The sequence below is a fragment of the Suncus etruscus genome, chromosome 7 (assembly GCF_024139225.1).
Source record: "Suncus etruscus isolate mSunEtr1 chromosome 7, mSunEtr1.pri.cur, whole genome shotgun sequence".
In the NCBI taxonomy this organism is placed as follows: domain Eukaryota; kingdom Metazoa; phylum Chordata; class Mammalia; order Eulipotyphla; family Soricidae; genus Suncus; species Suncus etruscus.
This window is the reverse complement of record NC_064854.1, coordinates 121,907,629-122,024,200: the sequence shown is the minus strand read 5'-3', so window position 1 is coordinate 122,024,200 and position 116,572 is coordinate 121,907,629. Positions and strand designations below refer to the sequence as shown.

At 45.1% G+C, this 116,572-nt stretch overlaps 2 protein-coding genes, 1 non-coding gene and 1 pseudogene across 4 annotated transcripts; 2 read left to right on the top strand and 2 right to left on the bottom strand.

Moving 5' to 3' along the window:
- Positions 1-4,648: 4,648 nt before the first annotated feature.
- On the bottom strand, positions 4,649-69,725 carry ARIH2 (ariadne RBR E3 ubiquitin protein ligase 2). Of its 2 annotated transcripts, none has more exons than XM_049777358.1 (16): positions 69,569-69,725; positions 63,175-63,279; positions 61,173-61,532; positions 36,063-36,130; positions 31,895-31,958; positions 31,302-31,452; positions 28,919-29,040; positions 27,807-27,916; positions 21,574-21,691; positions 20,578-20,628; positions 20,468-20,489; positions 15,962-16,113; positions 14,745-14,888; positions 11,156-11,224; positions 7,061-7,198; positions 4,649-6,891 (listed from the first exon to the last, which is right to left on the bottom strand). In XM_049777358.1, the coding sequence occupies exons 3-16, from the start codon at positions 61,434-61,436 to the stop codon at positions 6,820-6,822; spliced, it is 1,545 nt and encodes a 514-aa protein (XP_049633315.1). In that variant the 5' UTR covers positions 61,437-61,532; positions 63,175-63,279; positions 69,569-69,725; the 3' UTR covers positions 4,649-6,819. The 2 variants fall into 2 exon arrangements, with proteins under 2 accessions (XP_049633315.1, XP_049633316.1); XM_049777359.1 differs by having other exon boundaries at positions 7,061-7,144.
- Positions 69,726-72,673: 2,948 nt separating this feature from the next.
- On the bottom strand, positions 72,674-72,845 carry LOC126014930 (uncharacterized; annotated as a pseudogene).
- A 4,609-nt stretch (positions 72,846-77,454) lies between these two features.
- On the top strand, positions 77,455-77,562 carry LOC126015093 (U6 spliceosomal RNA). The gene has a single exon (XR_007497990.1). It is a non-coding gene; the product is annotated as a U6 spliceosomal RNA (small nuclear RNA).
- A 9,878-nt stretch (positions 77,563-87,440) lies between these two features.
- On the top strand, positions 87,441-114,964 carry SLC25A20 (solute carrier family 25 member 20). Its single transcript, XM_049777408.1, has 9 exons — positions 87,441-87,713; positions 90,199-90,291; positions 98,039-98,166; positions 102,950-103,040; positions 111,615-111,732; positions 112,853-112,925; positions 113,440-113,549; positions 114,041-114,165; positions 114,607-114,964. The coding sequence occupies exons 1-9, from the start codon at positions 87,609-87,611 to the stop codon at positions 114,667-114,669; spliced, it is 906 nt and encodes a 301-aa protein (XP_049633365.1). The 5' UTR covers positions 87,441-87,608; the 3' UTR covers positions 114,670-114,964.
- The last annotated feature ends 1,608 nt before the right edge of the window (positions 114,965-116,572 follow it).

The window sequence follows — 116,572 nt, the reverse complement described above, 5'->3', positions numbered from 1 at the left end:
ATTTGCCATCTCACAATTGTGGGAAAAGGACCGCATATAGTCCAAGTCCGCTGCAGTCTCAGTGCCTAAACTAAAACCTAGTAACACAGACAATACTTAAATCATGGCACAACTTCTGAAACTCTGAAAAACAACTTCGCTACAACGTATTCACATCTTTTTTTTGTTTGTTTTTGTTTTTGGGTCACACCCAGCAGCGCTCAGGTGTTACTCCTGGCTCTATGCTCAGAAATCACTCCTGGCAGACTCGGGGGACCATATGGGACACCGGGATTCAAACCACCGTCCTTCTGCATGCAAGGCAAACGCCTTACCTCCATGCTATCTCTCGGGTCCCAAGTTCACGTCTTTTTAAAAATATTTGTCGGGCCAAGAGTTGGGTGGTCCATGTGGTCCACACTTTGCATGTGAAGGCCTGGGTTCAATCCCTGGAACCACATGGTACCCTGAGAATCACTGGGGATAACCCCTGGGCACAAAGCCAAAAGCAGCCCCAAAGCATTGCTGGTAATGGCCCCTCAACCCAAAATACAAAAACACATGTTTGGGGTGGGGCTCAGCCAGCAGTTTTTAGTCGCAATATAGTTCCATGCTTTCAGAGCCATATTCACACACCAGAGCAAGACAGGCCTTGGAAGACCATGCTATGCCATCGTTCAGACTGAGAACCTTGGGTGGGATAACAGGGGCTCAGGCTTTGGCCTATGGCTGAGCCTGGTTCCATCCCTGGCAATTGCTTTTGTTCTGGGGCAAGGACTAAGTTGACTGGGGACTATCAAAGGCCAATTCTGTCATAACCAACCAAGCCATATGGCTGTGCTTGGCCTGGAGAGACAGTGCCACTTGAGCCCAGTGGTGGGGGTCTACTCGAGGGAGGCTGGGATCAAACCTCGATCAGCCACATGCAAGGCAAACATCTGCTTTGCTATCACTCCAGCCCCTCTGGTTCTCCTTTTGTCACCTGGTAGGCTCGGGGAACCCTATAGGATGCTCAGGGGTCAAACCCAGGTTGCCTATGCACAAGGCAAATGGCCTACCCACTGTACTATAGCACCAGCCCATTTCTCCTCTTTTAAGATGCCAGTCGTGGTACATGCTTGTTTTGAAATGTCCCTTAGCCCCTAGATTTTCTACCTCAGTGAAAAGATCACTAGTACCAAAATCACATGGTCTCATTGCTCTAGACTCAAAGAGTAGAGCTCACATACTTAATTTTATTTATTTATTTATTTTTTGGTTTTGGTTTTAGGGCCACACCCGGCGGTGCTCAGGGGTTACTTCTGGCTTTCTGCTCAGAAATAGCTCCTGGCAGGCACGGGGGACCATATGGGACACCGGGATTCGAACCAACCACCTTTGGTCCTGGATCAGCTGCTTGCAAGACAAACGCCGCTGTGCTATCTCTCCGGGCCCTCACATACTTAATTTTTAATGATGTGTGTGGTGAGGGCTGTAGAGATAGCACAGTGAGTAGGCAAGTATCCTACTTGCATGTGAGGACCTGGGTTTGATCCCCTGCCATCCCATATGGTCCTCCAAGCCCCACCAAGTGTTTTTCCTGAGTAGAGACAAAAGTAATCCCTGATCATTGACCACTGTGGCCCAAAACCAAAAAAAAAAAAAAAATTAGGGAGGGGCCTCACTCTGTGGTACTTAGGGCTTACTCCTGGCTCTGCTCAGGGACTACTCAGGAATCACTCCTGGAACAGGACTCGGAGAACCATATGGGGTGCTTGGGATTGCCTAATGTACTACTCTCTGGCCCTGAATTTTTTTAGATCTTAATTCCCCCTGTTTTGTTGAGATGACTGTTTCAGCCTACAAGCTCACTTGCTTACAATATGCTGGAGATACCAAACTGCAGTACTGCACAAAATGTGCTTAGTAGATTCAGAGTGCTGTCAGAGATCCAGCTCGTGCTGATCTGCCTATACTGATCGATTCCCTGCTTAGCCTGTTTTTTTTTTGTTTTTTGTTTTTTTTTTGGTTTTTGGGTCATACCAGGCAGCGATAAGGGGTTCCTCCTGGCTCTATGCTCAGAAACCTGGCAGGCTCGGGGGACCATATGGGATGCCAGGATTCGAACCACCGACCTTCTGCATGCAAGGCAAATAAATGCCTTATCTCCATGCTATCTCTCCGGCCCATTTCTTATTTTTGTGCCACATTTGACAGCTCAGAAATTACTCCTGGCAGTGCTTGAGGGCTCATATGGGATGCCAGGGAACAAACCCAGGTCAGTGAGGTACAAGGCAATAATGCCCTATCTGCTTGGCTCCAGCCCATGTGTATATTTTGCACATTATCATGTGTCCAGTGCCATAACTGAGGTTTAAAGGAGCAGCAACGCTTACATGGCTGGCAGTGTCTCAGCCCCTTTGATCTTTCTTACCTGATGGTGTTCAGAGGATCAATGCAATTCCAGGATTTCAGCCGAGCCTCCTGCATGCAATGTATATGCTACAGCCCAGCTGGAGATGGTTTCAGCTCTCTGCAACCTATCTCTTTTCTTCTTTTTTAAATTAATGTATTTTATTTAAACACCTTGATTACAAATACGATTGTAGTTAGGTTTCAGTCATGTAAAGAACACCCCCTTTCACCAATGCGACATTCCCATCACCACTGTCCCAAATCTCCCCCCCCCCCCACCTACACTAGAAACAGGCTTTCTACTTCCCTCATTCATTCACATTGGTATGATAGTTCTCATGTAGTTATTTCTCTAACTATACTCATCACTTTTTGGTGAGCTTCGTGTTGTGAGCTGGACTTTCCAGCCCTCCTCTCTCTTGTCTCTGGGAATTATCGTAAAATTTCTTTTATATTTTTTAAAACCCATAGATGAGGGCCCATCTCTTTTCTTTTCTTTTTTTTTTTTTGGGGGGGGGGTCATACCTGGCAGCACTTAGGGGCTACTCCTGGCTCTATGCTCAGAAATCGCTCCTGGCACGCTCGAGGGACCATATGGGATGCCGGGATTTGAACTACTGTCCTTCTGCGTCTAAGGCAAATGCCTTACGGCTGTGCTATCTCTCCGGCCCCCTCTCCCTTCTCTTTTGTTTTCTTTTTTTTTTTTTGTTTTTTGGGCCACACCCGTTTGACGCTCAGGGGTTACTCCTGGGTATGCGCTCAGAAATCTCCCCTGGCTTGGGGGGACCATATGGGACACTGGGGGATGGAACCGCGGTCCGTCATGTTACCTTACCTCTAGCGCCACCTTCCCGGCCCCTCCCCTTCTCTTTTCTTAAAAAAAACCTTTAAGGTTGAAACCTCCACCCCTGAGATCTCATTAAAGTTGCAATTTTTATTTTTTTCTTTCTGGTGTTTTCGGTCACACTGGTGGTGCTCAGGGTTACTCCTGGCTCTGTGCTCAGAAATTGCTTCTGGCAGGCTCAGGGGACCATATGGGATGCTGGGATTTGAACCACTGTCCATCTGGGTTGGATGCATGCAAGGCAAATGCCCAACTGCTGTGTTCTCTCCTGCCCTCTTAAGTTGCAATTCTTTTGTTTTTTGTTTTTTTTGGGCCACACCCGGCGGTGCTCAGGGGTTACTCCTGGCTGTCTGCTCAGAAATAGCTCCTGGCAGGCACGGGGGACCATATGGGACACCAGGATTTGAACCAACCACCAAACGCCGCTGTGCTCTCTCTCCGAGCCCCAAAGTTCCAATTCTTTTTTTTTTTTTTTTTTTTTGTGGTTTTTGGGTCACACCCGGCAGTGCTCAGGGGTTATTTCTGGCTCCAGGCTCAGAAATTGCTCCTGGCAGGCACAGGGGACCATATGGGGATTCGAACTGATGACCTCCTGCATGGAAGGCAAACGCCTTACCTCCATGCTATCTCTCTGGCCCCCAAAATTGCAATTTTTAAAACCAATGTGGTCTCCTATCAAAACCCAAATTCTACTTCCTATCTCTAAAAATTAAAATTAATTAAAATTAATGTCCAGGGAACTGGAGCAATAGTACAGCGGGTAGGGTGTTTACCTCGCACACAGCTGACCCAGGTTTGATTTCCAGCATCCCAAATGGTTCCGAACCTGACCAGGAGTGATTTCTAAATGCAGAGCCAGGAGAAACCAGAGTGCCGCCCAGGTGTGGCCCCAAAACAAAAGAAATTAATCTTTAAATCTCTAGTAAATTCTTTGAAATCCTCAGGGCCCATTGAGCCCTAACTCCTACTCATGCTCCTGCATCTGCTTTGTAGGGATCCAAGTGGGGGCAAGACTGCAAGAGCATTCATACCGACTGTAACATGCTCATGTGATAGTGTCAAATTCACTTTCCTCGCAGGTGTCCACTCGAGAAAGTGCTAAAGGGGGCCAGAGAGATAGCATAGAGGTAGGACATTTGCCTTGCATGCAGGAAACAGTGGTTCGAATCCCGGCATCCCATATGGTTCCCCAAACCTGCCAGAAGTGATTTCTGAGCGTAGAGCCAGAAGTAACCTGTGAGTGCTGCCGAGTGTGACCCACCCTCCCCCCCCAATAAGGTTCAAAAGGTCATCAAGCCAATAGGGCCTTCACCAGGAAGCCTCTGGTGCAGGGACTGCCAAATGGGAAAGCCCTCGTTTGGTGCTTACTAGCCACAACCACCAGGGGGCACTGTACTTGTAGCCTCTGAAGAAAGAGGCCAGAGACTTCCATAATCAGAATTTTTCAATTTATTTTGAATAAACCACTCAACTTTTGAGTAGATGACATTGCCTCAATTAACCTTTTCTTTGAAGAAAAACAAAGGTACATGGTAAATTCATGAAAACACTGTGCCTTTATCTTCTTCTATCCTTTGTAGGGCAGAAAAATTCCACCAGAACTTTTCCAACATTCTGATGATGTTGACAAAGGACAGCCACTCGGGGCACAAAAGGAAGTTCTCCACAGGTCAAGGCTGCAGGCTGCAGGCTGTGGGCTGAGCACAGTACCTTCTGCAGCTCCAGTGGTTGGGGCCACAGCTGATGCAAGTGCACTATGTGGTAGCTGTACAGTCCAAAAATCGCCCAGAGATGCCCAGAGTGATTTAAGGTGCAGGGCTGAACTCAGGTCCTCCAGATGCCAGGATGTTCCATGGGCCGACAAGCATTCGTAATCCAGCCGTAGATCTTGCAGCAAGCACTCATTCACAGTCCATGTCTGGATTAGTTTCTTCCACTCCTAACTTGTCCTCCCTCTTTTCCCCATAGTCCCTCCCTTGTTGGAGAGAACAGGAAGAGACAAAAACTTGATGGGGAGAAAGGAAGCAGACAGTTAGTCATGTGCTCCGTGACCCCAATAGCCAGAGCTGTTTTCTTTTCCAGAGTGATTCGATCTTTACAGCTTACAATGTATCTGGGGAACTGCTGATTGAAGGTGACAATATCTATCAAAGAATTTCCAATATAATATTCATAGGCCTCTCAGTAACTCTTTCAGAAGGTGGAGGAAGACCTGTTGAGTAGACAGCTCTGCAAGATTTACGTACTGAATAAAGTCACAGAAACCCTCAGGAGTCAGATATAGGTCTTCAAAAGCCTATGGGATCAGGTTTAGGACAGGTGGGAAAGCATACGAGTCACTTTCTCCTTTGCACTCAATTGTCCAAAAACTGGTCCTCTTCCCAGGCCTGTCCCTCTACCATAGGAGTCGGGACCACCACCCAGGCACCCACCTAGATTCATACGCCCAGGCCCTAGACGTGGCATCTTCCCACCAGCTGGAATGAGGAGAGAGCACTGACACCCAAGGCAGCTGCTGGAGAAACTCAAGGAAATATGAAAACAACTGGTACAAACCTGGCTCCTGAGGCAGACCATGCTGAATTCTGACCCTGAAGATCACTGGGGGAGAGTGTAGCAAGTGTTAGTTATGGCTACATGTAAACCTGGTCAGTTATACCACTAGAACACTGGCACAAAATAAAGGACCAAGGTAAAACAAATTTATTAGGGGGCAAGAATTTCCTTTAATCTCATTTAGTTTCTTATTTTCAGGAGACAGAAGGAAACTGTCCCGAACGCATAGTCCCTGGTCTGGAGTCCCACAAGCCTGCGTCTGTATATTCTGCTGTGGGTTTTGGTCTTAGCGGCCAGATCCAGGTAAACTTCACTTTAAAAATAAAGATGTGCCTACAGACAAGCAGCACCATCAGAGATGACAAGAGGTGGAAAGACCCTGTTCTGCCAAGGTACAGCAGACCATAAAAAGATCTAAAAGGACAGGCAGAAGGCATGATGGGATTCCCTGTGTTCCACAGGCCAGCTCCGCCCCCACTACTGCCACCCAAGTTCTTCCTTTGGACTCCAGCGGGGCCCCAACACATGTGAATGTGAAAACCACAGACCACCCCGAAGCCCTCTTGTGGGAGACATTCCGTGGCAGGGTGGGTGGGCAGCGTATGTTACATTCTAAGTAAAATAGCTAAAGGGTAAAACACTCCAATGCCAATTTATTTTTTAAAAGGGTTCTATGTCATTCTATGGTTCGATCGCCCCCTTTTCATATAATTGAACAACCTTTGAAAATTACATTAAGTTGTGATGATCTAATACTAGTAATAGTCATTCAGAAATAAAACTTTCCCTCCCTCCCAATAACCACCTAGGGGGAATAAAAAGTCCTGAAAAGAGACCGATTCAATGTCGCCTCTACCCTGGTAGAAACAAAAAGTGAAAGATGAGAAGAAAACAAATTGATTCAGAGGTGTGCGGCCAGTGTCTCTCAGGAGTGGGGCCCTGGCTGTTGCCCGGGGTCGTGAAAGGCAGCGCCTACAGCATGCAGTATGGCAGCCGGGAGACTTTGCAGCCACATCTTCCTCCTTCCAGCACTTTCACGTCCCAAGCTAGGTGTCATGGAAATCCTTCAGCAGGGTTCTTCTCCGCTGTTCTGCGATGTGCATCTGGTTCTCTAAGTCCTACACCAAGGAAGCAAATGGGTGCTTACAGGGCCCATTTTGACAGGGAGGTAGCTAAAGTCACACTTAGATCGAAAACCTGTCCCCCCACCCACTCAGCAGCACTGTCCCCACCCATTCTCACTATCCCTCACCTGCATTAGCATGTAGGAAGGCAGCAAACACTCACCCCTCTATCATAGCTGTCTGCACGCTCCACTTTCCACGACAGGTTTTCAATCTCAGCCTCCAGCTGAGCCTGCTGGTATTCGAACTGTATGGGTAGAGCAGGAGGGTCAAAAGGAGAGGGACTGTAGCCGGGCAGGGCCTGCAGATGGAGGGGCAGACGTAGCACCTCAGGCTCGCATGAGCTACAGACAGTGCTGGCTCCTGAACCCAGAGTCAAATCTAACCCGAGCCTGGACTTGATGAATACAGACACATTCACATTCAAGACCGTCACACAGACATCCACCTCCAGAGAAAGAGGAAGAATTTAAGACACTGGAGAGAATGCTTCCAACACAGAGAGAAATAATACTACCAAAAAAAAAAGTCATTTATATTGGGCAACTCCACATGTGGAGTTCTTTCTCCTTTCTCTTCTACTTTCCAATAAACTTTTTATTTATTTATTTATTTATTTATTTATTTATTTATTTATTTATTTATTTATTTATTTATTTATTTATTTTTGGTCACACCTGGTGGTGCTAAGGGGTTACTCCTGGCTCTATCCTCAGAAACCGCTCCTAACAGACTTGGGGGAACCATATGGGATGCCGGGATTCAAACCACTGTCTGTCTGCATGCGAGGCAAATGCCTTACCCCCATGCTATCTCTCTGGCCCCTCCAATAAACTTTTTTTTTTTTTTTTTTTTTTTTTGGTTTTTGGGCCACACCCGGCGGTGCTCAGGAGCTACTCCTGGCTATCTGCTCAGAAATAGCTCCTGGCAGGCACGGGGGACCATATGGGACACCGGGATTTGAACCAACCACCTTTGGTCCTGGATCAGCTGCTTGCAAGGCAAACGCCACTGTGCTATTTCTCCGGGCCCTCCAATAAACTTTTATACCCTTCTTTAAAAAATAGTAAAAAGGGGCCCAGAGAGATAGCACAGCGGCGTTTGCCTTGCAAGCAGCCGATCCAGGACCAAAGGTTGTTGGTTCGAATCCCGGTGTTCCATATGGTCCCCCGTGCCTGCCAGGAGCGATTTCTGAGCAGACAGCCAGGAGTAACCCTTGTGCACCGCTGGGTGTGGCCCAAAAACCAAAAAAAAAAAAAAACAAAAAAAAAAACAAAAGAAGTTACTCCTGGAAGGCTTAAGGGACCAAATGGGATGCTGGGGATCGAACCATGGTTGGCTGCATTCAAGGTAAATACCCTATGGTTCCAGCCCCAGAAGAACCATTCTCTTCTCTCCTCTCCTCTCCCCTCCTCTCCTCCCCTCTCCTCTCCTCCCCTCCCTTCACCTCCCTCCCCTCCTCCCTCCCCTCCTCCCCTCCCCTCCGCTCCTCCCCTCCCCTCCCTCCCCCTTCCCCCCCTCCCCTCCCCTCCCCTCTCCTCCCTCCTCCCCTCCCCTCCTCTCCTCTTCTCTTCTCTTTTCTCTCTCTCTCTCTTTCCTTCCTTCTTTCTTTTTCTTTTCTCTTCCCTCCCTCCCTCCCTCCCTCCCTCCCCCTCCCCCCCCCCCTCTCTCTCTCTCTCTCTCTCTCTCTCTCTCTCTCTCTCTCTCTCTCTCTCTCTCTCTCTCTTTCTTTCTTTCTTTCTTTCTTTCTTTCTTTCTTTCTTTCTTTCTTTCTTTCTTTCTTTCTTTCTTTCTTTCTTTTTGAGTCACACCCAGCAGCGCTCAGGTATTACTCCTGACTCTATGCTCAGAAATCGCCCCTGGAAGATACAGGGGACCGTATGGGATGCCGGAATTCAAACCACTGTTCTTCTGCATAAAAGGCAAGATCTTAGCTCCATGCTATCTCTCCAGCCCCAGAAGAGCCATTTTCAACCCAGGTCCATGCACCCCAAGATAAAGCAGCAGTTATTAAAACAGCATGGTAGTGAAAAACAGACAGACCCTCAAATCAGTGGAATACACTTGAAATACCCTCTGACAGATGTTAAGGTATATGATCAATTAATCTTTGATAAAGGGGCAAGAAATACGAAGTGGAACAAGGAAGGCCTCTTCAACAAGATATGGTGTTGGGAAAACTGGTCAGCTACAATTGAAAAACTGAACTCAGACCTCTTTTAATACCATGCAAAAATGGATAACAGATATTGATATCATACCTGTAACCAGAGAGTACACAGAGGTAAATATAGACAGAACTCTCCATAACATTGAACAGGATGAAAAGCCACTCATCAAGCAAGTGCAAACTAAGATAAACAAGCGGGGCTACATTAGACTAAGCAGTTTCTGCACAGAAAGAAAACAGTGACCAGGACACAAAGACTGACAGAATGGGAGAAACTGTTCACCCAATATTCATCTGATAAGGAGTTAATATCTAAGATATATAAGGCACTGACAGAGCTTAACCACATCCATAAATGGGCAAAAGAAACTTCTCACAGAAGAAATACATATAGCCAAAAGGTACAAGGAAAAAAGTTCCACATTTCAGGAAGTTGCAAATCAAAACAACAATGAGGTATCATCTCACACCACAGAGATTGACGCACATCACAAAGAACAATAACAACCAGTGGTGGCATGGATGTAGAGAAAGAGTGTCTCATTCACTGCTAGTGGGATTGTCAATAGGCCCAGCCTTTTTGGAAAACAATATGGACATTCTTCAAAAACCTAGAAATTGAGTTTTTTTTTTTTTTTTTTTGGTTTTTCGGGCCACATCCGTTTGATGCTCAGGGGTTACTCCTGGCTAAGCACTCAGAAATTGCCCCTGGCTTGGGGGGACCATATGGGATGCAGGGGGATCGAACCGGGGTCCTTCCTTGGCTAGCGCCACCTTGCCGGCCCCTAGAAATTGAGTTTTAAATGACCCAACAATACCACTCCTAGGAATCTACCCCAAGGACCAAAAAAAAAAAAAAAAAAAAAAAAAAAAAAGGCAGAAAAACCTTCTGCACTCCTATATTCATAATAGCCAGAGTCTTGCTTGAAACAACCCAAATATCTGAGAACAGATGAGTGGATAAAGAAACTGTGGTACATCTATACAACAGAATACTAGATAGTTGTTAGATAAAATGGAAGTCATGAAATTTGCTTACACACAATGGATATGAAGTATTATGCTCAGTAAAATGAGTCAGAGGGAGAGAAATAGACTGATTGCACTCATTTGTGGGATATATATAAAAAAAAGATAGTATGGTAATAATATCCAAAGACACAGAGATGAGGGTCAAGAGTAGATGGTAGAAAGCATGCCACAAACGGCAGGGGACTGCAGATACTGCAGAGAAAAAAACCTTCATTGTCACTGTGCCAATGAAGTTGGAAAAGATCAGCTGGACAAGAACTGAGTGCTTCAGGAGGTGAAGTGAGAGGCATGAGAGTGCTTCAGTAACAATATTGCGGACCATAGTGTCTAAAGGGAAAAAAAGGAAGACAGAGAGAGAAAATGTCTGCCAGAGAGAGGCAGGGGGTAGGGAAGGAGGGAAACTGGGTGCATTAGTAGAGGGAACTGGACACTGGTAAAAGATGGCGTACATTGTACGACTGAAACTCAATCATGAACAACTTTGTAATTATGCATCATATAGTGATTCAATTAAAGAATTAAAATAAAACCCACCAAACAAACCCTCCAAAAAGTTTTTTACTAGTAAAAAATATTAATTAGCCGATAAATAATAACAGCTGCAACAGTGAAGTGTTTTAAGTCAACTACACAGATTTTAAAAAATGTATGCTAGTGTCCTTTTTTTTTTGGGGGGGGGGGACACTTGGCAGCATTCAGGGGTTACTCCTGGCTCTATGCTCAGGATACTCCTAGCAGACTCAGATGACATATGGGATGCCAGGCAAATGCCCTCCCTGCTGTACTATAGCTCAAGCACTGGCCTTAGTGGTGGCAATTCTCAGTCAACTGCTTAATAACTGTGGCCACGTAAGACTTTACTATTACAACCTGCCTAGAGGCTCTTCCATTACGAAGATGCTTAGAGTACAAAGAATCCGTTACAAATCAACTGACAGTTCTATTTTTGCTTTTGACTTTCCAACAGCTAGGCTGTTCCTTGACCTCCTGCAGAGCGCTAGTACACAAGGGCACCCCTAAGCTAAGAGGGCAGAGGAGAAGATAGCTTTGCCTTACCAGCTTCTTCCTGGGTCCAGACTCCATGTAGTATGCATATGGGTAGGTATATTGCAGGGTGTAGCGACACTATAGGAAGAGAGAGAAAGTGATTGTACTGAAACCTCATATCTCTTTCTATTTTGGTCTTTGTTTCTTGGACTGCTGGGAGGAACCAAACTCGGCTCATACAGGCAAGGTAAGTACTCTACTGCTAAGCCACATATTCCCAGTCCTCAAACACTTGGGGGCTTGTGGGTGAGGTATTAGAGCACTCCCAGTAGTGCTTACTGGCCATTCTGGGCACTGGAAATGCTTGGGTGCCAGAGACTTGAACTAGGGTTACAGCTAGTAGAGCTTATGTAAGGCATAAGCTGATCTCTAGCCTATAAATTAATAAATACTTTGGATCAGGCATCACTCCAGGAAACCCAAACACAATCATGTATGTAATCAAGGTGTTTAATATATAAAAAAAAATACTCAGGGGACCACACGGGGTACCAGAGATCAGGATCATATGGGAGGTCATATAGGATACCAGGATCGGCTGCATACAAAGGTAAATGCCTTACCTACTGTACTATCTCTTAGAGAATCAGAGAGCTTTTTGTTTTGTTCTGGGGCTACACCCAGTGACGCTCAGGGCTATGCACTCAAAAATCACTCCTGGCTTGGGGGACCATATGGGACGCAGGGGATCGGAACCGCAGTCTGTCCTAGGTTAGCACGTGCAAAGTAAATGCTCTACCACTTGCACCGCCACTCTGGCCCCAATCTCCCAGGGAGCTTTTTTTTTTTTTTTTTTTTTTTGGGCCACACCCGGTGACGCTCAGGGGTTACTCCTGGCTATGCGCTCAGAAGTCGCTCCTGGCTTGGGGGACCATATGGGACGCCGGGGGATCGAACCGCGGTCCGTCTCCTAGGCTAGCGCAGGTAAGGCAGGCACCTTATCTCGAGCGCCACCGCCCGGCCCCACATTTTTAATGTTTGTTTTGTTTTTGTTTTAAATTTATTTATTTATTTATTTATTTATTTATTTATTTATTTATTTGGTTTTTGGGCCACACCCGGTAATGCTCAGGGGTTACTCCTGGCTATGTGCTCAGAAGTTGCTCCTGGCCTGGGGGACCATATGGGACACCGGGGGATCGAACCGCCTGGCCTGGGGGACCATATGGGACACCGGGGGATCGAACCGCGGTCCGTCCAAGGCTAGCGCAGGCAAGGCAGGCACCTTACCTTTAGCGCCACCGCCCGGCCCCTCCAGGGAGCTTTTATAAGTTTTTTTTTTTCCCAACATTCAGAAGTGTTCAGGAACTCTTCCTGGCTCAGTGCCAGCCATGCATTACCAGGAATGGAATCTAGGCCTCTCACATACAAGGCAAATATTCAGCCCAATAAACCTTTATTTCTAATCCCACCATGTCAATTAACATGCCTCAAGAGATGCGGTCCTAAAATAAATTAGATCAAATAAAGCAACAAATAAAAATGTGAAGGGGCCGGAGAGACAGCACAGCGGCGTTTGCCTTGCAAGCAGCCGATCCAGGACCTAAGGTGGTTAGTTCGAATCCGGGTGTCCCATATGGTCCCCCGTGCCTGCCAGGAGCTATTTCTGAGCAGCCAGCCAGGAGTAACCCCTGAGCACTGCTGGGTGTGGCCCAAAAACCAAAAATCAAAAAAAAAAAAAAAAAAGTAAAATAGAATACCAGGATTCCTTCCTTCCTTGCTGTTGTTACATTATCTGAAATTTTTTTTTCTTTTGGTTTTGAGAATATACCCCACAGTGACCAGGGGCATTCCAACTCAGTGCTTGCGGTACTCAGGGAATTGAACCTAGGCCCCTGCACACACAAAACATGTGCTTGGCCTGTTAGAACTACTTCCTAGGTCCAAGATATTTTTTAGGGGGAAGTGGGGCAAAACACAGTGGCTCTCAGGTATTACTCCTAGCTCTGAGCTCAGAAATTACTCCTGGCAGACTTGGGGAACCAGAGAATCCCCAGCATCCACATGGGACACCAGGGATCGAATCGGAGCCAGCGTGCAAGGCAAATGCCTTACCCCCAAGATTCTCATTCATATTCTCTTTCTCCTTCTCTCCCTCCCCACCCTCTTTTTCTTTCTTGGGGGAGTGTTATGTGGGAGGTGCTCAGGCACTATTCCTGGCTCCAGACTCAGAGGTGAGTGTTGGCAGTGCTTGAGAACCACATGTGTGCTCTGGATCAAACTACAGTTGGTATGTGGAACGCTAGGCAAGTGCCTTAATCACTCTATTTTTCCAGCCCTCCATGGCTTTTTTTTATATTTGAACCATACCCAGTAGTGCTCAGGGCTTGTTCCACTCTCTGTGCTTAGGAATGACTCCTGGTGGGCTTGGGGGATAACATGGGGTACTGGGGATTGAACCCGGGTCAGCTGCATGCAAGTTCCTTACCCATAACTCCTTTGCTCACTCAAGTTAAATTTTTTTTTTTTTTTTTTGTAGTTTTGCTTTTGGGCCACACTTACCGGGCTTGGAAACCAGGTAGGATGCTGGGAACCTAACCTGCTTGCAAGGCAAACACCTTTTTTCACTATACTAATCCTCTGACAACTGACTGATTTATTTTTGGCAACTCTCTTAATGACTTTGTTTTTTTTTTTTTTTTTTGTGGTTTTTTTTGGGTCACACCCGGCAGTGCTCAGGGGTTATTCCTGGCTCCAGGCTCAGAAATTGCTCCTGGCAGGCACGGGAGGACCATATATGGGACGCCGGGATTCGAACCGATGACCTCCTGCATGAGAGGCAAACGCCTTACCTCCATGCTATCTCTCCGGCCCCCGACTTTGTTTTTTGGGGGGCGAGGGATACTAGGGGCATCCCATTCATGGTCAGGAATCACTCTTGGCAGTGGGAGGTGGGAATGTGGTACCAGGGATTAAACAAGTGTTGCCCATATGCAAGAGAAACACCTTAACTCTTTTTGAGGTGAGCAGTGGGAGCTGGAGCACCTCTGTAAAGTGGTCAGGACCTACGCCATAAGTAAGTCTGGCAGGACTCGGGACCATGTGCAGTGACTGAACAGGAGTATGCCATGTACCATGTCAGCACTTTAACCCCTCGACAGTCCCTGCCTCAAAGGCTCTTTCTGCGTGGATCAGAAATCAGAATCCACACTTCTGTCGCCATACTCGGTCAAAGACAGCTTCTTATTTCTCTTGGAAGATACATGAATAGGGCTCTACTTTTCCCAATAGCTTCTTCTAGTAGTAAAAGTGATGAAATACTTTGTTTTTTGTTTTTATTTTTGGGCCACACCTGGTGATGCCTAAGGGGTTACTCCTGGCTTTGGACTCAGAAATCACTCCTGGCAAGTGTGGGAGACCCATAATGGGTCATGTGCAAGGCAAGAGCCCTAACTGCTATGCTACTGTTCTGGCCCTGAAAAATAACACTTTGGGTCTTCCAGCAGAGGGCGGTATGCATACACCAAAATGTGAGCTCCCAAGCAGAACTGGTCGGACACAGGGTACTGTATCCATTACAGTGCCCACCCCCCAATGCCACCCTTGTGAGACTGACAGGGCCAGGAACTGGTCTGGGAACTAGTTAGGTAATACCAACCTTGGCCAAGAGCTTGGCAGCATTCTGCAGATACTGCCAGTCGATCCAGGTTCCCAGATTATTCATGACCCTCTCCTGAATTTTCTCATGAATCCGCTGGTATGTCTGTGCCTCTAGCTGCAAGCTCTTGTTGTGGTTTTCCCACTGTAGAGCAAAGAAAAGAAGATACTTGGAGTCCTAAAATGGAGATTCAGCGATACAAAGATAAGAGGCCTATTCAGGGCTTCAGAATAGACAACCTAACTGGCAGAATATGGCAAAAACCTCATCTGATGGAGACAGTGTCCTAAAGAAGGCAAGAAAGGGACTTCAGTGCATTCTACTGCTCCTGTCCAAAGTAGCTGTGTACCAACAACATGTCTCTACTTCTCTACATAGGACCTCAACTCTAATAATCAACAAAGCTAGGAACCTATTAGCCTCTTGTTCTTAGGAAAGTTTTCCCTAGGAGGAGGAATATACCTTCTAAATCTGACATTTGTCATGTAACATGCAACAAGTTATGTCCTGAGTAATGAAATGATTAACTGGACACTTGGAAGATACCTAGCATGTGTTAAAGCTTGAATCTGGAACTCAATATTGCAGTCTCTGAGTATTAGAGCATTCCAGGGAATGGCCTGTGGGTGGCCGCTGAAACTATCCCAGGCATGACCCTATTTTTATAGGTGCAAAGGATTTTGTGTTTTGTATACGTCTTAGGCACACACCCAACCCAACACCACAGGGCTTGTTCAGGACTGCATCTTCAGGCCTATCCTTGGAAGAATATCCCTGGGAGTGGCCCCCTAAGATTCCCCTCTCTTCACCCCCCACAAAAGGTCATAGCAAACAAAGTATGTGAGGCTGCAGCTAGTGTATATTGCTATATTAACAGAAAATAGGAGAAGCTAGAGGGATAATAGTTTCAATCCCTAACCCCTATATGGTTCTCCAAGAGAGATCACTCTCAAGAGTGATCACAGAGCCAAGAGTCAGCCCTAAGCACTGCTGGGGGTGGCCTCACACCCATAAAAACCAGGCAATAGGCATCTGGGACCACTACTGTATATGCATTCTTCACTAAAACATGCTGCAGTGTGGGTCTGTATAAAGAGGGAACTGGAAGGAGAGATCATAAGATGGATCTTCGCTGTCCTTCATACCACCATGCAAACAAGGCAACTGGAAGAAGGCTGACTGCTCCTCGAGGTGCAGCTGCAGGAGAGGGTGCCTACCCTCTCAAAGTAGAACAAGTACTTCTTGAGGGCTTCTCGGGCTTGGGCCTGTTGACTCTGGTTGACAATGTCAGGATTCTCCTTGTACCGACTGCATTCATAGTACTCACTGCCATGGGTTTTCCAATCTCCTAGACACATCCAGCAGAAGTCTGCGCAAAAGAGAAAAGGAGTCATTTACATCCACAAAATATACCCATCACGGGGCTGGAAAGGAAGTACAGCAGGAAGGACGCTTGCCTTGCACGCAGCAGATTCAAGTTCTGTTCTCTGGCACCCCATATGGTCCCGAGGAGTGATTGATTCCTGAATGCAGAGCCACGAATAAGCCCTAAGCACTGCTGAGTGTGTCCACCCCCCCAAAAACAAAACAAAACAAAAACACCAAACAATCTTCTTTCAAAACTTAGGAAAAGAAGCTAACGGATCCAGTTCAGGAAGGGTAATTTTATTTTGGGTGTGTGTGTGTGTGGGGGGGTCATACCCGATGGTGCTCAGGGTTTACTCCTGGCTCTGTTTTCAGAAGTCACCCCGGCAGGCTCTATGAACCATATGGGATGCCGGGAATCCAACCGGAGTCCGTTCCAGGTTGGCTGTGTGCAAGGCAAATGTCCTACTTCTGTGCTCCCAGGAAGGGTAATCTTTCCCCCCATGGAATCTCTTCCCAAAGAGAAATTTGGAAAGAGATTCCCCAGGAAAAAGTGAGAGATTGTCCCTCCTAAAGAGAAGAGTCTCTCCCCTCAGTCACATTCCATGTTGCTACAGAATGTCCTTGCCAATCCACTTTCATTCTCAGACTACATATATTCTCAGTTCCAAGAACACATGTGCCTTGTTTCTATTTTTGGGTCACACTTAGTGGTGCTTAGGGGGCTATGATATGCTGGAAATTGAACTCAGGACTCCTATATTAAAAGGACTGGCTCTTTGACCTACTTCCCAGGTGCCCCTGCACTGTTTTAATATAACAGCAGAAATTGACTTCAGAGACTATTGCTGTGTCTATGATGCTGAGAGAATACAAGATGGCCCTGCTGGGGCTTTCAGAAGATATATTTTTGCCAAACTGTTCACCTACCACTATCCTAATGGCACCTGTTCTAAAAAGATATCTGTAAGCAGGCAGAGCATTTGGCCCATCATGCGGCCAACCCTGGGAAGATTCCCCCAACATCCCATATTGTTCCTTGAGCATTGTTGGGAATGATACCAGAGCGCAAAGCTAAGAGTAACCCCTAAGCATCACCAGCTGTGGCCCCCAAACAAACAAAACTCTAAAAAAAGGACATCTAACCATAAATCTGGAGAAAAAGGCCCTCCCCCACCCCCGTTTGGGACAGAGCACATTTCTATAAATCCAACAGCTCTATGCTTGTATCATACAGTTCATACTTTAGAATTATGTCTCTCATTTCTATACCAAAGAGGCAAAGAAAATGTTAAGTCTTTTTGAATATTTCACAAGCAAGTAAATATTGTGTCTTAATATAGAGGGACAAACCACTCTCCTAGTAGAAGGTCTGTACTTGATCTCTGTACCTGGCAGTAGTAAACAGTTTCCCAGAATTCTCACCCATATCACCTCATTGCTTCCCCAAAAGATTTTTGTTTTGTTTTGTTTTGTTTTAGGCCACACCAACAGTGCTCAGACCCTACTCCTGGCTCTGCACTCAAGGATCACTCATATCGGAACTTGAGGAACCATATGGGATGCCAGAGATAGAACCTGTCTGTATTGGCTGTGTGAAAGGCAAACATTCTCCCTGCTGCACTACAGTTTCAATCCCTCAAAAGGAATTTTTTTTTTTTTTTTGGTTTTTGGATCAAACCTGGCATCGCTCAGGGGTTACTCCTGGCTCTACACTCAGAAATCGCTCCTGTCAAGCTCGGGGGACCATATGGGATGCTGGGATTCGAACCATTGTCCTTCTGATTGCAAGGCAAATGCCCTACCTCCATGCTATCTTTCCGGCCCCTCAAAAGGAATTCTTATTAAATTTAAGGACATTAAAGCCAAATCAGAGACCCAGAGATTGTCATTTTTCTCTAGGAACCTTCAATTAATAGCAACACAATTGTTTGCAACTGTTTTTGATAAACGATACAGTGGTTAGGCTAGTCCTAAATTATATTATTTAGGCTAGGCTAAATTATATATACAGCAATGCCAGGAATAGGAAAACTAAGCTGGAGAGGGACGTATAGGCTATTTCCCTTTTGTTAATCTTCTTTAAATAATTTTATGCTGGGGCCGGAGAGATAGCATGGAGGTAAGGCGTTTGCCTTGCATGCAGAAGGTCATTGGTTTGAACCCCGACATCCCATATGGTCCCCCAAGCCTGGCGTAGAGCCAGGAGGAACTCCTGAGCGCTGCCGGGTGTGACCCAAAAACCAAAAAAAAAACTTATGCTTTCTTGTAAAGGGGATGATACATATTCTTTTTTGGGGGGGGGGTGGCCACACCCAGCGGTGCTCAGGGGTTACTCCTGGCTGTCTGCTCAGAAATAGCTCCTGGTAGGCACGGGGGACCATATGGGACACGGGATTCAAACCAATCACCTTTGGTCCTGGATCGGCTGCTTGCAAGGCAAACACTGCTGTGCTATCTCTCCGGGTCCAATACATATTCTTCTAACACACACACACACAAACACACACACACACACACACACACACGCACACACACATGCACACGCACGCACACTATACCCTCAGGAGACAAAACACTACTCTTGGCCTATCTTTACACCTTCCAAATCACTTCTCTTCTGAGACCATACATAAGCACCATGATTAGACTGAGTTCCTAAAAAAAGTCCGTGCAAATTTAGATGGGTCCTTACAAAGAGAAACTCTTAGGGTCACCTGGTCGATTATTCAAACATCTATCTGGGGAAACTATTTGAATACTTTTTTTTTCTTTTTTGGTTTTTGGGTCACACCCGGCAGCGCTCAGGAGTTACTCCTGGCTCCACGCTCAGAAATCGCTCCTGGCAGGCTCGAGGGACCATATGGGGTGCCAGGATTTGAACCAGTGACCTTCTGCATGAAGGCAAATGCCTTATCTCCATGCTATCTCTCTGGCCCCTATTTGAATACTTTTTACTGGAAGGAATCTTGTTTTTCACTTTAATCTGTCCAGCAGAAAAGAAAACCAATAAGATTTATGTAATTATTATTATTTTTGTTTGTTTTGTTTTGTTTTTTTTTGGGTCACAACTAGCAGCGCTCAGGGGTTACTCCTGGCTCTACGTTCAGAAATCGTTCCTGGCAGGCTCAAGGACCATATGGGATGCCGGGATTCGAACCACAGTCCTTCTGAATGCAAGGCAAATGCGCTACCTCCATGCTATCTCTCTGGCCCCAAGATTTATACAATTATTATTACTATATGAGATCAAACTTTCCCAATAGAAACTATAAATACCCCCCATAAAGAAAACTTCAGTAAAACTATATACAATCTAAGCTTTTAAAAAAAAGCTATCTGGGGCCGGAGCAGTGGCGCAAGCAGTAAGGCTTGCCTGTGCTAGCCTAGGATGGATTGCAGTTCGATCCCCCAGCGTCCCATATGGTCTCCCAAGCCACGAGTGATTTCTGAGCTCATAGCCAGGAATAACCCCTGAGCACCACCGGGTGTGACCCCAAAACCAAAATAAATAAGTAAATAAATAAACAAATAAATCTATCTGTATAACAATACAGCTAAGTCCCATGCTACTTATCTACGTTGGCAAAAATTAAGAGTCTAAAGAGTATAAGAATACCAGCTAGAGTGATAGCACAGTGGTGGGGCATTTGCCTTACATGCAGCACCCGGGACGGACCTGGGTTCGATCCCAGGCATCCTATATGGTACCCCAAGCCTGATGAGCGATTTCTGAGCTCAGAGCCTGGAGTAACCCACACCAGGTATGGCCAAAAAAACCCCAAACAGCCAGATTACAAGAATACTAAAAAACAAAGAACTGGGCTAGAGAGACAATATAGTAGACAGGGCATTTATTTTGCATGGCTGACCTGAGTTCAATCCATGGTACCAATATGGTCCCCCCAAGCCCTCTAGGAGTGATCCCTAAGTACAAAACCAGAAGCAAGTTCTGAGCTCCACTGGATATGCCCCAAAACAAAATAAATAAAACAACTTTTAAAAACTAATTAAGAGGGGCCAGAGAGATAGCATGGAGTTAAGGCATTTGCCTTGCATGCAGAAGGTCGGTGGTTCAAACCCCGGCATCCCATATGGTCCCCCGAGTCTGCCAGGAGCGATTTCTGAGTGTAAAGTCAGGAGTAACCCCTGAGCGCTGCCAGGGATGACCCCAAAACAAAAACAAACAAAAACAAAAACAAAAAACTAAGAGTCGCTTTATGCTGAGGTAAAAGTATAACTTAGACGCCCTTTATTCGGGCATGAAATTACAGACGTTCTGACTAAACGAGCAAGGAGACCCAAGCACAAGAAACACACTGTGCCACCGGATCTTGTGCACCACGCCTGGGACTCACCGTGTTTACACTTGGAGCATTGCTGTCAGAGGGAAACAGAAGAGAACATGTTAAGAGCACGCTGGCCAAAGGCTCCATGTCACACATGCAAAGGGGACAGCTCTGCTCACCATATGATTGCAGCCTCCATTCTTCTCAATGCAGATGTTGCACTTGGGACACTGAGGAGACAGAAGGGCGCCATTAGGCTCACACACCAGCAGGCCGGTTCTAAGACAAATTACACAAAGCTCCTGGCACCCGTGCCCAGAAACTCATTGTGTGAGCACTTCTGGGAAGGAGCCATCTCATTTAAATGTGGCAGGTCGCTGAGGCTGTAACAGCAATTCAAGGAAATGAGGTCAGCATGTTTGGCTCCGAAATATTCCAAGCACTAGCTGAGCCCACTAAGTCTTCTACCATCTGTCTCTGCCACGAGGTCACACAAATTTAGCACAAGCTGAGTCGGCAGAAAGCATGACTCTTGGAAGGAGCGCCAAAGCAACAAGAGCTACCACACGGGATTAGTCCTGGTTGGAGTGCCTAGATCTTTGCTTCTAGAAGAGGGCAAGGAAATAATTCGAAAGTTTACTGGCTCTCGTTTGAGAGACGCCAGCAGTGCAACCCGGAGCCTAATCACATGTCTGACTCTCCCGCTGCCACGATGACAGCAGGGTTTCAGAGTGCATCGCTCAGTGTGTAGCCTCGGATGCGGAGTCACTCAGGGTTCAGAGGTTGTTGGTCATGTGCTCCCATGGAAAGTTTCAGAAGGAGCACTGGGCAGGCCCGGACTTGCTTGGTGGCTTGGCATGTATGTGTGGCTGTCAACCACCTACTCCCAGGAATGCTGAAAGTCTGGGAGGCTTTCAGTAAGAACTAGTTTTTTTCCTACTTAGTTCCTCAGTGGGTCAAAGTTTTCAGGCATTTCAGCATTCTTATTACAGTAAACAAACTCATCGCATACTCTGATAAATCGCTGCGAATTCTGCAGTCAGGGAAAGGAACAGCAGTCTCCAGCAAGGGTTTGGGGGCCCTGCGTGTTCTTTCAGATGGCAAATCTCCAGGTGGCAAGGCCCTGAGCAGCACTAACAAGGACAGATCCATGACAGGTAAGATACAATCCTTACATCTTTAGTGTGAGCACTAATGTAGTTAGCTGTTTCAGAATCATCTGCACACTTCGTGAGCCATTTCCGGATGGTGGCGCAGTCTGTGGGAGCGTGATACATCTGACGACACTTGAAACTTAAAATCAGAAAAGAGAAACGGTAAAAATAAGTCCAGTCACATTTTCAAAGAAAGATCAAAGATTCCTGAAATTCACGTGGAACAATAAAGGATTCCCAAATAGCTAAAGTAATCCTTGAGGAATAAAAGATGGGAGGCATCACTTTCCCCAACCTCAAATTTTACTACGACATGGAGACTTGCACCTATCAAAAAGAACAAGAATGTCCAGTGTTGGCATGGATGTAGACAGAAAGGGACTCTCACTCACTGCTAGTAAAAATGTCAACTAATCAGGCCTTGCAGGGAAAATAATATGGATTTTCTGAAATATTAAATATTTAGCAGCACTAACCCATGTCCCACCATCAGAGCCACCACCATGTAGCACCATCAGTCCAATTTCACTATCCCACTATCCTAGAAAGAGAAGCAAACCAAGGTGCAAAAAATCCATGTAACACCAAGTCATGGCTGAAAATTTGGGGGCAGTCAAGGGAGCAGGGTAGACCAAGTCCCTGACTTTATGAAGCTCTGGCAGCCAGATCCACATCCCACAGTTGTCATCAGGCCAAAGGCCCAACTTCACTGCTTCACGACTATCTTTGTAGAGACACCAAAAAGACAAAAATTGCAGGTACGTTGACATTTGAGCTGAAAAGTCTGGGGTCCCTCAGGAAGTCACATTCATGTCTCACAGCTGCCACCAAGTAACTGTCCTGACCCAACTCCACAGGTTGGAGTTCCTGGAGCAAGAGGCTGATTCGGTAACAAAATGACACTTTCAAATTTCTCAATACTGACATCCCAGTAGGAGCACCCCAAAATAGATGGGAAATCTGACACTCCAATAGAGAACACCAAATTAGATGAAAAAAAAAAAAAGGACAGAAGCCACATAAGCTCAACAACAAAAACAATACACAACAGCAAACAGCTTAGAAAACCTTCAATGAATTAATGACCCAGGAGACAGAAATTTCACAAATTTTATTTTACTTAAGGTTCACCAATAACTCCACTCCATTCAGATGTAACAGCAATATAAAATAAATGATTATGTATATGCCAAGGAGGCAGACTGGGTGGGGAGAACTGAGGATAACAGTGGAAAGAATGTTAAGCTGGTGGTGTGACTGCTGTTGAAATGCTGAATGCCAGAAATAATTTGTTATTAACAACTTGTAAACAACGTTTAAATAAAGTAGTTAAAAAAAAACAAACAAACTAGAAATTGAACTTCCTCACTGCCTAGCAGTAACATTTCTGGGGATATATCCTAGGATCTCAAAAATACAATGCTGAAAAGGCATCTGTACTCCTATGCTCATTAAACACTATCCATAATAGCCAGGCTATTATGGAAAATAATAATATAAATAATAATAATAATAATAATATGGATAAACAATCCAAATACCCAAGAACAGAGATGAGTGGATAAAGAAACTGTGGTATGGGGCCGGAGAGATAGCATAAAGGTAAAGCGTTTGCCTTGCATGCAGAAGGTTGGTGGTTCGAATCCTGGCATCCCATATGGTCCCCCGAGCCAGCCAGGAGTGATTTCTGAGCGCAGAGCCAGGAGCAACCCCTGAGCCCAGCCGGGTGTGACCCCCCCCAAAAAAAAAAAAAAAAAAAAGACCAGGAGGAGAGAATTATAGAAAGACTGTTATAGGGGAATGAATGGGGGGCTTGAAAGAATGCAATTAGGACAGAAGAGAGACCACTATGACAATGATAGTTGGAAATGATCACTCTGAGCAAGAGCTGGGTGCTGAGAAGAGAGAAAGGGATATATGCCTGACTAGATGATAACTCTTCAGTAACAGTCCTACAGTGACTAAAGGGAAAAAAGGAGAGGGGGAAGAGAGAGAGGAGAGAGGAAGAGAGAAAGAGAGAGTTGTCTGCCATAGAGGAAAGCTGGGATAGTGAATGGGTTAGCAGGGCAAGCTGGCCATTGGTGTTGTGAAATGGGCACTGGTGAAGGAATGATTGCTGGAACACTCAATGACCGACACTCAATCATGAACAACTTTGTAACTGTGTATCTCATGGTTATTTGATGAAAAAAATAGATCTTGGGCCCAGAGAGATAGCACAGCGGCGTTTGCCTTGCAAGCAGCCGATCCAGGACCAAAGGTGGTTGGTTTGAATCCCGGTGTCCCATATGGTCCCCCGTGCCTGCCAGGAGCTATTTCTGAGCAGACAGCCAGGAGGAACCCCTGAGTACTGCCGGGTGTGGCCCAAAAACCAAAAACCAAAAAAAAAAAAAAAAAAAAAAAGATCTTTCTCTCAGATGAGGGTTTCTTGTTTTTTATTTCCTTATGTCTAAGCCAACAGATCATGAACTAAAGTTCTGATTACTTTGTTGTTCTTATTGTGGAGGGAGGAGAGGGAGCGCCACAGTCAGTGGAGCTCAGGATGTCTCTTGCTCTGTGCTCAGGGATAAATCCTGCCTGGCAGGCTTGGGGGACCATATGGAATGCCATGGAAGTATAGCCCTACAAGGTGTACTGTTGCTCTGGCCCTTAAACTACAGGTTTTTTTTTTTTTTTTTTTTTTTTTGGGGGGGAACACCTGGCAGCAATCACTCCTGGCTCTTCGCTCAGAAATCGCTCCTGGCTGGCTCGGGTATGGGATGCCGGGATTCAAACCATCGTCCGTCCTGGGTTGGCTGCGTGCAAGGCAAAAATGCCCAACCATTGTGCTCTCTCTCCGGCCCGTAAGGTAATAAGGTAAAAAAGTCATTTTCAAGGCCTTTGGGATTTTTTACTTCCCCAGAATTGTACTGAAATACTGTAAAAACTTCTTCAAAGTCCTTCTAAACACATCAATGAACCCAAAAGGAAATATATTTTTTTAAATATCTGAATAGTATAGTGGGGGTTGGAGGAATAGTAGAGAGGATTAGATGTTTGCTTGCATACACCCAACAGGAAGTTCCATCAGTAGGGAGTGATCTTTAAGTGCAAAGTCAGAACTAAACCCTTCCTAAGCACTGGTGAGTGTGGCCACAAAACCAATAAATAAATCTACATATCTATTAAATATATTGTATACCCAAAAAGCATCAATTCTTCCTGAAAATACTTGAAATTCAGAGTTCAGCCTCACTGAACATCTCAAGGGTTTGCTAAGATGTTTTAAAGCAACCTCTGCTCAGAATCACCACCGAACCAAGATCTCCTTCAGGAAGTTTATCTTCAGATAAGTTTATCTCCAGCCAGATGTGCAGAAAGGATGCTCAAATGCCAGAACATGTAAAATGTAGTGGCATGATCTATCTGATGATTCTTGATAATGAGAAAAAGAAAAATACTCCACATACTCACAGGGCTGGGCTTTCATGTTTTCATACCTTTTGGTTCAACACAATGCAACTTTGTGGACAGAAAAGGCTTTCAGGGGCTGAGGAGATCAAGCTCAAAGGCTTACAACTTTTCTGAGTGTAACATTTGTGTCATCTGATATTAGTATGGCCACTCCAGCCTTTTTAAAGGTGTTGTTTCTTGGATGATTTTCCTCCAGCCTTTGATTTTGAGTCTGTTCTGACTATTCAGGTATGTTTCTTGTAGGCAGCAGAAGGTTGGATTCAGTTTTTTGATCCATTTAGTCACTCTGTGTCTCTTAAAGGTGCATTTAGTCCATTGACATTGAGAGAGATAATTGTCATGGGATTTAGTGCCATCTTTGTGTAGACTTTTGGTGTGTCTATTGGTCAGTCTTGTCTTAAAGTAGATCTTTCAGTTTTTCTTTTAAGGTTGGTTTTGAGTCTGTAAAGTTTCTGAGCTGTTGTTTATCTGTAAAGCTATGTATACTTCCTTCAAACCTGGAAGTGAGTTTTGATGGGTGCAGTATTCTAGGCAAAGCATTTATTTCATTGAGTTTTGTAACTATGTCACTGCCTTCTTGCCTTGAGTGTTTCTTGTGACAGGTCTGCTGTAAATCTCACGGATGCTCTCTTGAATGTAATGTCCCTTTTTGATCTTGCTGCTTTCAGTATTCTGTCTCTATCTGTGGGATTCATCATTGTGACTAGGATGTGTCTTGGGGTGGGTTTCCTGGGGTCTCTTTTAGTTGGTACTCTTCGGGCATGAAGGATTTGGTCGCATGTGTTCTTTAGCTCTGGTAGTTTCTCTGTGACGATGTTCTTGACTGTTGCTCTTCCTGGAGATTTTCTTCCTGGGTCTCTGGGACTCCAATGATTCTTAAGTTGTTTCTGTTGAACTTATCAAAGACTTCTATTTTCATCTGTTCACATTCTTTGAGTAATTTTTCCATTGTCTGATCATTTGCTTTCAGGCTTTTTTCCAATCTCTTCTGTTGTATGGAGTTGTTATGCATCTCATTCACCAGCACACTAATTCTATCCTCAGCTATTGTTACCCTGTTGGAAGGGTTTCCATTGAGTTTTTCAATTCGTCTACTGAGTTTTTCAGACCTGTTATTTGTTTGTAGTTTTCTGATTTCTATCTTCATATTCTCAATTCTTATTAGTGTTCTATTCAACTCGATCTATGCTTTGAGTTCTGTGAACATCCACCATATTTTTTCTCTAAACTCCATATCTGAGAGACTACCTTTGTGTCTCAGATGACACAAACTTTACACTCAGAAAAGTTCTAAGGGACAAAAATGGACATTTTGTACTAATCAAGGGATATGTACAGTAGAAAGAAATCACTCTCCTAAACATATATGAACCCAATGAGGAACCAGCAAAATATTTAATACAATTGTTAACAAATCTGAAAAAGCTCAAAGGCTGCAGATGGAGGGCCTGGATATAATCCCTAGCACTGTGTTTCAGCAAATAACATCTAGGAATGACCCCCTAAACACTGATCTGAGATTAGAACCCAAATACTGTTGGGTATAGTCCCAAAACAAAAAGACAAAAAAGGCTTTCAGGGGCCAGGATAGTACAGCAGTCAATCCAGGTTGCTTTGCACTGCTTGCATGCAGCCAACCTAGGTTTGATTCCTGGCATTCTCTATGTCCTCAGAGCATCACCAAGAGTGATTACTAAGTGATTACTAAGTTCAGAGCCAGAACCCCCTCCAAAAAAAAAAAAAAAAATGCTCTCATTCAGATAACTTAGAAATTCCTCAGAGAACAGGTGGAGTGATAGTATGTTTGCCTTGCATATGCTCCACCCCAGGTTCTATCCTTGAATGTAGAGCCAAGAATAACTCCTGAACATTATTGGGTATGGTCCAAAAAAAAAAAAAATCCCAGAAAAAATTTAATCTAAAGATTGAAATGCTATGGCCTGAAGTGATAGCACAGCGATAAGGCGTTTATTTTGCGTTTGATACCCAGCATCCCATATGGTCCCCCAAGCCTGTCAGGAGCGACTTCTGAGCGCAGAGTCAGGAGTAACCCCTGAGCATTGCCAGGTGTGACCCAAAAACGAAAACAAAAAAAACAAACAAACAAAAAAAAGAAATGCTAAATGTTCCATCTTTCAAACATAGTAATATCAAAGCTATCTGTGCAAATAGTTACACAGACACAAAATCTCTAAGGCACAATTTTTTTTGGGGGGGGGGTTTTGGGCCACACTTGTTGACGCTCAGGGGTTACTTCTGGCTATGTGCTCAGAAATCGCTCCTGGCTTGGGGAAACCATATGGGATGCCAGGGGATCGAACTGCAGTCCCTCCTAGGCTAGCGCTTGCAAGGCAGATGCCTTACCTCTCGCCCCATTGCTCTGGCCCTTAAGGCACAAATCTTAGTAACATAAACCATAATATATTATTCAAATATATAGCCTCCAGATTATTACAAAACAACTAAAGAAATGTGTATCTAGGTACTGACTCTCGCTCCCTTAGAGCAGAGATATACTTCTAGCTCAAAAACCCTGTATTTCGAGCCGGAGAGATAGCATGGAGGTAGGGCATTTGCCTTGCATGCAGAAAGACTGTGGTTCAAATCCCAGCATTCTATAAGATCCCCTGAGCCTGTCAGGAGAGATTTCTGAGGGTAGAGCTAGGAGGAACTCCTGAGCGCTGCTGGGTGTGACCTAAATACCAAAACAAAAACTATTTCCCAAACCCACCCTCACACAAAGCAACAGAAATAGCAGTTTGGAGGAAATAAGGCTCTCCAGCACCTACACTCATTCTTACCAGAAGACCTCGTTACACCGATTGCACTGTACACGGCGAGCTTTGGGCTCCTGTACTCGGATAACCATGGGGCAGTCTGCACCAGGGCACAGTTGGAGCTGATAATGACTCTGTGAATATGCCAAGAAGAAACAATGAGGGTAGCTTAGTGGTTGCCTTTAAATTATATCCCCCTGAACTCTCAAAATGCCTTCTATTCTTCCAGCTCGTGCCTTATATCAAGAGTCCACAGAAATTTGGGATAAATGGGCCCGGAGAGATAGCACAGCGGCGTTTGCCTTGCAAGCAGCCGATCCAGGACCAAAGGTGGTTGGTTCAAATCCCGGTGTCCCATATGGTCCCCCGTGCCTGCCAGGAGCTATTTCTGAGCAGACAGCCAGGAGTAACCCCTGAGCACCGCTGGGTGTGACCCAAAAACTAAAAAAAAAAAAAAAAAAAAAAAAAAAGAAATTTGGGATAAATGTGCTAAAAACATTACCAAGATATTAAAGAGGATATCTGAATGTTTAGCTTAGCTAAATATACCAACTTACTAAAATGATGGAAGGTAAGAACATAAAATGGACTAAACATCTGTAAGAAGAAAGTGACACATAGGGACCAGGACTGGAGAGGAATACAGTCCGATAATCTATACATAACCCTGAGGAGCTCAATGATCCTCAGGAATTGTCAAAAAAAAGCAGTATAAAATAAGAACAAGTTATTTTTTTTCAGACAATACTGAATTTATCCAAGAGCAAGCTTTAATGTTAGGCATAAAGACCAAAATGAAAAATCACACTACATGAATGGAGACTAAATACATAACCTATTGTACTACTGCTCTGGCTTGCCTACCCATGGAGCTATGTCTTTAAATGACAGCACAGAGGGATCAAAGCAATCCTGGGTAGGGCAGAGGGCATCTGCCATGCATATGGTTGACCTGACTTTGATCCGTCACACCTCGCATGGGGCCCTGAGCCCACTAGAAGTGATGTGTGAGTGCAGAGCTAAGAGTCACCCTTGAGCACCACTGGGTGTGGGACAACCCCCACCCCTCCAAACAATAGACTGCCTAGTCTAGGAAGCAGATCCAGGAACACAGTTACGATCACAGCTGGTCATACCTCCACATAGTCCCTGAAGAGGTAGCGCCTGTATTTGTCTCTTAATTCTTCACTGAGCAGCAATGGAAAAACAAAGTCCTCTGGAGTTCGAAGTAGACAGTCTTGGGCCATGCAAGAGACTCCTGTTAAAGAACAACCACCTGTTGGACAACTATAATACATTTGCCTATTTGACAAAAAATAATTTCCATTTCACCAAGGAAACCTCTGGAGAAACAAGATTTGGGGCAGGGACGGGGGGTTTCCACACTGATGATACTCAGGTTACTCCTGGCTCTGCACTCAGAAATTACCCCTGGTAGATTCAGGGGACCATATGGGATGCTTGAGATCGAACTTGAGCCAGCAGTGTGCAAGAAAAATGCCCTTCCTACTGTGCCTACTGCTCAGGCCCAAGAAGGAACAGAATTTATTCAAAGGAAGAAACCAATACAGTTACATGACTAGAATATTATTCCAGATTACATACCTATCAAATATAGCAATATGGGTAAAACTAAATCAGAGACCAGAGATAACATCACAGGGGTTATGTTGCCTTGCACGGAGTTTCAATTCCTGACATTCCAGGTGATCCAAGAACAGTCAGGTGTGACTCCAATATCCCCTTCTCCTCCCAGATCAAGATTTAAAGGCAAAATCTGGAGACATGGCTCAAATGGTTCCAGCACAAGTTTGGCATATAGAGAAGGTGGTTTGGTTGCTCAAGCACCAGCAAACACAAGAGTTAGTTTTTGTGCTGGGAAGTAACCCTTGGTCTCATGTATGCAAGGCAATCACAATGTAGCAGAGCCATATCCCCGGTCTTAGGTGGTCTCTAGACCAACAATTTTGTTTTGTGATGTTGCATATCACGTAAGTGATCATAACAAATACAACTGCATTCTGTAGATACAATTAAAGTGATGCTAGTTTAGTTTCACTATTATCAAGTCACAGTAAAAATAAATATCCCTGATAGCTATTAGCACATTTGTGGGGATTCTATTCGGGGGGTCAGGGCCACATCCAGTAGCGCTCAGGGGTTACTCCTGGCTCTGTGATCAGAAATCGCTCCTGGCAGGCTTGGGGACCATATGGGGTGCCAGGGACTGAACCCGGTCCACCCCAGGTCAGCAGCATGCAAGGCAAATGCCTTACCCATTGTGCTACCGCTCTAGTCCGTTAGCAAATTTGACTCATACTTTATGACCTAAATAGGGTCAAGTTCTTTTGTTGTTTCTGAATTAGTTAGCACTGAAGAATATCAACATAGGATATGCTGTTTAAATAACAAGTCAAGGGACCAGACACATAGCATGGAGGTAGGGTGTTTGCCTTGCATGCAGAAGGATGGTGATTCGAATCCTGGCATCCCATATGGTCCCCTGAGCCTGCCAGGGGCGATTTCTGAGCGTGGAGCCAGGAGGAACCCTTGAGCACTGCCGGATATGATCCAAAAACCAAAATAAATAAATAAATAAAATTTCTTTTCTTTTTCTTTTTTTTTTTTTTTTTTTTGGTTTTTGGGCCACACCTGGCGGTGCTCAGGGGTCACTCCTGGCTGTCTGCTCAGAAATAGCTCCTGGCAGGCACTGGGGACCATATGGGACACCGGGATTCGAACCAACCACCTTTGGTCCTGGATCGGCTGCTTGCAAGGCAAACGTCGCTGTGCTATCTCTTCGGGCCCTCTTTTTCTTTTTTTCTTTTTTGGTTTTTGGGTCACACTGCAGTGCTCAGGGGTTATTCCTGGCTCCAGGCTCAGAAATTGCTCCTGGCAGGCTCAGGGGACCATATGGGATTCCGGAATTCGAACTAATGACCTTCTGCATGAAAGGCAAAAGCCTTACCTCCATGCTATCTCTCTGGCCCCTTGATTTTTTTTTTTTAATAAAATTTCAAAATAAGTAATTACTCTCTTGTAAGGGACAAGACATGGACACTATTATTTTACATACATGTGAAAACAATAAGTTTAAGTGTCTAATTTAGCTGAGAACTAGGGAAAACTTTGCCAATTATCAGACTTTTTTTTGGGGGGGGGGGGCTGGAGATAGTACAACAGGCAGGACATTTGCCTTGTATGATGTCAACCTAAGTTCGATCCTTGGTACCTCGTATGGTGCCCTGAGCACATCAAGAGTGATCCCTGAGTGAGGGAGCCAGGAGTGAAGTGAACCCTGAGCACCACTGAGTATAGTCCTCCCCTAACAACAACAACATAAAGATTGATTTTTCTGGGGGGAAACACACACACACACACAAAGCCAAATCAATTCTGAAAATAAAAATCTCTGTAAGGCTCAAAAGAAAACATTAAGTTCACTTCAATGTCTAAAAGGACAGTCAAAGGTAAATAAATAGTTCAGGCCGGTTTTTCCAAGGTCTGTGTCAGACTCACCCACACCCACACCGTCTTTCACAAGTACTGAACAGTGCTGCTCCCAGCAGCTGCGGCAAAACTGATGCTGACACGCCAGAGAGAGTAGATTTTCCTTACGCACAAACTGCATACACACTGCACAATGGTGAGAGGGATGGGGCGTGGTTACCTGCGGAGAGAGAGCCAAAGCCATGAACCACGGGAGTGATCTGGAGCTTACAAAGTGTCACTCAAGTGCTATGTGTGAACTATGAAAGTCCCAAGAGTGAACACTTAGTAGTCTAAATCCCACCCTAAATTTAAAAAACAGATGGGGGTAGTGGTTTGAAAACAGAACTGACTATACTGTACATGTAAACGTTTAAAAGTAGGAGCTAGGGGCCGGCGAGGTGGCGCTAGAGGTAAGGTGTCTGCCTTGCAAGCGCTAGCCAAGGATCAGGACCACGGTTCGATCCCCCGGCGTCCCATATGGTCCCCCCAAGCCAGGGGCAATTTCTGAGCGCTTAGCCAGGAGTAACCCCTGAGCATCAAATGGGTGTGGCCCGAAAAACCAAAAAAAAAAAAAAAAAAAAAAAAAAAAAAAAAGTAGGAGCTAGAGAGATGATACTCACATGTTTCAATGGATTGGGTTGAACTCGAGCCTCAACAAGCAACTGAGCAGAATTAGATTTGTATCTACAAAACAAAAAGCAGAAATAAAAGGAATCAGAAATTGTACAATTAAAAAACACACATTCCGGGGCCGGAGAGATAGCATGGAGGTAAGGCATTTGCCTTCCATGCAAGAGGTCATCGGTTCCAATCCTGGCGCCCCATATGGTCCCCTGTGCCTGCCAGGAGCAATTTCTGAGCCTGGAGCCAGAAATAACCCCTGAGCACTGCCGGGTGTGACCCAAAAACCAAAAAAAAAACCAAAAAAAAAAAAAAAACCAAAAAAAAAAACCACATTCCCTTCCCTTTTGGTTTTTGGGCCATAACTGGCAGTGCTCAAGGGAATCATGGGATAAGCCAGGAAGTGAATCCAGGTCAGCTACATGTAAGGCAAATGTCCTACCCACTGTTGTAACTCTCTGGCTCTGAACTTTGAAGCCTTTTTTTTTTATGGGGGTGTGGGAGCATATGTTAGACCAGGTGATACTGACTAGTTACTACTGGGAGGCCAGAGAGTAGGGTGCTTACCTGGCATGCGGCCAACCCAGGTTCGATCCCTGGCATCCCCTTTGGTCCCGAGCCTGCCAGAAGTGATTTCTTTTTTTTTTTTTTCTTTTTTTTTTTTTTTTTGGGTCACACCTGGCAGTGCTCAGGGGTTACTCCTGGCTCAACACTCAGAAATTGCTCCTGGCAGGCTCGGGGGACCATATGGGATGCCAGAATTCAAACCACCGTCCTACTGCATGCAAGGCAAACGCCCCACCTCCATGTTATCTCTCTGGCCCCCAGACATGATTTCTGAGCACAGAAGCAGGAGTAACCCCTGAGCACTGCTGGATGTGGGTGCCCTCCTCCACCACCCCAAAAAAAGAGTTACGATGGGCTTGGCACTTAGGAATTACTCCTGACAGTACTTGGGAAATCAAATGGGATGCCAGGAATCGAACCTGGGTAGGTTGTGCTCAAGGCAAGAGTCCTACCCACTGTACTACTGCTCTGGACCCTTAAAAAACACACATTACAAACACACACACACACACACATTACTACTCCCTTCAAAAAAAACAACAGTTGGGCCAGAGAGATAGCACAGCTGTAGGGCATTCAAACAATGGTTTGAATCCCGGCATCCCATATGGACCCCCAGCCTGCCAGGAGCAATTTCTGAGTGCAGAGCCAGGATTAACTCCTGAGTGCCATAGAGTGTGACCCAAAAAACCGAAAACCAAAAAAAAAAAACAAAAAAAAAATACCACCATTCTGATTGGCTGAGTAGTGTAAGTTTTTTTTTGTTGTTGTTTTGTTTTGTTTTTGGGTCACACCCGGCAGTACTCAGGGGTTACTCCTGGCTGTCTGCTCAGAAATTGCTCCTGGCAGGCACAGGGGACCATATGGGACACCGGGATTCGAACCAACCACCTTTGGTCCTGGATCGGCTGCTTGCAAGGCAAACGCTGAGTAGTATAAGTTTTTTAATGATACTTCCTGATCACTGCTTGAGATATAATTACACCCCCCCCCAACAAGGAGACAAAATAGGGATCACATTCAGAAGGCCTCAAGTTTAATGTCTGGTACAGCAACACTAAGGCACTGACGGGGACAGCTACAGTGGCCCAGCGTGCCCTGGTGGCCTTCAGCAGCACCTTGTCTAAGCAGTACTTCACTGCTGGTCAGAGGATTGAGTCACTGGCCCAAGAAAAAAAGAAGTTCAGAGAAGAAACACAAATGTCAATTAAATCATTAAAGATGTTTTGAGGGGGCCGGAGAGATAGCATGGAGGTAAGGCGTTTGCCTCTCATGCAGGAGGTCATCGGTTCGAATCCCGGCGTCCCATATATGGTCCTCCCGTGCCTGCCAGGAGCAATTTCTGAGCCTGGAGCCAGGAATAACCCCTGAGCACTGCCGGGTGTGACCCAAAAACCACAAAAAAAAAAAAAAAAAAAAAAAGATAAAAAAAAAAAGATGTTTTGAGGACTTGAGTTCAAATTTTCACACTAAAACATCAAAAATGCTCCTTAATAATCTGGAGCAGGTTTGGGGGAAAAAATCTGGATTGTAGAACAAAAAGCAATTAGATGCCATTTATACTTACCAAATTGCAGTAATTTAAATTTTTTTTTTTTTGGTTTTTTGGGCCACACCCATTTGATGCTCAGGGGTCACTCCTGGCTAAGTGCTCAGAAATTGCTCCTGGCTTGGGGCGACCATATGGGATCGAACCGCAGTCCTTCCTTGGCTAGCGCTTGTAAGGCAGACACCTTACCTCTAGCGTCACCTCGCCGGGAGTAATTTAAATTTAAGAACAAAAACATCCGCACATCATTGGTGGTGGGCATGCAATATACTATAATCATTTTGAACCAAATAATTTTGGCATTATTCAGTAAAATTAAAGAACTCTGAACCTTCAGTGCAGCAACTAATGAACCCTAAAAATATCAAATGACAAGTCATGCCCAAGGTTTCTTTTCCTTTCTTTCTTTCTTTTTTTTTTTTTGCTTTTTGGGCCATACTGGTGACCAGTAACCAGGGGTTACTCCTGGTTTTGCGCTCAGAAATCACTCCCAGTTTGGGGGCCATATGGGACACCGGAAATCAAACCAGCTCCGTCCTGGGTCAGCTGCATGCAAGGCAAACACCCTACCACTGCACAATTGCTCTGGCTCTGTGCCCAAGTTTTCTTCAGAAACTTAATCATATAAAAAAGTTTTTCAGGGTGCCAGAGAGATAGCATAGAGTTCTACTGCAGTTGGCTTCTAGTAAGAGAGCAAGAGAATCTAACAACTCTCCTATAAGTCATAGGCCAATTCTCCTACAACAGAGTAGTATTTAGTCTAAACTGTAAATAGTGCTGAGGATGAGAATTTTTTTGCCTGGAACTGGAGCGACAGCACAGTGGGTAGGTGTTTGCCCTGCACGAGGCTGACCCAGGACAGAGCTGGGTTTGATCCCCGGTTCCCATATGGTCCCCTGAGCCTGCCAGGAGTGATTTCTGAGTGCAGAACCTGGAGAAACTCCTGAGCACCATGGGGTGTGGCCCCAAAACAAAACCAAAAGGAAAAAGAATTTTTTAGCCAGACAGAGGATATGCCTCTGAGGGTGAGGGAGAGAGAATAAAATCTCTTTTAGGAATGTAGGAGGAGGAAGAACCCATTTCCATCTGGTAGGTTACAAGAAATCTCAAGATTTCAAAGGTCTGGACCATAAGACCATTCGGGTGGTCAGTAGCAAACTGGCCAACCTTTTCTGAAGTAAGTATGTGATATAGTCCTTGCTTAATGTAACAAAAAAAATAATTACGACATGCTGGCATTTTCTAGAAGAGCAATATCTAAAAAGTAACATTGGCAAATAAAAATCAACAAAGGCATAAAAACCTAAATTAGGGCTGGAGAACTAGTACAGAAGTTCAGGGGCTTGCCCTGCATGTACTGATCACAGTTGGATCTTTGAGCACAGAACCAAGAGCAGGGGCCGGAGAGATAGCATGGAGGTAAGGCGTTTGCCTTTCATGCAGAAGGTCATCGGTTCGAATCCCAGGGTCCCATATGGTCCCCTGTGCCTGCCAGGAGCAATTTCTGAGCATGGAGCCAGGAGTAACCCCTGAGCATTGCCGGGTGTGACCCAAAAACCACAAAAAAAAAAAAAAAAGAACCAAGAGCAAGCACTGATCACTAGCACCACCAGATGTGACTCAGGCCCCAAATCTTGAACTATAAAGGATGGAAAATTTTTTATAATGAAACTCTGTGTCAACATAATTAGAGTTAATATATTGAAGACAAAAGGGTGAACCGTATGATCCAAAGTTTTTAAAATGTAATATATGTGCCTCACCTCCACCCCACAAAGGTACTGTGTGGGGCAAGAACTAGAGCACAGTAAGGTAAAGCCCTGGCATTGCATGTGCTAACCCAGGTTGTTTCCCTAGCACCCTCTATAGACCCCTGAGTCTGTCAGGACTGATCCCTGTGCATAGGGCCAGGATTAAGTACTGACCACAACTGGGGATGGCCCAACAACCCCGCATTATAATATGCAAATTAATAAAGATAAGTTCCAAGATGTGAGCGGGCAGAGAGAGGAATAGTGGTAACGCCATCTCTCTTCCCTCAAATACCTTACCTGTCCAAAATCTCTGCAACTTGCCAGTGGAAATTAACTAATATAAGTTTAGCAACTGAATGAGATACCTAGAATGAAGAAAGAAAAAAAATTATTATAACTATAGTTATTTCAGCTCACACATTTTGAGAAACACAAAAATGCCTAGTAAGCCCAGGCTTGATTTCCAAATTCTTCCTCTCCATTCTCCGCTTTAAGTTTTAAGTATTTATTAGATGTTTGATTAACTAAAATCTTAAACATTTAAAAAATAATTTTAGTTAGGCTCTAGGATTTACAATACTGCTAATGATGGAGTTTAGTGCATACAATATTCTTTAAATTGAAACTTACAGTTTGTGATCATATGGATCTCTTGATTTTTCTATTTTTGTTTTCACTAATGACCCCCCAAATTAAGTTTTATTAACAAAAGAATCCATTTGCAGTAAATAATAACCGAGCATACAATTAGGCAAGTGTCATGGGTTTCCTAATAGTATCATGTTCCTTCAAACTGCTGTTGGAGGCCACACAGGAAAGCATATGCCTCTTGGTTGAAGTAAAATATCCAGGTTTTAAATTCCTGTATAAACCCCATAAAACAGCCCTATTTATAATCTCCAAATTCTTTTTTCTTCTTTTTTTCGTTTTGCTTTTTATAATCCCCAAATTCTTAACAACTAGGCAGCCTGTGAGGATCAAACTCAAGTAGGCCATGTGCAAGGCAAGCACCTTTTTCACTGTACTAGTAGCTACTCTGACTACTATAAATTCTTCTAAAAGGAAATTTTCCTAAAGGAAATGGCCAAGCACACATGCTCCCCTCCAAAAACAGGGTCAGAGAGATAGTATGGTAAGTAATATACTGCGCTCACTGATTCCAGTTCAATTCCTGGCCATATTTGATCCCCGAAGCCCCACCCAATGGATCCAAAATAAAGCAAATGAATATCCTGAGTAACGGGGCCAGAGAGAAAGTATGGAGGTAAGGTGTTTGCCTTTCATAGAGAAGGTCATTGGTTCAAATTCTTGACATCCCATATGGTCCCCTGAGCTTGCCAGGAGTGATTTCTGAACATGGAGCCAGGAGTGACCCTTGAGCACTGCCAGGTGTGACACAAAATGAAACAAAACAACAAACAAAAAACCTAAAAAAACAAGACTATCCTTAGTATCAAAACTGGGAGCAGAGGGATGCAACAGAAGACTGGTTACTTGAAAGCTTACATCACGATTTCTAGAACTGACTACCCTATGAAGTGTGAATGAACCAAGGAGAAATTAGAGTATTTAAGGCTGGGCACTAAGAGAACATACAGAACCTGGTATCTTCCCTGTTCACTAGACTGAATATTTATGATGATGCTTGAGGGGATATATGGTACCAAGGATTGACCCTGGTCAGCCACATGCAAGGCAAATACTCTACTCGTTATAGTAATTCTTTTTTTTTTTTTTTTTTGGTTTTTGGGCCACACCCGGTAACGCTCAGGGGTTACTCCTGGCTATGTGCTCAGAAGTTGCTCCTGGCTTGGGGGACCATATGGGACGCCAGGGGATCGAACCGCGGTCCGTCCAAGGCTAGCGCAGGCAAGGCAGGCACCTTACCTTTAGAGCCACCGCCCGGCCCCATCGTTATAGTAATTCTCCAGATCCGAGACTGAATCTTTTTTGTCTCTTTTTTTTTTCTTTTCTTTTTATCTTTTTTGGGGGTCACACCTGGCAGCACTCAGGGGTTACTCCTGGCTCTGCGCTCAAAAATTGACCCTGGCAGACATGGGGGACCCTATGGGATGCTGGGAAAGGAAACACCATCCTTCTGGATGTAATTAATGCCCTACCTCCATGCTATCTCTCAGGCCCTGAATCTTTTTGTTTTTGTTTTCTGGGTCAAACCCAACTGTGTTCAGGGGTTACTACTGGCTCTGCACTGTAAAGTCACTCCTGGCAGGCTCAAGGAGGACAGTATGGGATGCTGGGGATGAATCGGGTCCATCCAGGGTTGGCTGAATGCAAAGCAAATGTCCTACCACTATGCTATCGCTCCAGTCCCTAGACTGAATCTTTAAACAAAGCCAAGGACCAGGTAGTGGCACATGCCTGATCCAGGTAAAATTGCAAAAGGGAAGGCAAACAGCGTCTAACAGACAACTCCTGTTTAAAGTTCAAGTCATTCCTAAAGGAAACAATAGTACTGGGCCAGGACATATTCCAGTGTTCAAACGGTAACAAAAACCATCTAAGAAAGTATTTTCCTCTTTTACAGCCCAGGTAAATCTGGAGGAAATGAGAGGCTTCAAACATTTACTTTATCTAAGTGGAAGACAATGATAACAATATACTTTCCCTTTAGGTAAAAAGTACCTAGCTTCAGCATATTGCTGCAGTGTTTAGATTTTGGCACTGTCGATAGCCCCTGGGCATTGCCAGATAGGAAGCCAAAAAAAACAAAAAAACAAAAAAAAACTAGGGCCATAGAGATAGCATGGAGGTGTTTGCCTTTGCATGCAGAAGGACGATGGTTCAAATCCCGGCATCCCATAAGGTCCCCTAGCCCTGCCCAGGAGCGATTTCTGAGTGTAGAGCCAGGAGTGACCAGAGCGCTGCCAGGTGTGACCCCAAACCAACTAACTAAATAAATAAAAATAAATAAAAATAAACTAATGACTTTTTTTTTTTTTTTGGTTTTTGGGTCACACCCGGCAGTGCTCAGGGGTTATTCCTGGCTCCAGGCTCAGAAATTGCTCCTGGCAGGCACGGGGGACCATATGGGACGCCGGGATTCCAACCGATGACCTCCTGCATGAAAGGCAAACGCCTTACCTCCATGCTATCTCTCCGGCCCCTAAACTAATGAATTTTAAGACATGATAATGATACGCACACATTTTGGACTAAAGAGATAGGGCACTTGCCTTAACCGTGGCTGGCCTAGTTTGATCCCTAGCATGACATATGACCCATCACACACTACCAGCAGAGATCTCTGAGCACTGAGTCAGGTATGGTCCATTTCCCACCAAAGAAATATAGGAAATATTTTTAGGTAAACATGTAATATTAGAAGTTTTATTTGACTAATTTTTTTGTTTGTTTGTTTTTTTGGCCATACTCGTTTGATGCTCAGGGATTACTCCTGGCTAAGTGCTCAGTAATTGCCCCTGGCTTGGGGGGGACCATGTGTGATGCCAGGGGATCGAACCTCGGTCCTTCCTTGGCTAGCGCCACCTCACCGGCCCCTATTTGACTAATTTTTCTATTTCTGAAATACTAATTGATAAAAAAAATAAAAATAAAGGGGCAGGATAAGTAACAAAGGGGTAAGTACTTGTCTTGATCGCAGCGCAAGCAGGTTTAACCCTAAAACCACATATGGTTCCAACTAAGCATCAGTAGGAGTGGTCACTGAGCAGGGAGTAAGCCCCAAGCATTGCCAGAAATCCCAACAAGAATAAAGAAGAGGGGGCCCGGAGAGAGAGCACAGCAGTAGGGCGTTTTGCCTTGAATGCAGCCAAACCAGGACAGATGGTAGTTCGAATCCCAGCATCCCATATGGTCCCCGGAGCCTGCCAGGAGCGATTTCTGAGTGCAGAGCCAGGAGTAACCCCTGAAATCCACCAGGTGTGACCCAAAAAACAAAACAAAACAAAACAAAAGAATAAAGAAGACCAGAAATGAAGAATGATGAAGTTTCTTTTCCAAATCTTTGCAGTCCTAGGGACCAAGAGACAGTTCAGCTGTTAGGGTGCTTGCCTCATATGTACTGAACCCCAGCTTGATCCCCTACTCTTGGCATGGCTGTTGAGCAGTGCTAGAAACAACCCCTGAACATGAGGCCAACAGAAGATAGTGAATACTGACAAAAAACTAAATCAGCGTTTTTCAACCACTGTGCCACAGCACACTAGTGTGCCTTGAGATATTGTCTGGTGTGCCATGGGAAAAATTCCAGTTTCATCTGTAACATAGGGCTTCGGCTCACAAATAGGCCAATTATTAGATTATTTTATAATAAAGTAATTATAAAATAAGTTATTTGTGTTTATTTGATTCCTATTCAAGAGAATTACTTTATCTATAGTCAATATAGGCAAGAGTTAAATTTTTTTTAACATTTTCTAATGGTGGTTTCATGGGGAAAAAATGTGCCTTTGCACAAAGAGGTTGAAAAACACTGGCCTAAATCACAGTTTAATCTTGAGTGATAACCCAATTTTCAGTCCCGGGGCCGGCGCGGTGGCGCTAGAGGTAAGGGGTCTGCCTTGCCTGCACTAGCCTAGGATGGACCGCGGTTCAATCCCCCGGCATCCCATATGGTCCCCCAAGCCAGGAGCGACTTCTGAGTGCATAGCCAGGAGTAACCCGAGCGTCACCGGATGTAGCCCAAAAACCAAAAAAAAAGTTTTCAGTCCCATGAGGATCACTGACAGATAAAATTGGAGTCTATTTACAGAGTCCACGACTCTCTCCTCTTAGGGTTCAATGTGGGCCCCTCTAATGAAAGCGGATCACTATCTCGGGAATCTTACCCATGTCCAAAATGTAAACCCTCACCACGTAGAATCTATTCTTGACCATCTCTTTGGATATTCATAAGACTCTAAGTCAAGAATATAGGACTGGTGGGGCACTTGCCTTACACACAGTTCACCCCGGTTCAGTCTTCAAGTGCAAAATAAGTCCTGAACACTGCTGGGTGTGGCCCGAAACCAAACAGAAAAAAGAGCTACAACCAATTACAGAGATTCTCACTAGGAGAAATGAGATGTTTTCCTAGATCTTCTCTATCACCAAATCATAATGAATTGTGTCCTATTGGGCCAGAGCGATAGCACAACAGTAGGGTGTTTGCCTTGTATGCAGCTGACCTATAACTGACAGTGGTTCAATTCCTGGTATTCCATATGGTCTCCCGAGCCTGCCAGGAACGATTTCTGAGCGTGGAGCCAGGAGTAACCCCCGAGCACTGCCGGGTGTGACCCAAAAAAACCAGAAACAAACAAACAAACAAACAAAAAAAGACCTTTATATTCCCCTTGGTTCTCTCCTTAACACAGCTCAATGAATCTCTTGCCTTTTCTGACTGTTTAACCAGTCTTAGCCACACTTCCAAGACTAGCTAGCCCTAGGGGCTTTATACTGCCAATTTTCTCTCACTGCCTTTAACATTTTACCCTCTACTATCACCACCAGTCTCATCTCTATCCAAAGTCTCTATCCTGCTTCTCCTAGCATTATCATCAGAAAAATGTGTTACCAGCACAGTGACCAACCATTTTATGCTAATAAGTCATCTGGACTTCTTCAATGCCAAGCTTCCACAAGCCCCTGTATGGTAGCAACAATAAGATGATGATTATGGAGTTCCTAGAATTTGCCGGGATCAGTTCCTACCATATTTAAAACAATTCATTATGGGAGGGCCGGGAGAGATAGCATGGAGGTAGGACATATGCCTTGCATGCAGGATGGTAGTTTGAATCCCAGCATCCCATATGGTCCCCGAGCCTGCTAGGAGTGATCTCTGAGCGTAGAGCCAGGAGTGATCCCTGAGCACTGCCAGGTGTGACCCCAAAACAACAACAACAACAACAAAAACAACAAATTCATCATGGGAGGCCAGAGCAAGAGCACAGCAGTAGGGCATTTGCCTTGCATGCAGCCAACACAGGACAAATGGTGGTTTAATTTCTAGCATTCCATATGGTCCCCTGAACCTGCCAGGAGCGACAACTTCTAAACACAGCGCCAGGAGTAACCCGAGCGCTGCCAGGTATGGCCCCAAAATCAAAAATCAAAAACAAAACAAAACAAAAAATCCAACATAGTTCTCCACTATTATCATTGACAAGATAAACCTTAATTTGGGGGGGGTCTGGGTCACACCCACCAGCACTCAGGGGTCACTGAGAGCTCTGTGCTAAGAAATGACTACTGACAGGCTTGAGGGGAACATAGGGATGTCAGGGATCAAATCTGGGTTAGCCACATGCAAGGCAAACAAACACCCTACCTTCTGTGCTATTGCTTTGGTCCCCTTAAAATTTAATGGGATAGTTAGCACAATCCACATCTGAACCATGACCCCACCTTGCACATGACCAACCACGGACAAACTCCGGTTCTATTCCCAGAATCCCATATGGTCCCCCCCCTCAAGTCTGTCAGGAGCGATTTCTGAATGCAGAGCCAGGAGTAATCCCTGAGAGCCGCAGGTGTGACCCTCCTCCCCAAATAATATATTTCTATAATATATGTGAAGAAAAAGAAAGTCATGAGAACTTAGATGGTTTGAATTGGATAAGAATATCGCTTAATGAGGGGCCAGAGAGACAGCATGGAGGTAAGGCATTTGTCTTGCATGCAGAAGCTTGGTGGTTTGAATCTCGCATCTCATATGGTCGCCTGAGCCTGCCAGGAGTGATTTCTGAGCACAGAGCCAGGAGTGGCCCCTAAGCGCTGCCGGGGTGTGACCCAAAAATAAAAAAAAAAGAATATCACTTAATGAAATCTGAGTTAGAAGACAATACAAATGCCTTATAGGAATATTCACAACAGTAATGTTTATACCTGAAAATTCTCCCGATCCCTTGCAATCAATGAAGAAAGGGACCACCTTAAGAAGTTAGGAAAAGTCAACTCAAGTGAAAAAGAAAAGGTAAAATCAAAACCAAAACCCAAAACACACACAACAAAAAGCTATATGTCTACAGATACCAGCATTCAACCAACATGGTCAAGTATCAATTGAGAGTAATACACCGGACGTGGAGCAACCCCCAAATTCCTAACAGAATCTAAAGTACTACTGGAAGCTCTAACAGTGTGTGGCCGTCGTATATGTTGGTATTTGACAAAATTACCAGGTGATGGAGCTGGAGCAGTGGCGCAGGGCATAAGGCGTTTGCATTGTGTGTGCTAGCCTAGGATGGACCTTGGTTCGATTTCCCCCTGGCGTCTCATATGGTCCCCCCCTCAAGCCAGGATCGATTTCTGAGCGCATAGCCAGGAGTAACCCCTGAGAGTCACCGGATATGGTCCCCAAACAAATAAACAAAACAAAAAAAAAAAAAACAGAAACAAAAACAAACTACCAGGCACCTCTCAGACTGCCTCACTCCCAGGCAAGTCTGAGTAGTCACATGAATTCCCAAGTCTCGTCTTGGTCAGTGTAAATCTCTCCCAAAGAGAATTACTTTTCTCATTTTAGGGAAGGAAAGTAGTATAAAGGGATACAGATTGGTTGTTCCACAGTCCCCAAGGGGGAAATGGAAATCATATCCCCTATCGGGAGAGAATAGGAGATGCTGTTCTGGTTGTAGCAGATATAATCCACATAGATATGAAGGTTGTAAGAGGCAAGAAGCTCACACTACAGGCTGCTCACCCACAAGCCAGTTGCTCCACACGTGGAACCCCAAGCCTAGAGGAAAAGCTCTCTCCCTCAGCCTTCCAATCTCCCCTTTATTGAGATCCAAACAAAACCCCTTCCCCCAGGAGGAGGGGAAAAAGCAGGCAATGAGAACAGATACAAATGGAAACTATTACGAAGACCTCAGGAGTGTGAATGTCAAAGATGAGGAGAGGCAAGTAGAAGTACCCAGTTCATCGAAGTCTGGAAGATGTCCCCAAGTTTTTGGATAGTCCAAAGAAGGCCTTCAGAACCAGCAACAGGATTAGAGAAGCCCAACTGCAATCCAGTTTTGGGTCTTCCCTCTCCCCACACACTTATCCTCTACCCTCAAATCTGACCCCCAGCAGGTCAGAAGTCTCTCTCTCTTTTTTTTTTTTTTGGTTTTTGGGTCACACCGGCAGTGCTCAGGGGTTATTCCTGGCTCCAGGCTCAGAAATTGCTCCTGGCAGGCACGGGGGACCATATGGGGCGCCGGGATTCGAACCAATGACCTCCTGCATGAAAGGCAAACGCCTTACCTCCATGCTATCTCTCTGGCCCCCAGGTCAGAAGTCTCTAGGGAACTTTCCCTAACACTTCAGAAGTTTGAAGCCTCTGCTGTCATTTACCCAAGACATGGCCTGCATTACCAATTACAATAGCCTGTTTTGCTTTTACAGTCTCAACATTCTTGAATGATTTCCAAATTTTTATTTCAGGAGGCACTCAGCTATAAATAGTGTTACAAAGGACTTCATCGGGTCAAAGAGAAAGTACAGCGAGTAGGGTGCTTGCCTTGCACATGGCCAACCTGGGGTAGATCTCAATATGGTCCCGAGCCTACCAGGTGTAATTCCTGATTGCATAGCCAAAAATAACCCTTGATATCATCTCCAGGTATGGCCCAAACAGAAAACAAAAGGACTTTGCTGCTGGTAATCAATATTTTCCAAACGCTAATTTTCTCTCAAACAACTGTGTCATCAGCTATACTCTATATTTGGGACACTTGAAAATTACTTCCCAGGGCCCAGAGAGATAGCACAGCGGCGTTTGCCTTGCAAGCAGCCGATCCAGGACCAAAGTGGTTGGTTCGAATCCCGGTGTCCCATATGGTCCCCCGTGCCTGCCAGGAGCTATTTCTGAGCAGACAGCCAGGAGTAACCCCTGAGCACCGCCGGGTGTGGCCCAAAAAACCAAAAACCAAAAAAAAAAAAAAAAAAAAGAAAAGAAAATTACTTCCCAGAGTCAGGTGAAAACAAGTGAAACAGGGATCTGTGTTCAGTAATTACTACCTGTGCATAGACATCTAAAGAAGTAGAGTTGCAGGCTCGGAGAGAGAGCACAGTGGCATTTGCCTTGCAAGCAGCCAATCCAGGACCCAAGGTGGTTGGTTCGAATCCCGGTGTCCCATATGGTCCCCCGTGCCTGCCAGGAGCTATTTCTGAGCAGACAGCCAGGAATAACCCCTGAGCACAACCGGGTGTGACCCAAACAAAACAAAACAAAACAAAACAAAACAAAACAAAACAAAACAAAAAGAAGTAGAGTTGCTGTTATGTCAAGTTGTCCACCCCTCCAAAAATAAATAAATAAATGGTATACAGCAAGTATACCAAAAAGCAATTCTATCCCTCATCTCAAGTGGGACTTAGGGTAGAATGAGGTGGGAACCAAGGAGATAATACTTTTGGGCCAGGGGCTGGAGAGATAGCACAGCTGTAAGGCATTTGTTAGCCTTGAACTGACCAACATAGGAGGAACCCTAGTTAGAACCCTGACATCCCATATGGTTCCCTGGGCCTGCCAGGAGCAATTTCTGAGCACAGAGCCAGGAGTAACTCCTGAGTGCCTCTGGGTGTGACCCAAAAATCAAAAAAAAAAAAAAAAAAAAAAGACTAGGGGCCAATGATGTTAGATGTTTTTATGTGAATCTTCAGCTACTGTAAACAGCAAGCAGGTCCTAACATGATTACATAACACACAAATCACAATTTCAGCATCTCATTATATTTAGGAGGTATTTTCTTCCATCATCAGAGACTAGAGAAATGAAATAATGTAAACATCAAAGTGATGGCTGGGATGAAGAACACCTTAGACAAAAACACATCCAGGGATCTATGTTGGCCTCTGACCCAATTGTTATCAGTAGAAAAGTTGCATTATTTCAAAGAATTTAGATAAGGCTATGCCAGCAGCAAGTTATTTATCAGCTTTTACTTTACCAATATTATAAAGTGCTTCCCTACTTTGTTTCAACTTCATTGCATTTTCTCCGTTAGGTTACTAAATAAAAAGCAAACCATGGCTTTTATCAAACCACAAGTCTCTAAATTCACCTTAAGATTATTAGTCATAGGGAGCCGGGGAGATATGGGCCATATGGTCCCCCAAGCCTGCCAGGAGCGATTTCTGAGTGCATAGCCAGGAGTAACCCCTGAGTGCTGCCAGGTGTGACACAAAAAACCAAAAACAAACAAACAAAAAAGATTATTAGTAATAGCCATAAATTTCTTTTTTGATTCCTTTAATCCCTTAACACGTCCCAAATTCAAAAACGTCTCTCAAAAATTTTATACTAATCACTGGAACAAACATTTCTTGATTCCTTGACTACAAAGAACTTAATATGCCAGAGGGAGAGAAGGCCTGCTACCAAAAGAAGTAAGAACAATAATATTCTGAACCCATTCAAATGGACAGACATCTATTTTCAGGGGGAAATGTCTTAAGAAATGTCTTACAGAAATGTAAATGCTATTACTTGACAAACAGGGCATTTTGTATATGCTTATTAACCAAGGGAATGCAAAGAACATGCTAATTTCATGTTTGTGTCAAGGCACATATTGAATAGTGTCTACTCCTGACAATAGTTTAAAAAAAAAAAAAAAAAAACAACCTTGGCACAGTCCAGGGACAAAGTAACAGCAACTTGTAGACAGATTTTCTCCCCAGAAAGAGAAATCCAGCAGCCCACCAAGACTGTCACCAGCCCTTCCCACACTTACCAGTGCCATAGGGAGGTTGCAGCTGATGGCAGTGAGCATCAACGGCCTGAAAAAATACAGGTGGTAGTTTCAATTTTTATTTAGAATTCTTTACTTGCCAAATGCCTGAAATGTGTTTTTTTGTTTTTGTTTTTGGGTCACATCCGGTAGTGCTCAGGGATTACTCCTGGCTCTACCTATGCTCAGAAATCGCTCCTGGGAACCATATGGGATGCCGGGATTCGAACCACCGTCCTTCTGCATGCAAACACCCTACCTCCATGCTATTTCTCCGCCCCAACCTGAAATGTTTTAAGACTACACAAATGGGTCTTCTCCATGCCTCAACCTGTGTTAAGTCACTTCACAGTCCAACCAAATTTGCTAACAAATACTAGTGAACAGCCACTGAAAAGCAGAAGCGAAGAAATAATAAAACTGTGGGCGGGTTTCTGGTCTGGGCTAAAAAGGGCCAAAACAGAGAATAACTAGCCTAAAAAAATCAAGATGACTGAATTCAGATCTTAAGATAGTAGAGTGTAAGGTAAGAAGGCACTAAAGGGGTAAGAGAAATGATCGAGGTTAGAATACCGGGGCCAGCGAGGTGGCGCTAGAGGTAAGGTGTCTGCCTTGCAAGCACTAGCCAAGGAAGGACCACGGTTCGATCCCCCAGTGTCGCATATGGTCCCCCCCAAGCCAGGGGCAATTTCTGAGTGCTTAGCCAGCAGTAACCCCTGAGCATCAAATGGGTGTGGCTCAAAAAACCAAAAACAACAACAAAAAAAAGATAGAATACAAGAGTATGGTGAAAAAAAATCTTTAATGGAACAAAAAAAGTGATGGTAGTGAGGTACGAAATGGCATGTGACTTTAAGTATGACATATACACGCATAACTATTAGATATTCACTACTATACTTCAAACTTATACACTCTCAGCATCTAAAATGTCAGCCTGGATGGGGCTGGAGTGATAGCACAGCAGTAAGGTGTTTGCCTGGTATGCAGCTGATGCAGGATGAACCCGTTTGATCCCTGGTATTCTATGTGGTCCCGAGTCTGCCAGGAGTGATTTCTGAGTGCAGCAGAGCCAGGAGTAACCCCTGAGTGCTGCTGGGTATGGCCCAAAAAACTAAACAAACAAACAAATAAATGGCAGCCTGGGGCTGGAGAGTACAGTGGCTAAAGCGCTGGTCTTGCACCAGGAGTGATTCCTGAGTGCAAAGTCAGGACTAACCCCTAAACACTGCTAGGCATGGGGGGCCGGAGAGATAGCATGGAGGTAAGGTGTTTGCCTTTCATGCAGGAGGTCATCGATTCCCATATGGTCCCGGCACCCCATATGGTCCCCCGTGCCTGCCAGGAGCAATTTCTGAGTCTGGAGCCAGGAATAACCCCTGAGCACTGCCAGGTGTGACCCAAAAAACCACAAAAAAAAACAAAAACAAAAACAAAAAAAACACTGCCAGGCATGACCTCCAAAAACAAAAATTAATTAATTCATTCATTCATTCATTAAATGTCAGCTATCTGGCAACTGACACAATTTATGTGCTAAAAAAAAAACTCACTGGGGCCAGAGAGATAGCATGGAGGTAGGACATTTGCCTTGCATGCAGAAGGACGGTGGTTGGAATCCCGGCATCCCATATGGTTCCCCAAGCCTGCCAGGAGTGATTTCTGAGCGTAGAGCCAGGAGGAACCCCTGAGCGCTGCCGGGTGTAACCCAAAAACCAAAAATAAATAAAAAAGAAAACCTCACTTAAAAAAAACTCACTAAAAGAAATCAGAGAGAGAGAGAGAGAAAGAGAGCGAGAGAGAGAGAGAGAGAGAGAGAGAGAGAGAGAGCACGCATGGCAAGTAGGGTGCTTATCTTGCATTATGGTCTACCTGGGTTTGATCCAAGCACCCCACATGGTCCCCTGAACAGCAGTGCCAGGAATGGTCAAAAACAAAAAACAAACCCAAAAACCCTAACTAAAAGACACAAATTTGAAAATATCCAGCAAATTTAACCTAATATGATTTCCGGCCACTAAAATTAATACAAAACAAAAATGCAAAAGGTCAATCACAAAAGACCTTATAAATTACTTATGTAAAATGCCATTAAATGTTAATTATTTCTTTTTGAGGAAATTTTCACTTTTATTTTATTTTATTTTTTTTGGTTTTTGGGCCATACCCGGTACACTTCTGGCTATGCACTCAGAAATCACTCCTGGCTTGGGGGACCATATAGGATGTCAGGGCATTCGAACCACGGTCTGTCCTAGGTTAGCATGTGCAAGGCAATTGCCCTACTACTTGAGCCACGGCTCTGGTCCCTCTAAGGAAATTTTTTTTTTGTTTTTTTTTTTTGTTTTGGGGCCACACCCAGTGTCACTCAGAGGTTACTCCTGGCTATGCGCTCAGAAGTCGCTCCTGGCTTGGGGGCCCATATGGGATGCCGGGGGATAGAACCGTGGTCCGTCTAGGCTAGCGCAGGTAAGGCAGGCACCTTACCTCTAGCGCCACCGCGAGTATAATGAAACCTGCATACCTATTACCCAGCTCTAATTTCAACTGAGTCATTCCAATGTAATCTGTACACTCTTTCTTCCTCTACACCAGTGCTTCTCAAATAGTGGGGCGTGCCCCGCAGGGGGGGCACAAGGCTTCGTAAAGGGGGGTGTGTTTGACTCGGCAAACACTGTCATAACAAGCTAAGTCTCGTGTTTATGTCTCTGTATGTCTCTGGAGCTGAGAGTTGCTGTGTCCTGCTTCAAACGCTGCTTCGAAAAGCTATGCTTTGCAAAACGTGCTCATTGTAGCATTAATCCAGCCATCACCTCTAATTAAAAAATCGGCTCAAATTATTTAATATATTTTTGTTTTGCAGGTTAAAGTTTTGTTTCGGTTTGGTTTTTAGGGCCACACCCGTTTGATGCTCAGGGGTTACTCCCGGCTAAGCGCTCAGAAATCGCCCCTGGCTTGGGGGGACCATATGGGACGCCGGGAGATGGAACCTCGGTCCTTCCTTGGCTAGCGCTTGCAAGGCAGACTCCTTACCTCTAGCGCCAACTCTCCGGCTCCAGGTTAGTTTTTTTAAATAAAGATACTATTTATAGTCGCGAGGGGGCGCAAAAAATGTTTTTTTCTTCCTAGGGGGGGCATGACAGAAAATAATTGAGAAGCACTGCTCTACACTGATGTTTCTCAAGATAACCCAAAAATTTTTTCCATAGTTTCCATAAATAGGGACGGTGGTATTGGGAGGGCCTTAGAGCAAGACTAAGGGACTAAACAGTGGGACTGGTATTGCAAGAAGAAAAAGGGTCAGAAGAAAGCTATATATAACAGAAGGAAGGTAAATATAGCAGTAAAACACTGCTCTAGACCAATGCAAATTAATCCCAGACTAAAATTTTCCAGGGTGTAATTAAATGAAAATACTCTGGAAAGTACACAGTATTAATAAGCTACAATTCTTTCAAGAATTATAAGAAGGTGTGAGAGAAAGTCCTGCAGGTAGAGCCAAAGGGTGTTTGCCTTGCACGTGACTGTCCTGGGTTTGAAACCGAGCACCACATATAATCCCCCATGTCTAGCAGGAGTGATGCCCAAGTGCAGCTGCGGTTCACCCTCCCCCTGAAAATGTAGAGCAGGTAAAGTGTTTGCCTTGCACCCCAACACCCCATATGCTCCTGAGACCTGCCAAGAGTCACCCCTGAGTACCATAAGTCCTGAACATGAACAGGTAAGCCCACTCACAGTGCTCACCCCCAAAAAAGCACAGTCTTTTCCAACTACTGCTACTGTGAAGTAAGTAAATACCAAATAGGACTCCCCCCATCTACAATATACCTCAGAATCTAGTACATCTTATTGACAATGCCAAAGAATTCCAACAGCATGTTTCAAAGGCAAAGAGACATGCCTGCTAAGCTGTAAACAAGAGTTTTTGGTGGTTGTTGTTGTTTTTTTTTGGTTTCTGGGTCATACCCGGCAGTGCTCAGTGGTTACTCCTGGCTCTACGCTCAGAAATCGGTCCTGGCAGGCTCGGGGGATCACATGGGATGCGAGGACTCGAACCACTGTCCTTCTGCATGCAAGGCAAACACCCTATCTCCATGCTATTTCCCTGACCCTAAACAAAGGTTTTTAACCTTTAATTTCAAAACCTATCTCTAACCCTTCCTGTTTTATGTACACTCCTTCCTACTCACCAAAATGGAAAGTCCTTGAGACCTTTTAAAAACTTCTTGCACATGGTTAACTCGAATTCCATACCAGGCAATCCATACAGTCCCTCAAAGAATGATCTGTGAGCACAGAGCAAGGCTAGCCCTACAAACAGTCGGGTGTGATTCCAAATATCCCTCTCCCCCAAGATATCTGAAAATATTTTACATGACAAATAAAACTGAGGCCTGAAGTGCCAGTACAGCGGGTGGGGGTACTGGCCTTGCATATAGTTCTTTATGATTCAATCCTCAACATCTCATATGGTCCTTTAAGCACTACCAAGGAGTAATTCCTGAATGCAGAGACCTAAGCACTGCCTGGTATGGCCCCCAAACAAACAAACAAACAAACAAAAAAATAGAGATAAAATTATTTCCCTCCATCTTTCCTAGCATCTATCTAAAAGTTAAAGCAAAAGAAGAAACCTCAGAAACACTTGTTTTATTGGGAATTTAAAATTCTATTGGGGGGGTTTAAAATTTTTTTTGTTTGTTTTTGGGTCACACCTGGTGGTGCTCAGGGGTATTCCTGGCTATGCACTCAAAAATCACTCCTGGCAGGCTCAGGGACCATATGGGATGCCGGACTCAAACCACCGTCCGTCCTGGATTTGCCACATGCAAGACAAATGCCCTATCTCACCGACCCCTAAATTTCTTAACTCAGGCCAGAACAATAGCAGAGCATCTTGAACACAGCTGACCTGGGTTTGATCATGCCATCCCATAATGTCCCCCGTGACCACCAGGAGTGATTCTTGAGTGCAGAGTCAGAAGTAAGCCTTGAGTAAAGCCAGGTGTAGATGAAACACCAAAAATAAACAAATTTATTCTTTTTTCTGTTTTGTTTTTGTTTTCTTGGTCACACCCAGCGGCGCTCAAAAATCGCTCCTGGCTTGGGGACCATATGAGGTGCTGGGATTGAACCTCAGCAGCGTGCAAGGCAAATACCCTACCGCTGCGCTATTGCTCTGGCCCCTTAAAACTATTTTTCTAATGCCTCACATAAAAGTGCTCAATACGGCCGATCCAGGACAGACCTGGTTTGATCCCTGGCATCCATATGGTCCCCCTAGCCAGGAGTGATTTCTTTTTTTTTTTTTTTTTTTTTTTTTTTTTTTTGTAGTTTTTGGGTCACACCCGGCAGTGCTCAGGGGTTACTCCTGGCTTCATGCTCAGAAATTGCCCCTGGCAGGCACGGGGGACCATATGGGATGCTGGGATTCGAACTGATGACCTCGTGCATGAAAGGCAAATGCCTTACCTCCATGCTATCTCTCCAGCCCCCAGGAGTGATTTCTGAGCTCATAGCCAGGAGTAACTTCTGAGCATCACCAGATGTGGCCCAAAAACCAAAAATAAACAAAACAAAAAAAGTGCTCAATAAATACTGGTTGAATGAGTTAAAGAAATAAATTATAGTACAGTTATATGGTTCCCCGAGCCTGCCAGGAGCAATTTCTGAGCATAGAGCCAGGAGTGCTGGCGGGTGTGTGCCCCCCTCCAAAAAAAAAAAAAATAGAATAGGGGAAAATTTACACTAGGTGATACAGAATGTAGTAACATCACAAAAACCTTCAAATATAACTGAATTCAGGATCAGGACAGAGATGTGGAATTAGAATTGGCTCTTGATTATACATGGTTATGACAGCTACGAAAGTAGTAAAAAAGGACTACAACACACAATACATATAAACACACACAAAAAACCCTAAAAGCAAAACTAGCCTTGAATCTGATGAAGAGCAGATGTTCTAAAAGGTGCTCAGGATGCTACATGGGGTCAGGAACACAATGAGCACACCAAATCAACTACGTGGAGCCGGAGTGATGGTGCAGCGGCAGGGCATTTCCCTTGCACATGGCTGACCCAGAAAGGACCGAGGTTTGATCCCCGGCGTCCCGGACTAACCTTTATGAATTGGCAAGACAGAGTCACATCTAGCATTAGTGGTGCTTGGGCAATTCCCATTTTCACAGCTATATTTTTTTTTTATCTTTATTTAAACACCGTGATTACAAACATGATTATAGTTGTATGATTACAGTCATGTAAAGAGCACCCCCCTTCACCGGTGCAACATTCCCACCACCAATTTCCCAGATCTCCCTCCTCCCCACCCCCCTACACCTGTACTCGAGACAGGCTTTCTACTTCCCTCATTCATTCACATTTTATGATAGTTTTCAGTGTAGTCATCTCTGCAACTGCACTCATCACTCTATGTGATGAGCTGCATGTCCTGAGCTGCACCTACCAGCCCTCATCTCTCTTGTCTCTGAGATACTGTTAAAAATGTCCTTCATTTTTCTTAAAGCCCATAGATGAGTGAGACCATTCTGCGTCTTTCTCTCTCCCTCTGACTTACTTCACTCAGCATAATAGATTCCATGTACATCCATGTATTGGAAAATTTCATGACTTCATCTCTCCTGATGGCTGCATAGTATTCCATTGTGTATATGTACCACAGTTTCTTCAGCCACTCATCTGTTGAAGGGCATCTTGGTTGTTTCCAGAGTCTGGCTATTGTAAATAGCGCTGCAATGAATATAGGAGTAAGGAAGGGTTTTTTGTATTGTATTTTTGTGTTTCTTGGGTATATTCCTAGGAGTGGTATAGCTGGATCGTATGGAAGCTCAATTTCCAGTTTGTGAAGGAATCTCCATATCGCTTTCCATAAAGGTTGTACTAGACGGCATTCCCACCAGCAGTGAAAAAGAGTTCCTTTCTCTCCACATCCCCGCCAGCACTGCTTGTTTTCCTTTTTTGTGATGTGTGCCAATCTCAGTGGTGTGAGGTGGTACCTCATAGTAGTTTTGATTTGCATCTCCCTGATGATTAGTGATGTTGAACATCTTTTCATGTGCCTTTTGGCCATTTGCCTTTCTTCTTTTTCAAAGTGTCTGTTCATTTCTTCTCCCCATTTTTTGATGGGGTTAGTTGTTTTTTTCTTGTATAGTTCTGTCAGTACCTTGTAAATTTTGGATATTAGCCCTTTATCTGATGTGTATTGGGTGAATAATTTCTCCCACTCAGTGGGTGGCCTTTGTATTCTGGGCACTATTTCCTTTGAGATGCAGAAGCTTTTCAGCTTAATATAGTCCCATCTGTTTATCTCTGCTTCCACTTGCTTGGAAAGTGCTGTCTCCTCCTTAAAGATGCCTTTAGTCTCAATGTCCTGGAGTGTTTCACCTACATGTTGTTCTATATACCTTATAGTTTCAGTTCTGATATCAAGGTCTTTAATCCATTTGGATTTTACCTTTGTATATGGTGTTAGCTGGGGGTCTGGGTTCGCTTTTTTGCAAGTGGTTAACCAGTTGTGCCAACACCACTTGTTGAATAGGCTTTCCCTGCTCCATTTAGGATTTCTTGCTCCTTTATCAAAAACAAGGTGGTTATATGTCTGAGGAACCTTCTCTGAGTACTCAAGCCTATTCCACTGATCTGAGGGTCTGTTTTTATTCCAATACCATGCTGTTTTTATAACTGTTGCTTTGACAGCTATATTTTTAAAATAAATATACATATTGGTAAAATACACATCATTTCTCCAAAGTACAGCATCAGGAGATATGCCAACAAATCCACTAACAGCTTTAAAGACAGTGATTATTCTAGATTCTACTGAGATACAGGCATGCAGAGAAACCTGGCATCAGACAGATCATCAAAATCAGCTGTTCAGCACACAGTTTCTAGGCTCAGCTTGAACACTCTGCCACAAATAGTAACGAAACTACAATAAATCCTAGGTCAATTAACATATATATTTAAAACATAACGGTCTTAAAATTCATCTATATCAGAATACAATAAGCTTTTTTTTTTTTTTTGCTCCTTTAATAAATAAAATTCAATGGGGCCAGAGTGATAGCAGTGAGTAGGGAGTTTGCCTTGCACAAGGCTGACTCGGATTTAATCCCAGGCACCCCATGATTTCCCAAGCCTGCCAGGATTGATTCCTGAGCGCAGAGCCAGGAGTAACACTACAGTGCATCCAGGTATGGCCCGAAAACCAAAATAAATAAACAAGTAACAAATAAATCCAAGTATTTTATAAATAGTATACAAAAACTTCCATACTACTTAAGAGAAATATGTAAGATATTAAGAACATCAAGTGTCTATGTTACAAGTGACAAATGCATAGAAACCAGGTTAATTTGAACACAGGACTTTTGTACTTTAGAGAGTCTTAAAGCATTATTCTTCATCCATCCCAAAAGGTAGGGGGAGTCACACAAAAAAGAGATTTCCTAGAAACATTTTGCTAAGGAATAAGCATTAGATTTTTTTAAAAAGGGCCCGGAGAGATAGCACAGCGGCGCTTGCCTTGCAAGCAGCCGATCCAGGACCAAAGGTGGTTGGTTCGAATCCCGGTGTCCCATATGGTCCTCCGTGCCTGCTAGGAGCTATTTCTGAGCAGACAGCCAGGAGTAACCCCTGAGCACCGCTGGGTGTGGCCCAAAAATCAAAAAAAAAAAAAAAAGATTTTTTTAAAAATTCATAAAAGGATGGACTGAGAGATAGCATGAGAGCATGGAGGTAAGGCGTTTGCCTTGCATGCAGAAGGACGGTGGTTCAAATCCCGGCATCCTGTATGGTCTCCCAAGCCTGCCAGAAGCGATTTCTGAGCGTAGAGCCCTGAGCGTACCCCTGAGCGCTGCCGGGTGTGACCCCAAAACAAATAAACAAACAAAAAAATTCATAAAAGGTGGCAGAATATTTTCCCAACTCTGTAGCAACTTATAGAGAGCAATTTATAAAGAAAATTCGAATAGTAACACTCATAACCAGCTTTTCTGTCTAATCCCATTAAGAAACCCCAGGTTGAAAAGTGAGTGTCTGGGTAGAGCATTTCAGCCACCGAGTCCCCATAGCCCCACCAGGAGTGAGTGATCCCTGAGCATCACTAGTGTGACCTCAAACCAAAAACAAGTAGATGAAGACTGTCTGAAAAGTTGTGGGACAGGAGAGATAGTACAGTAGGTAAGGCACTTGCCTTGCATGTGGTCAATTAGGGTTCAATCCCCAGTACTCTGTATGGTCCCCTGAACCCTGCCAGGAATAAAGCCTGGGCACCACCAAGTGTGTGGCTCCAAAACAAAACTATGAAACCCCAAAACTTTTTTTTTTGGTTTTTGGGTCACACCCGGCAGTGTTCAGGGTTTTCTCCTGGCTCCACGCTCAGAAATCGCTCCTGGCAGGCTTGGGGGACCATATGGGATGCCAGGATTTGAACAGCCTTCCTGGCTCTGCACTCAGAAACTGCTCCTGGGGGGCCGGGCGGTGGCGCTAAAGGTAAGGTGCGCCTGCCTTGCTTGCGGTAGCCTTGGACGGACCGCGGTTCGATCCCCCGGTGTCCCATATGGTCCCCCAAGCCAGGAGCAACTTCTGAGCGCATAGCCAGGAGTAACCCCTGAGCGTTACCGGGTGTGGCCCAAAAACCAAAAAAAAAAAAAAAAAAGAAACTGCTCCTGGGAAGAGGTGCCGGAGCGACAGTACTTGCATGAAGCCAACCAAGGTTTAAACCTTGGTATCCCAGAAGGTCCCCAGAACCATCCAGGAGTAATTCCTGCCAGGAACAATCCCAAAGCATCACCAGGTGTAGCCTAAAAACAAAAATTCAAATCCCAAAAATCCTTAAGGGGCTGGAGAGATAGTACAGCAGTTAACATGATCTCAAACAAGTGCCTAACCTAATCTGGTCCCCAGCATTGCATTTTTTTTCTTTTTCCTTTTATGCTTTTGTTCTTGGGCCACACCCGGTGACGCTCAGGGTTTACTCCTGGCTCTGTGCTCAGAAATCGCTGCTGAGAGGCTCAGGGGACCATATGGGTCGAACCTAGGTCTGTCCTGGGTGGGCTGTGTGCAAGGGAAATGCCCTACCCTGTGCTATCTGTCAGGCCCCTCCTAGCTCTGTATCTAATACACCAGCCCCTCAGAAATGAACCCTGAGGGCAGAGCCAGAAATAAGCCCTAACATGGCTGGGTATGGGACAAAAATAAAACATTCTGAGGCTGGAGAGACAGCATAGAGGTAGGACATTTGCCCTGCATGCAGAAAAATGGTGGTTCGAATCCAGCATCCCATATAGTCCCCCAAGCCTGCCAGGAGTGATTTCTGAGCACAGAGCCAGGAGTAACCCCTGATTTCCAGGATACTTTGCTTTTCAATTAATCATGTGACTGATGGAGCAATCCCAGACACAAAATGGAAATCACCCTCTGATACCAATAATATTTTACTAAACCAAACAGAAAGGAAATAGGCAGAGGAAAAAGCCCAAAGGACCGGGTATAGTTTGCAAATCAGGAGCAACCTCCACCCCTCCTGTCCCAATATCATGCTAGGCATAGCCCATGAGCCCCATCAGTTGCATTAAAAACAAACAAAAAAGGGGTTGGAGCAATAGCACAGTGGTAGGAACAGTCCTGGGTTCTATTCCCAGCATCCCATATGGTCCCCCTGCCAGCTAGGAGTGATTTCTGAGCCCAGAGCCAGAAGTAACTAACTCCTGAGCACCACAGATGTGGTCCCAAAACAAGAAAACCAACAAAGAAACTTATTGGGAGTTTTCTATTATAGACTTTAAATCCTGGCTGAAGAGAACTCAATGGAATGTCTACTGTATACCTGACATGCAAAAGGCCCAGGTTCAATTCCCAACACGATAGCCCAAAAACCAAATAAATCTTGTGTCATGCATATTTTATCATATTTACTTTAATAAAGAAGACAGCCCAAAGAAAAAGTATATCATCAGATAAGTTCCTTGCCTTGCATGCAGCAAACCAAGCACTGCCAGAAGTTATCCTTAAGTAGTCAAGAATAGACCCTGATTACCACTAAATGAAGTCAAAAACAAAACAAAACAAGGTTCAGTTCTGAGTCAGAGAGTGTACAAGAGTTAAGGTAGTTATTTGCCTTGCACAGTGTGCAGACCCATTCAAATCCCAGCACTGCATATAGTACCGTCCTCCTCGAGTACCAGCAGGAGCAATTCCGGAGCAGAGCCAGGAATAAGCACTAAACACCACCAGTAAGGCCCAAACCTCCCCTCCCCAACACCAAAAATAAAGAAGTAGATTCTAGGTCCCTCAACTATTTCTAGCAGGTAAGTCAACACAGAACATTTGACAGAAGCAGAAAAGATAGTTCAATGGACTGGGATATAGGTCTTGCTTGAACCACACTCTGAGCTCTAGCCCTAGGACCACCAGGTGTGTTCCTAGTGGCCACCGAGCACTGATAGGATCAAGCACATCATCATGATGTGCTGTGATGACAGAATCATTAGGTCTGCACAACCCTAGGAACAGCATAAGGAAGGGTCTCGTAAACTTCTTCAGCATCACTTGGAAAAATTCTTGTACTCCCAGACATCTGACAAATTTGAGAATTCCTATGCAGAGGGAGGAATACACAGATAAATTTGATCAACAACACTTCTAACACAGTCACATATCTAGCAATTGCTTCCCCTCTGCCCTTTTTAGTTTTGGGGGCCACATCCAGTAGTGTTGAAGGCTTATTCCTGGTTCTCTGCTCAGGAGTCACTCCTGGAAGGGTACAGAAGACAATAGGGGATACTGGAGATTAAACCCAAATTGGTTACTTATAAGACAAGTACCTTACTCAACTGTACTCTCTCTCTAGCCTCCTGGTAATAATTGCTTTTCTACATTTTTTTTTTTCCTGCAGCGGGGATGGGACCTTTGGTCCACGTCTAGACGTGCTGAAGCTACTCCTCACCCTGTGCTTGGTCACTCATGGCATGCAAGGAGAATTACATGCAATTCTCAGGATCAAACTGAGGTTGGCTACATGCAAGGCAACCAACCACCTTAAACCCTGTACTATCTCCTCAACCACTTTTTTTTTTAACCATTTCTTTTCTAATTTTAAATAATGAGAACCTAAGCCAGAGTGATAGCACAACAGGTAGGATATTTGTTTTGCACATGGCTGACCTGGGTTGGATCCCATATTGTTCCCCACGTCTGTCAGGGTGACTTCTGAGCACAGAGCAGAACTACCTGAGTGCTGCCAGGTGTGGCCCAAAAAACAAAAACAAGCAAAAAAAAAAAAATCTGTATGACCGACAATAAAGTTAAATAATATTCCTCCCTTAGTTGACCCACCCATCTCTTGCTCTCTTCTGGAAATGCCTCTGTCGTTTCAACTTTTTCAGTTAATCTTTGCTTGAAAAAGAAAAGGAAAGGAAAAAGAAGAGAATCTATGGCAAAAGTTACAACAGATTTATTAAATCAATGGTGCAGAAATTTGAAGCACGAAAGCTCAATTCTTCAGCTCCTCACTGAGTGGGCAAAACTTCCACGCTTCACCTTTCTTTCCCTCCAGATATTCTGCACATCCATTCAACATGCAGTCCCCCCAGCACCATCAGTGGTGTTCTGAAAGCCAAATAAATACAGAGTAGAGCAGAAAAGACGATAGAAGGGTTAAGGCACGTGCCTGACATGTGATAGTAATAAAGATACTGGTTCAAATAATGGTTCCCAAAGCACCATTTGAGCAAAGAGACAGGGGTGGCACCTGAGCACAGAGCCAGGTGTGGACGGCTACACCCCTAAAAAGCAATTTAGCTTTCCATTTTTAACCAATTCACACTAAAGCCATGAGTAATTAAATCCAAGGTATTAACCTTTACTAGCAATGGGGAATAGAAAGAACCTAATATAGTTGAAAAAAAACAAATATCCAAGGCACAACTTAGTTCAGGGGTCTCAAATTCGCGGCCCTCCGTACAACATTTTCCTGGCAGTGCTCAGGGGAAGCTCCTGGCTCCATGCTCAGAAATTGCTCCTGTCAGGCACAGGGAGCCATATGGGAAGCCGGATTTGAACTGATGACCTTCTGCATGAAAGGCAAACACCTTACCTCCATGCTATCTCTCCAGCCCCTGTTTTGTTTTGTTTTAGTTGTTTGGGTCACACCCCCTAATGTTCAAGGCTTACTACTGACTTTGCACTCAAGGATCACCCCGACTTTGCCTCCTGTGGCCCCCAGGTAAATTGAGTTGAGACCCCTGACTTAGTTATTTCCATCTAACTACCAATAAAAGTTTTTAGTTGAAATCATGCCAACGAGCCCTTGGCATTGAACAGACAAAATCTATATGATACTATTCAAGATCAAAGTAACAGTAAAACTATCTCCTCCTCTTATATATGCTAGCCTAATTAGAGGAGAAATAGACTAGGAATCTATCTAAATGACTATAAAATATAAAAAATTTTAAAATATAAAGTGTTATGAGTTATATACTAGTATGTTACATAGTACAAGATGTTCACTGTGACATTAATCACTGGGGGTGGGTGCTAAAATACTGAAAAGTACGATTATTTAAACATTAAAAATAAGATTCATGAGGGCCAGAGAGAGAGAGACAGCGGTAGGGCATTTGCCTTGCACACGGCCAACCCAGGATGAACCCAGGTTAGATTCTCGTAATCCATATGGTCCCCCAGAAGCCTGCCAGAAGAGCCAGAAATAACCTCTGAGTGCAGTTGGGGGTGGCCCCCAAACCAAAAAAAAAAAAAAAAAAACAAGAGATTCATGGGTCCAGAGAGATACTACAAAGATTAGGGCACTTGCCTTGCATGCAAGCCTGGTTCTAATCGTCAGAACACATATGGTCTGCCAAACACCACCAGGAGTGAACTCTGAACATAGAACCAGGAGCAAGCCCTAAGCACTGCCAGGTATGGACCAAAATTAAACAAAAATTGCTTCTTCCTAGAGTACCCCCCACATACACATATATACACATCTCACCCTCCATCTAGCCTAGGGTAGCTTAAAAACAAAACAAAAAAAAGAAACAAAATGAAGGACCAGACCAGGGAGATAACTGAATGACAGAACATTTGCCTTGCTACTGAGGCCTTTGGATTTGATCCCAGCACCATAAAACAAACATTTTCATTACTAACACCACCATCCCCCTTCAACTCCCTCCACAAATCAATTAAATACCAGTTGTATTTATAATTATATAATACCAGTGGATTCATAATTGCTAAAAATCTCTTTCACCACAAGCATTAGATGTTAGTATATGAAACATATCTGCTCATTATCCCAAGAGCATGGTTACTTATGGCAAACCAGAGGGATTTGGATACTCTCAAAACACCAGATGCTCACACAGCTATGTAAAAGATGTTGATTCTTACAAAGTTTCCTAATCTTCACTTTTTGAAACAAGTTTTCATCTATGCAGACTTGCTTCAATGTACTTCTGCCTATCTTCCCTGAATTCATTCCACCACTCTATTTTAATTCTTAGTAATTTGGGAATCTGAGAACCTTAAATATAGATATACATAAAAAAATTTCATTCATCAAATGTGTCCAAATAATGCAATTAATACATAATTTTGGTCTCAATTAATCAGTATGCACAACAGACATTAGCCACACCACATTTTTCTTTCAACTGGGGGATTCCACTTTGAATTAATAAAACTGCTCACCTTTAGGACAGAAGCTAAGCTGGTCATATGTTCGTTGAGGGCGCTCTCCGATTCCTTGTAGGTCAAACAAGTAAATTGGTATTCCTCAGGATCAAAGGCGTCAGCTCCCTGCTGCTCCACATCGCTGGCTACTCCCACATAATAGTCCTCAATGTCCCCAGGGTCCTCATCTTCTTCTTCCTCCTCTTCTTCCTCCTCCTCACAATTTGGATCATAGTCTTCTTCATTGCTGTCAGATCCCTGGCTATTCATGTCCACAGACATCTTAGCATCCAGCCAAATTGCAGATCAGGAAAGTAGGATTTTCCCCCTCCCCCCCCAAACTTTATCACTTTCTCAAATGCATTAGTGTTCTGTCTTCTAAAGGGAAAAAAAAAAGGGAAAAAAGGTTATTTTCATTACAGGAAGTGTTAACAGAAATCAATCAAGAATTACACACACACACACACACACACACACACACACACACACACACACATACACCCCTCTTGCCTTCTTCCACACACACACTATAGCCTGGTCTCAGACAGGAAAAACCTGACCATCATCTTCCACTGCCCAAGCTAATCAAAGAATATAGCCTTTCCTTGAATGGGTGACAATAACATCACATTAAAAAGACTGGCACAGGGCCAGAGAGATAGCATGGAGGTAGGGCGTTTGCCTTTCATGCAGAAGGTCATTGGTTCGAATCCCGGCATCCCATATGGTCCCCTGAGTTTGCCAGGAGCAATTTCTGAGTGTGAAGCCAGGAGTAACCCCTGAGCACTGCCGGGTGTGACCCAAAAACCAAAAACAAAAACAAAAAAGACTGGCACAAAAGAGTAAGCTGTCTACTCTTTCCGAAGTCAGATTCCAGTGGATTTGTCCTACCAGCCAAAAAAAAATTTTTTTTTTCCTAACTTCCTCTTTTTGTGGTGGTGGTGGTGGTGCTGTGAAGCCAAAGTTTTTAAGAAGTCCTTCACCAGGGACAGAGTGGTAGCTCAAGTGTAAGGCATCTACCTTGCTTGCGCTAGCCTAGGACAGACTGTGGTTCGATCCCCCGGTGTCCCATATGGTCCCCCAAGCCAGGCGCGATTTCTGAGCGCATAGCCAGGAGTAACCTCTGAGCGTCATCAGATGTGGCCCCCTTCCCCAAAAAAAAGAAGTCCTTTACCACAGCTGGCCACTCATTAGGGAACCAAGTTAAAGGAAGAGCTATCAACGATTAAAATTTCTTCACTAATAACACCCCAATAAGTGATGACAGTTCATAAAAAGAAATACAGTTCTTCACAATAAAATACCTAGTAAATGACACCGTTTCACAGACTCAGAGCTAGAAGTTGAGCTCCTCAATATCCTCTAGTCCAGTAGTTGAAAACCATTCTAACTTGAAGTTCATTTTAATTTTCCATTTTAAAAGGTTTTACTGGGTCTAGAGACCTATGAAAGAGTACACTAGGTAAAGTACTTAATCTTCCATGTGGCTGACCCAAGTTTGATCTGCAGTACCCTGGTATAGTCCCCCTAGTACCACTGGGAGTAATTCCTGAACACAGAGCCACAGGTTAAGTCGGTAAGCACAACTGGTGTGGCCCCAAAACAACAGAAGATTTTACTGGGGTCAGAAAGGTAGCTCAAAAGGCTTGAGAACATGTTTTGGGTGCAGGAAGCACTTTGATCCCTGGCATCATATGGTCTCCTGAACAGCTCAGTACTGACCCTTAAATCCTGAGCCAAGAGCAATTACCAGATATGACCCCACCCATCCCACCCCCAAATCCAAATATATTGAGGAACAAGCAAATAGGTCAAGTGTTGGAGAGCATGCCTCATATACAAGAGGCCCAGGTTTAATTCCTTGCATGGGTCCCAGAGCACTGAAGGCATGGAATGGCAATCAAGCATCATGCTGGCAATGGCCCCCAACGGTCACTGGGTATGATTAAAATTAATCAATAAAGGCCTTAAAAGGGATAAAGGTCGGGCCAGAGTGATAGTGTAACGGTAGGACACTTGCCTTGCATTGTGGCCTTATCCAGGCTCGATCCCTGGTATCCCAGAAGGTTCCCCAAGCCTGCCAGATAGAATCCCTGTGCATGGAGCCAGGAGTCAGCCCTGAATACTGCAAGGTGTGGTCCAAAAACAAAAACAAAATAATTTTTAATTAAAAAATAAAAGGGACAAAGCTAAAGAAACTGAACAAAAGTTCAGTGGGAAAGCACGAGCCTTATATGTGTGGGGTGCTCTGTTGATCACCACAATTGAAATAGAAAAGGGGGGGCAGATAAATAGTATAGCAGCTTGCCTTGTATATGTCTGTCCTGAGTTTGATCCCAGCATCCCTGATGGTCCCTGATAATGGAAGGGGCTGGAGGTAAGGCATTTGCCTTGCATGCAGAAGGACGGTGGTTCGAATCCCGACATCCCATATGGTCCCCCGAGCCTGCCAGGAGCGATCTCTGAGTGTAGAGCCAGGAGTAACCCCTGAACACTGCTGGGTGTGACCCAAAAACCAAAAACCAAAAAAAAAATCTGTTCAGTGGTAGGAATGATAATACACAGGGTAAGAAATACGTCTGACCAGGTTCAATCCCTAGCATCCCACATGGTCCCAGGGCACTACCAGGTATAATTCCCGAGTGCAGAGCCAGGAATAACCCTGGGCATTGCTGAGTGTGGCCTCAAAACAAACCTCTTAGGACTCAGGATATAACTCAGAATTTAGGGATACGTTTTGAATGTACCAGACCCAAATTCAAACACCAGTACTGAACACCCCACTCCATCACCAATGCTGATGGCTCTGGAGACCCCCAAACACGGCTAGGTTTGGCCTTGAAGATCGTGAGCACCAAAGGGTCTAGAGCAGCTCTGAATAGCTCAGCCCAGTTGGCCAAGTAGCACCAGGAGTGACTCTTAGGGCCCCACATTGCTTGGGTGACCCCTTCCAAGTTTTTTTTTTTTTGGGGGGGGCGCACACCAGCAGTGCTCAGGGGTTATTCCTGGGTCTGTGTTCAGAAATCACTCCTAGGACCGGAGCAATAGCACAGTGGTAGGGCATTTGTTTGGCACGTGGCTGACTCAAGACAGACCTGGGTTCGATCATCAGCGTCCCATATGGTCCCCTGAGCCAAGAGCAATTTCTGAGCACTGCTGGTGGGGGGGAGGGAGGGAGGAGGGAGGGGTAGAGAGAGAGAGACAGACAGAGAGAGAGAGAGCGAGAGAGAGAGAGAGAGAGAGAGAGATGGGGGAGAGAGAGAGAGAGGTGGGGGGGAGAGGGAGAGAGGAAGAGAACAGAACAAAAGAGAAAAAGAAATCACTTCTGGGAACCGGAGCAATAGCGTGGAGGTAAGGTGTTTGCCTCGCATGCAGAAGGTCGGTGGTTCAAATCCCGGCATCTCATATGGTCCCCCGAGCTTGCCAGGAGCGATTTCTGAGCATAGAGCCAGGAGTAAACCCTGAGCACTGCTGGGTGTGACTCAAAAACAAAAAACAAAAAAGAAAAAAGAAAAAGAAAAAGAAATCACTTCTGGCAGGCTCAGGGGACCATATAGGATGCTGGGGATTGAACCTGGACCCATTCCGAGTCAGCAGCATGCAGGGAAACAGTTTACTGCTGTACTATCACTCTGGCCCCATTCAAGCCAGAGTGATAGCACAGTAAGTAGGGAGTTTCAGGTTCAAATCCCCGCATCCCATCTGGCCCCCTGAACTGCTATTAGTGATTCCTGAGTGCAGAGCCAGGAGTAGCCCCCAAGGACCAGGCGGTTTGTATCAAAAATAAAACAACCAAAAATAAAAGAGTCACGGTTGTGGCTTAGCAGCAGATTTGATGTCTGGCACTGCAAGAACAACCAACAAAAGAAATAGAGGACTGTTTTTTCCCCAACTTTTTTTCTTTTATTTTGGTTTTTGGGTCATACCCGGCAGCTCTCAGGGGTTACTCCTGGCTCTATGCTCAGAAATCACTCCTGGCAGGCTCAGGGGACCATATGGGACGCTGGGATTCGAACCACTGTCCTTCTGCATAAAAGGCAAACACCCTACCTTCATGCTATCTCTCTGGCCCCCCAACTTTTTTTCTTATACCTATATTCTTATTATTTTGGGGGGTTTTGGGCCACACCCAGTGAAGCTCAGGGCTACTCCTGGCCCTAGGACGGACCAAGATTCACTCCCTTGGTGTCCCATATGGTCCCTCAAGTCAGGAGAGATTTCTGAGTGCACAGCCAGGAATAACTCCTGAGCATCAACACGTGTGGCCCAAAAACCAAAAAAAAAAAAAAAAAAAGAAATCGCTCCTGGCTTGGGGGACCATATTGGACACCGGGGGATTGAACCACGGTCCATCCTAGGTCAGTGAATACAAAGCAAAGGCCCTACTGTTGCAGGGGTTACTCCTGGCTGTCTGCTCAGAAATAGCTCCTGGCAGGCACGGGGGACCATATGGGACACTGGGATTCGAACCAACCACCTTTGGTCCTGGATCGGTTGCTTGCAAGGCAAACGCCGCTGTGCTATCTCTCCGGGCCCTGTTGTTTTTTATTTTAAGCCAGACCTGGCATTGCTGCGGTTCTAAGTGTTTAGGGGTTACTCACAGCAGTACTTGGGTAACTATGCAGTGCTAGTAACAATCCTGGGCTCAAAACCTTTGACTTACTTCCCAACCTATACCAGTATATGCATGTAAGACATTACTTATTGGGCTGAAGTGATAGCACAGCAGTATGACTTTTGCCTTGCACAGGGCTAACCCAGGATGAACCTGGGTTTGATCCCTGACATCCCATGTGTGCCAGGAGCGATTTCTGAGCACAAAGACAGGAGTAACCCAAGTGCCGCTGGGTGTGACCCCCTCCCCACAAAAAGATGCTACTTATTAGGAACAAAGAATCTATGACTATTGCTATCCTTACCAATAAGAGTTCTATTTGAAAACCAATTTCAGATCTGACTGATCCTCATAATTATTTACAATCTTATAAAAGCTTATCATCTTCTTCATATAAATAAACAGCTCAAAGGGGCTAAGTATATTAGAAATGTAGCTCAGAAGTACAATATTTGTCTTGCATATGTGAAGCCCCACTTTTGATTTCCCAATCTATAATTGATAAGTAAAAAAGAGGGGCTGGATAGTACAGAGGGTGTTGCCTTGCAAGCAGCTGACCCAGATTCAATCCTTAGCATCACATATGGTATCCTGAGCACTGCCAGGAGTAATGTAACTGCAGAGCCAGGAGTAAGTCTGATGCATCATCAAATATGGCCCCCAAACCAATAACTAAAAATAAAGCAAAAAAGGTTTTAAGGGGCCGGAGCAATAGCATAGGGGAGGGCATTTGCCTTGCATCTCATACACCAGGTTCAACCCCCCCATGTCCCACATGTTCCCTGAGCATGCCGAGAGTAATTTCTGAGTGCAGAGCCAGGAATAATCCAAGTGCCACTGAGTGTGGCCCAAAAATAAAAAAAATGAAAAAATTATAACTTGCCCAGGTCCGCTTTCTTGGCAATTAGTCAATTTCCACCGAATCCACCACCCCTGGGGCGTCACAATTCCCTCCATCTTCCCCATCTTCCACAAAGCCACCTCCAGTATCACAAAAGAGAAAAAATGTCTTTAGACCCCTTTCCAGGATTTGAATTAAGTGGAAAACAGTAAGCTCTTACCAAATAATCAAGAAACAGAAAAATAACTATAGTTACCCCTTCAAAAATAGACAATGTTGGGCGGGAGCTAGAGTTCAACGGGAAGGGCGTTTGCTTTGCAAGCAGCCAACCCAGATTCAATCCCCAGCTTCCCATAGCATCCCCCAAGCTTGCCAAGAGTGATTTATGAGCACAGAGCCTGAAGTAACTCCTGAGTGCCATGAGGTGTGGCCCTCCCCCCAAAAAAAGACAATGTTATACTTACTATTGTCTAAGATTTGAATAAAAAATTTCTGAGGCCGGAGAGATATAGCATAGTGGTAGGGTGTTTGCCTTGCATGTGGCCAACCTGGGATGAATCCAGGTTCAATTCCCAGCATCCAATATGGTCCCATGTCTGCCAGGAGTGATTTCTGAGTGCAGACCAGTAGTAACCCCTGAGCGCCACCGGGTGTGACCCCCCCAAAAAAATTTGATTTCTAATTTTTCCAAAATTAAATATCCCTATTCTATTTTAAAGAATGCTGACATTGATGAAAGGGGCAAGTATGTTACTGCCTTGTTACAGGACTTGACACTGGTTTCCTTAGATGTTAAACACTATTCCTATAGTTCATACCTCCCATCCCCCCAAAAAAAAGGAGTAATAAAAATTATATATTAAGGCCAGAGTGATAGCACAACAGTAAGGCATTTGCCTTACATGTGGCCGACCTGGACGGACCCATGTTCAATTCATAGCAACCCATATTGTCCCGAGTCTGCCAGGAGCAATTTCTGAGCACAGGCAGGGCCAGAAATAATCCCTGAGTGCTGCCAAGTATAGACCCAAAATAAAAACAAAAACAAAAAATTACATGTTGCTCCCACCTACCCCTTCCCTCAATAGCACCAATTTAGATGTGGCACCACCTTGGGATAAAAGCTACAAACTGAAGAAGTCTTGGTTTAAAGATGATAACAACAAGATAAACTTTTGGAAGTGTGGTTTTTTTTTTTGGCGCAGAGGGTGGGGGCGAATGGACCAGAGCTAGCAATGTTCTGGAGTTACTCCTGGCTCTACACTCAGGAATTACTCCCATCAGGGCTTGGAGGAGCATTACGAGATGATTGGATTGAACCCAGGTTGGCAGCATGCATGACAAGCACCCTACCTGTTGTAGCATTGTTCTGGCCCACAAAACAGACCTTTTAAATTAGTTTGAAGATGTTTACTCATATTTATCATCAACCATATATTAAACTTCAAAGAAAAAAATGGCAAAATATAAATCTTGTAGCTGGAGGAATAGTACGGAGGTTAAGAGTGTTCTTTAGAACTGAACCTGGCTAACAAACTGTATGTACCACACGTTAGTCTGAGCAATGAGACAGATGTGGTCCCTAAACACACATACAGGCCGGGAGGTAGTTCAGTGAGAAAACCAGCGTCAAAGTGATGACGTCCTAGGTGTCATCCCTGGACAGCCCCAGGAATATAGACATAGAAACAACTTAGTTGCAAAACTTGAGAGGTTTAATTTAGTAGCCAATGGCCACGCATTCATGAACACTTAGTTACAATATTTGGGGTCCAACGGAGAGTATTGTGAAGAAGGCTTCTAAAAGCCTTGCAGGCAAGCAGACAGACCCAGATTGGATCTCCAACAACCCAATGATCTTCCCGTAATAATCCAGGAGCCCTGAGTCAGGAGGAGGTAAGTCCTGAATTCCACCGGCATGGCTAGCGCGGGCAAGGCAGACGCCTTACCGCTGGCGCCACCACTCCGGCCCCAACAACCTAATACTTTAAAACAAAGACCAAAAAGATACAGAGAAGAAGGGCACGGAGGGTCAGGCTCTTGCTCACCCGTGGACTACTACGGTTCGAGCCCGGGCACCTGCCAAGGGGGCCCCAGACCACTGGTGTCCAGGAGTGATCCCTGAATGCAGAGTCGGGGTGAAAGCCCTGAGGACCAGCGGGTGTAGCCTCAACCACCAACCCCCCTAGGGGGAAAAAATAAACTAAAATGTGCTTTCCATTGTATCAGGGCTGTGTGTGTGTGTGTGTGTGTGTGTGTGTGTGTCCCAAGTCGGGGTCGTGTGTGTGTGTGTGTGTTGGATCAGTGTGTGTATATGTTTGTGTGTGCCCCAAATCGGGACCATGTGTGTCCCAAGTCGTGTGTGTGCCCCCAAATTGGGGCTCTGTGTGTGTGTGTCTGTGTGTGTGTGTGTGTGTGGTAGTCCATTATGGAAGTGTGTGTCTCTGTGTGTGTGTGTGTATGTGTGTGTGTGTTAGTCCATTATGGAAGTGCGTGTGTGTGTCTGTGTGCGTGCGTGTCGTGTTCCATTGTGAAAGAAAACTTCTGCAGGACAGGACGGAAGGAAGCGACGATCAGACGGGAGGATGAAGTCATCACAGCACCCCGCAGCCTCGGGCGGGCCCGGAAAAGAGAAGAGAAGAGAAGAGAACCGGCGAGGGGCGCGGGGCGAGGGAAGACGTGGTTGGGGGGCCCGGAGCGGGCGGGCGGGCGTTGTCAAGCGAGAGTGCGCTCGGACCCCGGCGGGGCGGCCGCCGTCTCGTCTCCTCTGCTCCCCGCGGACGGAGGAGGGCGGCGCGGGGGATCGGGGACCCCCGGGCCGGGCCTGGCCGGGGGCGCGGGGCTCCCTCCCTCCCTCCCTCCGTCCGTGCCTCCTCCCCTCCGCGCTCCTCCCTCCCCACCCCTGCCCTCCCCGGGCCGCCGGGTAAACAAGGCCTCGGGCCGCGCCGCCTCGCTTACCGGAAGCCGCGGCCGCCGAGCCCCCAGCGGGCCAAGGCCGGGCCGGGCCGGGCCAGAAGAAGCGGCGGCCAATCGGGCGCGGCGGCGACGCGGAGGCTGCGGGCCAACGCCGGTCAAGGCCCGCGAGGCTTCCTCCTCCTCCGCCTCCGCCTCCTCCTCCTCCACCTCCTCCTCCTCCTCCTCCTCCTCCGGCGCAGCCAGCGCGCGCCCCCGGAACTGCTAGACGCGAACCCGGAAGTGACCCGCGCGGGACCCGGATGTGACAGGCGCGCCCCGGAAGCACTCCGCTCTCGCGCCCCGGAAGTGATCTCCCTGTGCTCGCGTCACTTCTGACACCTTCCCACCTGCGCCACCGCAGGCTCCGGCCCCTCAATAATCTTTTCTTCGGGTGGCAGCATGCTCGGTTGTGGGCAGGGCTTGTCCCCGGCTCTGCTCAGGAGTCCACTCCTGGCAGGAACCTTGCAGGTAATGTATGTGCCAGGCACTGAACCCCACTCAGGCCCACCGTGCGTTGCACAATCTCAGGCCCCTTTCTGTTTGGTTGGTTGGTTGGTTGGTTGGTTGGTTGGTTGGTTGGTTGGTTGGTTGGTTGGTTGGTGGGTATACACCTGGCTGTGTTCAGGACTTAGTACTGGTTCTGCTCGTAGGGGGTCACTTCTGGCAGTGCTAAGGGTTCCACTGGGGTGGCAGGCAATCTAACCCAGGCTACTAGTGGCTTGCAAGGCAATTATCCTACCCGCTGTACTATCTCTTTGGCTCTCATTTTTTGTAGTGTTGTTATCTAGTCTTTTTTCTTTCTTTCTTTCTTTTTTTTTTAATTCTAAGGTAGAGAAGGAGAAAGAATAAATTGCTCAAGAGCATTTGGGCTTCTCCAATGGTGCCCCAGTATACATTCTAGAATGAAAGTAGGAAAGTGTGGAGGCCCCATACCGGAGCCCTTCTCCCTGACCTTGTCTTTTTCCCCTGACTCAGGCCTTCCCTGGGTGCCAGCTCAGATGGCCAGAAGTGGGTTCAGGTGGACTCTTAGTGGTCCTCAGGCTTCCCCCCTACCTCTCCCTACACTAATGGAAATGCACTTTGGGCGGAGGGCGGGCCATTTTAGTAGTGGTTTATGTTGGGACAGTCACTGGAATTTTTTTCTCCTTGTTTTCCTATTGATAGTATTGTATGCATATATTTTACATATCCATAATATCCATCTTGTATTGTGACCTTGATACCGCCCTACAAATCTCATTTCTAATATTTTACTGCCTCAGTTCCAACCCTTATTTCCCCCCATCTTCCCATGTAGGTACAGCTTATGACATGAAGCTCACCACATAGAGTGATAAGTGCAGTTAGAGAAATAACTACACTGAAAACTATCATAACAATGTGAATGAATGAGGGAAAAAGAAAGCCTGTCTCGAGTACAGGTGTGGGTGGGGTGGGGAGTAGATAGATCTGTGAAATTGGTGGTGGGAATCCTGCACTGGTAGAGGGGGGTGTTCTTTACATGACTGTAATCATACAACTACAATTATATTTGTAATCACGATGTTTAAATAAAGATTATTTATAAAAAAAAAGTAGGAAAGTGCATATGTCAAGAATGCAGGTGACATGTGCATGCAGATACCTTCTGTATTGGCTGGCAACAGACGTGTCCCTAGTCCTTGGTTACTTGTATACATATAATATTCAGGTTCCAGTTTTGGCTTTTTTGGGGGGTCCATACCCAGTGCCAATAGGGTTATTCCTGGTTCGGCACTCAGAAATTACTCCTGGCAGGATCAGACTCTGGGATACTAGAGATTGAGCCTCAGTTGGTCACATACAAGACAATGCCCTACCCATTGTACAACTGCTCCAGCCCCTCAGCTTCCAGTTTTACTTAGCACATATTTCTAAATCAGATGCAATCAAAATGCTAAGTTCAGGCCAGAGAGAGAGCAAGCACAGTGGTAGGGCTTTTGCCTTGCACACTGCTGATGCAGGACAGATGGTGGTTCTAATCCCGGCATCCCATATGGTCCCGGGAGAGATTTCTGAGTGCATACCCAGGAGTAACCCCTGAGCACTTCCAGCATGGCCCCCCAAAAAGAAAAATAGTACTGAGGGGTCAGAGCAGTGGCGTAAGTGGCAAGTCATTTGCCTTGCTCGCAACTAACCTAGGATGGACCAAGATTCTATATCCTGATGTCCCATATGCCCATGTGGTCCCCCAAGCCAGGAGTAATTTCTGAGCACATAGCCAGGAGTAACCCCTGAGCATTACCGGTGTGGCCCCAAAACAAAATAGTGCTGATCCTATAGTATGATGGTAGGGCATTTGCCTTGCATGCCACTGATCTTAGCACTATCAGTAGTCCCCTGAGGCCACCCAGGATGATCTCTGAGCTCCACAATCAGGGTAAGAATCTGAACACAGACAGATGTGGAGCAAAAAAATTAATAGTAATAAGAACAGGGATGCAGTTTAGTGTTTGATTGGACACTTCACATTTTTGAGGACCTTCTTTAAATCTTGCACCAGGGGCCGGAGCAATGGCACAGCGGTAAGGCGTTTGCCTTGCATGCAGTTGACCCAGGATGGACAACGGTTCGATCCCCCAGTGTCCAATATAGTCCCCTGAAACCCCTGAGTATCACTGGGTGTGGCCCAAAAACAAAACAAAAAAAAAATCTTGCACCAAAATATAAGTTATAATGTGAATAGTGGAATACTGGGAGGTGGGCAGAGCAATAGCACAGTGGGTAGGGCATTTCCTTGCACACAGCTGACCTGGGTTTAGTTACCCACATTCCATGTGGTCCCCCGAGCCTGCCACGAGTGATTCTGATCACAGAGCCAAGAGTAACCCGAGTACCACTGGGTTAGCCCATAAACCAAAATAATAATAATAATAATAATAGGGTTGGAATGATAATGTAGCAGGTAAGGCTCTTGCCTTGCTTGCCACTTACCTGTAAGTCTCTGACATCCTGTTCAGCCCTATAAGGATTTTGGAAGTGATTTCTGAGTGGAGAGCCAGGAATACAGTCAGGTATGTCGGGGAGTGATAGTCCAGAGGGTAGGGCATTTGCCTTGCTGTTGACCCAGGTTTTAATACGCTGCTTATCATATGGTACCCCTGAGTACTTCAAGGAGTGATTGCTAAGTGCAGAGCTAGAAGCCCTGAGCATCACCAGTATGATGCAAAAAGCTAAACAACAAGAAAATGTATTTTTTTAGAGATTAAACTGATAAGAACAGATACTATAATTGATCTTAGCCAAAAGGCCGAGAAACGATGAAAATGTACTATTATAATAAAGAATAAATAGTACTGAAAGAACTCAATACATTTTCTGTAAATGTAATCTCAGAAACTCAACTTTAGGGTAAATGGTAATAAGTTAGGTACATCAAATAAAGGGAAGTTATTTTTGAATATATTAAAATATATAGAATTATTGATTATGCAAAATAAGTTACTACAAGAATGAACATAAATAGATTGGAATATTATGTATTTTCCTTATTCACCTGAGTTTTTCCTGTTGGGTGTAAATTTTTGGTTTTCTTTTTTGGGTTTTGGGTCACACTCAGCAGCGCTCAGAAATCGATCCTGGCATGCTCAGGGGACCATATGGTGTTGGAAATCGAAGTAGGGTCCGTCCTGGTTGGCCCTGTGTAAGGCAAACACCCTATTGCTGTGCTATCGCTCCAGTCCTGGTTTTTCAATTTTTGGTTTAGGACCATATCTGGTAATGCCCAGAGGTTACTCTTGGCTCTGCACTCAGAAATTACTCCTAGCTGTGCTCAGGAAATCATATGGGATGCCGAATTTGAACCCAGATCAGCTATGTGCAAGGCAAATGACTTAATCCCTATGCTATCAATTTTGCCCAGAAAGTGAGTTTTTGTTACTTTTGTGTGAGACTCTGTGAGACTGGAGTGCTATTTCCTTACTTTAATTCTAGGGTTTATTTCAGTGACAGCATTCAGTATCTTATGGAACTCAGGACTCCTGCAAGAATGTGCTTCAGTCCTTTGTGCTATTTCTTGGGCCCAAAGGTGAATTTCTTTATTATAATTATTGTGTATGGGGGCCGGCGAGGTGGCGCTAGAGGTAAGGTGTCTGCCTTGCAAGCGCTAGCCAAGGAAGGACTGCGGTTCGATCCCCCGGCATCCCATATGGTCCCCCCAAGCCAGGGGCGATTTCTGAGCGCTTAGTCAGGAGTAACCCCTGAATATCAAACGGGTGTGGGCCCCCCCCCAAAAAAAGAAGGAATTCTCTTGGCCTAAGAGATACAGGGTTTCTCCATCCTTGAAGCATACGGTCATGGGAATAACAACAGGCTCAGTACATGCTCTTTTACTCTCCCCTAGGTCTTTTTGTAGTGTCTGGAATCTTTCTGCCCAGTCATGGATGATAAAAGCAGGCCTTTGCGGGGCCGGGCGGTGGCGCTAGAGGTAAGGTGCCTGCCTTGCCTGCGCTAGCCTTGGATGGACCGCGGTTCGATCCCCCGGTGTCCCATATGGTCCCCCAAGCCAGGAGCAACTTCTGAGCGCATAGCCAGGAGTAACCCCTGAGCATAACCAGGTGTGACCCAAAAACCAAAAAAAAAAAAAAAAAAAAAGCAGGCCTTTGCAAAAAAAAAAAAAAAAAAAAAAAAAAGGGCCCAGAGAGATAGCACAGCGGCATTTGCCTTGCAAGTTATACAATAACTTGCCTTGCAAGTCCACAATAGAGGACTACCAGGACCAAAGATGGTTGGTTCGAATCCCAGTGTCCCATATGGTCCCCCGTGCCTGCCAGGAGCTATTTCTGAGCAGACAGCCAGCAGTAACCTCTGAGCATCGCTGGGTGCGGCCCAAAAACCAAAAAAGAAGAAAAGAAAGAAAAAGAAAGGCAAACTCCTTACCTCCATGCTATCTCTCTGGACCCTAGAGGTCCTTTTTTTTTTTTTTTTTTTTTTTGATTTTTGAGTCACACCCAGCCATGCTCAGAGGTTACTCCTGAGTAGACTCTGCTCAGAAATCACTCCTGGCAGGCACTAGGGACTATATGGGAGGCCGGGATTCAAACCACCGTCCATCCTAGTTTGGCCGTGTGCAAGGCAAACACCTTATCATTGTGCTCTCTCTCCAGCCTCATGGAGTTACTTCTTAAACTCGGTTACAGAGCTTAGAAGACTTTTGTGGGGGGCCGGAGAGATAGCATGGAGGTAAGGCGTTTGCCTCTCATGCAGGAGGTCATCGGTTCGAATCCCGGCGTCCCATATATGGTCCTCCCGTGCCTGCCAGGAGCAATTTCTGAGCCTGGAGCCAGGAATAACCCCTGAGCACTGCCGGGTGTGACCCAAAAACCACAAAAAAAAAAAAAAAAAAAAAAAAAGAAGACTTTTGTGGGGCCCGGAGAGATAGCACAGCGGCGTTTGCCTTGCAAGCAGCCAATCCAGGACCAAAGGTGGTTGGTTCGAATCCTGGTGTCCCATATGGTCCCCCGTGCCTGCCAGGAGCTATTTCTGAGCAGACAGCCAGGAGTAACCCCTGAGCATCGCTGGGTGTGGCCCAAAAACAAAAAACAAACAAACAAACAAAAAAAAGAAGACTTTTGTGTCAGAACTTAGGACATTCAGATCCCAGAGACATTGAAAATAGCTTTTCCGGTGCTGTCACACAAACTGTACTTTTGGGGAGAAGGGGGATTTGGGTTTTTGGGTCACACCAAGCAACGCTCAGAAATTGCTCCTGGCAGGCTCAGGGGACCACATGGGATGCCGGTAATCGGATTCAAACCACTGACCTCCTGCATGCAAGGCAAATGCTGGGGATCAAATCTGGGTTGACCGTGTGCAAGGCAAACACCCTATCTACTATGTTATTGCTCTTGCCCCTAAATTTTGTTTTGTTTTGTTTTTTTTGGGCCACACCCAGCAGTGCTCAGTTTACTCCTGGCTTTGCACTCAGAAATTGCTACTGCAGGCTTGGAACCATATGAGATGCTGGGGATCGAACACAGGTCAGTCCCAGGATGGCCTCATGCAAGGCAAACTTGGCCCTACTACTGTGCTTTCACTCCAACCCCCCCTAGATTTTGTTGGACCACACCCATCTGTTCAGGAGTCACTCCTGGCTCTGCGCTCAAATCACCCCTGGCAAGTTCAGGTGACCATATGGGATGCCAGGGGTGGAACCCAGGTTCTTCCGTGGTTGGCAGCATGCAAGGCAAATGCCCTACCACTGTGCTATCACTCCAGCCCCCTAAATTTGTTGTTGTTGTATCGAGACAAAATTTATTAGTGAACAGGGCAAAATAAGGAAGGAATTAGATATCAAAAAACTTCTGGACATGTAGGGTATGTTATGAACTTTCAGTTGGCTGCATTTGTTCTTTGCGGAAGCTGAGATGTTATCTACTGTTCTTTAGTCACCTGTACTTCAAACATAGAGCTTCAAATTTGTGTTTCATATAGGTCTCATTTAATGTGACATCCATTGAAGCTTCGTGGACACTTCCTGCAAAGAAAGGTCTCCCCATGTGTCCTCTGATGTCTGATGAGACTTGAATTCACACTGAAGCCTCACCCAAACTCCAGCATAGGACTTCTTCCATATGTGTGTCTACTGGTGTTTGATGAGATGTGAAATCTGATGGAAGACTTGCCACACTCAATACAAAACTAGGGTTTCTCTCTGTGTATCCTTTGATGAGATGTGACATATCATTGAAGCCTCATCCACACTCCTTGCAAATATGAGGCCTGTCCAGATGTGTCCTCTGGTTTCTGTCAAGATGACGTCTACTGAAGCCTAGCCCATTCTCTTCAAACATGGATTCTCTCATATGTCCTCTTGTGACAGATGAGACTTCACATATCAACAAAGTCTCATCTACACTCTTTGCAAAAAGGACTTATCCCCTGTGTGATAAAAATTTGAACTAATGCTGAAGCCTCGACCACATGCTCTACAAAAACAGGGCTTCTCATGTGTCCTCTGGTGTTTGATGAAATGAACTCACTGAAGCCTCATGTACATTCTTCAACAACCGTAGGGCTTCTCCCCTATGTGTGTCCTCTGACATCTGATGAGCGATGATGTCCATTGAAGCCTCACCCACACTCCCTGCAAACAGGGCTTCTCTCCTGTGTGTCCTCTGGTGTTTGATGAGAGTTTGAACTCTCACTGAAGCCTCGCCCACAGCGTCTGCCAACATGGAGCTTATCCCATGTGTGTTCATTTGTGCTTGATGAGACTTGATGGATCATTGAAGCATTTCCACACTCCCTGCATACATGGGACTTCTCCCCTGTGTGTCTCTGATGTCTGGTGAGACTTGATATATAACTTAAAACTTTGCCATGTTCTCATCAAACATTCTCCCTGTGTGTGTCCTCTGGTGTGATGAGATTTGACATATCACTGAAGCCTCTCCCACACTCTCTGCAAGCATAGAGCTTTTCTCCTCTTTGTGTCCTCTGGTGTATGATGAGATTTGACCTGTTACTGAAGCCTCGCCCACACTCCCTACAAAAAGTGGGATTTTTGTTTTGTTTTGTTTTTTGTTTTGTTTTGTTTTGTTTTTGGGTCATACCTGGCGGTACTCAGGGGTTACTCCTGGCTGTCTGCTCAGAAATAGCTCCTGGCAGGCACGGGGGACCATATGGGACACCGGGATTCAAACCAACCACCTTTGGTCCTGGATCGGCTGCTTGCAAGGCAAACACCGCTGTGCTATCTCTCCGGGCCCTCTCTTAATATTCTTGAAAACCTATCCTAGAACCTATTCCACCTTAGTCCTGTGGATTTTCTTTATGTCCAGTGTGAGTTTCTTCCTCTATTGCCATATAATGTTTATTAGAGCTCCCTATTTGTTTGTGAAGTAGAAAAGGCGGTTGAAATTATTTTATGCGTGCTCGCTTCGGCAGCACATATACTAAAAATTAGAACGATACAGAGAAGATTAGCATGGCCCCTGCGCAAGGATGACACACAAATTCGTGAAGCATTCCATATTTTTACATTTGATTTTTTTTGACAAAAAAAAATTATTTTATGCATCATCATCTTAGGCAAGGGTATGGATCTTTCTTTGTACTTGTGACTTTCAAGTATGTCATTTCTTGGTTTGTCATATGGATCAGAATGTTTCTGCCATTGGGACTGATCATGTGGACAGGAACTCTATTTGAATGTGCTTTCTTGTAGATCTCCCGGAAGATTCGAGAGGGATGACTTTGTTTCATGTGATGCCTGAAGAAATTCTGGCTGGAGAATGTGAGAGAGCGGGAGGCACATGGATGGATTTCTGGTTTTATTTCTCATCCAGTTTGCTGACGATTCACCTTTTCCATTCACATACTCATATTGGTTTCTCCCTTTGTGTAAAAGGAGTACACACTGTTGGCTGCCTTTTCTTCACCATCATCTGGCCCTCGTACAGACTAAGTAAGTATAGACCCACTGGCAATTCAGAAGCCTCTTTCATTCTCCGGATCCAGCCTCAGGGATGCCTGATGGTCCTATCCTAAACCATGTGGCAGAGTGAGGATCAATAGTTACAAGGTCCCTTAGCTACAACTCAATCCTTTACAAATCTAGAATATTGATGAATAAAGCAGGTGTTGATATGCAAGGCTTTTCTTGGTCGAAAGTCATATATCTTTAACTTTGACATCATTACCCGAGTTCTGTGAACAACCCTTTCGGCAGCCTTCCAACTATGGAATGATTAGTACAGGCTTCTCCCAGCAATGTCCTGGGAATAAGATGTCAGCCGTGAGACCCCATCTTCTCCAGCCTGGATTATTCCCAAAGAGCAGTCCCACTGGCAACCTAGAAGCCTCATTCCATACTCAGGGGTCCAGCCTCAGGGATGCCTGATGGTCCGATCCTTAACCCATGTGGCAGAGTTTGGGGTGAAGGGTTACAATGAACCTTAGCTACTATTCTATCCTTTACAATTCTAGGAGATCAATGAATAGAGCAGGTGTTGATGTGCATGGCTTTTCTTAGTCATGATTAGCTGTGTGTCTTTACCTCTGGTAGTCTCCCAAAGTCTGTGAACACCCCTCTTGGCAGTCTTCCCAGGGGTCCTCCTTCCAACCAGTGCATCCTTAGCACGGGCTTCTCCCTATAATGCCCTGGGAATAAGACGTCAGCCGGTGAGACCCCATCTCCAACCTGGATTATTCCCAAAGAGGAGTCCCACTGGCAAATTAGAAGCTTTATTCCATACTTCAGGTCCAGCTTCAGGGATTTCTGATGGTCCGAGCCTCAACCCCTGTGGCAGAGTGAGGGATGAAGCGTTACAGTGGCCCTTAACAACTGCTCTATCCTTTAGAAATGTAGGAGATCGATGAATAGAGCAGGTGTTGATATGCAAGGTTTTTCATGGTCGAAAGTCATATCTTCACCTTTGGCATCATTATCCCAAGTATTGTGAACAACCCTCTCGGCAGTCTTCCAAATGGTCCTCCTTCCAACCAGGGCATCATTAGCTCAGGCTTCTCCCAGCAATGCCCTGGGAATAAGATGTCAGCCGTGAGACCCCCATTTTCTCCAAGTTGGATTATTCCCAAAGAGCAGTCCCCCTGGCAAATCAGAAGCTTCATTCCATACTTTGTGTCCAGCCTCAGGAATGCCTGATGGTTCAAGCCTCAACTCATGTGGCAGAGTGAGAGATGAAGGGTTACAGCCCCTTAAGCCACTGCTTCATCCATTAAAAATCTAGGAGATCGATGAATAGAGCAGGTGTTAATATACATGGCTTTTCTTGGTCCAAAGTCATGTATCTTTTCCTCTGGTTTCTTTCTCCCCAGTTCTTTGAACACCCCTCTTGGCAGTTATCCCAGGGGTCCTCCTTCCAACCAGGGATTCATTAGCATAGGCTTCACCCTGCAGTGTCCAGCTGACGAGACCCCATCTTCTCCAGTCTTTCTTATTCCCAAAGAGCAGTCCCACTGGCAACTCCGGGTCTAACCTCTGGGATGCCTGATGGTCCGAGCCTCAACCCATGTGGCAGAGTGAGGGATGAAGGGTTTCAATGCGCCTTAGCTACTGCTCTATCCTTTACAATTCTAGGAGATTGATGAATAGAGCAGGTGTTGATATGCATGACCTTTTCTTGGTCATAAACTATGTATTTTCTCTGTCATTTTCGGAGTGCAGCAAGGCACTGTGCCGAAATTACCAAATCTTATGGTCACCCAGTAACAGAACAATGGAGAACCGATTGGATGGTGCTCTGCAATTTTGTTTGTTTGTTTTTATAGGAGTCACACAGGCAGCGCTCAGGGGTTCCTCCTGGTTCTTCAGCTAGAAGTTACCCTAGGCAGGTTCGGGGGAGGTCGGGATTCGAACCGTGGTCTGTCTTGGGTCATCAGCGTAATAGGCATTTGCTTTATCCATTACACCATCATCACTCTGGTGCTCTGCAATTTATAGAGGAAAGATTCATTCTCTGGCCTAGACCCGCAGCTCTGGTTGCTCAGTGCAGCCCCACGACCAACCGCAGAGAGAACATTGTCCTTGAAGAACCCCCTGCAGCAGCAAGGATCCCTGAAAGTGTGCTTTGGGGAAGTGATGCCTGCAGAATGGCACTTCCCTCCCATGTTCTGGCATCAGAATGAAAAATGGCTGGTTCCCGGACATTAAACGACTTAAGGACTTCTGGTCGAAGACTTAAGAGCCATGTTCCAGCTATTGACCAGCCACTTCATGACCTGTTAGGTCAGTTTTTCTTTCTGAACTTGAATCAGGTGTGGAAATCTATTCCTGGGAACAAGATGTCAGCCAGTGGGACCCCCATCTTCTCCAGCCTGGATTATTCTCAAAGAGCAGCAGAAAGGCTCACTGCAGAAAATCTCCAAAAGCTTGTGGTCACCCAGTTAAGAGCAATGGCGAGTGGAGCAGATGGTGTTCTGCAACTAAACAGAAGATTCATTCTCTGATGACTCAGGGTTTGGACAAGCTAGTATGCCTGGAGTCCAGAGTTGGTCTCTTATTCCAGAAAACTTCAGGGTTGTGGTCTTCTTGTATTTAGGCCAATGTTTTTCCTTTCCATTTCCTCCCTATTTTGCTGGGCCTATGCAAACTATTGCCTCTCTTACACTTTTTTTACTGCTATTTCTTTTGTTGAGATGTGCTGCAGCGTGTTATGGATTTTGTTTAGTTAACTACACTTTAGCTTCTGTACTTTGCTTGAGAAGTTTAATTACAGGCTGCAATTATAAGGTAAAAGAATATGTGTGAAAATAAAAAAAAAAGACTAGGTGTGAAGAGGTAGTTAATTCCTGGAACCAGACTTAGGGGGCAGAACATCAGGCATGCCACATCACCTTCCCTAGCTGACCCTCAAGATAGCCATAAGAGCATTCCAGCACAAGATATCTTAGAAGGTCACAAGAGGGAGGGACCAAAATGACTAAGTCGGGTATAGCAGATGGCCGTTGAAGATTAGAACACAGTTGGACGCACCCAGGCCTAGTCTTATTAAGATTTGATTGAATTGGGGCCGGAGAGATAGCATGGAGGTAAGGAGTTTACCTTTCATGCAGAAGGACAGTTGTTCGAATCCCGGCTTTTCATGTGGTCCCCGTTCCTGCCAGGGGCGATTTCTGAGCACAGAGCCAGGAGTAACCCCTGAGCACTGCCGGGTGTGACCCAAAAAAGAAAAAAAAAAAGAATTTGAATCCTGCCTTGGGGTTCATTTTGAAATTATTGGATCCCGCCTTTATGTGAAAATGCTTCCCCTAGACCAGGGGTCTCAAACTTGTGGCCCGCGGGCCGTTTGCGGCCCTCTATACAACATTTTGTGGCCTGTGGCCGGTCTTCAAATATCGCAGTATTCGCGATTATTCACTTACCGAATAATCGCAATAAAAATCACATTAAACATTCGCATATCCTGAGCAGTTCTGTTCCGGGTATGCGAATGTTTAATGCGATTTTTTTTCTTACTAATGCAATTTTTTATTGTGAATATTCGGTAAGCGAAATCCCTTATGCGGCCCTGCCTCACCCCGACTTTGCCTCCTGTGGCACCCAGGTAAATTGAGTTTGAGACCCCTGCCCTAGACCCTGAACCCTATATAAACTTAAAACCGCTCAGGGTCTGACTCCAGAGCTGACAGTGAGAGCCAGCCCCCAGTGCGCTGTTTGAATAAAGCTTCGCCTGCTTGTTGCATCATCCAGAACTCTTGACTGCCTCATTTGGGTAAGGACCACATGGGGACCCTAACACTTTAACTCTTATCCTTTAAAAAAAAAAAGTAAGAACTTACTAAACCCTCTGCTACGTCTTTAATAAGTTCATTGGTGATTCAATAATTTTCAAAAATATACTTGCTGGGGCCGGAGAGATAGCATGAAGGTAAGGCAATTGCCTTGCATGTAGAAGGTCGGTGGTTCAAATCCCGGCATCCCATAGGGTCCCCCGAGCCTGCCAGGAGTGATTTCTGAGCGTGGAGCCAGGAGTAATCCCTGAGCGCTCCTGGATGTGACCCAAAAACCAAATGTGTGTGTATATATATATATATATACTTGCTACTAAACTTTCTTCGTTCCTTTCTCTTCCATCTCTTCAAATTTTCTTTCAATTTTCTATATTTTTTAATAACTTTGCTCTTGGTCTTCCTGAAATAAATGTATTATAATCAGTTATGTCAACTCGGTGATGCATTTTCTTTAAATAATTTTTTTTTTTTTTTTTTGGTTTTTGGGCCACACCCGGCAGTGCTCAGGGGTTACTCCTGGCTGTCTGCTCAGAAATAGCTCCTGGCAGGCACGGGGGACCATATGGGACACTGGGATTCGAACCAACCACCTTTGGTCCTGGATTGGCTGCTTGCAAGGCAAACGCCGCTGTGCTATCTCTCCGGGCCCTCTTTAAATAATTTTTAAAAAATATGGGGCCGGGCAGTGGCGCTGGAGGTAAGGTGCCTGCCTTGCCTGCGTTAACCTAGGACGGACCGCGGTTCGATCCCCCGGCATCCCATATGGTCCCCCAAGAAGCCAGGAGCAACTTCTGAGCGCATAGCCAGGAATAACCCCTGAGCGTCACAGGGTGTGGCCCAAAAACCAAAAAAAAAAATGAAAAAAAAAATAGATTAATTCTCTAGCGGAGACCCGCAGCTTCAGGCACTCAGAGCAGCCCAATCAACAGCAGAGAGAAAATTGTCTCTCCACAGCCCTCTGCAGCAGCGAGGGCCTCTGATATTGTGGTTTTTGGAATATTGCAGAATGATACTACTGGTAGTCTGGCAACAGAGCGGCCCCCTAAATTTTTTTTTTTTTTAATTTCTGGGTCACACCTGGCAGTGCTCGGGTTACTCCTGGCTCTACACTCAGAAATCACCTCTGGCAGGCTCAGGGAACCGTATGGGATGCCAGGATTCAAACCACCGTCCTTCTGCATGCAAGGCAAACACCCTACCTTCACACTATCTCTCTGACCCTCTCTTAAATTTTTTTAGAAAAATATAGAGAAGGCCGGAGCGATAGCACAGCAGTAAGGTGTTTGCCTCACACTCTACTGATCCAGGATGGACCTTAATTCGATCTCCGGCTCCCCATATGATTCTCCCAGCCAGGAACAATTTCTGAGCATGTAGCCAGGAGTAACCCCTGTGCCCCCCAAAAATATAGAGAATACCTGAATATTATCTTTCTATAATCAATAAAAAATATTAGCACCATCCTTAACTCCTCTCTCACTTTACATTCCATTTAATACCAATTATTTCAAATGTAACAATTTTTTTCTTTTTTTGGTGTTTGGGCCACTCTCGGTAACACTCAAGGGGTTACTTCTGGCTATGGGACACCAGGGTTTGAACCAAGGTCTCTCCTGGATCACAGTCTCTTGCAAGACAAATGCCCTACCATTGTGCTATCACTCCAGCCCTGTAGACAAGAATCTTGTTACCACTTCCTCTGCTTGCCCCAAGTCAAGCAAATGTCTTTGTTCTTTTGGTTTGGGACCACACTCAGTGAGGCTCGGGTTACTCCTGGCTCTGCACTCAGGAATCACTCCAGTGGGCCTGGGGGACCATATAGGATTCCGGGGTGGAACTCGGGTTGACCATGTACAAGGCTAATTCCCTACCCACTACACTATCATTCTGGCCCTTTGTTCTTTTTCCATTTGTTTTGGGGCCACATCTGACAGTGCTTGGAACTTGTTTCTTATTCTTCACCTAAGCATCACTACTGGAGGGGCTTAGAAGACTGTATAGGGTTCTGGGGGCTAACCTAGCTTAGTAATGTGAATGGCAAGGTCATATGGTTTCTGCCCCAGCTTCTTTTTTTTTTTTGGGGGGGGGCGGTCACACCCAGCATCGCTCAGGGGTTACTCCTGGCTCTATGCTCAGAAATCACTCCTAGAGGGGCCGGGCGGTGGCGCTCGAGGTAAGGTGCCTGCCTTACCTGCGCTAGCCTAGGAGACGGACCACGGTTCGATCCCCCGGCGTCCCATATGGTCCCCCAAGCCAGGAGCGACTTCTGAGCGCATAGCCAGGAGTAACCCCTGAGCGTCACCGGGTGTGGCCCAAAAACCAAAAAAAAAAAAAAAAAAAAAAAAAAAAAAAAAAGAAATCACTCCTAGCAGGCTCGGGGGACCATATGGGACGCCGGGATTTGAACCGATGACCTTCTGCATGAAAAGCAAATGCCTTACCCTCCATGCTATCTCTCCGGCCCCTCTGCCCCAGCTTCTTTGGGCCATTGTTTATAGCATCTTCAAGTTTTCCTGCTTCCTCTTTGCTCCAGATCCAATCTTCACCATTCACTCAAATAAAATCACTTTTTTTTTTTTTTTTTTTTTTGGTTTTTGGACCACACCCAGTGACACTCTGGGGTTACTCCTGGCTATGTGCTTAAAAATTGTTCCTGGCTCAGGGACCATATGGGACTCTGGGGACTGAACCGAGGTCCATCTCGGATCAGACACATGAACCACAAATGCCCTACCACTGTGTTACCGCTCTGGCCCAACTTTTTTTTTTTTTTTTTTTGGGTCACACTCGGCATTGCTCAAGGGTTATTCCTGGGTCTACACTCAGAAATCACTCCTGGCAGCCTCAGAGGACCATATGGGATGCCTGAATTTGAACCACTGTCCAGCATGCAAGGCAAAAGTCTTACCTCCATATTATCTTTCTGACCCTGGCCCAATTTTTTTTAAATAAAATCTTTGAGCATCATGATTACAAGCATGATTGTAGTTGGGTTTCAGTCAAACAGAACACCCTCTTTGACCAGAGCAACATTCTTACCACCAAATCCCTCCCATCCTCCTCCCCAGATAGGCATTCTACTTCTCTCACTCATTAACATTGTCATGCTAGTTGTTAGTGTAGTTATTTCCCTAACTGCACTCACCACTCTTTGTGGTGAGCTTTATATTGTGAACTGCTCCTTCTGGCCCTCATCGCTATTGTCTCTGGGCATTATTACAATAATGTCTTTAATTTTTCTTAAAACGCATAGATGAGTAATACTATTCATTGTCTCCCTCTGACTTATTTCACTCAGCATAGTAGATTCCATGCCCATCTATGTATAGGAACATTTCATAATTTCATTTCTCCAGATGGCTGCATAATATTTTATTGTGTATATGTACCACAGTTTCTTTAGCTATTCATCTGTTGAAGGGCATCTTGGTTGTTTCCAGAGGTTAGCTATTGTAAATAGCGCTGCAATGAATATAGGTGTAAAGTAGGGATTTTTGAGTTTTTTTGTGTTCCTAGGGTATATCTCTAGGAGTGGTATATATGGGAGCTCAATTTCCAGTTTTTAGAGGAATCTCTATATTGTTTTCCATTAAGGCTGGACTACATGCCATTCCCACCAGCAGTGAATAAGAGTTCCTTTCTCTCCATATTCCCACCAGCACTGATTGTTCTCATTCTTTGTGATGTGTGCCAGTCTCTGTGGCGTGAGATGGTACCTCATTGTTGTTTTGATTTGATCGAAATCGGGTCATCCTACCACAGTACTATCGCTCCAGACCACAGCTATTTTAATAAGGCAAAGAAGGAAAGGTTTCCAAAGAAGGAAGGCGGGACGAGTCCAGAGAGAAGGGGTAGATGATTATTTTCCAAGATGAAAAAAATAAAATGCAAACCCCTAGTAGGCTGTACTTGGAAACAGAGAGAACCAGAGGAGGTCTTTATGGCTAGAGCAGAGTGAGGAAAGGGAGAAAAGGGGCGAATACAGGAATCTAGGTGATGCAGTGCTTCTCAATTATTTTTGTCATGCCCCCCTAGGAAGAAGAAAACATTTTTCGTGCCCCCTGCGCAACTGTAAATAGTTATCTTTATTAAAAAAAATTTTAACCTGCAAAACAAAATAAGTTGAGCTGTTTTTTTGGGGTTTTTTTGGGGGGTTTTTTGTTTTTTTTTTTTTGGTCACACCCGGCAATGCTCAGGGGTTATTCCTGGCTCTACGGTCAGAAATCGCCCCTTGCAGGCTTGGGGGACCATATGGGATGCTGGGATTTGAACCAGCAACCTGCATGCAAGGCAAACGCCTTACCGCTGTGCTATCTCTCCAGCCCCTGAACTGATTTTTTAATCAGGTGATGTCTGGATTAATGGTTGCAATGAGCATGTTTGTAATGCATAGCTTTTCGAAGCGGGGTTTGGAGCAGGACACAGCAACTCTCAGCTCCAGAGACATACAGAGACATAAACACAGGGCTTAGCTTGTTAGAACAGTGTTTGCCGAGGTCAAACGCTCCCCCCTTTATGAAGCCCCACTATTTGAGAAGCACTGAGGTAATGAAGCATATAAAAGCGGTCTCTGCCAATGTAAAGAAATCAGGGGCCGGAGAGATAGCATGGAGGTAGGGTGTTTGCCTTTCATGCAGGAGGTCATCGGTTCGAATCCCAGCGCCCCATATGGTCCCCTGTGCCTGCCAGGAGCAATTTCTGAGCCTGGAGCCAGGAATAACCCCTGAGCACTGCCGGGTGTGACCCAAAAACCACAAAAAAAAAAAGAAAAAAAAAAAAAAAAGAAATCAGCCTCTCCTACAAAGAACAATGCAGCCTTATGGTTTTGAACAGAAAAGTTATTTAGGGGCCGGAGCGATGCGCAGCAGTAGGACGTTTGCCTTGCATGCAGCTGATCCAGGACAGACCTCAGTTCGATCCCCCGCGTCCTATATGGTCCCTTAAGCCAGGAGCGATTTCTGAGTGCAGAGTCAGGAGTAACCCCTGAGCATCACCAGGTATGGCCTAAAAACCAAAACCAGGGGCCCGGAGAGATAGCACAATGGCGTTTGCCTTGCAAGCAGCCGATCCAGGACCAAAGGTGGTTGGTTCGAACCCCAGTGTCCCATATGGTCCCCCGTGCCTGCCAGGAGCTGTTTCTGAGCAGACAGCCAGGAGTCACCCTTGAGCACCGCCGGGTGTGGCCCAAAAACAAAAACAAAAACAAAAACAAAACAAAAAAAACAAAAACAAAAAAAGATGAAGTAAGGTACATACAACTGAAACAGGTTCAATCCCCAGCATCCCCTAGGGTTGTCCAGAGCAGCAGTCTTAGGAGATCACATAGGATGCTAGGAATGGAAATGGAAGGAATGGAATGGGTAGGCCAAGCGCCCTGCCTGCTCTGCTGTCTTCTCTCCAGCACCACTTCCATTGTGAAGAAGGCCTGTGAGCTCCAGAAGCCTAGGGACCTATAGCTGCTATGCCATTAGCTGTGCCTCCAGTCTTTGGTGGGGGGTGCCTGAAATGAAATAAGAGCAGGGAGCAAAAAAAAAAAAATAATAATAATAATAAAACAACTGCAAAGGTGGAGGAACCACTTGAAAGCCACTTGACTTTCCTGGAAGAGGCCAGAGAGAGAGACACACACACCATGGCCAACTCCACCCACCCAGATCACGCCCCTTGAGGGGCGGGGCCAAACCAGGAAGCAGCCTCGGAGGCGGAAGTGCAGGCCCGTCTCCCGACCTGCGCGCTCCGGGCCTGGCCCCGCCCGCCCAGATGTGGGTGAAAGGTCGGCCGTGGGCCCGGGAGGGACTTGACCGGCCCGCAGCGCTCTGCAGCACCCGCCATGGCCGACCAGGCGAAGCCCATCAGCCCGCTCAAGAACCTGCTGGCCGGGGGCTTCGGGGGCATGTGCCTGGTGTTCGTGGGGCACCCCCTGGACACGGTCAAGGTGCGTGGAGGTTGGGGCTCGTGCTGCTGAGGGAGGCCCAGGAGGGGCGAGGAATCAGAGATCTGGGGGGGACACCACCAACTAGCTAGTGGGGGTCGAGGGATTTGGGGGTTTCAGGGATCACCCTGGGAATCTTCCTTTTGGGGTTTGCCGTTTGCACTGCAGACGGTCTAGGCTGCCAAGCAAAGGTTTGCATTTTCAAGTTCTCTGTCCAGCAGCTTCTCTCCCCCTCTGACCTTTCAGCTACTTCTTTGGGGATGAAAAAGAAAGTGTCTCACCCCCCCTCCCCAAACCCTGATTTCTTCTGAACCCCACTCTGTTATCAAGATTAAAAAAAAAAGTCCATTTAAGTCAGCTTTAGAAAGAAAGCTAAAAGACTGGGCTTTTAGTATGCTTGGTCATTCCAAGAGACTTATTTCTATTGAGAAATTCTCCTTGGGCCTGAGAGTGCTCCCACCTTTTCTGGCCATGGGAACTTGACCTTCTTCAGTACGTTAGTTAGATCAAGTTAGCCCAAGTGGTCGCCCCTAAAAAACAATGGTGATGTCTGACTGAGCTTCTTCCTGGGAAAGCAAGGATTGACTTTGTCCAGGATCCTTTTAATTTATCCTCCACATCCCAGAAGGTGGACCAAAGAGGGAAAAAAGGACACTTATTCTCAAGCTTGTTCCCAGGTCCTTGCATTAGACTCATCTTCTCCCCCAGTGATATTTTCAGCAAGGTCAGAATCTATGCCTTGGGCTTTAGCATTCAAAGTTTCATCCTAGTTGTCTCACCTTGTCTGTGAGGAACAGACATCTAGGACAGACAGGATAGACAGATCAGAGTTAGAGGGGAGAGCATTGGGAAGTCTAAGGAAGGGGGCTTGTTAGAAGGTCAGATGGTATTTCCTTCGTGGAAAAATTGCTTTGGCAGCGCTTTCTCTTGACACATTTGAATAGCAAGGTATATGCTGTCTTTCATCTAGAAAAGAATCTGAAAGCATTCTATTGCAAGACCGGGATTAAGCAGCCAATCTGGTCCGGTTGGGGCACAGTGAAACATGATTAGAAGCTTATTTAATTGGCTGTAAATCCAGTGTGTCATTGCTTTTCAGGCAGCAGTGGCTCACATTAGCAGTCTCTGGTAAGGGAAAAGTATGTATCTTCCTATTCTCAGTCCATGTTAGCAAAGAGCCTGTGAGCTTTAGATGTTTAGAGAGTTCTTTAAGGGAAGATGAAATTCTTTTTTGTTTGTCTTACCTTTATTTTTGCCTCACTTGGTTATGTTATATGGTTATACTCAGGAATAACTCCTGGCAGGCTCAGGGGACCATATGGGATGCCAGGGATCAAACCCGGTCAGTTGCATGCAAGTCAAGTATCCCATCTGTTGTGCTATCATTCTGGTCCTGAAGATATAATTATTTTGTTTGTTTGTTTGTTTGGTTTGTTTTTGGGCCACACCCGTTTGACGCTCAGGGGTTACTCCTGGCTATGTGCTCAGAAATCGCCCCTGGCTTGGGGGGACCATATGGGACGCCGGGGGATTGAACCGCGGTCCTTCCTTGGCTAGCGCTTGCAAGGCAGACACCTTACCTCCAGCGCCACCTTCCCGGCCCCAAGATATAATTCTTTTTTTTTTTTTTTTTTGGTTTTTGGGCCACACCCGGTGACGCTCAGGGGTTACTCCTGGCTATGCGCTCAGAAGTCGCTCCTGGCTTGGGGGACCATATGGGACGCCGGGGGATCGAACCGCGGTCCGTCTCCTAGGCTAGCGCAGGTAAGGCTTACCTTACCTCCAGCGCCACCGCCCGGCCCCCAAGATATAATTCTTAATAACTACCTTATATAAAGTTTGTTCCACCTTTTTCCCCCTTAGATGTCACTCTCAGGTAGGGCCTGATGACTTCTAAACTATAGTGTAAAGGATTTCAATAGTTCAGAAGATTAAAGAAAAGTAGGGTGAAATTTAAATCTCCAAAATAACTTTGTTGACTGTCTAACTACCCCACAGACTGCTATAAATGGGAGTGAGGACTAGAGGTTTATATCAGCCAGATCTAGTTTTAGATCACTTAAACTTACCAACCCATTTTCCTTGCCTATAAACGGAGAATACCCCATCTAGAGTCTTTGTAAGAATCATTAGATATGAAAGAAATGGTGAAAGTAAGTGAATGAGGAAATCAAAAGGACGGTCATTCTTTCTGACAGCATGCAACTAATGACTTACGTGTATATAGTTTGAGTAAATGGGAGAAAAGAGAAATTTGAATCCAGAAAATTAAGTGAAAGCAGAAGCATGTGCAAACTTCTGTTCTGTGTTCAGAGTTTGCCATTTGAGCCATTGCTTTTGATGGGCTTCTGATTCTGGGAGACCATTGTATTTAGTTAACTTTGCAGTGCCAGGAATGAAACCCAGAGCCTCACATATGCAAGGCAAGTGTGCATTGCTGATCTACATCCCAACTCCAAGATGACTGTATTTTCTCTTTTGCTTTCAGGTACGGCTGCAGACACAGCCCCCATGTTCACCTGGACAGGTTCCCATGTATTCTGGGACAATCGACTGTTTCCAGAAGACTCTTGTTAGAGAGGTATGTATCTTGATACTTGACTTTCCTCTTGCTCCACAGAACACACTTACAGGGTTGACTTGTTACTTCCCTGAAGGGCATGGGGAGAATATGTGAACGTGTGTACGTGTACGTGTACATGTGTGTGTGTGTGTGTGTGTTGTGGCTCTGCTGGAGGTCTTGTCCAAGCTGTGGTTTTCTCTATGCCATCCTATGCCTCCTATTGTCATCTTAGCTAGAGTCTTTGATAGTCTGAGGGAAGGAGAAAGGTAGGGAGGGAGGGAGGGAGGGAGGGAAGGAAAGAAGGAGGGAAGAAGAAAGGTGAAAACGAAAGAAGGAATGGAGGGAGAGAGTGGGTGGAGTGATAGTGCAACAGGTAAGGTGTTTACCTTGTTTGCAACCAACCATAGTTCCCTGGCATCCCCGTATGATCCCCCAAGCCTGCCAGGTGTGATTCCTGAGCATAGAGCCAGGAGTAACCTCTGAGCACCACTGGGTGTGGCCCCAAAACAACAAACAACAAACAAGAAAAAACTGGCTTGAAGAGCAACCCTAGGTCTAAGTCTTTATGAAATACACAGAAACTTCAGAGACAGGTATCATTCAAGTAAAAAAAGAATACTGGTAGGTGAGGGGCTGGAGAGATAGCATGGAGGTAAGGCATTTGCCTTTCATGCAGGAGGTCATCAGTTCGAATCCCGGAGTCCCATATGGTCCCCTGTGCCTGCCAGGAACAATTTCTGAGCCTGGAGCCAGGAATAACCCCTGAGCACACTGCTGGGTGTGACCCAAAAACCACAAAAAAAAAAAAAAGAATACCGGTAGGTGAACTCAGCCTTGTGCAGAAGCTGTTTCCAGGACTTCTGCAGTACCAAAATATGAGAAGTAGTTTTTTGTCTTGTTATGTTTTGTTTTAGGGCCATACCCAGTGACACTCAGGGGTTACTCTTGGCTCTGCACTCAGAAATTGCTCCTGGCAGGCTCAGGGGACCTATGAGATGCAGGGGATCAAACTCAGGTCCGTCCTGCGTCAGCATCGTCTAACGCAAACACCCTACCGCTTGTGTTATCATTCCAGCCCCTGGAAAGAAGTTTTTAAGATGGAGACTGCCTATCACACTTGCTTAGGACAATGCTGCCTTTGGTTTGAGAAAGATCTATTTCTGGACCCAGGCAGCATTGCATCCATAGTCCCGGATGTTGAGCTGTAGGCTGGTTGATCAAGAAATTGCTGGGACAGATCCTGCCTTTGCTGTAGGCTGGTTGATCAAGAAATTGCTGGGATAGATCCTGCCTTTCCTACATACCCTTTGGGTGAAAAGTGAAACTTGTGTTTTCTCAAGTGTACGTCTCTCTGTTGTTCCTCTTTCTCAGATGAACTTGAATATTTCTGTATTTGTTTCTAAAGAATATTATTCCTTGTTTTGGATTAAAGTGATACCAAAGTGATACAAATACTCAGTCTGTTACAGAAAGGCTTGTATCAAGTAATAGAATCTCTTCCTCCCTATTTGTCTAAGGCAATGCTTCTCAATTATTTTTTGTCATGCCCCCCTAGAAAAAAGAAAACATTTTCGTGCCCCCCGCGTGACTGTAAATAGTATCTTTATTAAAAAAAACTTTAACCTGCAAAACAAAAATATATAAAATAATTTGAGCTGATTTTTTAATCAGGTGATGTCTGGATTAATGGCTACAATGAGCACGTTTTGCAGTGCATAGCTTTCGAAGCTGGGTTTGAAGCAGGACACAGCAACTCTCAGCTCTAGAGACATACAGAGACAGAAACACGGGGCTTAGCTTGTTCTGACAGTGTTTGCCGAGGTCAAACGCGCACCCCTTTATGGAGCTTCGCTCCTCCCCTAAGGGTTGCACCCCACTATTTGAGAAGCACTAAGGTAACTTTCTTTAATTTATTTAACTGTTTCTTTTTATCTTTTTTTTTTCTTTCATTTGTCCACTACCCTGATTTAATCCGGGGCTACTCTAGGCTCTGTACTCAGGGATTATTCCTGGTAGAGTTTGGGGACCATGTGACATATTGGCTGTTTAACCCCCATCCGCTGTGTGCAAGGCAAGTAGTCTCTCCAATCAACCACTTCTTAGGCTATTTAACTGAGCTTTATAAAATACATTTGATGTTTGAAGGTTTTTTGTTTGTTTGTTCATTTGTTTTGGGGGCCACACCAGGCAGTTTTCAGGGGTTACTTCTGGCTCTGTACTCTGTACTCCCCCTTGGAAGACTTGGGGGTTCATATGGTATGCTGGGGATTGAACACAGGTTGGCTGTGTGCAAAACAAACACCCTTCCTACCACTGTACTATTGCTTCAACTCTATATGGTTTACTTATTTGTTTTTGGTTTTTGAGCCACACCCAGCAGTACTCAGGTTTTACACCTGTCCCTGCATTCAGAAATCACACCTGCCAGGCTCGGGGGACCATATGGGATGCCGGGACTCAAACCTGGTTAGCTGCGTGCCAGGCAAATGCCCTACCCACTGTACTATCACTCAGGCCCCCATTGATTGTTTTTTGTTTTGTTTTGTCCTTGTGTTAATTCCAGGAGAACGATGCGCCGTTCAAAGACGCCAAGACCACAGTCTCATGCAAAAGCAGGGGGTTTATTTTCTTACAAGCATATGCAGGGGCTGTGCTAGAATCCAGCATAAGCCAGAAACTGCCAGTCCCGAGCCATGAGCTTACTAGCTGTATATAGTATTTTAAACAAAAGAAAGGTACAGTAGATTGATTTGCTTCAGGAAGTACAAGACATCTGGCATTTGCTCAATCACATTTTTGCAAGGTGCAGGTGCAAGCTTACAGGGTTAACATGACCAGGTTAGAACCATGTCAGAACAGAAAGAAAGTTGAACTGTAACTGGGTCTACAAGTTCCCACAATTGTGAAGGGAGGTAGGTGATCAGGGCAGTCAGGGAACTCAGGGGAAATTTTTCCTTTACACTTGGAGGATTGAAACCAGGGCCTCATATGTGTGAGGCATGCAGTCACTCATGGAACCACATTCTAGGCCTATGGTAGATAATGTTTTAAAAGCTAAGATACCCATTTGAGGCAAATAATTTCTGGTTTTTGTTTTGTATTGGGTCCACACCTGACAATGCTAGGGTTCACTTCTGGCTCTGCACTCCTGGTAAAGGGAACTTAATGGATAGAACCCAGGTTGGCCATGTACAAATGCCCTACCTGCTGTGCTATCATCTGGCTCCTACCCATAAATTTTTATCAAATTGTATCTACATTATTTAATCCGGTTTATTATTTTAATTATCATAACTTGATATGCATTTTTTCTGTTAACTAAGACATTAACAGACAATGATGTTTATTTATTTATTTATTTATTTTTTGGTTTTTGGGCCACACCCAGTAACGCTCAGGGGTTATTCCTGGCTACGTGCTCAGAAGTTGCTCCTGGCTTGGGGGACCATATGGGACACCGGGGGATCGAACCGCGGTCCATCCAAGGCTAGCGCAGGCAAGGCAGGCACCTTACCTTTAGCGCCACCGCCCGGCCCCTATGCAATTTATTTTTGTTTTGTATTTCTTTGTTATTTTTTTAGGGGGGTTATGTCTAGCAGTGTTCAGGAGTCACTCCATTTCTGTCCAGTCGGTGCTGGGAACTGAATCTGGGGCTCCATTTTTTGTTTGTTTTGGGGCCACACCCAGCAGTGCTCCTGGTTGTGCTTTGGGGAGCTCATATGCTGTGCTGGAATCAAATCGGGTTGGTTACTTGCAGGGCAACTACCTTGCACTCTCTAGCTCTCATTTCATTATTGAGAGAATCATGAGTCAGAGGGAGAGAGTACAATGGATAAAACATTTGCCTTGCATGTGGTTGACCCAGGTTCATTCCTTGGCACCACATATGGCCCACTAAAGTCATTATATGGTAGTCATAAAATGTATGGAATTCTCGTAATTAAAAATAAATTCTTGGGGCCGGGCGGTGGCGCTGGAGGTAAGGTGCCTGCCTTACCTGCGCTAGCCTAGGAGACGGACCGCGGTTCCATCCCCCGGCGTCCCATATGGTCCCCCAAGCCAGGAGCGACTTCTGAGCGCATAGCCAGGAGTAACCCCTGAGCGTTACCGGGTGTGGCCCAAAAACAAAAAAAAACAAAACAAAAAAAAAAATTCTTGGGGCCGGAGAGGTAGCATGGAGGTAAGGTGTTTGCCTTGCATGCAGAAGGACGGTGGTTCGAATCCCAGCATCCCATATGGTTCCCCCCCATCCTGCCAGGAGCGATTTCTGAGCACAGAGCCAAGATTAACCCCTGAGCGCTGCCAGGTGAGACCCAAAAACCAATAAATAAATAAATTCTTATTTATGAAATTCTCATAATTCTTGTTGGGGACATTTTTTTTAGCTTTTTGGGGCTCTATCCAGTGGTGTTCAGGGGTTACTCAGAGTTCTATAGTCAGAAATTACTTCTGGCATGCTTGAGGACCATCTGAGATGCCGGGAATTAATTAAACTTGGGTTTGGCACCTGCTAGGCAAGCACCATACCCACTGTACTATTGCGTCATATGTGAAGGGGGACCCTTTTTTTGGTAGTCTTTTGGTCAAACTCAACAATGCTTAAGAATTACTCCTGGTGGTGCCTGTCAGGGGGCCATATGAGATGTCAGGGATTCAACCTGGATTGGTTGTGTGCAAGGCAAACACCCTATCCTTTGTATTGCTCTGGCCTGGGAGAAACTTTGTTTTGTTTTGTTTTGTTTTTGGACTACACCTAGTGGAATTCAGGGGTTGCTCTTGACTCTGTGCTCAGAAATTACTCCTGGCAGGTTCAGGGGAACATATGGGATACTGTGGATTGAACCCAGGTTGGCTCCATGCAAGGTAAACACCCTACTTGCTGTGCTATTGCTCCAGTCTCAGAAGTTTTTCTAAGTTAGGAATTACAGCCAGATCTTGGAGTCCTTGGACCAGTCCCAGAGTTGCTGGGAGCTAATTAGGGGTACACCTGGAAGTACTTTGGGGGATTAACTTGTACTGGGGATTAAATACTGAGACTTAAACGTACAAGACTTGTCCTCTATCATTTGAGCTCCTAATCTGGGTCATTTTAATTTCATTCTATGGGAAATTTTTTTTTTTCTTTTGTGATTTTTTGGGTCACACCCGGCAGTGCTCAGGGGTTACTCCTGGTTCCATGCTCAGAAATTGCTCCTGGCAGGCACGGGGGACCATATGGGACGCCGGGATTTGAACCGATGACCTTCTGCATGAAAGGCAAACGCCCTACCTCCATGCTATCTCTCTGGCTCCTCTATGGGAAATTTTAATAGTGCAAGCATTTTGGAAAACAGTATAAAGTTTCTTCAGGAAACTAAAAATAGAGCTACTATATGATCCAAAATTTTACTTTTCTGTAGTTAAGAATATGAAAATACAGACACAAAAATTATGTCCACTCCAGTGGCTGTTTTGTTTTGTTTTTACTTGACACCCAGCTATTCTTAGGGCTTATTCCTGGCTCTGTGCTGAAGAGACCGTGTGGGTTATTTGGGATTGAACCCGAGTTTCCTGTATACAAAGCCAGTACCCTTCCTGCTTGTTAAATTGTTTTTCTGGCTCCATTACCTTAATGTTCCTGGCAATGTTAGTTATTTATAGTAGCTAGAATATAAGAATCATACAGTATTTATACAGTGAAATACTTTTTTTTTTTTTAATTTTGTTTTATTTTTAGCCACACCCAGTGATGTTCAGTGGTTACTTCTGGCTCTACATTCAGAAATTACTCCTGGCAGACTCAGGGAACATATAGGATGTTGAAATCAAAACCAGGTTGGCCACATGCAAGGCAAATGTCCTACTCGCTATACTATAGTTCTGGCTCCCTGTGAAATACTGTTAACCTAGTTAGAAAGATTACATTTTGGACCAGGGATATGTCTCAAGGATAGATCACTTGCTTTTATGCCCTGGATTTGATCCCAGGTCAAAAAATCAAAAGGTACTAAAAATAAAACAAAACAAAATGTTTCACAGAATGATCAGAATGGAATTAAGCAAAACAATAAATCAGAAGTAAAAAAGACACATTAGATTATTGTACCCATATGATAATGGGGACATGGAATTATGGAATTGATAAAAACTAATGACAGTGGGAATTAATGACATAATTTAAGGTTATCTAAGGGGAAGAGGGTGATAGGAGTAGAAAGGTGAAGATGGTTTAAGAAAAGGTGCTGGGGTTGGGGGTCAGAGAGATAGCATGGAGGTAGGGCTTTTGCCTTGCATGCAGAAGGACAATGGTTTGAATCCTGGCATACCATATGGTCCCCCGAGCCTGCCAGGAGTGATTTCTGAGCGCAGAGCCAGGAGTAACCCCTGAGTGCTGCCGGGTGTGACCCAAAAACTTAAAAAAACAAAACAAAACAGAAAAGGGCTGGGTTGGTCAGAGAATACTGTGGGTAAAGCACCTACCTTAGCATACAGCCAATCCAGGTTTGATCCCTGACATCCCTTATGTCTCATGAGGCACTGCCAGGAGTGATTCTTGAGTGCAGAGCCAGTAGTAACCCTTGAATTACATTGGGTATGGGCCCAAAACAAAACAAATTCTCCTGAAAAACAAACAGCCCAAAACTTGGTGATTTTTATTTGTTTTTTTTTTTGTTTGTTTTTTTGTTTTTTGTTGTTGTTGTTGTTGTTTTGGGCCACACCCTGCGGTGCTCAGGGGTTATTCCTGGCTGTCTGCTCAGAAATAGCTCCTGGCAGGCACGGGGGACCATATGGGACACCGGGATTCGCACCAACCACCTTTGGTCCTGGATTGGCTGCTTGCAAGGCAAACGCCGCTGTGCTATCTCTCCGGGCCCTGATTTTTATTTGTTTAATAAGTATAAACTCTGGAATGCAGGGTGTACGTGTGAGAGCCCGGGGTATGATCTTCAGCATTGTCTCACCAAACATTGCAGGGAGTAACTCTGGAGCCCTGATACTGGAATAGTCCCTAAGCCACCATCAGTTGTGGCCCCCAAATAAAATGAAATAAATTCATCTCACTGTTTCAGCACTTTCTAAATATCTCATAGCATTTAGTTCTACAGCTCTGAGTATTTCATTAGCATACATTCTGGATAGATACTTTCTTTGCTGAATGGTTAGATTGCAGACTACATTTTGGAATGAAGTTCTTTTCAGTTTGCAGTATTAAAGTGGACAACTATTTCTTTTTTTTTTTGGTTTTTGGGCCACACCCGGCGGTGCTCAGGGGTCACTCCTGGCTGTCTGCTCAGAAATAGCTCCTGGCAGGCACGGGGGACCATATGGGACACCGGGATTCGAACCAACCACCTTTGGTCCTGGATCGGCTGCTTGCAAGGCAAACGCCGCTGTGCTATCTCTCCGGGCCCAAAGTGGACAGCTATTTCTTTTTTTCCTTTTTTAATTCTTTTTCTGGTCACTCCCGGTGGTGTTCAGGCGTTATTCCTGTCTCTGCACTCAGAAATTGCTTCTGGCAGGCTCAGGAGACCATATGGGATGCCGGGGATCAACTCTGGGTCCACCCCGGGTCAACCATGTGCAAGGCAAACACACTACCGCTGTGCTATTGCTCCAGTCCCCTGGACAGCTGTTTCTGATAAATGTGGGACTTTTTCCTTTCAGAGCTTTCTTGGCTTGAAGGAGAGGTAATCAAGGATGTCCCCAGGTAGAGGAGCTACCGCTTTCTGTTATGTGATAGTGATGGTTGTGGTATAAGCATTTTGTGCTCTGTGATTCCTTGCAGGGCATCACAGGACTCTATCGGGGCATGGCGGCGCCCATCATTGGGGTCACTCCCATGTTCGCTGTGTGCTTCTTTGGGTTTGGTTTGGGGAAGAAACTGCAACAAAAATCTCCAGAAGATGTACTCAGGTAAGTGCTTTTAGGTCTGTTCCATTTTTCTTCTAGACTTGTGAAATGCTTATAATAAATGAACTTAGGGGTTGGCCTGGCCATCCCTAGTACCATCTGATTCCTACTACCAGGAGACCCTCCATGCCTGGAATGGCTGTAGACCCCAAGATCTGTTTGGTATAGTCCTTTGGGTTTTTTTTTTTTTTTTTTTTTTTTTTTAGTTTTTGACCATACCCAGTGACACTCTGGGGTTACTCCTGGCTAAGCATTCTAAAATCACTCCTGGCTAGGGGGACCATAAGGGACACTGGGAATCAAACCCAGGTCCATCCTGGGCAGCCGCGTTGGAGGCAAATACCCTACCCTGTGCTATTGCTTAAATTGCTGAGACCTGGGGTCAGAGTGATAGCACAGTGATAGGCATTTGCTTTGCATGTGCCAGCTGGGACCCCAGTTCAATTTTTGGCATCCCAAATGGTCTCCCAAGCCTGCCAGGAGCAACTTCTGAGCACAGAGCCAGGAGTAAAATTATAAAAAATTCTGAGACCTAACAGCTTGGTTTTCAGTGATATGATTAATAAAAGGGGAAGTTTCAACTTTTATTTTACTTCAGTCTTATAACATGATTATAATTATTTCAAATATTGGTTTATCTTTTTTGTTTATTTGTTTTTGGTTTTTGGGCTACACCCAGTGATGCTCAGGGGTTACTCCTGGCTATGTGCTCAGAAATCACTCCTGGCTTGGGGACACAAGGGGATCAAGACCTCTTATGCCACTGCTCCAGCCCCATATTGGTTTATCTTTTTTTTTTATTGGTTTATCTTTTTGTGAAAAAAATTGATATATGTTAGTATACTTTTAAGAAGTTAGATTTGTTATTTTATTTTGGGGAGGCCACACTTGACTCAAGGGTTACTTCTGGTTCTGTGCTCAGAAATCATTCCTGAGGAGCTCAGGAGACCATATAGGTTACCAGGGATTAAACCTGAATTGGCTGTGTGCAAAGGCAAGACAAATGCCCTATCAGCTATATAGTTGCTCTAGCAACTATATATATATATATATATATATATATATAGTTCTATATATATATAGATTTATATATATATATAGTTCTATATATATATATATATAGATCTCTCTCTCTATATATATAGAGATCTATATATATATAGATTTGGGCATGGCAAGGCATACAAGTCAGTTTTCATTGGATTCAGGAGAATTCTGAGTGGAAACATAATGCTCTCAGTCTAAACTGAGATAATTCCTGGGCGTGACTACAAGCAATAGGGACACACAGAAGCAAGCAGGCTTGGGGCCCAGAGTTCAAGGGAGGAAACTCAAGGTTGCCATGTAGTGGTTTTCAGCCTTGTCTCAGGCTCCAATAGGCTTAGGTTAAGGGAAAGTGGAATTCTTGTGACCTGGATATACCCAATTTCTATTAATCACCAGTTGTATCTCCAAATGTGGGTGTGTGAAGGCTTCTTTTTGAATCTGCTTTTGACTCTTGGTATACCAAAGGCCGTGAACATGTCCTTTCTGAGACACTGGCTTTATTGCTCATCAGTTGCTTCAGCTTAATCAAGGCCATGCAAAGTCCTCAGTGGGGTCCTTCCTGATAGCATGGGTTGAGTTTCTTGAGAGCCACATCACTTTTCAGAGAAACACTTATTAAAGATAAAGATACTAGGGGCCCGGAGAGATAGCACAGCGGTGTTTGCCTTGCAAGCAGCCGATCCAGGACCAAAGGTGGTTGGTTCGAGTCCCGGTGTCCCATATGGTCCCCCATGCCTGCCAGGAGCTATTTCTGAGCAGACAGCCAGGAGTGACCCCTGAGCACTGCCAGGTGTGGCCCAAAAACCAAAATAAATAAATAAATAAATAAATAAATAAATAAATAAATAAATAAATAAATAAATAAATAAAGATAAAGATACTCAGGGCCCCATCCCCTTAATCCTTCTATTTGACACCTGTTCTCCAAGTTTGGAGTTGTTTTAGGACTGGCTTGAAGATCCAGGTTTCAGAGGCTTAAGAGCAGAAAAAGCTTGAAGCTCAGTCATACAAGTGAAGCTTTTTAAATTTATGCTTTTAGGCCACACCTAGTGGTGCTCAGGGCTTATTCCTGATTCTTTGCTCAGGGTCACTGAGCTACTGAACTACCTAAGTAGTCACTGAACTACCTAAGTAGTTCCCAGGACTGAATCTCGGTAAACTGTATGCAAGCAAGAGCCCTACTCTCTGTACTGTTGTGTATGTAAATATTTTAGGGTGGTTACAGTCAACCTTTTCAGGGACTGACTTGCAACACTGTACTATCTTTTTAGCTCCAGAAATTAAGGGATTTTTGTTTGCTTGTTTGGGGGCCACACTGGGGATTCTCAGGGATAACTTCTAGATCTACACTCAGAAATTACTCCTATTGGTGTTTAGGGGACCATATGTGATGTTGGGGGGGGTCAAACACAGGTTAGCTGCATGCAAGGAAGTTCATTACTTGCTGTACTATCTTTTCACATACACACCCACAAATGAAGTTTTAAGAAATATTTGGTGAATTAGTGGGATTCTTTTAAAATGAGAGTTGTAGCTTTGTCTTCCATTGTCTCTAGTCCATGCAAGTATTAAGCTCAGAAGAGAGAGAGATTCCAGAGGTGGCAGAGATAGCTGAAGGCCATAATAGCTAGAGCCCAGATTCAACTAATTATTCGTAGTGATTCATTTATGGTGCTAGAGTGAGGATCTCTGGTAAATGGGGCAAATCATTATGTACAGATGATTACATGACCTATTATGTCTGTCCAGAAACCATCCTGAGCCTTTTTTGGCACCTCACAACATTTCTTGCAATGCTTTTGAATGCCCTTCATTGAAGCCATTTTCCCAACCTTGGAACTTACATCCCCTGAGTTAAATTTTTTTGTCTTGAGGCTGGAGCAATGGTGCAGCAGTACAGCATTTGCCTTGCACGCGCTGACCTAGGTCGGACCTGGGTTCGATCCCCTGGCATCCCATATGGTCCCCCAAGCCAGGAGCGATTTCTGAATGCATAGCCAGAGTAACCCCTGAGCATCATCAGGTGTGGCCCAAAAATCCAAAATAAAAAAGTTTTTTTTTTTTGGGGGGGGCCGGAGAGATAGCATGGAGGTAAGGCGTTTGCCTTTCATGCAGGTGGTCATCGGTTCGAATCCCGGCGTCCCATATGGTCCCCCGTGCCTGCCAGAAGCAATTTCTGAGCCTAGAGCCAGGAATAACCCCTGAGCACTGCCGGGTGTGACCCCCAAAAAAAAAAAAAATTTTTTTTTGTCCTACTTGAGTTTTGAGTTAAAATATTTGCGGGTAATTGGTGATCAAAAGAGGTGAGACTGAAGGTCTGGGGCAATAGTACAATGGGTAAGTTGCTGCCTTGCATGTGGCTAACCCAGATTCGATTCTAGCATCCCATATGGCTCCCCTCATACCCTGCCAGGAGTGATTCCTGAGCTTAGAGCCAGGAGTAATCCAAGAGCAATGCTGGATATGGCCTAAAACAATAAAAAATAAGAGGTGTGACTGGAAGTGAATTCAGCTAAAATTCAGATCCTTGTTTTGAAGATTTTCCCCTCTATAACTCTGTTTGGTTTTTTGGTTTTTTTTTTTTGGTTTTTTTGGTTTTTTTTTTTTGGTTTTTGGGTCACACCAGGCGATGCTCAGGGGTTACTCCTGGCTGTCTGCTCAGAAATAGCTCCTGGCAGGCACGGGGGACCATATGGGACACTGGGATTCGAACCAACCACCTTTGGTCCTGGATTGGCTGCTTGCAAGGCAAACGCCGCTGTGCTATCTCTCCAGGCCCTCCCCTCTATAACTCTGAATTTTGCCCATGGGAAGTCAAGACTCAGAGTATCCTGCACTCAGCCAATTTGCATGCCAGCCCAGGGAGCAAACCATCTCACTATAAAGCCTTTTCACTGGGTGAGGTCATCTAAGTGTACAGGTGGACTTTGTGATCAAGCTCTTCTTACTTTTTTTGGTACTGGGAAATTTGACATCTAAATACATCGAGGCCTTTTGTGTAAAAATTTTTGTGTAAAAAATGAGTTATTTGTTTGGCTATTATTGAGCCAAACAAGTAAGTACTTCTGTTTTACTTTTTCTTTTTTTTAACTTTTACTTTTTTTTTTTTTTTTACTTTTTCTTTTTTTGGGGGTGGCTACAGGGGTTTTGGATTACAGTGGCTCAAACCATTTATGGTGCACAGGAGCGCCACCATAGTTGGTGCCAAAAATGAACCTAGGCCGGGAAGGTGGCGCTAGAGATAAGGTGTCTGCCTTGTAAGCGCTACCAAGGAACGGACCGCGGTTCGATCCCCCGGTGTCCCATATGGTTCCCCCAAGCCAGGGGCGATTTCTGAGCACATAGCCAGGAGTAACCCCTGAGCGTCAAACGGGTGTGGCCCAAAAACCAAAAAAAAAAAAAAAGAAAAGAAAAATGAACCTAGGCCTTCTGCAAAAAAAAAAAAAAAGCATACACTCATGCTTTTTTTTGAACTATCTTTCCAGCCCCCAAGTACTTATTTGTTCATGCAAACCTATTCTCCTTGCTGGTATTACCCTGGTGATTAGTCATAGGGACTTGCCTCTGCTTTTTGTTTTCCATTTTTCCTCTCTATTATTTTGGCAGACAATTCTGTTGGTGCTTGGGGTGTGTGGATTACTCAGGGAGCTATGTAGAGCTGGAGAGGGTACTCAGGGTCTTGAATACTGGGCAAGTGATCCAACACTAATGTGGGTTTTTCTTTTTTCCCCCAATACAGCTATCCCCAGCTGTTTGCAGCTGGAATGTTATCTGGAGTTTTTACCACAGGAATCATGACTCCTGGAGAACGAATTAAGTGCTTATTACAGGTAAGGGTGTTAACTGGGGTGGGGTTGGCGCGGGGGTGGGGGGGGGGGGGGTGGGGGGGGAGGGCTACATCTATTTACCATTCAGTACTTCTCATCAGTATACAAATTTCTATGGCTGTTTTGTCCTTCAGTCCTTTAGAAAGGCTTCATTCAGGTCAGGTGTGCAAAAGCAGAGTCAAAGTTCTCAGGAATATGGAAGCAATCATAGTAGAATCAAGAAGCAGGACAATATAACAAACCAACCAAAATGTCACACCTGTAATGTGACATTACAGGCTTATCTTCCCTTATTAGCAGCTATTTCCTGGAACTGAGAGAGGTGAGTCATGTTTCAGCAGAGATGAAAGGAAAGCTATTTCTTTTTCTATTTTATTTTTTTTCTTTTTTTTTTTTTGGTTTTTGGGCCACACCCAGTAACACTCAGGGGTTTACTCCTGGCTAATCTCTCAGAAGTTGCTCCTAGCTTGGGGGACCATTTGGGACGCCAGGGGATTGAACCACAGTTCGTCCAAGGCTAGCGTAGGCAAGGCAGGCACCTTACCTCTAGTGCCACCGCCCGGCCCCTCTTTTTCTATTTTCTGTTTTGTTTTGTTTTGTTTTTTTGGTTTTTTGGTTTCTGGGTCACACCAGGCATTGCTTAGGGGTTACTCCTGGCTCTATGCTCAGAAATCACTCCTGGCAGGCCTGGGGGACCATATGGGATACCAGGATTCTAACCGATGACCTTCTGCATGAAAGGCAAAGGCCTTACCTCCATGCTATCTCTCTGGCCCCTCTTTTTCTTTTTTTTTTTTTTTTTTTTTGGTTTTTGGGCCACACCTGGCGTTGCTCAGGGGTTACGCCTGACTGTCTGCTCAGAAATAGCTCCTGGCATGCACGGGGGACCATATGGGACACCGGGATTCGAACCAACCACCTTTGGTCCTGGATCGGCTGCTTGCAAGGCAAACGCCGCTGTGCTATCTCTCCGGGCCCCTCTTTTTCTATTTTCTAAATTTTTAAAAATGTTTTAATTTTTTGGGGCCAGAGCTATAGCACAGTGGTAAGGCGTTTGCGCTTGCATACAGCCAATACAGGGACAGACCCCGGTTCGAATCCCAACATCCCATATGGTCCCCTGAGCCTGCCAGGAGTGACCTCTGAGTGTAGAGCCATTAGTAACCCCTGAGCGTTGACAGGTGTGACCCTAAAACAAAAACCAAAAATTAAAAAAAAAAATTTTTAATTTTTGAGTCAGACCTTGGTGATCCAGAGCTGTAATTATCATGGCTCTGGTGGTGTCAGGGGACCATATGCTATGTAAGCTGCTTTTTTTTTTCTTTTCTTCTCCTTTTTTAATTTTTTTTTAATTTATTTTATTTTTTGGTTTTTGGGGTCACACCCTTCCTTTTTTCTTTTTTTCTTTCTTTCCTCTCTTTCTCTCTCCTTCCTTCCTTCCTTCCTTCCTTCCTTCCTTCCTTCCTTCCTTCTTTCTTTCTTTCTTTCTTTCTTTCCTTCTTTCTTTCTTTCTTTCTTTCTTTCTTTCTTTCTTTCTTTCTCTCTCTTTCTCTCCTTTCTTTCTTTCCTCTTTTTCTTTCCTCTCTTTCTTTCCCTCCCTCCCTCCCTCCCCACCCTCCCTCCCTCCCTCCCTCCCCTTCTTTCTTTCTTTCTTTCTTTCTTTCTTTCTTTCTTTCTTTCTTTCTTTCTTTCTTTCTTTCTTTCCTTTCTTTCTTTCTTTCTTTCTTTCCTTCCTTTTCTTTTCTTTTCTCTTTTTTGAAAGGCTTCCCACATATGCTCAGAAGGCCTTGGGGATCACTCTGTATTATGCTTGGTTTGATTATGTGAACCTAAAGTTTCATACTTGAATCTGGCAATGCTGCACTGTTTGGACTCAGTGGCCACAGTCACACTCCGAATGACCTGTGTGGCCATGCAGTGCTAGGGAGGGTCTTGTGCATACAAAGGGCTTCAGCTCTTTGAGCTCTGTTGCTAGCCTCTGGCTACTTCTATTTTTTTTTTTTTCTTTTCTTTTTTTTTTTTTTCTTGGCTTTTGGGCCACCACCAGCGGTGTTCAGTGATTACTCCTGGCTCTGCACTCAGAAATCACTCTTGGTGGGGCCAGAGAGATAGCATGGAGGTAAGGCATTTGCCTTGCATGCAGAAGGATGATGATTCGAATCCCAGCATCGCACATGGTCCCTTGAGCCTGCCGGGAGTGATTCCTGAGCGTAAAGCCAGGAGGAACCCCTGAGTGCTGCTGGGTGTGACCCCCCTCCAAAAAAAAAGAAAAAAGAAATTACTCTTGGCAGCCTCAGGGACCATATGGGATGCAGAGATGGAACACTGGTCGGCCTCCTGCAAGGCAAATGCCCTTCTTTTTACCTGCTGTGCTTATTGTTCGCCACCAATTGCCCAAAAGTTCATTGCACTTTAGTGCAGAGCCCTTAGAGGCAAATAGTGGCACTTTGTCCTCAGTACCACCAGGTGTAGCTCAAAAATGGAGGGAAAAAAATGTCATTATCCTGAGGCCGGCCGCTAGTACAACAGGTAGGGCATTTACCTTGCATGCTGACCTGGGTTCGCTATCCAGCATCAATTATGGTTCAAGAAGCCTGTGAGGCGTAACCGTTGAGTGCTGTTGAATGTGGCTAAAAATACAAACAAACAAAAATTAGTACCCTTAGAGTTATCTGGCTTATTCTCACACTGAGGGTAGTTACCTGCCTTACCACGCAGGGCTATTTTTGTTTGTTTGTTTGTTTGGTTTTGGTTTTTGGGCCACACCCATTTGACGCTCAGGGGTTACTCCTGGCTATGTGCTCAGAAATCGCCCCTGGCTTGGGGGGGACCATATGGGAGCCAGGAATTGAACTGGTTCCGTCCTACTCTAGTGCTTACAAGGCAAGCACCCTTTACCTCTAGCACCACCTTCCCCGGCCCCATCAGGGGCTATTTTTAAAATATGAATAGAACTTATATAAACATAATATGTACATTAATTATTGGGGACACACCCAGTGGTGCTTGAGGATTATTCCTGGCTCTGCACTAAGGTATAACTTTTTTTTTTTTTGGTTTTTGGGCCCACAACCCCGGGTAACGCTCAGGGGTTACTCCTGGCTATGTGCTCAGAAGTTTGCTCCTGGCTTGGGGGGACCATATGGGACACCGGGGGATCGAACCGCGGTCCGTCCAAGGCTAGCGCAGGCAAGGTAGGCACCTTACCTTTAGCGCCACCGCCCGGCCCCCTAAGGTATAACTTTTGATGATGATCAGGGGACTCTATAGGTGCTGGGGATCAAGCTCAGGTCAGCCACGTGCAAGGCAAGTGGCCTCTTCCTGTACTAGCTCTCTGGTCACAATTAATACTTTATAATTCTCCTTAACTAAAGTAACAGCACATAACTTTTGCTAGAAATATTTTTGTTTATTTTGGGCACACATGCAGTGCTCAGGGGCTTAACTCTTGGCTCTGTGCTCAGAAATTGCTCCATGCAGGATCGGGGGACCATATGGATGCCGGGGATTGAATCTAGGTCTGGACCAGGTCGTCGTCCTGCGTGCAAGGCAAATGCCCTACTGCTGTGGTATCATTCCAGCCCCTGCTAGAAATTTTTTTTTTTTTTTATTTTTTTTTGGTTTTTGGGCCACACCCCGGTAACGCTCAGGGGTTACTCCTGGCTATGCGCGCTCAGAAGTTGCTCCTGTCTTGGGGGACCATATGGGACGCCCGGGGGATCGAACCGCGGTCCCGTCAAGGCTAGTGCAGGCAAGGCAGGCACCTTACCTCTAGGCGCCACCCCAGCCCGCGCCCAGAAATTTTTGATAATACAGAGAGTGCACAAAGAAAAAAACTTACCAGACACTTTTCTCTCACTGAGGGTAATGTTTGCTGTCTTATTGCTTTGTGTGAGTTCTTGTGTTTTGGTAACTCTTATATTAAGGAATATTATTAGCTTTTTTGTTTCTTTCTTTAAACTGCAGATGGCAGCACCCAGGAATTAGTATCTACTTTATAATTCAGCCAGTCGGATACTTGGAAAATTTATTTCATGCTGACATTTTCTATGACGATGACTTACTTTGTGATTCTTTTTTTTTTTTATTTTTTCTTCAAGAAGAACAGACTTTATTTTAACATAAAAGTTCTATTTTCTTGTGAGGCAGCAACAAGTGTTCAGATACAGGGAATACATAATACATAGTAACAGTATTTATCACCATTGGAAATGCTATCTTGGGAATTATTTTTCAGAAAAACAAACAAATAAAAGGTTTTAACTGCATTTGAAAAGATTTACAGGACTTCAACAGAGGATCAAACAATACAGACTTTTAAAAAAACATAAATTATATTCTCAACAGGGTTTGTATAAACTTGTGATTCTTTTTTGTTTGATTTTTTGGGGCCATAACCCGGTGACTCTCAGGGGTTACTCCTGGCTATATGCTCAGAAATCATACAGCTTGGGAGAACCATATGGGGATTCGAACTTGCGGGGGATCAAACCATGGTCCGTCCTAGGCTAGCACTGGCAAAACAGACACCTTACCACTCCACGCCACCATTCGGACCCCTGATTTAAAAAAAATTTGGGGGGGGGGGCAGAGAGATAGCATGGGAGGTATAGGCGTTTGCCTTTCAGGCAGAAGGTGGTTGGTTCGAATGTGCCAGGAGGCGATTTCTGAGCGTACAGCCAGGGAGTAACACCTGAGTGCTGCCAGGTGTAACCCAAAAACCAAAAAAAAAAAAAAATTTCCTAATGCCCTACCAAGAGTGATTCTGATCATAGAGCACTTTCTGGGTATGGCCCAAAACAAACAGAAAACAAAAGAGAAGGAACTGTTAGTATGTCTACTCCATGCCCAGTTTTGTTTTGTTTTGGTTTTGGTTTCTGGGTCACATCCGGCAGTTGCTCACGGGGTTCCTCAGGCTCTATGCTCAGAAATCGCCCTTGGCCAGCACAGGGGACCATATGGGATGCTGGGATTCGAACCACCGTTCTTCTGTATGAAAGGCAAGCGCCTTACTTCCATGCTATCTCTCCGCCCCCTTTTTTTATTTGGCAACCAAGTCATTGTGAATTAATTCAAGAACCTCTGGTCAAGTGGGCCATCCTGCTATTCCTCAGACATTCTTTTTTTTTTTGGGGGGGGGGGTCACACCTGGCAGTACTCAGAAGTTACTACTCCTGGCTCTGTGCTCAGAAGTCGCTCCTGACAGGCATGGGGAACCATATGGATGCCGAGATTCGAACTGGAGTCCAAATCTTGGCATCCTCATGATATTCAAACCGGGGTCCATCCTGTGTTGGCCTCATGCAAGATAAATGCCTTACACTATGCCTCTCGTCTCTGGCCCCTCTTCCTCAGACATTCTGGGTCTACAAGCACTATGACCTTTTGAGGGAAATTATATTCTTAGAGGCCTTTACACTTGATTCACATTGCCTTAAGTTTATTGCTATATATATTTGGGTGGGCACCTCCTAGTACTTGGATACTCCACTCCCAATGTTGCTCAGAGGGGGCCAGAGAGATTGCATGGAGATAGGCAATTTGCCTTGGGATGCAGAAGGACGGTAGTTTGAATCCTGGCATCCCATATAGTCCCCTGAGCCTTCAGGAGTGATTTCTGGGCATGGACCCAAGAGTGGCTCCTGAGTGCTACTGGGTGTGACCCAAAAACATAACAACAACAAAAAAACCAATGGTGTGGGGCCGGAGAGATAGCATGGAGGTAAAGCATTTGCCTTGCATGCAGAAGGTCAGAGGTTTGAATCCCGGGCATCACCGTATGGTCCCCTGAGCCTGCCAGGAGCGACTTCTGAGCTTAGGCCAGGGAGGAACCCCTGAGCACGGCCGTGGTGTCACCCAAAAAACAAACAAACAAAAAACCACCAGTGGTGCTCAGACAACCATTCAGACTCTCTAATGTAAGTTATGTGCTCTGGTCCTTTGAGCTAACTCTCCAGCTTCTTATATTTATTTATGTATGTGTATATGTGTATGTATTTATGTTTGGGGCCACACTCATCGGTAACTCAGGGGTTTCCCCTGGCTCTACTCTCAGAAATCACTCCTGGCAGGCTCAGGACGATATGGGATGCCAGAGATTGAACCTGGGTTGGGTCCCAGGTCGGCCGTGTGCAAGGCAAACACCCTCCCATTGTATTATCACTCCAATTCTTTAAACTTATTTGTGTTAGAAATATTGGAAGCTGGGGATGTAGCTTAGTAATAGAGCACAAGCTTTGTGTATATAAAACTCTGGGCAACAAGGCTTGATCCTGAACATCAAACAAACAGAAATTTTGGCATCATTCCCTTTGGAAACTTTCCACCAGAGTAATGACCCTTTATATTCACCTCTTCACCTCTTCCTTTATATTCTTCAGAGATGTTTTAAAGTATAACAATACTACTTCAATGTTTGTATTTATCATATTTATATTTAATACCTTTAGAATATTCCAATAATCTATATGGAAATCCTAGTATTTGATGCACATACAGTTTATTATTCTTTTTTTTCTTTTTTTTTTTTTTTGAAGTAAGGAAGGGAGGGAGGGAGGAATGGAAGGAGGAAGGAAGGAAAGGAGGAAGAAAGAAAGGAAGGGAGGAAAGAAGGAAGGAAAGTAGGGAGGAAGGAAGGAATGAAAGGAGGAAGGGAGGAAGGATTTTATTATTCTTTTGAATGGGATTATTTATTGGGAATCCCAGTATCAGTTGTTACTCTTGACATGGTGCTCAGGGGTCATTCTTCGTGGTGCTCAAGGGAGCATGAGTGCTTGGAATTGAACCTGGGCCTCCTGTGTGCAAAGCATGCTCTCAGACCTTTTGACCTATCTCTAGCCCTGGAGGGGATTCTTTACATTGTTTTTTATTTTTTTTTTTTTTTTGGTTTTTGGGCCACACCCCGGTAACGCTCAGGGGTTACTCCTGGCTATGTGCTCAGAAGTTGCTCCTGGCTTGGGGGACCATATGGGACACCGGGGAGATCGAACCGCGGTCCGTCCAAGGCTTAGCGTAGGCAAGGCAGGTACCTTACCTTTAGCGCCACCCGCCCGGCCCCCAACATTGTTTTTTTTTGGGGGGGGGGGTCACATCAGAGCGAGTGCTCAGGGGTTACTCCTGGCAGACTCAGGGAACCATATGGGATGCCAGGATTCAAACCACCAACCTGCATGCAAGGCAAAGCGCCTTACCTCCATGCTATCACTCTGGCCCCCTCCGTTGTCATTATTACATTGTCATAGTCATTGTGGTCAGCATCATCATCATCATCATTGCTATCTCTCTGGCTACAGACAGGTCTCTCAGACCTCTCTCTCTGTCCTAGGTGGGGATTCTTTTCCTTTTTTTTTTTTTTTTGGCTTTTTTTTGGGGGGGCCACACCGGCGTTGCTCAGGGGTTACTCCTGGCTGTCTGCTCAGAAATAGCTCCTGGCAGGCACGGGGGACATATGGGACACCGGGGAATTCGAACCAACCACCTTTGGTCTTGGATCGGCTGCTGCAAGGCAAACGCTGTGCTATCTCTCCGGGCCCTCTTTACCTTTATTATCACCATCATCATTACTGTTAGTTTTTCAACCCACACCTGGCTCTGCACAAGGAGTACTATTGTTACTCCTGGTTCTGCACTCAGGAATTACTTCTGGTGGTCTTGGAGAATTTTTTGGAGTGCCTGGAATGGAACCACTGGTCATCTGCATGAGAATTAAGAACCTTACCTTTTGTTCTATCTCTCCAGCCCTCCCTACATTATTTTTTTGCTGGTATGTAAGAAAATTACGAGACTTGGGGCTGGAGACAGTGCACCAGTTGAGGGTTGTCTTTCCCATGGTTGACCTGGGTTTGATTCCCCAGCTTGTCATACGGTTCCTCAAGCACTGCCAGCATTGATTTCTTTTTTTTTTTTTTTTTCTCTTTGTGGTTTTTTGGGGTCACTCCACGGCAGTGCTCTGGGGTTTTTCCTGGCCTCCTGTGCTCAGAAATTGCTTCCTGGCATGCACGTGGGGACCATATGGGAACGCCGAGGATTTCGATACCGATGACCTACTGCATGATAAGGTAAATGCCTTACCTCCATGCTATCCTCTCCGGCCCCTGATTTTGAATGTAGACCAGGAGTAAACCCCTGAGCATTGCTTGATGTGGGCCTCAAAATAAACAAACAAAACAAAACAGTAAGCTATAGTAACTTAATACTACTATTTCAACTTTCCTATGGAAACTTGGTAATTGCCTGAATTTATTTCTCCAATTATAATTACTCTTTGATTGATCCCCCTATGTTCTTCATTGTCTTCATTTTTGCTCTATATTTTCTGTGGATCCTGCTTGGACCTGTCTTTTCAGATCTTTCTGGGGTTAACCTTGCCTGCCCCCAGACTATTGCCCCTAGATCCTTGCCTTATTTTATAGCACCTTCCACCAATATCCACATGTTCCATATTTGACATCAAAATCTTTTATTGTCCAATGGCGTAAAACAGCTTTCACACCTATGTTGTGAGCTTCTGTAACCTGTGGATTGTGTTAAATTTACTGTAGCTGTAGTTGATCTGATGACTTCTTGGCTCCCTCTCAGATCCAGGCTTCTTCAGGAGAAACCAAGTACACTGGTACCTTGGACTGTGCCAAGAAGCTGTACCAGGAATCTGGAATTCGAGGCATCTACAAAGGAACTGTGCTCACCCTTATGCGAGGTAACCATTGAGGCCCTACAGCTGAGAAAACTCTGGGGGCACTATGGACACCTCTAAGATAGATATGTATCACAGAGGCTCCTGCCTGAATGATTTTATTTTATTTTGATTTTTGGGGGTTTGGGGCCACATCTGGTGACTCTCCGGGATTATTCCTGGCTATGCACTCAGGGATTACTCCTGGCTGTGTGCTCAGAAATCACTCCTAGATTGGGGGACCATATGGGATGCCAGGGATCAAACCAGGTTTGTCCTGAATCTGCCGCATGCAAGGCAAATGCCCTACCACTGTGCCAATGCTCCAGCCCCATGCCGGAATAATTTTATTAGTTCTGGCACCATATATAAGATCATAGCTCTGATAAGAATGGCACTGTGTTGGGGCTGGAGCAATGGAGTAGGTAGGATTCTTGCCTTGCATGTGGAACATCCAGGTTCAATCTCTGGCACCCTATTTAGTCTCCTGAACCCGCCAGAAATAATTACTGAGTCTAGAACCAGTAGTTAGCCCTGAGCACTGCTAAGAGTGGCTTCCAAAACAAAACAATCAGAAGCTTGGCTTGTGTGTCCTGCCTGCACACAAGGTGTGTTCTGGCCAGAGTGGACACAAATAAGGTGTGGAGCTGACCTTCCGTTCTTCTGTGAGCCTTGCCTCAGGTGTGGACATCATGATAATGGCAGTTGGGTGAGGGGGTGACAAGTGGAAATCATGGTTAGAGGAATCTATGAGAAGAAACAGTGACTGGAGGAAGTTTCTTGGTTCAAGGAGGTGAGTGACAGTTGGAAAGGCAGAGGTAGCTTGGTTGTTGGTCTGAGATGGCTGCTTGAAGGAAGGTTACAAGCCAGCAGGAGTTATAACTGCTTATGTGTGCATGTTTTCTCAGAGGACTTTGAGGTTAAACCAGTGTGTAGTGTGTTTGTTTTCACTCTTTCCAGAGATGCCCCCAGAGGCCTTTGTTCTTTGCAAGATGGTGATTGAGACCAGGAAGTGTTGTGAAGAGCTTCTCAAAGAAGCTTGGAGGATCCAGGGCCAAGCTGGGCTCTTCTAAGTTCAAGAAAGTTTGAGAAATCTCAGCACTTTCTATAATAATTCAGTTCCCTTCTTTCTTTCCACTAACAGATGTTCCAGCCAGCGGGATGTATTTCATGACATATGAGTGGCTGAAAAATATCTTAACTCCAGAGGGAAAGAGGTAAGTGAGAACAGAAGAAACTTTACCCATGAGTAAGTCTGAAGGCATAAATGGAACTTACTGTGGTTCCTTATATACTTTGTTCTTGCTGCTGAGATCCAACTAACATTTTATCTTTTGGGGGAGTTTAGGCCACACCCTGCATCCGTCAGGGGTTACTCCTGGCCCTGTGCTCAGAAATCACTCCAGGCTGGCTCAGGGGACCATATGAGATGCTGGGGATCAAACACAGGTCCATCCTGGGTTGGCTGCATGCAAAGGCAAACACCCTACCACTGACTATTGCTCCAACCTAGTAGCTAACATTTCCTTACTCTGCCTCCTCCAATGAAGCAAGTATTTGAGACAAGTGCTTGACATCTTCTCCAAGGAGTGGTAGCTGCCATGTCACCAGAGTCCTGTCTTTGACTCTTCCCTCCAGTTTCTCACGCTATAACTTGTTTGTCACAGGAGGGAGGTGTGAATGCCTCTCTCACAGCCTGTATTGACTGGAACTGTGGTTGATATTCTGCAGTGTCAGTGATCTCAGTGTGCCTCGAATCCTGGTGGCTGGGGGCATTGCAGGAATCTTCAACTGGGCAGTGGCAATTCCCCCAGATGTGCTCAAGTCCCGCTTCCAGACTGGTGAGTGGAGAGTAAAGGGGTGGATGGCGCTGGGAGGAATAGTGAGGGCTCCCAAGACTGCCTTTGCTGTTAGCTCTCTTTAGACCTTGGTTAGATCTCTTTTAGACCTTTAGACCTCTTTATTCTTCTTAGAAAGTTCCAGACTCCGACCAGCATGCTTCCTCACAGTTATTTATATCCAGGAACTTGATACTACTTTTCATATGGCCTAAATACAAAATAAATGAGCTATAATGTCAAATTTAATCTTCTTCCCATGAGCAGAAGGGCTATTTTATTTTTCATTCCTCTTCTGCATTGTTCAATACCAGAAATCCAGGTATTCATGTCTCTTGGTCTGAAGGTAAACTCTGTTGTCTGTGGATTGGTCCCAAATGACTTGCAAGGTGTCCATTCACAAGTGTTGTACTCCCACATAAAGACGTGGCTTATCTCTGTGTGGGTTGCCATGGTCAGAACCAGAAGCTCTAACTTTTGGGTTTTGTTTGTAGCTCCTCCTGGAAAATACCCGAATGGTTTCAGAGACGTGCTGAGGGAACTAATCCGAGATGAAGGAATTGCATCCTTGTACAAGGGATTCAATGCAGTGATGATCCGAGCCTTCCCAGCCAACGCGGTAAGTGGCTGGTGGGGCTATGTCTTCTTTGGGGGCTGACAGCTGAGTGCAAGGTCCTTACTCACCATTCACCAGCACCTCCCTATCTCTTAGCTGAATGTCTCTGATTACTTTTACCTGGCAATTATAGTATAAGATGATCATTCAACGGACTACAATGCAATCTTTGTAGATGGTGTCTCCAGGTTCAATTCCCAATATCACATGGTCCCCAGGCACTGCTGAGTGTACCATCCCTACCTTCCAATAAAAGAAGTGAGCATGTATTTTCTTCCCTTCTTAGGAACTAGAAAGCACAACTTGAGTTCCTAAGTGGAAATTCAAGGTGGGAATGAAGTTAGGAGGAACTCAAGACATGATGCCATGGTTGCTGCTGGGGTCTCTATGAATACGTAGTTACAGCTTCTACTGACTTATCTCTTCCTCCAAACCTCTCTCCAGGCTTGCTTCCTTGGCTTTGAAGTTGCCATGAAGTTTCTTAACTGGGCTGTCCCCAACTTGTGAGACTGAAGCCTGTGCAAGGGTCCAGACACCTGAAGCTGTGACAGAAGAGGAGCAGCGGACAGGACTAGCGTTGTGGAGGGTGACGGGAGGGTATATAGTAGGATCAGTGCTCTGTGTGTGGAAGTGGTGACACCATTGCCTTAATGACATATTCTCTACCTTGTATAACTTGATGTGCTATTTTGAAACTTGAATTCATGTTCGTCAATTTATGGAACCTCAAAAGGATTTGGAGATGAAGTTAGTAGCTTCTAGATCAGATGGCACCTGTGGCCCGAGGGCTACCAGTTGATCACTGACTACTACATCCAACATACTTCTTGCTGAAAGACGGGATCTCTTTTACTGCAGAGACTATGTACATATTCAGCCATCTGGACAGGAATTAGAATCTTCTTCGATCCCTAGCACGGAACTCTCATCAGATTTCCAGGGTACCATACATGGGGATGTGGACTGGAAACCCATATCTGTCGATGCAGATGGAACATACATTATCCAGTGACGGTTACAAATCAGGTTAAAAAAATTTTGTAACACATGCAAGTAATCAGAATTAAACTTGAGGAGCCTAGTTTCCCAAGAGTAGGCGAAGAGCTAACCCTCCTACATAGTAAAGAGAGTTTTGACTCGACGTCCTAGCCTGCTGGGAAAAGTGAGAAAGCACAGGGTGTAGGAAGGCTCTGTTTGCACATTCTTTGCTCATGCGAGTGCCCTATTTTAACGGAAAACAATAAATATTGTTTCTAATTTTTGCATTGTGTGAAATTTTTTCCTTTTAATTCTGGGTTATTTCAGCAGCTAGCCAGCCTTGGTTTAAGCTTTCAATAATCCAGTATCCTTTCATGATTACTCCAGGCAGGAGCTCCAGCAAGAGAATGGAGGAAGTTCTGGCCAACTCAGCCTGCTTGGAACTGTACCCGCTGAAGCTTCTTAGATGGCTGAGGGGCAGTGGGTTTGCCAGGTTGGTTAGTAACTGTTCTTGGCCCTCCGTAGAAACCTATCCTGCAGATTCTTATGTGGGGTTTCAGGCTAAAGAATAGTTAATTGTTCTGAAAAAGCAAAAATAATTGAGTTTTTATCCAGGGTTTTTGGACCACACCTGGCAGTGCTCAGGGTTTATTCCCAGCAGCGTACAGGGCTTACTCCTAGCTCTGCACTCAGGAACCACGCCTAGCAGGCTCAGGGGGCCACACATGGTGCCAGGGGTCAAGCCCAGGTGGGCCACATGCAAGGCAAGTGTCCTTTTCGCTGGACTATAGCTCTTGCTCGTAGCCTGTACTTACTGAAGGGCTACTGCTCCTGCTGACCAGATGTGGCCAGTGAAGGTGTGTGTGGTGGTGAATTGTAGAGGAGGTCAGAAGCAGATATGTCCTTAGGTGGAAGAAGGCAACACTTCTGGAGTTGGGCTTCTCTGGCGTGGTTCTCTCTGGCAGTTATATAGTTCCAGTGCAGAGACCCTTGGACTTTGATATTAGAAACTCTATATATTATAACTGATATTTATAACTGTAAACGAGAGAGAGGAGTAGAAACCCACACCTGCTTGCTAGTGACTATGACCAATCTAACAGGAAACTGAAGAATTGGGGATGTAAAGAAGGAAGGCTTATTTCTGGGAAGATATTTCTAGATGTTTGGATAGGAACTACAGTCAAGGGGCTGGAGAGATAGGACAGGAATTAAGGCACTTGCCTTGTACAGAGCTGACCAGGATTTGGTCCCTGGCACCCCATATTTTCACTGAGTACTGCCAAAAAATGGTTCCTGAGAGCAGAGCCAAGACTAAGCATCTCCCTACCACCCCCTCTCCATGCAGAGACAGACAGATAGACACACGGAATTACAATAAAGCAAAAAATAACTTTTTTGTTTGCTTTTGGATACATCCTCTGGCTCAGGG

Excerpts from the sequence above, each read along its gene's own strand:
- ARIH2 (XM_049777358.1), bottom strand. The coding sequence starts at position 61,436 with ATGTCTGTGGACATGAATAGCCAGGGATCTGACAGCAATGAAGAAGAC. Across the intron at positions 29,041-31,301 it reads GAAAGACGGTGTGGGTGTGG|GAGTCTCTTGCATGGCCCAA; the intron begins GTGAGTCTGACA and ends GTTCTTTAACAG. Across the intron at positions 16,114-20,467 it reads ATGCTCCAAGTGTAAACACG|ACTTCTGCTGGATGTGTCTA; the intron begins GTGAGTCCCAGG and ends TCTTTTGCGCAG.
- SLC25A20 (XM_049777408.1), top strand. The coding sequence starts at position 87,609 with ATGGCCGACCAGGCGAAGCCCATCAGCCCGCTCAAGAACCTGCTGGCC. Across the intron at positions 98,167-102,949 it reads TCTCCAGAAGATGTACTCAG|CTATCCCCAGCTGTTTGCAG; the intron begins GTAAGTGCTTTT and ends CCCCCAATACAG. Across the intron at positions 111,733-112,852 it reads TGTGCTCACCCTTATGCGAG|ATGTTCCAGCCAGCGGGATG; the intron begins GTAACCATTGAG and ends TTCCACTAACAG.